Genomic DNA, 144,179 nt, shown 5'->3' on the forward strand with positions numbered 1-144,179 from the left:
CTGTAACAAAAAAATAGTTATAAGCTATCAAACATATTTGTTCCTAATACACATTCTTGATAAAGAGGTAGCCTAGTAGACAAACCTTTCACCTCTGATGTCATAGAGCAAGGACCACTTCTCCTTTGGCTCTGCCTCAATCCAGTGCGAGAAACATTTGATGTTTCTTGTCGCCCTTCTTCTCACATTAGGAGGGTCAATGCCTTCTCCAAGAGGTGACATCACCTCTGGTACAGTGTCATCATCATTAGACGGTCTCTTACTTATCTCTTGCACGTGTGTCCCTATGCTCTTATCCAATTCCTTTCACAAAGCATCAAACTTGCAACTTTGGTTCTGACTACAGAGCCTTTTGAACATGTCCATCAATGCTTTGCTTTTGAATTGCTTCTAGAAATTTGCTCCTATGTGACGCATGCACCACCTGTTTTGCAGGTTAGGTCATGGGAATGGCTCACTTAAATCTTCTTGCAATGTCTTTATAGCAGATAATATCCCAGCATGCCATCATATATAATGCAAATGTTAGGTCGGTCACGGACAACCCCAACCTTAAGATACCTAAAAAAACAGAGCCAATTCAACCTGCTCCAACCCTCCACAAATGCAAATGCCAAAGGAAGTATCTGGATATTCACATCAACTCCAATTGCAGTGAGAATCTAACCTTTGTACTTCCAAGTCAAGAATGTACCATCCACACAAAGCAAATGACGGCAATGTTGGAAGGACTGAATACACAGACCCAAAGAAAAGAAAGAACGTCGGAAAATCTTATAATGGTTTTTATCGATCTTAGTCTCCTTGAAAGCAGTATATGTGCCACGATTTCTTTCCTTCAAAATATCAAGCACACGAGGTAGGTCGCAATAAAAAGCCTCATAGGTACCCCCACCGCTTTTCTAAGGCTTTCTGCTTTGTATGCCAAGTCTTTTGATAAGTAATCTCATATTTGAATTGTCGTAATATTGCTTGTTGGATGAACGAGCATTCAATGTCCCGCTTCTAAATAATCTCAATGAACAATTCATTTGCAACTAGTACAGCAATTAGGTTGCACTACTTTCGACCTATGTTTTGCACCTTACAACTGTGTGGGACCACTCTAGAGGCTATCCAATGTGTCGAATGCTTCAGCTTGTATGCATGAACATAAAGCTGCATCCAGGAGTTCTGCACTTGGCACAGTACTTTTTTAGGCTTGAGGCTGCAACATGTACCTTCATTTTAAACCGATTGAGAAATGTTTGATTGAGTTGAACCATACTTGAACCATACTCCCAAGGGGAACCATGATTCTCCATAACTTGCATCCTTGCGTTGTGTGAGGAACCGTCCAAACAGTATTCTAATTAATCATTAAGTCGATCATTTTCTTAATCACGACTTCAACAATTAATCAGAATACCGCTCTGGTAGTCCCAGCATATATTTTGTGCTCAAGATCGAAACACATGCCTTTCCAACATGGAACATCGCAACAAAGCTTAACAAAGAGTGAGTAATTAATATTATATTACAAGTTCTTAAGTATGCACCAAGTTAAAACAGTTTACAGCAAAAGAGAGCTAGAAGGAGACTAAAACCTGCTCAACTCCTAACCAACAAAAGAAACTACGCAGCGGAAATAAAAGCTAAAGATAACAAAATATGGGTAAAGGCATATGCCCTTAGGCTTCACCCTGAGTGTGCAACCTCCAAGAGTAGGATTCACTACTCATTCCTGCAACTCGTATCGGCGGGCGTGAAATAGCCAAAAATCAACTCTTCCTCACCTGCAAAACCTGTGGAGCGGTTAAGTACGAAGGTACTCGCAAAACTTAATCCATAATAAGCACTTATAAATAGCCCGACTCCAAAGATGATGCATTGGAACGTTAGCAAGAACACAGCCACATGGTTAAGTAACTTCATTTGTGGAAGCAAATTTGATGTAAACATGTGTGAGCATCTATACTTGACCAAAGTAACAAACTAGCCCATAAACATCAATTGAACATAATATAAAAAGAAACCATAGTAGTAACATCTATAACAAACCATCTCAGCACCTCAACCATACCAAACCACATTCGCAACTCTACGACTGCTGCAAATGGACAAAATTATGCTCATGACCGAGAGCGTGGTATTTCAAAATATTTTTACACCCTTCATAGGGGTACTCCTTTGTCTACACGATTTGAGGATCATATGGCTTGCATGACCACACAGGTCTATACAAGGGGGTACTCATATCCACCTTTTCTAATAAGCCCCGACCATTTGATCATGCGTCGATAGGTGCAGGGGTCATCCAGAACAACTCCTGGAGCAAACCAAATACCTCAACCGGCCTCATGCCCAATACCATCGACCCACACACCAAAAATCCACAGCTACAAAGGTAAACGATTTATTGTTCCCATAAAGGACATGTAATAAGCACGGATAGTGCTAAAGCCAACTGCAACAACGATTGGTGCTTAAAAGATGCAAGCGGTCTACGATGTCCGAGTCCCTCTCCCAACCTACCTAGGGAACTACACATCTGGGCAGGACAAACACCCCTAACACCGCCCATATCTCGCCTCATCCACCCCACTCATCCAACCGACACCATCAATCCATCATTATGACCATTGTACAAGTAATTATAGCCAATGCCTGCGAACGATCAAACATTTCACCGCTCGACTTCTACCGAGGAACTAGGTACTTTCTAAGCATCACGAATAACATTAAGTTAGATAACATTATATTGAACCTAGGCTACAAGGATACGGATCAACAATTATTCAAGATAGAAGAATTAATGCATCAACATAGGTTCTACCCATCATGACCCAACATCGACTCAAACTCATGCATAACACACATAAAACATATTTATCACATTATATCATACGAGATCCAAAGTATTAGGAGAAATATGCTTAGATGCTTGCCTTGTTGTTCAGGTGTTTGCATTATGCTACCCGCACAACACTCGCAAAACTCTGGCAGACTGGCGTCGCCTTCAACCACGGTCATGACACGCTCTAGTTCTTCATTCCCTAAAGAAGAATGGGTGCAATGATGAGCATGAATGAATGCATAATGTATGCTATAATATGCATAACAACAAGCTAAAGGTGTAAGACATATTGAGGAATAACGAAACTTGTGATCTAAACAACGCCGGAAAAGTAACAGGAGGCCGGAGACTTTGGGTTGAACTCAGAGTATCCGGGTTTCGGAACCTCCGGGTGAACCTCCGAGTGAGGGCTCTCGGTTAGCCATTTTTGAAATAACCTGGAACCTCCGGGTGAGTCCGGATACTCCGGATTGAGCCGGACACTCCGGACGAGGCTCCGAGTGGGGCACTCAAACCCAAACCCTTCGAGTCAAGTTTGGGTAAATAGTTGAGAGCCCCACTCTGAGGCCGAACACTCTAGATTGGGCCGGACACTCCGGGTTTGATTCGGACAATCCGGGTCCTGGCCGAGTTGAGTTCTAAGTGTTTTCCCCGTACACTTCAACTCCCATGCTAAATCTATTCCACCAAAGCATGGATATGCACTATACAAAGGGTTCTAGACTCAAATTGTACCCTAAATTGCCATAGTTCTTAAGGATAATTCAATGGGGTTTCTCCAGGTTTACCCGGAGTATCCAGGTCAATCCGGATTATCTGGGTTGTCCAGAGAGGCTGCTTCAAGGGGGTAATTCAGGCGATTCGATTTGTGAGCTTCTTCAAACCAAAGGAAAATATGTTTGAGAGAGTTTATAGAGTCTAGAACTCACTCACCAACCTAGTAACATGATTCCTAACTAAAAACTCACCCAAATCCTCATTTTAGCTTCAAAGCTCAAGACCTCAAGAACTTTGCAACCGAAGCTTCAAACTCAGGATTCATCCAATCAAAACATGCATCTATGCCATGGGAGCCTTTGAGACTCACCCAAGATGCTTTGCTGAGCTTGGTGACCGTTAGTTGAAGGATGAAAAGCTTAGAAAGAGGAAGAATGTTGGTGTTCCTTGTGCTTCAACCAAGAATACCAAAAGACATCAAAACTGGCTTGAATCCTTCAAGAAAACGAAAATGAATTGGATGGATGGATAGCTCATGAGCTCGTGATCATGTGAGTACCACATGCATACCTCAATTCCTTCTCTTGAGGAGGAATTTTGGGAGAAGATGAGAGGGGGCTTGAGAGGGAGGGAGAGCTCTTGCTCCTTGGCTTGGCCGGTTGAGGAGAGAGGGAGCACGGGAGTGGAGTGAGGGAGCACGGGGAGAGTGAGGGAGTAGGTGAGGGAGTGAGGTGGTGGGGCCGACTAGCTAGGTGGGTACCACGTGTTAGAGAAAAGGATCTATTTTAACTGTGAATTCTATTCTTTTCTCTCTCAAAATTCTTTCTCTTGCCTGATTGACTTTAAACGAACGGAAATGCTTGCCTACAGACGTCCGTAGTGATCGGACGCTTTGACGGGTTGGCCCATGTACTTGAACCCAAAAATATTATCAATTTGAGTTAATTCTTGTGTTCTTGCATCTCCAATGTTTCAGACGTTTAAGTAATTTGTTGCTATAGTTATTTTCGTATGTTGCATCCCGGAATCTGTTACGCATAGATTTGGACCAAAAAAATTATCCATTTGAGTTAATTCCTATATATTCGCATCTCCAATATTTCAGATGTTCAAATTTAATGTCTCAGATGTTATAAAAATTTGTTGACATAGTTATTTTCGTATGTTGCATCTCGGAATCTCTTGCATACAGATCTGGACCAGAAAAAATTATCCATTTGAGTTAATTCCTATATTTTCACATCTCTAATGTTTCAGATGTTCAAATTTAATGTTTTTGATGTTATAGAAATTTGTTGACATAGTTATTTTCGTATGTTACATCCAATTCTACACCACATAGGTTTTGCATGAGAATGTTGCATAAAACAAGCCGTAATGTTGCGGTGGGAATTTTTCTTCTAGATCGGATGCATGCGGTGAGCTATTTTTTATGCATGTCTTTTGATGTTGCAAACAGTTATATTCGATATTGTGGACATTATTTTTCGAAGTTGCACCGGACGGTTGGACCGTCCGATCCATCGGACGTCCGGACGCTAGCTCTGCCCTTAAACGAATTGCACTAGCGTTCCAAAATAAATTGCCTCAAAACTAATTATGACACTAATGACGCATAATTAGACTTAATCATACGATTATGAATTTGACGTGGCACGCTGTCAAGTAGTTCCATTGATTTGGGATAGCAGTATTAGAGGACTCATCATCATCATCATTATCCCCCATATTTACAAATTGCAACAAAGCTTTTCCTCATGGACTAAGTTACGGTCCATGTTCTGAAGATCAATAACAATTTGTTCAATTTCCTCCCCTGCGTCAGTCTAACCCTCAACCTTTTGCACCTGCCTATGCACAACAACTTGTGGATCAGTCGTCTGTCGTTGCTCAACTTCCTCCGTCTACACTGCGTACCCCCACCTATCCTCTTTTTCTGGTGGTGTTGCTGCACTACTATTATCATACACTTATCTCAGACATGCCTACACTAGCATATTGTACTCAACCCCACACCGCCTACATCATTCTAACTATTTTAACCACTTGTACGTCTGATACATCAGCTTGAACTCCAAGAAATTAGAACTAACGTACGAGTCAACATGCATTGTAACATAACAGAATAAATATCAAGGTTCAACAGAAACAATTGTGTTGGAAAATTACTGCAACGGGATCCGGTACGAGGCCCACCTGCAATGCCATGTGTCCTCCTGATCCAGCGTTGGGAGGAAAGTTTTTGCCACCGCTGGTGACTGTTAAACATGTTTTAACCTGAAAGGTCCAAATCAGATTTAAAATGTTCACAGATTTGAAATTTGAAAGCTCCAAGTTGCTACGAGTAAACTGTTTGATTCACAAGTTTCCTAATTCTGATTTGAAAGGTTAGGTGCTGATTCACAAGTTCATAAATTCGATTTTCAAAGTCAAGAGAATGATTCAGAAATTCAAGGAATTAATTTGAAACCTTATTAATCCTGATTGGGAATTTGTTCAATTGTTCTTGAACCAGCTTGTGCACTCGCACACAGGAGTCTATTCGGACCAATCGCACGTCTTGCGACCAGCTAGCCGGTGCACGCAGGCACTCAAGTTACGCATGTTTTCACTAGTGCAGCATCTAAAGAGACTCTTTAAAACTTACTCTATATTTTTATACAAAAAGCCATTAAAAAAATTCCCTACCTATTTTGCTATCCTCTCTAACAGACTTTCTATACTTGATCCCTATATTCTAACTACTCCATCTCCTATCTCACTGATAGTGGACTACAGCCGTCAGCTCTGTTTGAGTAATTTTGAGAGAGTTTGAGAGAGTAAGAAGTATTCATTGATTGATGGCTGTTTAGACATATATATACATGTTCAAAAGGCATGAACATGCCCATTCAATAGTAAATGGTTGCCCTTTGGATAATAACTAAAAAGCAGTTATATTTGCTAATGATATTTGATCACATGTTTAATTATGAAGAGATGTCATTTTGTAACACTCTCCCTTGATCAATTATCTTGTATGTAAACTTCTGGTTGAAAACTCCTCTAAAAATCCTGTGGAAAAAATATGAGGAGAAATAATATGTTATATGTTGATATACCATTAAAACTCCTTTAAAACCCAATGGGGAAATATAAGGATAAAATGACATGACATATATTGGTTATTGCCTCATTGTAAGCTCATATGAGAAACCTGAATAGGAAAAACTCATTTTGGTGAGCTTAGAGAATAATAATTATGATCTATGAATTATATTAAAACCTTCGAAAACCTCTTGGGAAAATAGGAGGAATATTAGTGATATGCTGTTAAAACTTCTTTAAACCCAGTGGGAAAATAAGGAGAAAATAGTTCAGCATATATTGATTATTGTCTCTTTGTAAACTCATATGAGAAAACCTTTAGAAGGAAAAATCCATAAGCGAGTTTAGAGAACAATAGATATGTCTTTGATATCTCCTTTAAAAACCCCGAAGGGGAAAATAGAAGATATGACATATATGATCTTGTGTAGATATTGCCTCATTAAAAACCTTATATGAGAAACCGTATAGGAAAAACTCATAAAGGAAAAGAGTGCAATATAATTATGAATAGGTTATCATTCAGGGATTAACTCCCCCTGAACCTTGCAAATCTCGAAGTTGCGCATACCAATTCCGTGAATATATTTTGGAATGTGAAAGTTGGTAAGGACTTAAAGAATAAATCAGTGAGATTATCACATGATTTAATTTGCAAGATTTCTATCTCCCTATTATGAGGGTAGAACAATTTAGGAGCAATATGTTTGGTTATATTGCTCTTTATGTAACCTATTTGCATTTGAGAAATACATGCAGCATTATCTTCATAGATAATGGTTGGTGATTCAATGGAACCAATACCACATGACCTTTTATGTGGTTGATCATTCTACGAAGATATACACATGTATGTGATGTTTCAGAATGATAGGTGGAAGTAGCCACTAGAATCTGTTTGATGATTCCTATGAGATAGCTATATCACCATGATATCAGTATGTGATCTGGCGTTATGGGGATCAGTTATATAACCAATATCAGAATATCCCACTATGGTCATAACTTGATTTTCTGATAGAAAAACTTACATCTTTTGTGCCATAAAGATATATAGTGATATCTTCTTTGACTCTCGTCTAATGGCGTTGTTAGAGCTGCGCTATTTAAGCTAGCAAGTTATCTGCAAATGCAATATCAGGCCTGTTGCGATTTGCAAGATGCATGAGCGCTTTGATGGCACTAAGATATAGAACTTTAGATTCAATATCTTTTCATTGTCAATCTAATGTATGAATGGATCTTGATTCATATTTAGGGATTGAATGACCATAAGTATTTTGATGGATATGATTGTCCAATATCATTTGGATATTGGTGACTGATGGATAAATATTCTTGAACGAATATGCTCAAGTTGTAGACTTAAGCAAAATTTGGTTTTACCCAAATCATCCATCTCAAATTCCGTCTTTAAGATGATTACATATTTTGCCGTGTGTGGTTTGGAGATAAAACAAAATCCAATTGAGACTTTATTATGAACACACATATGCAATCATTGTGTTTGGAGTTAGTTTTCTGTGGAAGGAACTCATTTAGTAAGTTGTACCACAATCAACTTAACTGCTTGAAGTCATAGAATGACTTTAAGCTGTACACAATATATATTACGATTTGTATTTAGATTCAGAATGTGAAGTCCATTATGGACTTATATGTCTGAATCTATTCAATTCATTTGATCTGTCAATGATATTGAATATGAGAACATAATTTTCACACATACCTTGGGGTATGTAGCATCGTAATTGATGTCAGGTCTCTGCGTGAACCCTTTTTGCTACAAGCCTCGCTATTTCAACACCTTATAGAATAAAAAATCATTTTGCTTCCGTAGGGAAGACATTATAGGTGTAGGTATTACTTTTGTGAATTCCTCTCTTTTGTGAGCGAGTGCAATTCTACCTCAATTGCTTCCTTCTATTTGGTCTAGTCCGAGTGCTTGAGGCACCCTGCCATGGCCATGGACTTTGGCCTGGATCCAATTGAAGATCTTCTACAATTTTTGAGGAGAAATATTTGTCGACAATTTGTAGTCTTTGATATTGATTGATTCGATGGAATCAATATAGTTTGTTGAAATATTATCCCATTTAAGTCTGTGTATTTCCCAAAATAATGGAGTTAGGGTGTTCCCATGACCCAGCGCCTGGATTTGTGTACACATTTGTGCTGGGTATTTGGATGCTGAACATCCATAGGCGTTTGGATAGTGAATATCCATAAGGTGTCTATCAACTTGATGTTGTTGATTTGCATTTACTGTCGTAGAGGAGGGATTCCTCTATTTCCGTGGTAGCTTGCAAGAAGCTTTATCCTTTGTGACCGTACTTCTCCCCCTCTTATTTTGATTTGGAAGTTGAGTGGTTTTGTTTGGTACCTCCACTCTTTTCGGCACATTCTTAGTAGGAATGTAGGATTTGATGACACCTTTATGATGAGTAAACGCATCTGGCAGATGATTTGCAATATGTTGCAAATACAAGATGGTCTGAATAATGATTTAGATCTCAGATACGTGGATGTGAGGATTGAATGTGAACGTGTGTGACATTCTCTTATGATTCCTGGCATTCTTTGTGGTATTAATCTCCCCCTAATGCCTGGATTGTCCTCAAAATGTTATGAGCATACAGGCAATGAATATATCCTCTGTGAGGGACTTGAGGTATTATATGATTAATGGATAATTATACCTCATATAGATCCATAATGCCCTTTGATGTATGATGTACGGTGGTGATATTGGTACGTGCAGAACGTAACCGATTCGCAGATGGGAAATACTTGGCTAAGGCCAAATTTTCACGTATAAACTGCAACAGAGGGAGCCGTATTATTTTAGTTGGATGAATTTGGTATAATGATGCGGTGTGTAAAGGCGCATGTCACCAACAAGATGTTGGCTAATTATAATTCTTTGGTCGGTCAGGCAAATGATCTGATTCTCTTGATGAGAGATTCAGCTAGACTATTTTGAATGTGCACATATGGTACTTAATGCAGTAGTGGCCAAAACCAAACAATATTTGAATGCACGTTAAGGAACGGCATTATCCGTGTGAATGGATTTGATCCTACGTCCAGGATTATTTGCTCTAGTTTTGATAATTTGAGCAATGAGTTTGGCATAAGTGTGGTGCCTTATGTATAAATGACACATATGGGACTATTTTGATGCATCAATCAGCATTGTATAGTACCTAGATGGTCCATAAAATTGCTGAAATAGAGCCACATGTATGTTCTTGAATGCGTTCAAGAAATTGAGTGGCACATTATGAATTTTAAGGTAAGAGGGCCTTAAAATTAATATTCCCGGTGACACATACGGTGTACACTAATATGAAAATTTTGGGAATATTATGACCAATAGAATTGTTAATAATTTTTCTCATCATCTCTAAGGTAGAGTGACCAAGGTAATCATGCCAAGTCTTGATTTGATCAAGATAGAAAAAAATTATTTTGTACGCAATATGTGGTACGGGATTTGATGTATGTATAGTACAATCCAGATGGTATATAGGGAAGCTTGCCATATCCGTTATTTTTAGTAATGAGGAGATATTCCTCTTTGTTGTCATCATGAGTTTCGATATGAAAACCATTTTGACGGATATCTTTATAACTTAGTAGGGTACATGTTGAATTGGGATACAAGAGTGCATCGTTGATTGTAATTTGAGTACCCATAGGGAGAGTGATTATGACGCAACTGGAGCCAACAATTATAGCATCGCATCCTGCGATCGTCAAAACATTTCCTTGACTCTTTTTCAGAGTTTGGAAATACTTAGTCTCCCTTAGCATAGAGTTAGTGGTACAGCTATCCACTGAGCACATCTCCTCTTCCATTGGATTGTCTCCCGTAATCATCTATATATATAGAAATAGAGAATGTGAAATTCTTCATAGATATATATAGAATACATACAACTTTATTAAGTATCAATGTGTTGATACATTATTGTAATATACAACAGTATAAGATGACAACAACCTGTTACAACACTATGTAGGACATAGATATAATAATATCTAATTAATTGGGAGCCTAATTGAGGTCTCCAAATAAGTCATTGGAAGCAAATTCCACAAGCATATTGTCCATGATCTCAAGGTCCTCTTGCTCTTGAAGAGTAATGTCGTTGTTTGGTTCTGGATGAATGTTTTGGGAACAACTTGTCGTCCTGGTAGTGTCAGGTTGAAGATTGAAATGAGCTTCAAATCTTTTGCCTTGAGTTGGTCGGTTTTGTCCAACAGACTTTAGGTAGAGATCAACCAAGTGTTTTGGGGTGTGGCATTTCTTAGTTGTGTGGCTGTAGCAACCACATTTACGACCAATGTCAGTTTTGTCTTTGTTGTTGAAAATGCCCTTCCCCTTGTTATATCTATAGAATTTCTGCTTCTTAATGTGGTTGTGCCTGCCTTTGAAGTTGTTTGGACGGCGTTTGTTGCCGTCGAACCTCTTTGTATTCTGAATATTTGAATTTACTTCAAGTAAAGAGGCAGTGCCCGTCGGGAACTGGTGATGATTCTTTAAAAGAAGTTCATCATGCTTTTCACCCCGAAGTAAAGTATGAATTAATTTAGAATAGTGCTGATAGTTCCTAGCACGGTATTGTTGTTGCAATACCCTATGGGCAGGAAGCATTATAGACAAAGTTTTTTCTATTTTCTCCGCATCGGTGGGAGTTTTGTCACAAAAAAGCAATCTTGAGCAGATCTTGTGAACAGCATGGTTGTATTCTCCAATGGACTTAAAGTCCTGGAGGTGAATGTTGGACCATTCGTGTTGTGCATCAGGTAGTATTACTGTCTTTTGCTGTTCATATTGCTCTTTGAGCGAGTTCCATAGGTCATGTGGATTTTCATCCATCAAGTATTCAGATTTTAAATCTGGATGTAAATGGTGCCTTATGTAGTATAAAGCCCCATACTTGATTTGATCTTGAAGTGGCAGATCTCCCTCTTGAGGGGGATTAATTGCCGTCATAAGTCCGCGGGATGATAGACTTATCTTCATATCTATTGCCCATGTTAGATATTTTTTGCCATCTAACTCGAGTCTTTCGAACTCAATATTGGACATTTTGTCCTACAGATTGACCAATGATTGAATGAATTTACATGTTGGGTAAATTAAAGAATCATGGTAATGTTGTAATAGTGTAAAATTGTAAAGTCAAGTTAATATTTGAGTTGGATAGTGTAGACCTCAAATTATATTGGTAACACATTGAAGGTAGTCACCAAGATGATGAAAACCTTTTAGTAGTGGGGGCATAATCTGTAATTCTTCAGTAGATACCATTAATTCCACTAACTTGTGTTATTCAAATCTTATCTTGTGTTAACATTATGTAGGTAATCACCAAAATTAGTGTAGACCTTCTTTAATTCATATTCACATTGGGTACGCACGTAGATGATAGTTACTATGTGTAAACATAGTGTAGATCCCACAATAGTACATAGATACTACCTTGTGTATGGTCAATATGAGATATGAATTAAGGTAATCACCTTAAAAGGTGTAGACCTTGGTTCCAAATTTGATATTGGGTACGCACATTAAGGATAGTCACTATGTTTAAACATAGCGTTATTAGCGTAGATCCCATAGTACTATTTAGAGTACTACTTACTGTATGACCAATATGCGAAAGTTTGGAATATAGTGTTATATCAAGTGGAAGAGGTAATCACATAGTTTGCAATAATAAGTATTTTGCAAGAAATATAATTTCTATTGCAAAAACAAAGTTGTAAACATATATATATATATGTAATAAGAATGCATAAGGGCAAAATGCATGTAACATATAAAATTTCCAAAGAGAACAAGGACTGGAACATATATATTTACAACATAAACAGAACAAATCATAATTATAGTTAAAGACAGGGGCTATAACGTGATTTTACAGAACTGTAAATTTAAATATTGAAATTGGCTACAAATATTCTGAAACCCCGAGGGGTTTTCTGTAAAAATGCCATTATTTCAATATTTTTCGGCTGATGGGCTGAGAGAACTTGGGCTGTGACCTTTTTGGCCTTTCGGCCCAGCCCATAGGCGCCCCCCCCCCCCCTCTCCACCGCATCATATAAAGCCTGGCCGGTTAGAGTTTGGAAACCCTAACCGGCCTTTGTGAGCCGCCGCCGCCGTTTTCCTTTTTGGGGAGCCGTGTTGGCTAGGTTGTGGGGCCGCCAGCAGGGGGAGAGGGCGGCGGTCGCCGGCGGCAGTCGTCGGTCGAGCCGAGAAGGGAGGCCGAGCCACCGTGCGTGAAGAGTGCCGGGCCGAGTAGAGGGGCGGGCAGCCGAGGTCAAGCCATCGGTCGAGGAGTTGCACTGGCTGCCGGCCGAGGAGCCGGGCCGCCGGCTCGGCAGGGGGGTCGCCATGCAGAGGAGCCGAGCCGCCGGCTCACGGGGGGTCGTCGTGCAGAGGAGCCGGGCCGCCGGTGGCGAGCCGTTGTGGAGGATGGCGCGCCGCCCGAGCAGCCTGGCGGAGCAGGTGGCCGAACTGCCGTGGGGAGCGGGCGACCGAGCCGCCGGGGAGGATGGCCTAGCCGCCATGCAGAGCGGGTGGCTGGGCCACCGAGCGAAGGAGCGGCCGAGCCGCCGTGCAGAGAGGCGACCGTCGGCCGAAGGGTACACCGCCCCTTTCCCCCTCACACGCACACGCGCCTGGGCGCGTTTAGAAGCCCCCAGAGGGGAGGTCGGAGGCCGCAAGGGCCCATGACCCCGGGCGGAGGCCCGGACGGCGGTTAGCCGCCGCAGTGGCGAAGCGACGGATGGTGCGACCGACCGGCGCAATAGGGGTAACCACAGTGGAGCCGGCAGTGGATGAAGAGGAGCCATCTTCTTTCTTTTTACCTTGATATGAGAGAGACCTTCGAGTCTGCTGTGGTTCTTGTGGTGGCCGATCGGCCCTTTCTTCTTGTTCTGTGTTTTTGCTCAGTGGTGAAGCGTGCTGATAACGTGTTTGAGTAATTTTGAGAGAGTTTGAGAGAGTAAGAAGTATTCATTGATGGCTGTTTATACATATATATACATGTTCAAAGGGCATAAACATGTCCATTCAATAGTGAATAGTTACCCTTCGGATAATAACTGAAAAACAATTATATTTGCTAATGATATTTGATCACATGTTTAATTACGAAGAGATGTCCTTTTGTAACAGGCTCCATCTCTCTCACAAACTCCTCTAACATGCCAACGAGAAGCAAGAAGGCGACAAATGCATCAATGGCGTGCCCCTAGCTCGCGATGGACACACAGTCTCGAGGAGCTCGCCCTCCTTCTCAGCCATCATGGCGTCTTCTTCCCTTATCCCCATCACCAAACACATATTCAAATATGCAATCGAATCTTCACCCTGATCCTCGGGTGCCTCTCCACCATGGATGCTCCATTAAGTTGATTCATAGCAATAATGAGTCACTCGACTGATGGATCGAGGCGTACCATTCATCGCCATGCCAGATCCATTCATCGCCATTGCTGCCACCTCATTGCCTGCTGGGTCCTGCACAGCAGCTCAAGCAAGTTAGTGGGCCTAAGGACGAATAGGGAGCCAAGATCGCTCCCTATAAATGGATAACGAGATGGATGACTTGTGGTTGTTAAATATTAAAAGAGGTATTAGAAACTTGTTGAAGCTATGTTTTAAAATAAAATTCTTAAATTTAACTATAAAGAATGAAATTAGAAGACTATTAGAGATGCTCCGACGTCTGTAATTGTGCTGCCTCTATGGATATTTATTTTGGACCTTCATTGCATCATTCTGATATTTGTGCGTAGGATAACGATTCCCTCATCCTCCATGCAAAGCTGTTAAAATCGCAGATATAGATCGGACCGCAGATCCTACAAAAAGATTGCAATTTGTAGGATCATAACTATTACGATCGTAAAACTGTACATTCTACTGATGAGAATCGTAGAATCACTCCAACCAATTTAGATCATAAAATTATAGAATCACAGTAAAATCGAGATTCTCATAAAATCAGTCCAACCAATTTATATCATAAAATCATAGAATCACAGTAGAATCGAGATTCTGACAACCATGCACCCATGCACTGATGCGTCGGATAATGACAAAGAATACCCAAGCACATATAAAGTTTCAGCACATCAGCAGAAAGGCAAATCGATAAGCAAACCATTGCTAAGAAAACCCACAAATCTGACACAGTACTGCAATCTAAAATATTCTCCAAATTTACCAGTTAACAAAAATTGGATTGTCAATATAATCTACCTTTCTGTTGAAAGTACTATGCACCCCATCCACATCTTGGTAATGTTACAAAATGACAACAATATCCATGCCTTGTCTCTTATCTGTCCTCCCCAAATGTACCGAGAATTGCAAGAAGCCAAGAACTACAAAACACCATGCTGAAGAGAGCAGAACCTGAAATCTACATACCATGATCAAATTCATTGATGGAATTGCTAGCTCGTGCTTCCAAATATTAACAAAGAAAATGGCAGCCAAACATTAACAGTTCAGCTCCAAAATTTAAGCACAGCAATTGAATTTACATCCCCCTAAAGCACCAATCAGAACACAAATGGAACTAGGCGACCAGGAGGTGCCCTCCACTTTAGCACCATTTGAGACTGTTGAGGTTGTTGCCTTGACACTGCAGGCCGCGCTCATCAACCTCCCACCCAATTTTTCCAGCCAAACAAAAATGTTTGCACAACAGGACAACTGAGAAATATCGAATCAGACCTGCACAGTAAAACTTGTAAGTAGCCTTTGGTGTTACTGAATCTGCTCAGTGGCCTCCCCAGGACCAGGGTAGCCACCAACTTCACTATTCTTCCACTTCCCATACAAAATCATCCATCGCCAACCAAATTCAGCCAGCAAGATCTGTTCACGGCAAATTTGGAAATTAGAAAAAGGTTGCAAGACAAATACTACAAGACAAGTATATCGTTATAAAAAAGTTATCAGACTTGTAGCTGTAGTACTAATCAGAGTTCAGAAACCCGCCGAAAATAAGTAAGCAGTTTTCCTAGGCCTGCTGTTCAACCAGCTGTCTTGGGGGCTAGTTCTGATCTAAAACAGCCAACTTTGTGCGTTCATGTCAGTCTACAAGGACACGGCCAGGTCAAGTACGGTTTAATCGCTAGAGAAAATAAGATTACAGTGTTCCCTTCATATCGCAATACAAGTCCACCCACCCCGGAGGGGGGGGGGTTCCTGTGAAGGCGCACTAAGTTCTGCAAATGCATAAAATTGGGTGTACAAGTTTTAAAACATTCTCCAAAAAAAAAACAAGGATAGACGAGGCCATGTTCTATACTCATGTAACATTTCAAGAGCAAAATCAATTGCATTGCGAGAAATAGAAAGTGCAAACAGTGCCCAAACAACTATTCACCAATGTTTGCATAGACGATCATCTAGCGTGTCTAGAAGATGACTAGTCGCTAGTCGAAGCCTTAGCGTCTAGGCCCTCTAGATGGCTAGTCCGTCTAGACGGTCAACTTTGGTCAAAAATGGACTAGTCAGTGAATCTAGATGGTGGGTGTACCTAGTCAGCTACATGCGCAACTAAGCGCCATCTTGGCGATACAGAGTTTGGCGCCTGGCTGGTCCACGTCCGAGTAGGGATGAAAACGGAAGGGATAAATCCCGTTCCGTTCCGATCCGTTTTCTATATTTTCTTGTCCGTTTTCGAGAGAAAATGTGAATGAAAACGGTTATGGGATTTTTCCGACCGTTTTCGGATTTCCCGTTTTTAATCTAGAATTTCCCGTTTTTCTAATTGAGATCTAACTTCAAAAATCACAATGTAGCCCACATACCAAGCCCGGCCGGCCAGTCCAAACATAACCTCTATTCCAAAGTTCAACCAGGTCCCAGTGGTCCAGTCTCGGTCGGCTGCTGACCTACCGATATTGTTCAAGCTCTTGCACCACCTACAATCCTAGTCTTTGTATGATTGTATGTTATGCCGAGTACTCGAGTTACGACATGATAGTTATTTTTCAGTTGATACTTATGTCATTACGTGGTTTATCTGTGTATGATATAAATTATTTTTGTTGGTGTAAATTAATTATGTGTCGCGCCGATGCTTGAAATCATTGTTCTACGGATCGGTGTTCTCATTTTAAATTATCGGTTCCTGACTGATACCCGCATATTTATGTTCGGATTGGTTCGTTTTTGATATCCCGACATTCCCGAGTTCGTACCCGTTTCCGGCTTTCCCGTTTTCGATTCCGTTTTCGAGAGCAAATGTGAAAATGAAAACGGTTAGGAGGTTTTCCCGACCGTTCCCGTTCGTTTTCATCACTACGTCCGAGGATTGTTTTGGCCGCGTGCGAGACCAAATTTCAGCCCTGAAACTATTTCCCGTACCGCACAAAACCTAAACCAATCCATCCATTCCCCATTCATCCCTCGACTCTCTCCTCTCATTTGTGGTGGCGCCGCCAGTTTCAGCCCCCCGCGCCCACGGCCTCGTCCGAGCCGTCACCCGCTGACGTGCCCATGGCTCCCACGCCTGCACCGTCATCCCTCCGCTCCGCAAATCCCCTGTCGTGGACAGGTACTAGCTCTTACCCTCGGATCTATCTATCCTCCTCAACCGGATCTATGCTCAAGCTCTACTCCCCTCAAACGGGGCACTCTGGAGCCCACATTGCGGCTGCCACAGTTGGCTCAGGCACTGATCCAGCACCCGCAGCATGGTCGTCGTCTCCTTGTGTGTGTGGTGTGTGCTCTGCTATGCTTCTGTGTTATGATGATTATTGATTGATGAACTAGAGGGCAATGGATGATTGAAATTGCATTTCTGTCTTTGGAAGGTATGCCTCAAATCTCACTTGAAAATATATTTGTTTGCATTTTTGCTGCTACAGTACAAAATAGCTAGTCACGGGGTGACTGACTGTCTACGTCTAGCGTCTAGATGAACATTGATATTCACTAATATATGTATCTTTTGTCTTTTTCATCTCTCAAAATAAGTTTACTCATGAATTTTTTTGTGGAGGCATATAACATGTTCCCCCCTTTTCTATTAATTGTTTGAGACTTTGTGAAACATGATACACACAACTTCCATGAATTTGCAATACTTGGTGTATGTTCACAGGATAAGCCTATGCTAAGTTACAATATACCTTATCCATAAATCTCTGTTTGTCAATCACTCACCTACATTTTCGAGTTATGTGCAACTGCTCTTCCATGCTAGAATTATTTTTGAAAAGCATGAAACTAGAAAATGTTAATATTTATCTCTCCTTTCATAGAAAGGGAGAGGAGGCAGTTTTGAACAGGGTAAGAAGCTGATTCTCATTCCATCTAGGGCAAGGGGACAGAAAGATATTTTCAATAGAGATAGCCAGATAGGTAACTTCATAGAACTGGAACTTCAAAGGAGAGGTGGTTTGACTAAGCCCATTAGAAGTATCCGTATGCAACTTCAACAAATCATAAGAGGTGCATGCAATTATGTCATTCCTGGAAATAGTCTAGTAGTGTCCCATAATAATGTGCATTACTTTCTTGACCAATAGACTTAAAATTTTGCATTCAGATCAGTTGTGGTTTATTATTCCTGGTGTAGCTTTCTGGCTCTGCAACTGATTTAGCTACCTTCCCATGTTCTGTTACAAAATTTATCAAATAATATACAGTACACTTACACAATTCAGAATGGCGCCTCAAGTGATTCATCCCACACATCACCACTTCCATTTGAAGCATCTTCGCCATCTTCTTCCATGGACAACCTAATATATTCTCTATGCGCGAAACGATCCCACTCTGTTAGAGTTGGATTTTCACGTTCCTGCAATTAAACAGTATCAAATTAGTTAACTTAATAATTGGCAACGGATCTACAACTTTAATAATCACCTGGCGAATGAGGAATGGATCACGAGTTTCAAATGCCATGAATTTGTTGAGATTGAAAAGAATGTTGAATATATTTCCTGAGAGTTTACACCGTTTTAAGTCCTGAAGTGTAAAATAGCTCTCATTCTGTGGAAAGGGAAAGCTCATCAAATACAGTTTAAAATGCATCATGATTATATACGAGATTCTACCTCTGGTCCAATCATATCAATCATCTGGCATAATATGTCCTCAAACAGCACAGGCTCCTGTGCCATGCACTCCATACGGTGCAACTGCTCCTCGTAGAAAAATTGCATTTCATTGGAAGTTAAAATACCATTACCATCAAGATCAACGCACTTAAACCTGTAAGAATCATTTCACATGTTTCAATAAATATACAACTATAATCTGAATTACGGACTATGCTATGGCAAATATGCAACAAGCTAACACAAGTTGCAACTCAAGTATATGCACATACAGAAAAAGAATCTGAAGCAGGCAATGTACCTTCCACGCTGAAATTAAAAGCAGCAGGAATCTTTTTTTTTTAACTACATAAGGAAAAGGAGTACAACATGTTTGGCAACTAGAAACTGTGAAAGTTTGTTTGGAGTCCACCAACTCAACATCGATGCCTAGAGATCAAACAGGACATGGACACGAACAAAATAAATTTCTTGGGTGCTCCACCTTGGAAAATGGGGGTGGGTGCACCACCACCACACATTTAGATTGAACAGAATGACCTTACTACATGAAGACAGAAGGCACAAAACTACGAATGCATACACAGTTACCAGTATTCAAGGCTAGGCTCAGAAGATTTATCTTCCTCTGACAATATAAAGTAAACGAAGTCTTCATAACCCATCTTTCCTTCTGTCATGCTTGTGAATTTCCTTGGGACCTAAGTAATAGTAGAACAACCAATATCAGGACACCAAAAACAACATTTATGTAAACAAGTAAGTTCTAAATGCAACAAAGGAACAGACTAACCTGTGAAAAAACTCTATCAACTATTCTATATGTCAATGAATGGTTTCCATATCTGATAAGGTTTTCTTTATCAATCAGAATATCATGATCTGTGTCCAGCTCCCAAAATTTGCAGTAGATCACATAAAAGTGCTCATATGAGAAGTATCTGCATCAAACATGACCAGACTTTATCACTTGGAAAAATCATATAAGAATCTTAATCATATAAGAATCTTATTGTACTATATGAAGAAAAAATAGCTTCAAACAATGTAATCCCACACCACAAAAAATAGTACATGTAAGGCACAAAAAGTGCAACTCCATCGTGATAAATAGTACACCTTCCAATCACAAGAGTGTTGTTTTGGATTGCGTGCAGTCAACACGTTTAAACTTTGACCATCAGTACTTTTTTAAATATTTTGATTGAACTTCTGAAAATAGTATAGTTAGATTCATCTTGAAAAGTAGTTTCCTAATATTACAACTTTGCTATGCTTTAAATATATTTTGTACTAGTAATTAATGGTCAAAATAGTGTTGTTGACAGTGTCGATGTCCAAAACAACACTCTTTTGTGACTAGAGGGATTATAATAGAAACCACCATTATGCTGGGAACTCATGGACCGAGGACCGTGCACAAGAAAGGACATTGAGACAATCTGTTAACAACTCTAAACATTAATTACCTCAACACTTTGTTGATATCTTCTTCCTCATCCAATTGCTGAAGCGCAGCAATTAAATTTCCACGCTTGAGTTCTCTGAGCGTAAGATGGCCATTTGCAGATCTATTTATGGAGTAAAAGATTCTGTATATCACAGTCTCCGCTGAAAAATTATCAAGAAATAATTAACAATTGAAAGTGACACAGCAAATATTATGTTAAAAACATAATGGATAAGTGTGTTTTGTAGTAAAATATTGATAATGTTCCGGGCTTCAAGCAACCAATGCTTTCTTTTGCATACCAATATTTGCTAATTCTTAATCTAAAATGGATCTATGGATAAACAACTACCCTAATGTCACTTGAAAAGATGAATCAGTACATTGCTTCTTAAGGGAAAGAAACAAGCCATTCTTAATCAGGCTGGTGTGCCATCACTGCCTATGAAAGTTCAAGACAAGAACCACAATGTGACAGAGCAATCTGCTCTTAAGACATCGGCAGCTACAGCAGATACTGATAAGCTGTATCATATTTGAAGTATTGACACAAAGTGTTCAAGACGCAGACAAGATTATTGCAAAAACAGATAAGGCTCCACAAAAATAAAATTTAATATATCTAGCAGAAGGCTGATCAGTTCTAAACATCTAACCATCAGATACAGGACTTCCCTGTTGTTTATTTTCACATGTGCGAAAGTAAAAGAAATCTTGGTTTCTAAAGAAAAGAATAATAAAAAACATAGATAAGCACATCTAAAGTATACAATGGTACAAAGAATAATGCCGTTGGTTGCTAGTTTACTTGGATAACAGAAATTACCATATCTCTCCTGAAACTCTGGAGTGCCTTGTAAGAACTCTAAGCCAGGGTGAGTTGCCAGTAGTTCTTTTAGGACAGGCTTAAAGTCGTCCTGTACAAATTACAGAAAATACATAGCACCCCATCAATGAAAAAGAAGAATCAACATCTACTCCAGTTATCTATTCCTGTGTTAGCGCTAAGAACAGTCAAAGGAAAATAATGCTGACCTGAGTGAGATAGTTGTAACCCGGCTTCCTTAATATTTCAAATATTTGACTAGCCATATCCATAGTAATCTTATTGTCATTGATCCAGTAATCAACAAATGCATCCCTGTGTTTAGAGAAAGAATTAGATAACCCAAGCTAAATCTGAATACAATTGTTAATTCTGTGCAGAATAATCGGGATGAGAGATAAGACATTGTTTTTGCAACTTTTCATAGCTTACGACGAGAAGAAACAGCCTATTACATAGAAGCAAATTCACACATCTAGCATGGTAAATAGAATATATATACCAAAATAATGTGCCACATTCTTCAACAGTTGTTAAATACCCATGAAACAAAGCATAAGTTGTCTGATGTCAAATTTTACTATCACAGCTGGAATAGGATACAGCCACACAGGATGTGACACACTAGTCCAGGAAAGAGAAGCTACAGCAGTTCGATTGCAAAATGAATAAACTCATCAACAAAGTCCAGAAGCCTGCTTCTTGACAGTTTAAGCAGAAAACGGTACCAAAGGCATGCCAGGACTCAACAAAAGCTAGCATCAGTGGATCACTGCGAAAACACAGTTACAATAACCAGGTTACAAATTTCTATTTTCTTCTAGTCTACTTGATCTGTTGTTCTCGCTTCTTTACATTTCTCAAGGTTTTTGTGTTGGCTGCTTTGTAGTTAATAGCCTACAAATCCTTGGCACAGAAATATCCATTCCGGATATGCACCTCAGCCAAAAACTAGGAAAAGAAAAACCAGCGGATTTCCAAAGCCATGTGTTCAACAGGGGACCTATCACCTAACCATAAAATTTCATGTCCAGCAGTCCAGGTACTGGCCCAACAGGGACAACACTTCAACTTCAAAGACAGGCATGAATAGAACAAACTCGATAGACCAAAACGATCAAATGATGGCTTCATTATAAGGTAGCACCTCATTATCTTAAAAGACCTTTTAGTAATTGAACAAACCATGGTTTAATAACCAGTACGTTATAACTTATACGCAAAAGGCCAATATTAAATGTTCAACTAAAATGTCGACAACAAACGATAAGCTGTAGCATAAGCTGCAAGCAATATATTTGTAGAAGTGACAAAAGTAATAAAAAAACACAAACATGGTTGTCGTTAGATGGAACAACTGAGATTTAGCATATTTACAAGTTTCCAGCAAAAAAGACAAAGGAATCAAGACCCATAGGAAAACAAAAGAACAAACTGAAATAGGATAGAGAGACACTAGCCTGACATCTGAAAGTAACTAAAGTTCCTCAACTGGATCTTTAGACGAGCATCACTATGAACCTTGGATTCAGATGTCAAACACCATACCTTGAGACGGTTCCAGTGCATGCAACATCAATTTTCTTGAAAAGAACACTAGAGAAGAATGAAGGAAGCTTGCATATGTCTTTTGTCACTGATCTGAATTCTGGTATCGACAAATCAGATGTGTGAGCTTCAGAGTTCATTTCAATGTCAAACTGAGAACTGAAGCCCTAAAAGCGTTCACCTTGAATCTGAAGCCCCTCCCCACCAAAAAATAGGTGATCTATTCTAGATAAGCATTGCTCCTTCAGATCTTTTGAAGGAGGACGTCCATTCTTGAAGTAAAACTGAAGAACAAATTGGTTCAACAAAAGTAAACCCTTAGACAATGAGTGTAAAAATGAATATTGCAATAATAGATGCAAGCGCAGATACAAGAACCTGGGGTATAACCTCCCTCACTGGTTCGCTAACTAATTTTAGTGGAGAACCAAAAGACGATGGTCCAGCTCCAGATCCTCGTCTCATAACACGGGGAGAGCCAGAAGTGCTCCTAGGAGAAAGTGGAGGAGCGCTACCAGCAGGAAACATTGACGGTAAAGAACTACTTGAAGCAGCATTTGTGCTAGCAGAGCTCCCAGCAACATTTAGTGTAGCACCAGCTTTTGCATCCTCAATCAAAGACTTTACCTAGTAGCCATGGAAAATAAATTCTGTAAGAAACCATGCATCCCCACACAGGTGTCAGATCTTTCACATATGCACAAAGAAAACCTCAGCAATTTACAATAACATAACAAAGTATGCATATGTAGGTGCTGGAAAGATATCTAGATAAACACACACGTGAAAAATATCACACAGTGGCCAGTGCGTGTTCAAGTACAAAACTAACATTGTTAATGATCAAGAAAAACAACACACAACCAACAATGCAAAGAAAACAAACAGTCTAGCATCATTAGAGGAACAAGCAACATTAACCCAGTAATTCCAAGATCTGCTAATAACATTATCCTGAGTCCCACAAAGCACTGTACTGTCAATGCACGTTTTCTTTTTTCCTTTCCCTCCAGGTATCATACACTTATTATTTCATGCAAACATTAAAGCCATTCACTTCTATCTGCAACTGAGCATCCTTATTTTCTAATGAACACATCATATGGGGCAAACCGATTGACGAAAGAAACCAAAACATACCAAACCGCAGGAGAAGTCATAATTTTCAGTATCTCAATCTCAACATCTATAGCTTCCACCCTAGAAGATGCAATTGCTTAAAGTTACTGTAGAGCCGCAGGGGAAGTCATAATTTTCAGTATCTCAATCTCAACATCTATAGCTTCCACCCTAGGAGATGCAATTGCTTAAACTTACTGTAGCGACAGCATCAACTGTAACTAACAATGGTCTATTGCTGCAGTGCTGCAGATAGATATTCCCTTGAAAAAAACAATAAGATTAATATACCCACACGCGTGTGCATAACTAAGCTACCGAGGAGCACTTGAACACGATCACAGCAACAGCACAACTTTCTCAACGCATAAGCCACTGCGTCCAGCAAGTCAGCAACAGAGATTAGTAGATGGAATCATCAAACAGAATGGAAGGCATCAAACGGTGCCAGCTGCAAATTCCATAAATGAGCTAACAATCAAAGTGAATATCACTTGTGAAAGTTAAAAATATAGCACACTTGTAAATAGAACCTCTTAATTCGCTTGTTAGCTCATTTATGCGATCTGCAATCTGGGTGCCTGTGTCATAATGTGCTTGTAAAGAGAACCTCTTAATTCAAAACTCCTAGCCCAAGAAAATGCCAAATCAATCCCTACATTGAAGGCCTTGAGGTAAGTCCTTCTCAAAACTAATGTATGGCACAATCTAAAGCAAACTGAATACAGGAAAAGCTACTCACTTAAGCTAGTTTTCTCATAGAGTACCGCTGCAAAGATGTCATCAACAAGAGTGCACTCGCACCATTTCTTTTGTATCAACTGTAGACCGCCGAACAGAACTCTCTTAAACTCATCAACTAATGCAACACCAACAACAAAAACAACATAAGGAGACAGATTTGGCCCAGCTTCAAAGCGCATCAGGCTAGTTTCAATAGCATTGTTGTAACATGAAAAAAAGGCTTTGACAACACTACTCAGATCACTGTGCATGCCATATATATTATATAAACATGGTACATGCTCACGAGTCACAAAACTGAGTTATCATGTCAATATTCTATGATCATGCATTATACAAATACAGAAAAGCTAATTCATATAGGCTAAAGATCACCCCCAGCCTCCCAGCGAAAGCTTAAATATTTTATTGTCCCATTAAACCTCCATATTTAATTTGTTAACATAAAAAAGAATGTTCCAGAGAAAAGGACAATCCGACAAAACTGTCATCTAGAAAATTAATAAAGTCCTTCCTAGAGACCAGCATGAATCCCGTACACGAACTGTATGTGCACTTGAAGGCAGAGTCTTCTACATGTGTCGCTTATATCAACAAAGTAACTTAATTAGATCAAATAATCTGCTAGCAAAGGGCACCCCCGGCCTCCCAGACTGACAAAACTACAGATCCAACGTCTGCCAAACTTACAACGATCAGAGCCAAACCGTTACACGGAGACAACAAGATAAAGACCCACATATATTCATATAAAACAAGGAGAAATTTTGTATGCATGCTTCCCACTTGAACTCGATTTCACTTTATCGAGTTCCAAGCACAAGACACAGACGTGCAAAACTATGTACGAGCAAAGACAAACCAGGAGACTAAACTGGCAATAGACAGGTATATAATTCCATAAATTATACCGCATTCACAGACTGCCACAGGACCCTACCCTTGATCTACCAAACTCCATCATCATACTGCATCCCGGTCACAAGCACGCAAATGAGCTACGAACAGAAAAATATCGATCAGTACTCACTGCAGCACAAAAGGACACCAGCCAAAGCATCCCAACCGATATTCCTCCCTAGTTCGAGCATGAGATCAAGAACACGCGAAATTTATGCACAAACCACGCCAATCCAGCAACAAATCGAAAGGAGCACGCGAGGAAGGCAGGAGGGAGCGTGGAAGGGCTACCATCTTGTACGTCTCCGGGAACGCGAGCCACTGCGAGTAGAGCGCCTCGGGTATGCTGGAGTTCTCGCGGAGCGCGCCCGGCGCGAGCTCCGGCAGCTGCAGCAGCTCCGGGTCCAGCGCTGCCGCGTCCCTCCTCGCCGTCTCCACCTCCATTCTTCCCAAACCCTAGCGGCCTTCTCATGCACCAAGAGGGCCTCCCAAAAGCTAGATCTGCCCCCACGCGCGTGCGGACGCTGGAGCACGGGGCGTTCCGGCGGGTAGGGAGGGCGCGAATCGGAGCTCGGCGGGATCGGCGACGAGCGACGGAGGAGGATCGGGGGCCTGCGGCGGTGGGATCTGAGGCGACGGCCGGAGGCGGGGCGGGTGGAGGCGAAACCCTAGGCGGTGGGCAGGCGAAACCCTAGGCTGGGGGAGACGGGAAGACGGTGGTGTGGTAATGGTGGGCGTCGATATAAACAGCGGAGAGCAAAATAGATTTGTCTTTCGGATGGCAGTTTCCGTTTGGGCTATAGCTAGCTAATGGCACCCATGTTGCTGAAAATTGCAGGTAAGCCCCTCGAACCACTTGTTCTCTCTCTTGGACTGAAACTCAAATTCCATCTCTCCAAAATGGAACATGAGATCTAACAATGGATAGTTTTATGTTCGTTGAGGAACTAGGTTGCGTAGGTGATACTTATTTGTTTGTTGCGTTGGGGTATTAAATTAAGCTTTGGAGATCTGCATAAAATATGTGACGGTTTCACGGCTTTGCACCAGCAAATCTGTCGTTACTAACTCGAAAGCTGTGTATAGGGTAGTCTCTTGGCTTTTTTTTCGTGCAATGTTACTTAGCTCATTTATATGTTGTTTTGATGTGTGTCGTTAGAGTCTAGACATAGCGTTAAATGATTTGGAAGTCTAGAGACATGCTAGAGTAGAGCATATTTGTTTTCTGTATTTTGTTTGCTAGCTTTTAATATGTTGTTTTGATATACACAGTTGGAATAGGCACAAATATAAATAACTATGCGGAAAAGGAACATACATGAGGCACTCATTTTCTAAATAAGACGGATTCATTTTGAATGTTGCTAATGTAACCTTTTTATAGGCTATCATGGTATGCACCAATCAAAGTACAAGCATAATTCTAAATGGTAGAAGTAACATAGGATACTTGTATGACTCCACTGGATTTTATTCATTAAAGTATTTTTATAATATCTTGGGTTGAGCAGCAAAGTTACAATATAGACATAAATTCAAATGATTAGAAGAAGAAGAAATGGTACGATGAGATTAGCATTCAGGTTATAAATAATGATCGAATATGGCAAGTTAGTGTTATTACATTTTTAAAGGATCCAAATTTATTTGTTGATGTATTTATACAGGCCTCCCCTTTCCACTAGTATGTTCATTGCATTATCGCTGCTACTCCACTACTGCCAGGCATTGGCTCTCCGCAACATCCTCACCCCCCACTCGCCCTAGCCACCCTAAGCGTGGAACTCTCACCTAGCCACCTAGCGACACACCTAAGGCAAGTGTCATCATGTCACTTTGCCACCTCGAACCTGCCTCATGCCTTCTATAGCCATCTAGAGAGGAAACTATATCATCTACTCTAAACCCCTAAATCCTAAATTGATTGTTGCCCATTGTCTTCCTCCTCCTCCATTGTTGCACAAGGCACAATGCGCGCTAGATCGCTCAAGCGAATGCACTCGCTCGTTAGGAAGCTTTATTCATTTTATCTATACATAAAACATTACAAATTTGAATCATTCGTGATTGGAATTGTCAACAACTAGCTTAGTAAGTAAAATGGTGCACACATCCCACATAGGTCTTTTGTCGGAAACAGTCATTTTGTCCCTCGCTTTATCAATTGAGCATTAGTTTACTATAAGCATTGTTTGTCTTTCGCATTAGGCTTAATCCCATCACAATATCACATAAAAAATAAAAACATTAACAAGCATATTTGCTTGTAACCAACAGTCTGCAGCCTTTGCAATGGATGGTTTGCTTTTGTTTTCTCTTGTGCCACACTCCTCTAGTGATCCAAAGTCCAATCTTGCTCCTATCTCGTCGCTCTCCAAAAGGAGCTCACGGTTGACCTATCTGTCACAAAACTTCTGATGTATAGCGATGCTGCTACTATCGATGTTGTCCTCGCACGCAGACCTGCAAGCCAAGCATGCCATCTCGAAGATTTAGGAGCTCGAATGCCATCCTGAATGATTTAGGAGATGGATTGGAAGCATCGATTTCCAATGAGCGGATACATGGATCGATTGCTTGAGAGGAGTTGATATGTGGATGATCCCCTTTCTATTTTTCTTCTCCCTCCCTTTTTCCTTTACCTGGGGGGTTAAAGTAGATGGATAGGACAAGAAGGATATTTAGAGACTTGTGTAAAGGTTATTGCATTTGAAGTTATTATTTATTTAGTAATTATTATTGTTGGAGCAAGAGATCGTCTTGCCCCAGCAAGTACGGTGAGAGTTTCTTCTAAGGAGGAGACTAAAGCCTGAAGACGAAGTTTGAGAGGAAGGAATACCATAAATGTATTGATAGTGGAAAAATGGATCGATCTGGGGGAGTATCACAACATGACTTTGTGTTTGTGCACATCTATGTCCTGTGTATTGCGTTGAGCGTTCTCCTTGTGACCTCCCCTTTGCCCAGATGACCACAACCCCCTATTTATAGAGTGGTACGTAGCTTAGTGTATAAGTTATCACGATGTACAAACATCTAAGATATGGCCGAATTATTGGGTCTTATCTCGGATAACTACTTTTTACCCTACATAGAAGATAAATATCTATTGTGGTAATTATTGTGGTGCTTGCCCCTTGAGAGGTGAGCCGGTCGCCAATTGCGGCTCGGCGCTGCTTTGTCGGGGGTGTTAGGACGACTTTCATCGCACTGGGATGTTAGGATAAGCACCCCTTACACTGGCATCAATCGCACGTCACCTCGCGTCAAGTCGGTTGCAGGGGGTGACCTTTCTTTCTTGATATTGTCTCCGGAGATCAGCTGCATCTTCAGACTTCGGAAGGCCGCACAGGCACCGGAGGGGTAGCCCGAAGGGGTCCATAGCCTCCAGGGGCCAGGCCTCCTGCTGAGAGTCCGGATGCCGAAGGCTCCGGAGGGGCTTGCTGTAGTTCCGAGTTTTGGGAAGGCCATGTACGTACCGGAGAGATGGCCCGAAGGGGGCTGCAGCCTCCGGAAGTTGGGCCTCCTGCTGAGGGTCCGGAGACCGAAGGCTCTTGAGGGATCTTTGATAGCAGTCTTTAATCATTGTCCCCAAGCTGGTCTATTTCCCCCCAATAGTACCCCTCATTCTCTGACCTCAACGTTCGGAGGGGTGAGAGGATGCAGAGAAAAACCAACTCCAGCTTGGAATAGTAACAAGAATGCCCGAAGATAATTCCCTGTCCCTGAGAAGTTTTTCGGCGGGAACCGTGAGCGTTGATGGCGAAGCTCAAGGCTAATGGTGCATTGGTGGTGGCGACACACCCCGGGGTTTATGCTGAGGTTTGAGGTGCAGCCGGTGTCAAAGTCGAAGACCGAAGACGTATTGGTAGAGGAGGTATGCTCCGGAGCCTGTTGGAGTTGGTATATGCAGTATCAGGACCCGAGGCCGGAGGGGCATCAGTGGAGGTGATGCACTCCAGGGTTCGTGCTGAGGCCGATTTAGATTCTTCGGACTTCTTTGGTGATGGTTCTTCTCACTATTTGAGTTTGTCAGAGTGGAGATAACGTGTGAGATCGGGGAACTCCCCACGTTTGCCTGTTTGAGGACGGCAGGATGGGATGTGTCACTGGTGTATTTTGATTGGATAATGCGTGGGTTCGTTTAGGTTCTTATGCCCACGCCCCTGGCATGCGCTAAAAGGAATCTAGGTCATTAATGTGACAAGACGTTCGTGCGAGAAAATGAGGTGTTACCGTGGGATGTTGCCACCTATCGGTGGAATGACCAGGATATGGCCATGGGCCCCCATGGATTTAATGGGGGACGCCATGGAGTGACGCCATATCAGTTCCACTTCATCTCCCGGGCGTATGCGGCTTCTTGGCCCGGATATAAAGTTGGGGTCATCCGGCTAGATTCACCACTGTCCCACGAGCAAGCACTTAACCTTGACTTGAATATGGCATCGTCTTCCTCCTCATCCTCTTTGGAGATGTCGATGATCTCGACTGCTTCTGTTGGGGCTGGGTCGGCTCGACCGTCGGTGGTGGCGCCGATGGCCGTTCTGCTTCCGTCCCTGCGGGGTGGACAGCTGTCTGCCGCTCCTATTCAAACCCTGATTCAGGAGACTACGTCTATCAAGATCATCGATATCTCCGACGACAATGAGGAGACCGACTAGGATCTCCTGCGGAGGGAGAGTGACGAGGAGGAGCAGGTGTCTGCAGAGATGTCGGTGGCTTCAGCGGTGAAGGAGGAGGTCAAGAAGAAGGGGGAGGAGGCCCTGATGGTGGCTCCTTCTTCGTCTTCCGATAGCTCGGGGACCGGTTATTACATCAGCTTCCGCTGCGGTAGGCCGTGGATGAGGTGCATACGCCGCTCTATACGCGGCCCCTGCCGAGACCCGTAGGAGATGAAGGCGGCCTTCGGGGGAGCTTCTGGTGAAGCCGTGGGACATCCTTGTCTTGCGGTTCAACTATGGCCCCACTGCGGGCCATAGTTGCCTTTTCCACCTTGTACTCTTTCTCCCCCTGATTTGCTCTTTCAGGGTCTGCCTCCTCCGTAGCGGCCTTTGTACTGCTACTTCTTTGTACGCGTCCTCCGGATGCACGAGTTGTTAATAATATAATTTAGACCTTTAAGGGTGATTGTATCTCTTTTTGGGCCAAAGTGTAAGGGGATCCTTCGAACAAGTGACCACATGTCTGTGTGCCTTCGTGCCGCACTTCTTCACCCCCTTCGTAGGCGATAGCTGGTTTTTCAGATGACCAAGGTATCGAGACTTCACATAGATCGTAGCCAGCTTCGTTCCTTCGTGGGGAGAGGTGGCCTCGGTAATCTGGTAGCGGTAGACACGTAGGGTAACTAAGGAGGGCTGGGTGAAGTAGTGGCAACTTCGTCGTTCCCGGCCATCGCGTACTCCTCGGGTTCGACATTGGTAGGGCCTTCTTCTAAATTTGTTCCAAATTTCTGACCTAATGAAGTCCGCCTGGAACCTTTAGGGACAAGCTCCGGAGGTGGTCTGCGACCCTCGGGTTCTTAGCCGCTGCCCAGCTCCAGAGGTGATCCGTCTAAAACTTGGTGACGGCGTGTCAAAGGCGAGGCTGAAGGTTAGACGGGAGAGGTGGTCCTCGACCCCCTCGGTCATCAACCGCTGCCCAGCTCTGGAGGTAATCCGTCCGGAGCCTAGCGATGGCGTGTCGGAGGGGAAGCCGAAGGCTAGATGGGAGAGGTGGTCCTTGACCCCCTCGGCCCTTAGCCACTGCCTAGCTCCAGAGGTAATCCGTCTGGAGCCTGGCGACAGCGTGTCAGACGCGAAGTCGAAGACTAGACGGGAGAGGTGGTCCTCGACCCCCTCGACCATTAGCCATTGCCTGGCTCTAAAGGTAATCCGTCCGGAGCTTGGCAACAACGTGTCAGAGGTGAAACCAAAGGCTAGACAGGAGAGGTGGTCCTCGACCCCCTCGGCCTTGAACCACTGCCCGGCTCCAGCGGTAATCCGTTCGAAGCCTGACGACGGCATGTCGAAAGCTACTGCCTCTGCAACGAACAGTTGGGGATTCTATTCCATTTCCCCAGTAGAAGCAGTCGAGATCATCGACATCTCCGAAGAGGATGAGGAGGAAGACGATGTCATATTCAAGTCAAGGTTAAGTGCTCGCTCGTTGGGCAGTGGTGAATCCAATCGGATGACCCCAACTTTATATCCAGGCCAAGCAGCCACATACGCCCAGGAGATGAAGAGGAACCGACGCAGCATCACTTCATGGCGTCTCCCATTAAATCCCTAGGGCTTGTGGCCATATCCCAGTCGTTCCGCCGACATGTGGCAACATCCCACGGCAACGTCTCGTTTTTTCGCACGAACGTCCCGTCACATTAAATGAACCCACGGCTCCTTTCAGCGCATGCCAAGGGCATAGGCACAAGACCCTAAATGAACCCACGCATTATCCAGACAAAATGCACCAGTGACACATCCTATCCTGCTGTTCTCAAACCGGCAAACATGGGAAGTCCCCCGATCCTACACGTAATCTTTACTCTGACAAACTCAAATGATGAGAAGAACCATCACCAAAGATGTCCAAAGAATCTAAATCGGCCTCGGCACGGACCTTGGAGTGCATCACCTCCACCGATGCCCCTCTGGCCTTGGGTCTCGATACCGCATATACCAACTCCAACAGGCTCCAGAGCATGCCTCCTTTGCCAATATGTCTTCGGTCTTCGACTTCAACACCGGATGCACCTCAAACCTCAGCATAAACCTCGGGGTGTGTCATCACCACCAATGCACCATCAGCCTTGAGCTTCGCCATCAACGCTCATGGTTCCCGCCGAAAAACTTCTCAGGGACAGGGAATTGCCTTCGGGCATTCTTGTTACTATTCCAGGTTTTTCTCTACATCCTCTCACCCCTCCGAACATCGAGGCTAGAGAATGAGGGGTACTGTTGGGGGGAAATAGACCAGCTTGAGGACAATAATTGAAGATTGCTATCAAAGATTCCTTTGGAGTCTTCAGTCTCCGGACTCTCAGTAGGAGGCCCAACTTCCGGAGGCTGCAGGGCCCTTCTGGTCACCTCTCCGGTACGTACATGGCCTTCCCAAAACTCGAAGCTACAACAAGCCCCTCCGGAGCCTTTGGCCTCCGAACTCTCAGCAGGAGGCCTGGTCTCCGGAGGCTGCAGACCCCTTCGGGCCACCCCTCCGGTGCCTGTGCGGCCTTCTAAAGACTGAAGATGCAGCAGGTCTCCGAAGATAATATCAAGGAAGAAAGGACATCCCCCTGCAACTGACTTGACGCAAGGTGATGGGCGATTAATGCCGGTGCAAGTGGTGCCTATCCAGACACCCCAGTGCGATGAAAGTCGTCCTGACACCCCCGGTAGAGTAGTGCCGGGCCGCAATTGGCAACTAGCTCACCCCTCAGGGGGTATGCACCACAATAGTTACCATGGTAGATATTTATATTCTATGTAGGGTAAAAAGTAGTTATTCAGGATGAAGCCCAATAATTCGGTCAGGTCCTAGATATTTGTACATCGTAATAACTTGTACACTAAGCTACGTACCACCCTATAAATATGGGGTTATGGTCATCTGGGCAAATGAGAGGTCATAAGAAAACGCTCAACGCAATACACAAGACATAGAGATGCACAAACACAAAGTCATGTTGTGATACTCCCCCTAAACCGATTCATTTTTCTACTATCAATACATTTGTGGTGTTTATTCCTCTCAAACTTCGTCTCAAAACTTGAGTTTCCTCCTTAGAAGAAACTCTCGCGCATACTTGCTGGGGCAAGATGATCTCTTGCTCCAATAACTGCAGCTGCACGCGGCAATGCAGACGGCTTCGAGTCGGTACTCTCAACACCCATGGAGATTCGAGTCAGCAGACAGCTTGGAGCAAGGAGCCATCAGCCAAAGATCTCTCTGGTAGACTAAAAAAAGGGACTGCTCCGATATTTTTGGTAGGGTGGTATCTGAGTTTTCAGCTTATATATCCTCTCATTTCTTGAGTCCTATGATTAGGTCCCATCAAACTCTATATATAAAATTAGTGCGGGCTCATGGCTCATGTACCGGCTGTGTGGCCGGTTTTGCAATTATAAAGTGTAATCATAGTATTATACAAGGGGAAATGATGGTTTTGTGCTTCTTAAGTCACTTGATATCATGTGTTTTAACAGGTGAAATGCGAATTTCCTATTCGTACCATTTTTCACTGACAGTCCAATAGCTAACACACATGAATAGTATAAGTATCAAATATCGAAAATGTGCACAGTCAAAAAGACCCGATCATCACCATCCATTTGAATATATATAAGTGATATTGTACACCTATTGTGTAGTATAATATTCTACATCTAGGCCCAACTTCTAGTCCCACGTGCACAAGCACACCCCCACACCACGTGCATACGAGCCTTGACCCCACGCATGGCCCACCCACGCGCTTGCACAACCGCGCGCCACATGCTTGCCCCTGGCGATCGTGCCTATGCGCGCCCACTCCATGCCCATGCGTCGTTTTTGCTCAAAAGCTAGCCTAGTTGCATTGAGACGTATGTGGCCACTACATGCCTACGTACGTACTAGATGTTTCCAACTTTTGGTCTTATCGTGTGTTACCTGTGTGCAATTGTAAGCAACCATGTGCCCATGTAACACATGCCAGCTCCACCTGTTGCAAGTGTGTGACCAATAATGCATGGGTGCAAGTGAAAACAAAGTGGAAGTTATGTGTACATGTGGCCGCACCATCTAGTAACAGTTCAGCTAGGGTCACACCTATCCTAATCTTTCTCTCCGTATATATGCACCTAGTGATCCATATATCGACGACTGCTACATCTTGCCAATTTTCTGAAGCACTAGATAAATATCTAGATGCTTGTGTCATAGATTCATATGCATGTTCTAGAATAGTTGATGCGGAGATGATGTACTAGGAGATCATCTTGAGTAGTTTTCAATGAAATATGCTTCATTATCATAATATTTTTTGTTGATACATTCCAGAAGTGAACTACTCCTTCTGATGTTTGGTATAGTTATGGTTAAGTACTTATAGCTTAATAGATATTAAGTAGTTTTGAAGTTTCATTAGTTCTGTAGTTAACAGAAGTTCAATAGTTCTTAGTAATAGAATTAGCTCAACATCAAACTATCGACTACTGAATATCCGACTAATGATAAACCTAGAACTACTGAAACTATTGAATACTTGACTACTGGCCAACCTAGAACTACTAAAACTACTAAATACTTGAGGATTACGGACCAACCTAGAACTACTGAAACTACTGAATATATGAGGATTACTGACCAACATATAACTACTGAAACTACTGAAACCGTAAGAAAGTACTGAGAACTACTGAATACTTGACTAAACCGAGAACTACTAAACACGCAAGAATTACTGAACAGATTTTTACAACTGACTAACTGAGAACTATTGAATACCTGACTACTGACTAACTTATAACTACTGAATACCCGACTACTGACTAACCTAGAACTACTGACTAAACTAGAACTACTTTAAACTATTGAATACATTGAGGACTACCGATTTTTTTCACAACTGACAACTACTGAACTTATTGACACATGAGAACTACTAATGATTATGGGATGAGGGGAGGCTACTACTGCCATGGATGAGTTAGTTGCTTAAAAAAAATCAGCGCATACAAAAAATATCATGCATGACGCCATGTTGCTATGCGGGCCACGTGCGCTGACGTGACCACATGACGCGGGGGCGCTCACGCTAGCTCTGGTCCGGGACATGGGCACAGGCGAGCTCACCAGCACGCCATGGGCTAAATTCTCCACATGCCAGTAGCACCATGCAACATCCAGCACACATGACTAATGCACAACAGCTCACCTAGCCACATTATTTTTTCCTAATCCACATGCATGCATGCAACCACCATGCACGAGCACGCTGGGGACGCGTGGCGGGGCACGGGCGGGGCGAGTGGGGCTAAGTGCACGGGGACATGTGGTGGGCCGGACGTGAGTGTAGAATAGCACTATCGTATGTACACACACAAACACGTGAAAGCCATGTGGAAAAACACCTTTTCTTTTCCACCCGTATGCCCTCAAATTTAAAATTTTCCGTCCAAAAACACCTAATACAATTTCGCCGGTGTAATGCATAATGTATACCCCATTTTCCACTACTTTTGGCTTTTGCCATGTCCATTAAATTGCATAAAAATGAAATAAAAATAGAAACAGATAAATTACACTTCTTCATGGTCCTATTCCATCTAACACCTTCCTAAATTCTCATTTAATCTCTTAAATCCCTTTGCCCCCACTTTGTTCAGATTTAGCATAACAAACATGGCTCAAGTACGAAGACTTGCTCTCATGTGCCAAATCCAGTAGGTTTAGTGGTAATGCACAATGCTCGGGCATGCCAGCATGTGCACCCACCTTGGATGACATCCTCACCCACCTTGTCATAGATAGGAGCGCACAACAGAGTCATGTTGCTTGTTTAATACCTTGGTAGAAGAATTCTCAAAACATACTCTGATCCATTGCTCCTCCTTCTGTGTCTTTCGTTTCTCCCAAATCTCCATTTCACTAATGTATCAAATGTCCTTCCTTCCGTTTGTGACTAGAGGTGGGACTTAGGTCGTGCTTTTTTGGGCTAGCCCATGACCCGCTAGCATGACACAACACGAGGACAAAGAGGGCCAGGCCAGCTCAGCATGAACACCGGTCATGTTGGGCCTAGGTGTGAGGCACGACGATCAGCCTAGCATGGCACGAAAAATGGGTTGTGCCTAGACTGACCCAACACGAATATGGCTCGAAAGCATAAGATCTTAGCAGTCCATCAATGCACTCTGTAACTTGCTAGCACCCTCCTTCATGACAAACTATGCACCATCAATTATATGTGTATATGTAGTTGGTGTTTGGTTTGGCGTACACGATGCTAGTGTAACTAATTTTGATGTGGTGTTGGTTAGAATGTCCTCATCAATTAGGCCGTGCCTGAGCAGCTTGGCACAAACCAATCCAACATGCCATTGGGTCATGCTTTGGCCTCACCAAAGCAAGCTAGGCTAGTATGACATAGCCCAATTATCTTATATGGGCTTGATAGGCATGGTCCAAAGGGCCCAAAGCACAAATGGATCAGCTTGACATGGCCCAATTCCCTACCACACATTGGATTGCTTTTATTCCACCTTGAAAGTTTTCTCCTTTATAGATTAAATAGAGAGAACTTTATCATTTCCCAGTATTTTGCTTGACTAAAACAGGCAATGCTACCACATCATCATGTCCCAATAGCGGGCTTATTGTATTTACAATAAGTCCACAAATTCTAAGTGACATAGATGTGGTTAGCCTTTTCCTGTGTCAAATGTAGAAATCAAAAGGCGAACAAGGATAGCAATAAGTCAGGTTGGATACAGACAAAATAGATTTGTACCTGACTTGCCACCTAAATTTGTTACATGACCCATGGGTCAGGTTGGATACAGACGAAACAATCCGTACCTGATCCACCACCCAAATTTTGTTACCCCCACCCATACCTACGAAGTCTGACAGATGAATTCCATTCACGTACCATGCCTACTAGTACCCGATACCCATGGGTTGCCCACAAGTAAGAAACAATAAGCAGCCGCTTTTCCCCTGGAACAGTGTTTGGCTGGCAAGTGATAATTACAAACAACATTGCTCTACACTGATGTTTATGTAAAAAAATAGTCTCGACATAAATGGCATACAAAACAATAGAAGTGCATATGCAATCTTGCATAGACCTAATCATCCAAACTAATTAAATGGGAAGAAATTGTATGGAGACTTCATGAACCAAGCAATCTACCCAGGCCAAGTGGCCAACCTCCCAAAAGAATTCAAGTTGGAGCATCAAATCGGAGTTTCACAAGATTGGAGAGGCACATGAAGATCAGAGCATCAAATTTGAAGGTCAAAACATTCAGCTCGGAGCATCAAATTTCAGATCTTGCAGTGGTGGACCGGCCTTGTGGAGGCACACTCATCGAGAGAATCCCTTCTTACCACTGACAAAGCAGCGGCACTGAGGATGTGGTGACCGCGACAAGTGCGGCAGTCGCAATAGGAAATAGTTACAGGACGACGGCCGGCTACGCGTGGAGCACCAGTCGTCCATGAACCCAAGCGTGCGGCGGATCCCGTCGGCGCATCGCTAGAGTGACTCACGAGTCAACAAGTAGATCCAACTGGCGTTCGGACTGCAGAAGTGCGGCGGTGCAAACTCGGCCAGAAGGAGGATGATGAGAACGACGAGTGTGCTGGAGAATTTGGGATTGGGGATTGATTGTGCGGCAGCTGGCTTAGGGTGTGGCCGTGTGGGGAGGATCGAGGGCGATGAGCTAACACTGTTTATCTGGTAGACCGTGGGTATTCGTGGGTGAATTATAAAATCTGTTCCTGACATATGACCTTATGGGTACCTAATCTGCTGTATCTATAGAGGTAAAAATATAGATCCATATCTATATCTATCAGGCATGATATTTACGGGTACCAAATTCACGGGTAAAATTGTTATCTCTATTAGTAAATATGAAAAAAACCTAATTATTAAGGATTAATTAATTTTTTATCACCTTGCCGGATGGTAACATCTCAAATATCACCCTAAAGAAGTGCATTACCCAAATACCACCAGATCCCTATGAAACTTTGCTTGTTTGCCACTTTCAAACTCTTTTCACTGTCAAATGACATTTTCTATTTTATTGGCAGCTAATGTCAAATGACGCTCCTACCCCTCTGCTTTCCCTTCCTTTCTTTTTCCTTCCCTTCTCCGTGTGGCCTCCTTGTTGAGGGTCCGGTCACTTGGCCCACTATGACAGGATCTGGGTAGTAGGGCACACCTCTGAGGCTGAGCTTGGTGGTTGCACTCAGGGTAGCCACAACAAGCATCAATACCGGTTGATGATTCCTCCTTGGGTGGCCATAGATGAGCATCAAGCAAGCTAAAACTCCCTTACCAGTAAAAGAAAAAGAAGCAACCTTATGTTTGGAAGGATCTACAAGCTAACGGTAGTATAATAGAGGACGAGAGCAATATTCCAAAAGAGAAGAATCCAAGGTCAGTTGAATGAGTTTTTTAGGTGATTTTGAGCACAAATCCCATCCCTAATCGATCTCCTGCAACCACCTCAAATGGATCCGTGCGTCCTTCATCAAGACATTGTTCCACTCTAATAAATCTTGTTCTTCATGTGGATGACCGGTGGTCTAGGGCCAATCTTATGGCCTAGGATAGTGGGATACGATGGAGGTGGGTGGTAAGAGCTTAATCATGATGACAACGCAAAGTGGTCTACCTTGGCGGGCCGTGCTCGTACCTGACCAGGCTATTGTTGTTGTGGTAAGGAGCTATATGGCACAAGGCCATGGAGAGATGCTTGCCATGCTTGGGCAAGAAGCACCTAGACAGAGGAATAAGAGAGGATAAAGAAGAAAGGGTAGAAACAACATTCTCATGTGTTGTCACGCTATAAAAGAATAAAAAATGCCATGTGACACTAAAAAGGTGCTTATAGTGGTAAACAAGCAAAGTTTCGTAGGAACTAGTGGCAATGGGGCGATGCAAGTTGGTGTGATGGTATTTGGAAAGTTGGCATATGGTAGGGTGTAAAAAAATTAGCTCAATTGCTAATGCTCGATGCACCCAACTGCAAAAAGAGCAAATCTAAGTGATTACCTACAAAAAATACTAGCGCATGTACTCGACCGCCATCGTACCACATAGAACCACAAGAATTGCTGAAATACACTTAATTGATGGGTGCTTCGATGTAATATCATCTCTATTTCAGTGACATGTGAGACCATCTGTATCAATGATATATGGGTCAGGGTGACATTTCAGCGAAGTGAGATAAACTGGAGTGCATTTTTATAAGAAATTTGCTAGATATCTGTCGACAAATTTCTTACCAAGAAATATGTCTTGAGTTTCTAACCTTAGGATCCGCAACAAGATTCGTGCTCCAGCCATCAGAACATTTTCTTCTTCGGCGAGCTCTCATCATCCCAGATGAGGCCATCGACATCTCCGGTGAGGGTTAGGGGGTTCGGGTTGGAGTTAGGATTTAGGATTTTCACAGGTTTGGTGACCCCCGACTATAGAGGGATGGTCAGGGAGTTCGTCAGACAGGCGGTGGGCGGGACGGCGAGGCAACAGGGGTGTCGTCCGCCACGAGTGGTGGTGGACCGCTGGTTGGGCGAGGATGGCAGCGGGGGGCGTTGTGGTCGCATCGGTTAGCGAGGGAGCGGTCGCGGCTTTGACGGCATTGGCACCATCAGAGCCAATCATGACGGTGGCAGAGGCAAGGGAGCGTGGATCCATTGCCGTCGACATGGAAGAAGGAGCATGCGAAGGGGGAGGGGAGGGGAGGTGGAGGAAGTTTGGTGGCGAAGGAGCTCATCGGCGGTCCACACCGGAGTTAGGCATGGCGCCGGCTAGACGGCGGGGAGGCAGCGCACAAGACGGGGACAGAACGAAAGAAGCGGCGGCAAGGAGTGGATGAGAATGGGAGTCCAGCGCTCCGAAGGAGGCCTTAAAAGGCGTGAGGGCATCTGATCCGTTGATTCAAATGGCTCCAATAAAATCTCTCTCTCTCTCTAAAAAAAAAAAGAAAGACACCAATAAAAACTCCTACGCTACGCGGCATCGTCCTCGGTGCGGTTACTCCCGGCGACGACGACCACACCGAGGCGAGTCAGCCATGAATCCCTTCGCGAAGAAGCCAACGCCCCGAGGTACGATCGCGCATCCCCTCCCCCCCCCCCCCCCCAATTCTCGATCAAAATTCGTTCGGATTCTTAATTTCGTTTGCTCGCTTTCGGTTGTCGCCCCTGCGCATCTCGAATCCGAATCGATTCTTAATTTCGTTTGCTCCTGGGAGCTGGCGAGGAGCTCTAGGGCTCCGCTCTCCCTTGGCTAGCGCTTTCGTTCTGTTCCAGGCTCTAATTTCGGTTCTTGTTGTGCAGAGGTGATGCGGAGCAGCAAGCGCGACCTGACGAATGCTACACGAGGTGATTGGTTCCGTCCCTGGCTGCGCGCTTATACTTTACTAGAAGATTGTTTTGCCTCACGCTGAATGGTTGTATGCTTAAATTTTGCGAGTCGCAAATAAAAGCCTTTTCCTGGTATTCGATTGTTCCTGATCAACAGTAATGGCTGCGTGTAACTTTCGTTTAGGCTGGCTTTAAGACACCAGCGCTCTTATTTTGAGTAAATCAGATATTAGGTGTTCTAGCATAATTAGCGTTCCATGTATACTCCAAATACGAAGGCCTGGTACGTTTGCTCATTTTGGTAGGCATTTTGCTAAGCGTCTGATCAGGTTTTAGAGGTGTAGAGTGAGCACTTGTTGAGCTGATAAAAAAATAGGGTAGCAGTTGAGTTTTTGGTGGTATAGTGCTCTCAGCGTCGTGAATTGTAAGCATGGTTATTAAGACGTAAAGGCGAGGCGTGACGACTCACTACCGCCTTACCACCTTAGTGCCTAAGGTGTGAGGCGTGGTCACGCCATATCATCATCCTATCCTAGTAAAGTAGTAAGCATAGCTACAAATTCAAGGGGTAATTCAGGAGCATGTCATTACCTTGATGTTGCTTCTTGTTGAGCCCAATAATTCTCCTTTTGCTGTAGCTTCCTCCCATGTAGGCCCCAGCTTCCTTGAAATAACATGCTGCCATTATGCAGAAGAAATAATTTAGTAACTGAGCAAAAGTAGGGTAAGCAGCAGCACCAAAAAAAAAAAAAAAAAAAAAGAAGACAGAGATGAGAGGGCAAATGACAGTATCACACCACAAAGCAAGTGTGGGACAGTGCATCAATAGTTCAGTATACAACACAACATCAATACATCTTAGTTTTGAAGAGAAGTAGAGAACTAGTCCACTAAACAATCAAAATACTACATTACTACTACACTTATAGCAGTTAAGCACACTCAATAGTAGTCATCATCCATAGTAAAGGCATCTGAACTGCCACCATCACCACCAGCTTGGTCACCACTATCTTGAGCAACAATAGGTACTACTTCACCGTAGTCATCAACTTCCTTATCATCAACCGCATAATCTTCATCTTCTTCTCCATCCTCTTCATTCCTTAACTCCAAGTCTTCAACCTCCTCTTCTTCATGCAATCTTACTGAAGTACAGGAACTAGAAACTGCATGCCGCTTTCGAGCATAGGTTATACTAAAATCATGTGACTCATGTCCACACCCATCACCACGGCCTCTCCTAGGAAAATTGCGACCTTGAAGCATGGTTGATGCACCAACAGCATCATCAACTTGCTGCCATGTAATGCCATCAATCAAGCCCACAGCCATTGTAAATGGGTTCCGCATCCAAGTCAACCCATTCATTGTTCCAATCAAATTCTTCCAAGCACAATGGGTTAAAGCTACTTGATCCTTTCTCACACTGCTTTTGGAACCTCGCTGACATCTTCCGATTATATTGAACATACACCAAATCATTCAACCTCTATTGTTCTAACATGTTTCTTTTCTTAGTATGGATCTGCAATAGCAAATTTAATACTTGAATTTGAATGATATTTATGATTGACAAATGCTGAAATGAATATGTTCCTTAGTTACTTACAAACTCAAATGTGCTCCAATTGCGTTCATAGCCAAAAGAAGAAGTACATAGACTAACAATCCGCTTTGCAAATCTTTGGAGCTCTACTGCTTTGCCACCATATGAACGCCACCATTCAACTAGATTAGACATCAGAGAGCATCACAAAACATGCTTATATTAGAATTTAGAATTAGGAAACAATCAAGTTTATATAGAATAGGATTGTAGGACTTACGAGGAGTCTTCGTTTTAAGATTATTGATTGCAATTTTATTTGCAAAGCTGTCCCGTAGGTCCTCATATTCAATAGCTAGCTCATCAATCTTGTTTTGAAGATTGTCATCAGTCACCATTCTTGCAAGAACATCGGTGAATGAAGACCTTAGTTTACCAGCCTGCACATCATCCTTTTTTATGTCAAAATATTTATTTGGATTAAAAAACAATGCAGCCCCATAAAGCTTTTGGTCCATTTGATCCTTCCAACGCCAGTCAATAATGGCCAATATTTTCTTAAGCAAGTTTTCCTTGGCCCTGGTAGGGAAATTCTCAGTGATTTTCTTCTTTGCATGGTCCATACAAAATGCAACCTCCGGCATTGCAGGCCTCTCATCCCCATCAACAATCCTCAACAAAACAGTAAGAGGTTGTGAAGCTCTCAGACAATCCTCAACTGAGTTCCAAAATTCCAATGAGAGAATGATGTCATGCACATTTCTCCTTGCCTCTGTGCCTACCAATTTGGACTTAGTCCAATCATCACTAACAAATAGGAATTTCGAAGCATCCCTGTGAGTGTGCATGCTGCGTAAAGTGAGAAAAGCAGTAGCAAAACGAGTAGCTGCAGGTCTAACAAGATCCCTCCCACCTGCCTTCTCCCGCATTGCATCAAGAAGCCTACCATGCCTATAAATAAATGTGGTAACACACTTGGCACGTGAAATAGGCTTTTTAAACTCTTTCATTTTGCCAATCTCCTCCAGCATGAGGTCCAAGCAATGTGCAGCACATGGGGTCCAAAACAACGTAGGATCTTTTCCATGAGAAGCTTGCCTGCTGCCTTGTAATTAGCACCATTATCGGTGACTAATTGTACAACCTTGCCCCTTCCAATGACATCAATTCTCTGCTGCAATACATCAGCCAACATCCTTGCGTCATGTACCTGACTTGATGCATCAATAGACTCTAAGAAGAAAGTCCCCTCTGGACTATTGACTAGGAAATTAATCAAGTGTCGTCCCCGCCTATCCGTCCATACATCTGACATGAGTGTACAACCATATTGATTCCAAGCCTCCTCATGCTTCTCCTTTAGTTTGTTGGCCTGTTCCACAGCCTTTTGAAGAAATGGCACCCTCACCTCATGGTAGCTAGGAGGCATATATCCAGGTCCATACTGCCAATGGCCTCACACATAATCTCAAAGCTCCTTGATCTGATAGCACTGAATGGTATGGCACACTCATAGAAAAAATTGGCCACATGCATGTTGACCTCATCTCTTTTGTTCCTTCGTTCTCATCCTTCCCTCCATGGTACTTTGTTTAGGACCATGCTTGGAATGCCTTTCCTGAACCACTTCCTCAGGTTTTGTCTGAAGCATGCTAATTACTGTCTTGGTTTGTTTGGGTTTAGGGGGTATGGCTGAAAACTTGAGAGTTGATTGCTTCCTTTTGGCAGCTGTCCCTGAACTTGGATGTTGCACAACAACAGCTGATTCAGTGGTGACATTCTCCTGAACTTGGCCCTCCCTTGATACCTCTTGAACACCATCATCATCATCATCTAGGTTCAGCGGCCTCCTTCTTCTATTCTTAACCAATGCTGCTTTCATCTCCCTTGCAATTTCTGGAGTTGTGAGGTGGCATTTCACAGCATTTGAATATCCACCTACAAGATGCTCCTTCAATCTCTTGATTCCTGCATATACTCTAGTGCCACAGAGAGTACACTCAACCAAATCTCTGTTTCCAAGTACCGGCTGGCCAGTAGCCATACTTCCACCCAGGATCACTAGACTTGGCCTTCCTTTTAGGATCAGTCTTTGGATCATAATGAACTAAAGCTGATGCTGCGCTGCCTGGACTTGCATCTCCTGGTCCTGACATTGTGATGAATTGCTACCAAGTGCTACCAAACACTGGAGTTGGAGGGCGAGGGCGGGAGCTGGAAAACAGAAGGCGAGGGCGGGAGCTGGAGGGCGGTGGCGCAGGAGCTGGAGGACGGCGAGGGCAGGAGCTGCCGCGGCAGCTAGAGGGCGGCGAGGGAGGGAGTTGGTGTAGGAGCTGGAGGGTGGTGGCACGGGAGCTGGAGGATGGCAAGGGCGGGAGCCGCTACGGCAGCTGGAGGGCGGCAAGGGATCCGGCGCGGGAGCTGGAGGGCAGTGGCGCGGGAGCTGGAGGACGGCGAGGGAGGGAGCCGCTGCGGCAGCTGGAGGGTAGAGAGGGAGGGAGTCGGCATAGGAGCTGGAGGGCGGTGGTGCGGGAGCTAGAGGACGACGAGGGCGGGAGTTGCCGCGGCAGCTAGAGGGTGGCGAGGGAGGGAGTCGGCGCAGGAGCTGGCGGCGGTGTGGTGCGGCGCAATGGAGGTTGGATCTGGCGTCTTCGCGGCGTGGCGCAGGAGCTGGAGGTTGGCTCTCTCCCTCTGTGTTCTCGCTCTCCCTCCTCTCTCCTGCTTATCGCGCCAATTTTGGATTCCCTCCTCTCTCTTCTGCTTCTTCCCGCTAGAGGCTACAGGCTGCCCATATGGCGCCCGCCTCATCCCACCCTAAGCCAAGGAGACGCTTTATGGCCACCTTATGGATGCATTGCGAATAAAGCGGACGCCATACCACTTCAAAACGTGGCGTCCAGCATGGCGTCATCCTCTGGCCACCTTACTGCTTAAGCGACGCCTTAATAGCCATTTTGGAGCTTGGCTTTCTCCCTCTGTGTTCTCTCTCTCCCTCCTCTCTCCTGCTTATCGTGCCAATTTTGGATTCCTTCCTCTCTCTCCTGCTTCTTCCCGCCAGAGGCTACGGGCTGCCCATATGGCACCCGTCTCAACCCCCCCTCCCCCCCCCCCCGCGCCCTAAGCCATGGAGATGCTTTATGGACGCCTTGCAAATAAAGCGGACGCCATACCACTCCAAAAGCGTGGCGTCCAACATGGCGTTGCCCTCTGGCCGCCTTACTGCTTAAGCGACGCCTTAATAACCATGATTGTAAGATGGTAACCCCAAAATAAAAACTTGTACTCCTTTCCAGCTTTCTGTATAAAAGCCGGGCCAAGGTCTTTGATCTAATGTACACCCCAAATGCACAATGATTGAATCTTGTTTTGGAGTGAGTCTATTTATTTGAAAATGTACCTTGGAGGACTTGATAGGCAGTCATAGTTATCTTGAATCATGAAACATGAAGGAAATGCTATTCTGCATCTAGATTTAGAGTACAGGCTACTTGTACCCTCTTGAGCAATATCTTTTCCCCAAAGTTGAAAGCTATGCAGGTTGTGAAGTTATTTAATGCATGAGGTGTGTCATTGCAGGAATCGAGAGGGATATTGCAACATTACAGCAAGAGGTATGAATATTCAATCACATCACTAGTGTTTTTTTTTCTCGAACACGCAGGAGAACTGCGTATCATTATATATTAAGAAGAAGAAAAAGGGGTATAAAACCCCCCCAAAAAAAAAAAACAGCAACACCACACACACCGCACCTCACTCAAAAAAGACTTGACCTCGACCGAGAAAGAGAGCCCTAGTTTGCACTTGGCACTAGAGCGAGGAGATGAGAAATTCCTCTAGCCCCAGCCAGACTCCATAGAAGTAACTCCTCTCTAATGAGCAACAAAACACCATTCAGGTTGGGGGTAAACCCATCAAACACGCAGCGATTGCGATGATTCCAGATTGACCAAGCCACCAAAATTATGATAGAATTGAGCCCTTTTTTAAACCGACCATCCACACATCACTAGTGTTGTCTGAATAATGAGGAAAAATTCCTTGCATATTCTGTCAATTTGGAAACTGCTTTATATGTTCATACTTCATGGTCAATTAATAATTTGTTAAGCTGAGATATATACTTAGCAAGCTCTGTATAATCTTAGAATTATGTCTGCATCATATTGAATCTTGAAATATATGATACTCCATTTCACAACCACTGCCTTTCCGTCCTGTGTTCTACTATTTCGTTTGGTTGATGCAGTTGAATGAGCAACAACAGCTGGTTTACAGTTTCTTTTCTCAATAACAGGAGAAGAAGCTAGTTGCTGAAATCAAAAGGACTGCAAAAACTGGCAATGAGGTTTTTATTCTTATATTCATTTTCAGTTCAGTAATTTCGTTCTAGACCATACATTTAGGTTCTAATGATTTCCTTCTCTTTTGCAGGCAGCAGTGAAAATTCTAGCCCGTCAGCTGATCAGGTTAAGGCAGCAGATTTCTAACTTACAAGGTAGCCGTGCTCAGATTCGGGGGATTGCGACACATACACAGGTGAAAATACTGTTCCCCCTTTTACTTTCTTCCTCATATAGTCTGGTTAATTAGTTTTTTGATTTTGGTGGTGAACTGTGTCCTTAGGCAGTGCATGCCAACACTTCAGTAGCTACTGGCTTGCAAAGTGCAAGCAAAGCGATGGGGGCTTTGAATAAGGTAATTTCCTCACATGTTTACATTCGAAAGATCAAGTATATATTTTATATGTAAATAGTAGAATGTGTTTCTCCAGTAAGTTCCATTTCTTGAAGCAGCAACTTCTTTTGCATGTTTGAATTTAACTGAACTGTACAATATAATTTTTCATAATCAAATACACATCTTTCACCAGTAAGTTCCATTTCTTGAAGCAGCAACTTCTTTTTCATGTTTGAATTTAACTGGACTGCACAATATAATTTTTCATAATCAAATACACATCTTCTACCAAGTGTGTACCTTTAATTTTTCTTTTGTTTTTTACTTGCAGCAAATGGCACCTGCCAAGCAGATGAAGGTAATGCAAGAATTCCAAAAACAGTCAGCACAAATGGATATGACGGTATGCAATCTTTCTTCGGAGCTTGGTAGAGTGATTTCTTGCAATAGGACATGATATTACATTTTCTTTTTCTACGGAAGCTTTCACGAGTGTGACGTGTTTTTGCATGTTAGTATGTGAAAAAAATGCTTTTGATGGGATGCACTGGCTAACCTTATGCATTGTGCAGAATGAGATGATGTCTGATTCCATTGACAATATCTTAGACGATGATCAGGCTGAGGAAGAGACTGAAGAACTTGCTAACCAGGTCATTTCTGTTATCTGTTTTAAGAGCAAATTGCTAGCTTATGCTTGAAATGTTTTTCATTTTATGTTTCTTTCATAGGCCCTACACTATTTTATTATTCATTCTATTTATTGTCAATATCTTTTAGGTTCTGGATGAGATTGGTGTTGATATTGCCTCACAGGTAGTTGAAGATGCTAACACAATCCTTACTCCATATTCTATCCTTTTGTTTTAAACTTCTCTCACCCTTTTCCTCCTTGTAGTTGTCCTCCGCTCCTAAAGGAAGAATCGCTGGAAAGAAGGTTCAGGCTGATGAAAGGTACACATGATCCTTGACCCACACTTATATATAGTATTTTGCTCCTTCACTACTTCCCCTTCCTCCCTTGCAATGGTTGCTGTATCTTTTTCACTAGAAATCGCTATGACCAAGAAGCCAGGCTTACTATTTAAGCTCCCTGACAATGTTGTTTTGCCATTTATCAAAATATTTAAGAGATCCCATACAAAACTAGGATCTAACTGCTATAGCCCCTGTATTATTGTGGTATGATAAATTGAATAAATTCTTTAAGTCGTAATCAAATTGTGAAGTAATATTTTCAATGTTTTGGAACTTGTCCCTTGATTGTATCCATGATATTTTGTCTGCATTCCTGAAACAAAGAAAATACGATGGCTGATGTAAGATTTAACATTTTTACTGTTTGGAGCACAATTGCTGACATAAATCACTCACCACAAGCTATTCTCTGTAATTAATTATCTGAGCTGAATATAGTGGCTTACAATCGCGCTTCCCTTGCTTCTACGAATTTACACCTGTAACTGATATTGTTTCCACGTTACTAAACATTGTGTCTCGTTACTTAAAAAAAATAACAAACATTGTGTCTCTTTTTGGGGTAAAAATACTCTGCTTCTCTTATTTGCAGTTCAGAGCTGGAGGAACTAGAGAAGAGGCTGGCTGCTCTGAAAAATCCATGAGACGGCACCTGTTCGCAAACCTTTCTCTACGCACATAATCATCCTGCCGTGTACTTCGTTTCAAATTCTTATTAGAAACTCGAGAGCTTGCATTTGTAAATACTGGATGGAAGATGGTGCGAGCACCAGATGTTACTGCAGTTCACATACAAGCCATCACGCAGAAGGTGATGGTGCTGTGCTTAACGTGACGTGAATCAGGGCACGGAGAGCTTCGTTAGGCCAGCGACGATACATGGTTGTGACTTGTGTGATCGTGTAAAGAATTTAAAGCTTTTACATGACGTCCTTTTGTTTCCAATCCAGTGTAGGTGTTTTTCGTTGCACATACTGCTCGTTTGCACCGTGCGTTGATGCTGATGTTTCGGTGGATTCCAGGTCGGGGACTGGTGAGTAAAACTGGGAAGTTAAGAGGGACCCAATTGTTTATATTGAAAGAAGAAGGACCTACCAAAACAACCGGCGCCTTTTTTCTCAAAATTGTTTTTGACTTTTGAGTCGTGTCTCAAGTCCTTTTCCGCATAGACGCGTTATGCAACGGCTGGGGGGGGGGGGGGTTGAAAAAACGAGTTTTGAGATGCGTAAGCGCTCTGGTTCTTGTTACTTTGTGTGAGAAGCAGATGTTCTGCGATCACAATGCTTCAGAAACTCCACACAGACGATGCCAAGAGATGGAACTTGCAGTGGAACATGATTACATTTTATATCAATAGCATCTCATTTGGAGTTCTTTTTTCTAGATCACAACTTCTTCACTGGAGTTTTGATAAAGCACATCACATGTATGATGTATCGCAGCCAGCAGCCATGTAAGAGGCCATGGCTCTAGGCACCATTCCATCCTCCTGGCCACTTTGCATCACCTCTCACATCCATTTGCTTCAGCAGCACCGGGCAAATGCAGTGCAGATCCCAACCATGCAAAGAAACGCTGCAAGAGACCGCCTTCCGGATGTCCTCGCCGGCTCACTTCCTCCTGCTCGTGCTGATCGAGAGGCGCTCGAGGCTCCGGAACGTCGTGTTGTCCCGCGAGCCTGAGCCGGAGCCTCTCCCTGGAACGTTCCGGGCGACGGGGGAGCGAGGGGACGACCTGCTGCTGTTCTCGGCGCCTCCCGAGCGGTGGAGCCTCTGAGCGGTGGATGGGCGGCCGCTACCGCTGCTGCCCGAGACCCACCGGCCGGTCAGCTTCTGGTCGCTGCAGTCCCCCGAGGAGGTCGGCCGGCTGGATGGAGCCACGGCCATCTTCGACGAGCTCCCGGCCCGGGACATGATGCGTGTTTTCTCTGAGTCGGCAACCTGGTAGATGTGTGATATGTAAGTTCTTACGTTCCATCAAATTCGGTGCACTAGAATGAGCTAACATACTAGTTTTGGTTTCTCTATGGTCTGTGAAAATAAAAAGAAATTAAGTGAATTGCACAAAACTAACTATTATGCCATTTGTAATACAAAACTATAACTATTGTACCTAGTAATAAAAAACTACAAGTTTTGTACATCAATTTTACACATAACCCGATTTCCTTTATCCCTACCGTCGAAATTCACTGTTCACCAGTAAAAAATCAGTGGTATTCTGTTTATCCAAAAAACTTAGAACTTTTTGTTCGTGTTTCATAATCTATGTGCAACCCATTTTAATTGGATTCACCCAAAAAACTTATGTAAAATTTAAACTAAAATTCTTTAAAAAAACTACTTTTACAACTTCTAACAATTGTTAAGGTCTCAAATAAAATCCAAAAAATATGAGAAAATTCACTAATATTCTTCTTATCATTGTATATAAATAGAGCATCATAATGGAACTTACTTTTTCACCATATAACATAGGGCTAGGAATAATTTTAGAATTTTCTTAGGTTTTTGGGATTTTAGAAATTAGTCTATCATACAAAAGTTTTAGGATTTTTAGTGAACAGTGAATTTCGACGGTAGGAACAGAAATCAGATTATGTGTGAATTTGGTGCACAAAACTTTAAGTTTTGTGTTACCAGTCACAATAGTTGTAGTTTTGGGTTACAGATGACACAATAGTTATAGTTTTGTGCAATTCACTCAAAGAAATTCTATTACCATTGGTGTCCAACTAGTATCTATGCTTAAATTCTCAACTGATTAGAATCCACAACTAGATGTGATAACCAAATGAGCACGAGCAAAATTTGGCCCGTGTACATAACCAAATACCATAAACAACATTACTCCGAGTTTATGTGAAAAGTGTACCATACACTTCCTATGAATTGAGCTAAGTCTATGGAAAGAATTTCAGTAAACTAAAAAAAATGAGAAAGAAAAAATATTTTATTTTGCATTTACTTGACTCGGGTATGCATACTTAATTCACTTCAAAATAATGTGGATTTCCAATCACGTGTACTAGCTGGAACAATTAAATGGAACACTTACAGCTTCGTTCGATGTTCCGAAGGAATCTGCAAGGCTTTTGTGCCTGGAATGGTCTCCATGGCGACCAGAACCTGAATTTCTTCTGGCAAATGCCTCAACAGCACCAGTGAATCTATCCCGGATTTCTTGCCCCACTGGCAAAATAGAAATTAATTAGTACGCAAATTGATCAGTGTTTCATATAACAATGGGCAAATGCAATCAACTACAGGAAGACATACCTGAAGCTCTGTCTGTTCTCTCGACAGATGGTCCAGCTCCAACCATTTTTGCACTTGGTTGCTGGATGAAAAATATAATGGTTTTTTTTGGCGAATAAAAATACAATAGTAGTTTAGCAAGAAAGTAGACCAAATGATACAAGTAGATAATATTAAAGAGACATACTCGAGCGAGCTTGTTGTCGGTGCCCATTTGAGGATACTTGAGTGCAGTCCAGTCAAATACGTAATCGAATTGATATCCTACAGTATCAATCGATAGTGAGAACCAGTTTCCTAACACCATACAGTAGAAAATCTCCAGGAGATAAAACATGGACAAGAGGAAGAAATAGGTCGCATTATCTACTCAGAAGAAAGGAAGTGCGTACCTTCACGGATAAATACATCGCGAAAGAGTTTCTTCAGAAAAGAGTAATCTGGTCTGTCTTCAAACCGCAGGGAACGACAATAGTGGAAATATGAGATGAACTCAGATGGATAAGATTTGCACAGAACCTGGTCAACAGTTTTAGTTCAAATGCCAGCAAGAGTTACCATAACAAAATTACAAACTTCCTGTTGGCAACAATCAGTACCTCTGCTGAGGTAAGCATTTTCTTCTCACTAATTTTGTCATACTTTTGTTTCTTAGTGCCAGCTTTAAGACCCTGCCATGGGAGACTAAGCATAACAACAATGCATGGAAAGTAAGCACTTGAACTATTAGACAGAAAATAGGGAAAACAGTAAAGTAGACAGAATAACCAGATTCATGCCAAACCTTCCTCTTAAAAAATAGAGTAGAAGATAACCAACAGACTCCAGATCATCTCTCCTGCTTTGTTCTGGATGAAAGAAACACATGTATATGTAAGATGATACCATGTTTTCCCCCGTTCTTTTGTAATCTATACATCAAGTAGCCGCTCCTTGTATTCATTTTATGACCAAGTATGCAAGAGCTGAAATGTGTATGTTTTTATGATAATTGGAGATAAAGGATAACAGGGTTGGGTTTGCTTATCTGAGCTCACCTATTCCAAGATGAGTATTCACACTAGCATAACGTGCTGTTCCAGTCAGATTTTTGTTCTCCCTGTGCAGAAAAATAACCAATCACAAAAATGTCAAAAGTTCAGTTTATACCCAAGCTATAGCATTAAAATTTGAGCCTACCACCCTAGCATCTAAAATGTCACACGGAAGGCATATTTGCATGTAATGTAACACCAGAAGACCCTGTGTTGAATCGACATAAACCCTCTGTTGGGTTGTCCCAATAGTGTACCATTAGGAAGTACTGCCAAAGGTGATGTAGGAACATGTGACAACACACAGGTGCATTATAAAGAATGTGCGAAATTTCCACTTCCCACTTCTGCAGTTCTGCTTATGTACTTGCAATTTAACACAAGAACTACTTGGCACAACACAATCCAATCTCAATTCTAAGTCAATATTTCATCCATTAATATGCTTCACCTGTAGGGGATGTGTTTATTAGTCTGAAGGTCCTTGTATTTCTTAGCAAGCCCATAATCAATTATATAGACCTGCAGAATAAAAAGGATACATCTCTTTATGTATTGTTCATTAATGATTAAGAACTTTTGGGTAATTACTGGAGATTGTCAATATTAGAGAACTCACTACTATGTTCAGTTTATGTGGAAAATAACAAGACTAAGTTAAATGGGAGAACTTTTTTTTATATGGCAAACCTGATTTGCTTTTCGGCTTAAGCCCATAAGGAAGTTGTCTGGTTTGATGTCACGGTGAATAAATCCCTTGGAATGCATGTATTCCACTCGGTTAATCTAAAAAACGAAAGAATCAATAAGGTAAGTCCCAGCAAAAATACAAAATCACATCATCCAAACAAGACCACTAGGACAAATACAAGTAGGAACTGAGCCTAACTCAGTTGGTGGGGGGTGAGGTGTGGGTGTACACCCCAACCACCTAGTTTCAAGTCCTCTTTAACTCGGATTTAGGTGCCTTTTTCTTCTTAATGAAAAACCACCTAGTTCCTCCTAGGTTGGATATCATTTTTTTTACAAATACAAGTCAGGTAAACTTGAATAAATTCTCTCCCTTCCTCAGAAAAAAAGAGGAAGCAATGTAATCATGTTAACAGGGGCCGAAGTACACTAAAGATAGGACATGATGGAGTTGGAGAAATTCGCCTGACCTCTATCATCGATTACGATCTGACACTATGGATTCAACACCAAGTAACAAAAAAAATTATTGTAAAATACCCGCAAAACTTTGGAGCATATTTGTAACAAATAGCTGATACCAAACTCCATCAACTGAACTTACTTCCTAACTCTAGGGGGTCAGCACAAGGTCACATATGGAGCGGAACAAACTTACCAGTTGATCAGCAAGCATAAGCACTGTTTTCAGAGAAAATTTCCTGTTGCAGCAGTTAAACAAGTCTTCCAAGCTTGGGCCAAGAAGATCAATCACCATGACGTTGTATTCCCCCTCGACACCATACCACTTCAGGCGTGGGATACCATCTATATATAAAAAATAAGTGACTAAATAAGAGACCAAAGGGTGTGAGCCAGCGCATCACTGTAAATAAAACATACAGATACGATCCACTTACTTCCACCCTGCAATAGCATATAAACTTTAGATTCATAGTGCAGCTGTGGATGCTTTGATTTCGCTGGTTCCTGAGACAGAAGAAAAGGTTAGAATTTGAGTCAAACGTTTCGATTCTATTCAACCTAAAACTGATGAATGTTATATGCAATCAATATATACATCGCAAGCAGTTTAATCGGTCATACCAACTTTATTCCTACTTCCTCTCCGTTCTGTATATTAATACCTGAATCAAGAAAATCCACACTAAGAATAAAAAGGGATTCCTTGTTAACAAAATGCAACCATTTTGCGCATAAGATACATAAAACGTACCGAGATATAGCTCCCCGAAGGATCCACTCCCAATTTTCCTCCCAAGCTTAAACATCCCTCCGATCACATGCTCCATGATCAATCTCCTGTCGATTGTTACTTCTCCTGCGAACGAATTGCTGCCACCCCGGAAAAAAACACTGATCAAAGGACAAATGCACTTCTTCCTGGGATATAGCTACGTTGAATCTTTAGACCAAATTTTCCCCCGAACACCAAAAATTTCTGACTTGTCAATTCAATTTAGCTGCATATTGCGCCAATGCCTCCTCAAAGAATCAACATCCCGCTCTGCTATAAAACAGTAATGCCAAGAAACACGAAACTACTCCCTGAAAACCACAGAAATCGCACAGAAAAAGAAACTCGAATCAGCTGCCTTTAGCGCCACCAACGCTCACAAGCACAGCAACATTTCCCAGCGGAAGCCAGGACCGCGCTCAAATGTGACGACAAGAACCACGGCGTGCAGTGCGTACCCGATGGATCAGGAGCCAGGAAACCCCCACGAGGCACAAGCTGCGACGCCGCAGCGGCTCCGGCTGCGGAGCGGAGCCTCCTCCCAACTGCAGACCTCCGCACCGGATGCGAGGCCGCGGTCGAATCGCATCGATGCGGGTCCTGCAATTGGATGGAGGGAGAGGAGGGGTGGGGAGTAGCGCTCGCGGCTGGTGAGAGTTTTTTTTTTCTTCAGGTCTGGGTCCCTGAAAAATAGGGAAATTAGAATTCGAGGCTGGTCGGAGAAGAAAGCGGGAGGGCGAGGCCCGAGCCGCATGCGGAGGCGGCGAAGACGGGAGCTAAATATGGGCAACGGAACGAAGGAATTTTGTTTGAAGGAAAAATTGAAGGGCTTTTATGCATATATGCAAACTACTACTCTTCCGGTTAAAAATACTTGATCTTTTTTGGACAAAATGAAAATTATTTTGGACACGATAAATATATTTGATCACTGTTTTTACTATAATTTATTGATATAATCTAATAAATTTATGAGTTATAAAATTATATCTTGAGTCAAATCTATAAGTATGATTTTTCTATTTTCAAACTAATTATTTTAGAAGTTATTAATAATTAAAGTTTGAAAATTTTAATTAGATCTTATTTAAAACATTAAGTATTTGTAACTGAAGGAGTATTATAAAAATATGTATATTACATTATTAGTAATTAGTACTAACGGCTAGGTAATGTGATCTGCTATTATTTTTTTAGAGCGCGCAATGCCCATATTTGAGAATCCGTTCGTGTGTGTTTTCTAAAGACACAAAATTAGTGATAGGTCGTCGTGATCAGTCACTAAAGACATATTAGTGACGGGTCCTATAATCTGTCACTAATATGCTTTCTGATCGAGATTAGATATAGACCCGTCACTAATAAGTGGTCATTAGTGACAGTTTGTAACATATGTAGGATCGAGGAGGCCGATTAGAGAAAGGTGAATAGGCGGTTCTAAAAACTATATATTAATTTAACCGATAAAGATGCGAAATTAAAATGATCAATTATAACATATATAAAAACCCTACACTCTATATCTCAACAAAGTGATAAATTCTATGTCTATATCAAGGTTTGCAACCTAAGATGACAGGGTAAGCAATTATGATTCTAGAAATATAAATTGCACAAGGTAAATTGCATGAAATATCACAACATAGAAGTAAATAGCACGCGAGATGACACCTGAAGTTTATCCCGTGGTATCGATTTGCCGATCACCTCTAATCCACGTTGAGGTGGGTTCAAACCTTTAACCGCTCCTCTATCAAGTATGCAATTCTCACCACGAGAAGAAGCTCTTCACGAGCAACTTGATCTTGAGCTAGTTAATTTAATGAACCACTCACTACCTCGATTCTACTAGAGTTGCACTTTACCTCTCCGGCAAAGCGTGCACAAAACCTCACAATTACCACCGTGGCTCATTCACAAGCTTCTTTGAAGGGCTCAACGGCGCAACCACCTCCAAGCCGTCTAAGAGGCGGCAACCTCTAAGAGTAACAAGCCAAAACAAATTCGACTCTCACCAAGTGACTAAAGCTCAATCACTAATGCAAATGCACTTGATTCTTGTCTCACAACCCTCTCTATGTGCAACACATGCACAAATATGTGGGAGAACTTTTCTTAGCTCAAGTATGCTCAATGGGAGCAGAAACAACCCTACAAGCTGCTGGACATGGGGTGTATATAGGCCACAACCCGAAATATAGTCGTTACCCAAAAACTGACTTCTCTGCGCATCTGGCGGTCAGACCGCATTACAATTGACGGTCAGACAGCCATCGGACAAACGGCTCTAAAATTAGCTGTTACTGACTTTTCAGGCCTCTGGCAGTCAGACCGTCCCTCTTGCCGGTCAGACTGCTAGCCTTGAACAGAGGTCCAAAACTCTTTGTTCTCTGGTGGTCAAATCGGCAACACCTGGCAGTCAGACCATCACCCGTTCCAAAGAGATGAAAGTTCTCTGCAAGTTCCAAGAGTCTGACCGCCCACCTTGGCGGTCAGACCGTCACCCTGGCGGTCAGACCAAAGTTCTTGGCAGTCAGACCACCACTCCTTGACCAGCACAACTGACACTTAGAGAAACGGCGATAACTTTCTAACCTGATGTCCGATTTAGGTGATCTTGAACTCTACAGAAAGCTTATTCAGAGGGATCCCAACTGATTGTTTGACCTCAAGCCGATTAGATCAAACCTAAAACATAATTCAAAGATCCACCATAATGAAAATTACATGAATTTTAAACTTTTGCAAATAAATTTGCAACTTAAAGGTTCCATGCGAACAAGGGTTAATGCATTTACTATATCAACTTGCAAATTACATTTGCAAACTTAGTGACATGCCACACGGAGTAGGAATATGAACTTGAGCTATTTGCAAAACCCATTTGCAAACAATAGCATCCTACCAAAGAGAGTATACACATGCAAGATTGAGCTTATCAACACATGATAAAACTCAAGCAATCGTCAAAACTCCTCTTAATAGTACGATATTTATCCTATCAATCTGAGCATTTCTCTTCTCTAATCACCATTGAGCGGTAAAAGAAAAATACCCTACGTTTTATATCTTTTCCTTGAGCTAGCCATCTCGTTGGACTTGACGAACATATCATCTGAGTCCCGATGTTTTTTTCTAGGTTGTCATCAACTCTTCACTTGAGCTTGATGACGATATTCATCCTCACTTCCCATCTCGATCATCTCTTGATCTTCCGGAAGCTTGATGAAATTCACTTGATTGCTTCCTATGCACCAAGTGTGAAAGATTTTTCTTTTCACGTCATCTTCATTCAGTTCACCACCGAGGTATGAATCGTAAGCATCAAGCACGCAAGTTGTTCACTAAGCTTATCTTGATCTTGCTCTTACAACTCGACACATTGAATATCTCGATTCAATATTTACCTTCATATAGAACCTAAACCCACCTTAGTCTCAATCACATAGCACATGTCCATAAAACTCAATTAACAATTTCATACCTTTAGTTATTTGATCTCCACAAGCAGCTTTGGTCTTCACGCTTATTGCCAATATTCTTAAGACCATGCTCAAACTCCGAGGTCTCTTCCTCTCTAGCTTCTTCTTCTTCACATGAGTATCACTTAGAACTCAATGAATTCCTCAATGAATTCATGCTTTATCACTTTATGCATCTCCTATAGAATATCCTACAAACAATTCTCAACATAATTATTAGTCTATAAGTATTACCATAACTTACCCAATCATTACCTTAGCTCATTCATCTTGATACATTTCTCTTCATCACATGACATTCCTCAATGAATCCATACTTAATTCTCCATGCATCACCTATGGAGATAACCTATTAACAGTTCTTAACACAATTATTAGTCCATAGCTATTGTCATTTATTACCAAAACCACACTCAAGGGCTAGATGCACCTTCAATATGATCCGTCGCTGATGATAATAGTAACGGATAAAGTTGTGACCCATCACTAATGACTAAGTCATCAATAACAGGTCATTCTAGGTTAGTCATTAGTGATTGATTAAGTTGTGATACGTTACTAATGACGGTATTCATCGGTGGAGAACTTTGGTAAAAGCTCTGCTTGTGGCATTTGCCATCGATAAAAAAACATGGAAATGGAATCATACGACTGTTTTGTAACATGCTAGTCTTCGTCTACTCAATAAGTGTTCCATGCTGAAATAAAATATGTTATTTTAGCTCTCTATTTAAATGCTCAGCAATACAAATCAGATCTTGAGTTATTCACAAATATTTTTTTTATCTTTTTTTATTTTCTCTTATTTTTCTCACCTTAGCAGCACTAGAATAAGAAATATTGTACATTTATACTCAAGTTTGATGTAAGAGGTGACGGTTATGGATACAAATGCACATTCTAAAAATTGTGTATAAACTTCAGGAGGCGAGAACTCAATCTTCCAGGCCGAATTTGACCTCAACTTTTTTTGAACCTGACAAAATAGGGAAGAAATGGATGTAATTTTTTGTATAGATGTTCGTAGAGTAAAAAAACATCAAAATCGGAGTACATATGTAAAAGTTATGCCTGTTTTACTAAAGATACTCTGGATCACCTATCAAATTACGATCGTTTGCATGAGATACTAATAAATTCATCATATATTAATACAAATTTGAATAAAGAAAATTTTATATGTAAATTATAACCCTCGATGAAATTTAGTAAAATCAGTTATTAGTGATGGATCAAGATTACGACTTGTCACTAATATTCAGTCATTAGTGACAATCACAGTTCTGACCCATCACTAATGACCTCCGTCAAAAAAGGTTAAAAGAATAACACATTCGGTTTTCATCGTAACTACGTGATAGGAAAAGTGGTAAGGGGCTGCACGAGTGAGGGGACGTCGCCGGTTCGATTTCCACAGAACGTAGTCGAAAATAGTGTGAAAAATAATGTGGTTTGTGGGGTATATACAATGTGACTATATTGGGATGGCTCGGGTGACGTTCATTAGTCATTAGTGACAGGTTAAGATTATAATTTGTAATTAATGATAAACTCATCAGTAACGGATCACAGTTACAATCCATCACTAATAATCTCATTAGTGATAGGTGATAACCTGTTACTAATAATCTCTCATCAGTGATACGTTTAGAATGACAGATACGGAACTCATCACTAATAACGATTATCATTTGCCACTAAAAATGTTTTTTCAGTAGTAATTAACCATCTTTATTTGTCCCGGGGAAGAAGAGCCGGAATAGACTCCGTTAAGTTTCAAAATTGATACATCCACACACATAAAGCTGGAACTCATATTTGATTCATTCAGTGCTTCATGAACCCGACGTAGAGAAGGTGTTGAAAATCCGACTACCAAATAGGGGCTACAGTGATTTTGTTGTATGGCACTAGGAGAAGTTGGGGATTTTTTTCTGTCTGTAGTGCATACACATTGAGCTTTCAATTGCAATATGGTGATGGATATGAGTTTCATGCTCTCGTGAGTTGTTCTTATGGAACGTATTTGAGGAGCGTGATGTAGGAGTTTTGGGAGTTATCAGTGAAATCATGCTACTCCAATACAAGACCAGATTAATTTTTGTTGTTACTTGCTGAGTGCTCATGGGATTAAAAGACTATAATAATCTTGTTGTTCTGGTGTATTTGGTTTACGGGGAATTAACTTATGCATAAGGGACCAAAAGATTTGATCCTTCAGTCTGTACAGTTTCTGAAAAGCTATTTATTATTACTGTTCATTGTTCAGCAAAATAGCTTACAAGCGGATATTGAAGGAAAAGTTATATGTGGATTAAGGGATGATGGGGCACGTGGGTATGCAGAACGCCATGTACTATCTAATTTACGAGGGGATGCTTTGCCATCCAGAAGAGTCAAGGTGAATGTTAATACATTTTTTTTAAGGAAATAAATCTTGTTGGACTGGGCATTGTTGCGAGAGATAACAGGGGGAGATGGGTTTTTTCATCCAGTCGGGTCATATTCAGATGTGCTGATGCTGAGGAAGTTAAGTTACTAGCTTGCCAGAAAGGCGTAATTCCTGCTATTAAGTGGATATCCCTTCCAGTGATACTAGAATCTAATTGATTTTAATCTACTTGGTATTACAATCTAGAGAATCTTCAAAAGACGTCTAGCCATGTTGACGCAAGAAGTTAAATTGCTCGAAAATGAGCTCCGTGAGGTTGAGTTTAAGCATGTTCGTAGGGATCATAATGGGGTTGCTCATGTATTAGCGCAATATGCTTATCAGGAGATGTCATCTGTTATTTGGCTCTAACATCCTCTTCTGTAATCGCACACCTTGTTAGCGCTGAACTACCACATTTGTGAGCTTATAAATCTCATCGCATATGAAAAAAAAAACACTGTTGGATCCTGCCAAGATTTGGTCTCAAGTCTCATCTGTTAGATCAAGTTTTTTCCCCCGCATAGCGCTCCCTTTTTGGTTGAACGCTTGAGCCTCTGGTATATCGGGGAATGCCCAGCGGCAACACGTCGCGATCGCAAACCATTTGGTATTCCGAGTTGATAGTTATGTTTTTTCCCCGAGGTGATAGTTACATATTTGACGCTCAAAGTTTTCGACGTTATTTATTTGAAAGCTTTGATTTACGATTTAAAATTTAAACGTTTCAGTTACAAATTGAAGCTGCAGGATACCGTTGGAAGTTACCAATGTGCGACAAGATTCGCTGCAAGTCTGCAGAGTGCGTCTCGGAACAATTTTAGTGCCGCTGGCCACGTTGGAAATTCTCGCACAGAATATCTATGGAAATTCTCCAAACGCAGCGCCGGTACGTGCAGATGCATCCATTCTTTTTTGGTTTGGGCTGTTCCGTTCTTGACACCAAAAAGCTAAGTTAAAATTTAGTCATACTAAAATCAGAGTAAATAGAAGCATTTGGTTTGAAGCTGAACCAACTAAAATCGGATCCGTTATTTTAGGCATCAAAATCTCACCTAGCTTTACTATAAAAAATTGACCGATCAAATTTTAACCTTGATCTAAACAAATAGAAACCAAATTTATGGGACCAAAATTTAACTTGGGTATGCTTAAGTCAAGAACCAAATATATTTAAGTTGATGGAAGAAAATTTTATAAGATCTAATCTTTTGAAAGACTCATTTTTCTTGTACGATATGCGTTCTAAATTTTCTCTCCTACACACGTGTCATCTATTAGATCAGAAAAAAAATGACGTGAATCAAAATCTCAAAAAAATCTTTCGCACTAGGATGCTATAAAATTTCCTTTCTAAATTGATGCCTGTGCGCGGGCCGGCACGCACCTAGCCCGCATTCGAAGGCGTGCGCGCGCGGCGTGGTGTAGGGGCTCCCCCGCTCCACTCGAGCCGGGGCGACCCGGCTGCCCTCGCGTTGCGGTGGCACACGTCGTGACTCCCGACGCGTCTCCGCCTCCGCGTTCCCCCTAAAGAATCGACTCGCGCGCGCGCTCCTCGGCGCCGACCCGTTCCAGCAGGTGGCCGCCGCTGCCCCGCGCGGGGTCGGGTTGCCGGCCTTGCCGCCGAGCACCGCGCGTACGCCCGGCCTGGCCGCCGGGGCGCGTCGAGGCACGTCAGCGCGCGTGGGGGGCGAGCAGGGAGCCATTCCGATTGGCGAACCAAACAACAAATCCACCCGTACGGGAAGGGTAAACAAAGCAGCAGAACCTGCAGCGCCGCAAGCATCGCCACCATCATCGTGTGTACATTTCATGCAGCGGAGGAACCAGAATTTGGTCACGCCTTAACAGCCTAGAACTAATGTCAGATATCACATCGCGTTAGGCTTTTACTATCCGAGCTATATACCCCGATAAAATTCCTACTGTCCGAACTGAAGCCCATCTTACCATGTGTTTGGTTCCGCCCCTGATTTCATGCACGGACACTTATTTAACAGCACGCAGCATCATTTGCGAATATATCAACAAAGAAAACAATACGTGTTTCCCTTCGATTTCTTCCTGGCAGCATATAGCTACTAGACTCTGCCGACGAAAATGCTCACGGGCACGGGGAACGGGCTTCTTCCGGTCTCTGTTGCTTCTGTACACAAACGAACGCATGCCGTGCACCAACTAGCCCTGACAGGTAGCGTTGGAAGTGAGAGATGTCTCATGTCGATGCCGAGCTGAGGCTTCTCGACAGCTCGGGCTCTGCATCTGGTGGTTCCCGGACGCTCCCTTCAGCTGCTTCGTCAGGCTGCGGCTCCTCTCCTTCAGGCTCTGGCGAATCTGCAAGGTAAATGAGTCTTCCTAGCATCAAACAAGGGATCAACGCTGTGGAAACGAATTTCAGAGAGGACGAGTTAACAAACCAAAGAGAGATTTGACGCTGGGTCTCTTCGCCTTTTCCTTCTTCTTAAGCTCAGCTGTGCACGTGGCAAGATATTAGTTGAAAAACACAAGATCATCATGGTCTACATGAAGACTTGTTTTCGCTTTTAGATCCTCTTTTTTACCAAATTAAAGAGTCTACACTCTAAACTCACTACTCTACTTATGGAAAGAAACCAGAAAGCGCAGTACCCATTCCAGGGACTTCGTGATCATTCACAAGCTCGAAGTTTTTGTACGTGTAGCCCACAAAATTCAAATCCTTTGAAGAAAGCATCTGGAAGAAAATCACAGAAGAGGATAATAACATTTGAAGATGTGTATACATTTAAGAAATGATTATTTATGGGCATTTGAAAGGTAATGTTTATTTCCCTAAAAAGAGATGTCGCGACTACATCAGTCACGGTACCACATGCATGGCCAATTCTCTTCATTTTAATCTATAAAAAAATGCTCTTCATTTTGTGCTACTGTAACAATTAAATAATGCTGTCAGTTGATAGGCTCACAATATGTAAAGGTACGGTTACCTTTCTCCAAGGGCCTGTCTTTGCTGAACACTGAACGTTATCTGAGGACTGCGAATGCACCACAGAAAAATAAAATTTTCTGTACTAATTTCTGGTAACTGAGAAGCACATTTATTTATAAATAACAGCGGTTACCTCCTCAAATTTCTCAAAATTCTGAGTATCCAACTCATCTGTGACTTGAGGCAGATATGCAGCTTCAATTTCATATAGTTTGTCCCATTCTACTTCACTAAACCAGGGGTGCTCCTAAAATTACACATGCATACTATGAGAAAAAAATCAGTAGTATCAAATATTTATTTGGAAAAAGAACTTGCTTTGAGACATGTTGCAAGGCATACTTAATGAACGCATAACAACCTTTATTTCCTCTGCCCCTTTTGTACCGAGGCGTTGATCGACATTGCATAGTAGTTTACTTATAAGATCTTCTGCATCCGTCGTGAGCCTTGCTTCTTCAGGAAATTTCAAATGTGTTCTCCAGTTCACTATCTGTTTGGAAGATATAGGCATCACATAAAGGAAGGACAAGGACAAATGAACAAACTAGAGATAACTGAACCTGGGAATACATTACCTTTCTACAAGTTGTCATAGGCTCATCCGAATAAAATGGAGGATAACCCACTAGCATTTCATACATGATAGCACCAAGGGACCACCTAGAAAGGCGGAAGTTATTATTTTTTCTTTAACCGCAAACTCAATAGGCCCATTGGCATAAGAAATATTGCAAATGATGCTTAAGTGCTTACCAATCACACTCCATCCCGTAGCCTTTCTTCAGAAGAACCTCTGGAGCAATGTAGTCTGGTGTACCAACAGTTGAGTAAGCCTACAATCATTTATTCGCTTGTCAAAATTTGGAAATAAATTATCGAAGAAGGTATTACCAAATAGATGTTGAAACTGGAATAAACAGGTAATTTGTGCAGCAGTTACTAATGATGAAATGGTACATTGTTTTAGGTACTGACCAAAGTTCTCCTATTCTTTTGCCAGTGCTCCAACTGTTCTTGCTGCGAGCGCTTTGGCATAGACTGCTGTCTCCCATCACTATGAGACGATACTGTTTTCGCAGGTGTAACATCCTTTTCGTTCAGGTCTGGAAAATTAGAATAGTCTAGCGGTTTGCATAATCCAAAATCTGACAGTCTCAGGTGACCATATTTATCCAGTAGCAGATTATCAGGCTTGATATCTCTGAAAATTCAAGTACAGAACTCATCAGAACACCACAGAAGAAGTACTGAACTCGATTGCACTTGCTCAAATACCTGTGGATGTAGTTGTGCTTGTGAATCGCTTCGATCGCAAGGACCGTCTCACCAACATAGAACCTGGCTTCATCTTCACTCAATGTGTCTTTCCTCATGAGCAGCGTCATCATGTCGCCTCCGGGGAGGTACTCCATGATCAGGTACAGATACTCACTGTCTTGGAATGAACAGTATAGTTTGACAATGCAGTGGTGATCCACTTCAGCGAGAAGATTTCTTTCAGCTCTAACATGCTCAACCTATGCAAAAATCCAAAAAAGAACTCAAAGAAGGAACAGTGTATATAAACATGAATTCAGAATGCTGACCAGAAAAAAAAACATACCTGACCTCGACGAAGCATTTCTGACTTTTTAAGCTTCTTCATTGCATAGACATTTCCTGTGGTCTTCTCTCTACAGACTCTGACCTAGAAGAAAACCATTGCGACAACCATTTTTTTTTGTAAAAAGATAGAGAATAAGATACAGACTGATTGCTTATTTGCATGCAAGTTTACCTCACCAAATGCTCCCTTCCCTATCATTGTCAACAAGTCGAAATCATCGACGCTCATTTTATGCCTCTGCAAACGCATGTACTCCGTCTCTTTCTTCTCAAACTGCTTCAGAATGTTGTGCAGCTCTTCTTCGGATACATCGGCGTCTGCTAATTTCTTTTCTAGACTATACCGTCTGCATGACAACAATGCCAAAAGTTATGACATCGTCAGCCGTAAGAAATCCATTGTGAGAAAAATCGTCAACATCTGGTAGGAAGCGACAGCCTGCAGACACTTGAGTATATAATCATGATCTGAACATATAAATTATCCATATAATACATTGTTCTTGTTGATGGAATTTAATAACAAGCAGCGCAGATATACAACCATTCTAGAAAGCAGGAACTCTTGTCAAGTTTTTGCAATTAGGCAATCTGGAGGTTGTATGAAAATTGTTCGATTGTAATTGATGCCTATGGATGCAAAAATAAATTAATAAATGAAATTATTGACAGATAAAAATTGCATAGCCGAACAATGTCATTGATCTTTACCTTTCTTTCCTGTCCTGCAGATGTTTCATTTGCTCCTTGTAGTGCTTCTCAATATACTGCTTGGCCGCGACAACCCTCTGCCTGGTTGCGCTAGATGGCGCATCATCGCCCGATTCCTTGCCATTGGGAGGCAATTCTTTCTTCTTGCCAATGGATTTCTCCCTCGTTTGGAGCTTGTTGAACCAGCTCCTCGCTGAATCCATTGCAAGCAAGAGAAGAAGAATCAATCACGCCAAATATGATCACAGCTAAATGTGGAAGCCTATACACAACTGTCCATATAGAAACTGCTTCCAAGAATCAAATCTGTACAAATTCAGCGCTTGATGTAATTGTTGAGTTCAATAAAAGATCTAAAAAACAAATTCAGTGCCATCGACAAGTGAACATTGAAAAAAAAAGAAGTTTAGAGTTTTATGTAAGATACTTCAAAGTAAAGGGGAAATTTTGGTCTAAATTTTAGGGCCGTAGCATCGAAATATAGTTACTAAATTTTTAGGTTGTTGAAGAAGTTGGTGGAAGAGAAGCGAGGATGGACGCTAGAAAGAGGGATATGCTAAAAATGCTCAGTAAAACGATTGGTTTTGGTTGAGAGGAAGAGTTGAAGAGACTGTATACGTATCAGCAAACTTAACAACCTATAATTGGCTAAGCCATTTTATTATCAGAGGGGAGTTTGATGGGGTAGTTTTTCCAAAATTCTTTGGTTGATGCGTGAAGGAACATGATACAATGAAATGAATTTCGTTCGCAGTTGTGTTTCTGTGATTTTTGTACGATTTTCACAACCGCTTCTGTGATTTTTATACGATCTTCATTCTTATGACAGCTCCCAAATCGAAACCGCAATGAACCATTGACGCGCACAAGCTTTTATAAGAGAGTAACAGGACTGGAACAGCAAGCCTTTAGATTTACCTAAAGAGTCGTTGTCACGGCAGCTACACTTTGAATGTTGGACTGAAGTAAATACAGCCTAACGACAACTTAAAACTTGGACAAGGCACAAAGTAAAGCCCAGGTTCTAGACTGAAACTTGGTGAATACTATAATTAACAGTCTTTGCCGCTTTTGATGCAGTATTCCCAACCTTTCACCACAAAATACACATTGAAATCAGTGTGATTCTGGATTTTGATTGTGAAACATGACAGCACAAATATGATAAACAACAAGGGAAGTCGTAGTTTTATTCTGACTATCAGAGCTCCCTTGGTCCATTCATGTGGTGAGATTGGTTGGCTAACAGCACTACTGTAAATGTTTATTTCTTGAGCAACAAGTGGGGCAGACAGGCCATTTTTGATATTTAATTGCAAAAAGACTTCCAACAGGTCGAAGCCACATCTTGTTCTTCCTTTTCCGACAAAAGATTATCAACAGTAGATTCCACATCATTGTCAAAATGCTGCCCATCCAGCACCTGTGCTCTTTGTTTGTTCCGGTTCAGTCGATGAAGGTAGGCTTTGCTGTGTATCACAGATGATTGAAGTGTAAGGGGGTGAAGGAATGAGTAAAATAACCACAAAACAAAGGCCCCCAAAATTCATCTACATTCATTTGGAGGTAATGCATGCTAATCCAGTTAAATGAAGAATGTCAGACTATAATTTTTTTAAATTTGCTATAGTCTTATTTGACAAGTGACAGAAAAGGGACACCTAGAATAGTAAGGTGACACGATTAACCAGATTAAAAAAACAGTTTTTTTTAAAAAAAAACTTCTTTAAGCATAGAGGATTGCTTTATCATGAAGGCATGGACCATGAAAAGGAGATTAAATCTTGTCTTATCTATCAGTTTGTGAAAGTGGCTAGTATGTGCACGGGACAGCTGCATGTGTTCTTTGTAGTGCTCCATTCTGGACAACAAGACTCTCAAGTGTAAGCCAAAGAATTAAAAATGTCACCTTTATAGCAGAAAGATCTGAAAAAGTATCGTTGTTTCTCTTGGTGGGTTCTTTCGGGGCCCTGATTCCAGTATTATGTCCAGAATTCATCCTTGAAGCTGCAGGGTCATTAGGTGGAGGTGGAAGAGGAGACCGAAGCTTCCCAGCTGCGCCTGGAGGTGGCGCAAGGAGCATGCTTGCCTTGGGTTTTGCAGTGGCCCCTCCAGATAAACCAGCAGATTGAAGCATGCCACTTCCAGTAGTTGGCTTGTTTTTCACATTTATCCTAATGGTTTCACCTTCCTACAGAAAAAGAAGGAATGACATTAAAACTTCATGCAAATACCAGGGATAATGCACATGACCTCGTTGATAAGATGAGATATGGACATGGCATGAACATGCTCCTGTGTAAACTCCAAACTTGTAATGCACCTACGATAATAATATGGTGCCTTCTATCACATTCTCATCAATATCATGCAATATGGATAGTTTACAACACAAACTAAAAAAAGGAGCAACATTCTCTTCCCTGTGGAGTACTACCGCACAACATTGACAGATTGACTATCTAATAGTTCAGCGAAATTACATAATGTAGCCTTTGTTTACATATGCATTCCACAACATCAAATTGTATTCCGTTCCCCTTTACTCTATGTTCTTTTCTTTGATGGAGTTGTAGGCCAGGGAAAGGATGTGCAGAAGGCTGACCAAGTCATAATTCTTTCCTGCTTGTCATCAAATTGAGGACCCTTCTGGACCAGTCAACCAAGTCGCACAAACCAGGCCCATTTCTGACAGAAGTTGCATAAGGGACTAAGAGACAGGCCTATTGTTTGGTAAAAAAAAAAAAAAATCCACTGATACGACCTTTGGTAAGAGAACATATTTACTGCATGGATAGAAGAGTCTAAAAGATTTTTGTTCCTGAGAAAGCTATATATGAGCAAAATGAATTGATTACATTCCACCAGATTAACTGCAAACCTATAACAGAATAAGGTCATCTATAAGCCCACTAAGAAATCAACTGTCTAAAAGCTTTGGCGTTTTGTTCGGATGCTTTTCCTCGTCTTGATGCCTGGTCTGCTAATAACCAATGACTGACGTCAAACTCGATGTATTTTTTTAAAAAAACTTTTTATATCCTTTAAAAGACCTAACATAGTCTCCGTTTACCAAAAAATGATAATCAGAGTCTCCTTTGCTTGCTAAGCTAATCACAAATTATTTCATCAAATGGCATACCAGATCCCCAACAACCTATCCATCATTCCTTTTTGGCCATCCTACAGATTTAGGACAACACAACAAAATACACATCAACACAATCTTATCTACTTGCATGAATAATCACTTTTAACGAAGACAACAGCAACAACATTTCATTATTCATCAGCTAAACTCTAAAAACATTTGCAAAAGGAGAAAAGTTAAGCTTGCAGCAAAGATCTTAACTTCTGATCATTCCGATTATGCTACAGCCGAAGGAAGAGAGAGAGAGAGAGAGAGAGAGAGAGAGAAGGTCTTTCAGCTTACCTTGAGCCGGCGATTGACGGCCGGGTGTATGCCAATCTGGCTGTCTTCGATCTCCTCGCCACCCGTCTCCTTCTCCTGCTCCCTCTTGACATACTTCTCGTGGTCCGACAGCGCGACGTTGAAGTCGAACGCCTCGTTGCGCTCGTTGAACCCGAGCCCGACGAAGGCGTACTTCCCCCTGCCGTCCTCGATGCGGAGCACGAAGTAGCGGGAGGAGTCGAGCACGGTCTCGACGGCGCTCTCCCTCTGCCCGGGCAGCACGAAGCAGGCGGCGAAGAGCTCCCCCGTGGCCGGGTCCTCGAGCCGGATCTCGCAGCGGTCGCCGCAGGACACCACGCGGAGGCGGCCCGACCAGATCTTGTCCGACTGCAGCCACTCGCCGCACTTGTAGCCGCCGCTGGTGGTGCGCGGCGGGATCTTGTACACCGACACCTCCCGTACCACCAGCAGCGTGTGCTCAAAGGCCTCCTCCTCCTCGGCCAGCGACGACGCCATGATCCCGCCCCCGCCTCCTCTCTCAACTAACTGCTTCCTACCGATGCAATCCAAGAACAGGTAATGGTCACGAGATCAGATTACAACATGAGGAAATGAACCAGTAGAGATCTAGATAACATCAGGGTCGATCTCACCCAAGATGATATTTTTTGCGCGATTTCTTGGGATTTTTGGCGGTTGGGGTTTGGATTGGGGTTCTTGAGGAGAGGAGAAGAAAGGTGGAGAAGAAGACATGGGATCGAAGTGGTGGAGGACTGAGGAGGAATGCAGCAATCAGAATGTCACATTTTACGATTTGGCCCTTCTTCTCGGTCTAATTTCTGTTCCAAGGTCGATTGTGTTGTCTCTTCTTTTTCCTTTTTCTTTTCCTTTTCTTTTTAAGATGGCTTTTGTTCTCTTTAGGAATCATGCAATTGTGCATTTCATCCCAGCAGTTGGGGCATCAGTGCATCACCAACCAATGGTGGGTTGGAGCGTCACGGAGCAAGCAATCTAGCCCTATAAGGTTTGGTGAATGAAAGCAGATGAAGTTATGAAAGCCATCACATTCCAAGATAAGGATAGTAGGTCTCTAACAATTCCAGAGAGGCGATGTAGTGATGTTTCATCCGGCAACAATTTTGAAGGTGTTTCATCCAAGTTTCAGAGAGGTTTTCATTGATCCCATTGAAACTATATCATGTCATGTATATTTTATTTTGAAAAGTTTTTAATAGAAAACTTAAGGTGAAATTATGCTATATATTCAGAGGACCTATAAAGAGCTCATCAAGTTTTTCAACAGATTCTTGCAAAATCTCCGTGCCCACCAAGATCATAATACAATGGCACACATATATCCTACATACCCGAAACACCACTATTTGTTGAGATATCACTTGCATTTTGTGGTTCTACCCACGACCATGATTCTAATAAAAAAGCTTTATTTATTTTCTAGGTAGTATAGACTGCATAGTGTGGTATTCTTTATAGGAAAAAAAGAAATCTGTCGTTGTATAAAAAACATAATGGATATTTAGAAAGCTCATCCCAAACGGTCCGTATCATATGTATTAATCAAATATATACTTCAGCTCATAGGGTGGAGATACTTTTTTTTTCTCGTAGGAACTCCACTGCTGATCTAGGAAGTATATTCAAAAACCAAAAACACAGAGGGCATGCGAGCATAAACATAGCATATTAGCACTCATCTCCAAACTATCATATATGCCAAAAACCCATTTCGCAAAATAATTCGAGATGGAACCCTATCAGACATCGCCTCCTCTCAAATCGATTCCCCTACTACAGTAGAGAAAGGTGACCAAGCGGTGACTCTCGTTCCCGACATCGATTATTCCGTTCTCCCTCCTCTGGCGGCCTCTCCGACACCAGAGCGGGTGGGGAAAGGACGGATCGGCGCTCGGCGGTCATGTATGCGTCTAGGTTTGTTTAGTATAGGTCCTAGGGTGTCTAGGGTTTGGTTTCTCGACGGTGATGGCGAGGCGGAGACGACATTGCCGCTCTGGAATAAGGTCCTCCGGTCCCTTCCTCGCCTCATCGGTGTTCGCTTCGGCACCAGAGATGGGCTAGTGAGGTGGGAGTCCATCAGATCTGAAGCTTTGGCTGAAGTTTGGGATATCGGTAGGTCCTGTAGGAGAGTTTTGTGCCGTTCGATGCTTCGGTCTTGTGTGACGGTGGCATTGTGCAAAGCGTGCGGAAGGGTGATTGCTGGGTTCGTGGTGATGTGGCGAGTGGGTCTGCTCATCCCCTTTGCAGTTTTTCGGCTATGCGAGCAGACCTAGGATCAGGTAAGCTTGGGGTGCTTCCTCGGCCGATGGATTTGCAAGGTTCCTACTTTCCTGTCGCTTGTGGTGGGTTGCTGCTGCGGTTCCTATCAAAGCCTTTGTGCGATGGTGATTTCCCTTGTCTCAGTGTGGAGCTTGCTGTCGTCTTCCTGTTTCGACGGCTGCCTCAGTGTCTACGGAATCCAACGATGGGTGGCGTTTCCGATGAACACAGAGGTCTCTAAGGACATGCTTGTAAATTTCTTTTCTTCTAGGATCCTCTATGAGAGTCGGCATGAACAATTTCCCTCCGTGTATCTTTTGCCTATGCATATGTACTTGTACTCGTCGATAAGACAGGGCGAAGTAACGTATCTGCACGGTCGTGCCTTCCTCCCAAGACTCGCTTCTCTTGCACCTCATTCCATCTCCGTGGCTCCCTCCCACTGCTCATCAAATGATAATAATCTATATCTATACTCCTATAAAATAGATGAGTTATGACAGATCTGAACGATCTTCACCATTTATCTACATGATTAAATGGTCTATAATCAAAGTTGCTCTACCGTCTCATCCCCTCTCAATTGTTTGAAAACTTCCAATCAATTTGGAAACATGTAATTAATAAATGCTATGAGTATTAAAAAGTATTAATATATCATTATTTCCTTCTATCTATAGGGTGCATCATTAACCTTTTTTTTAATTATTTTTTCACGTGATTTTTTTACCCATCACAATATTATTGATTTCACATGTGTGAAGCATGTGCATTGATTGTTAGTGGAAAGAGATGTGCCTGTTCACACAAAAAATTTCCAAAATAGTTATGCTTGCTATAAGATAGCATGCATGCACTCTCTAAATTTAGCAACATAAAAAAAAGAGTAACATAAAGATCGAGAACATACAAAAGATGCATAATCTTGGCAAGAGGTTGCCAGAAAACATTCTTTGGAACATGGTTGGTACCCAAACACCTTCATCTCCGCCATTTCCTCATATTCGTCCATCCTTCCCACAATTGGTTAGCGCATCAAATGGAAATGCAGACGACAATATACACAACGCGCGTGCCTCCAAAGTAATAAGAGCGACGCTGATGACAGTAGTACAAGAAAAATGAAATATGCCATGACTCGTATGATCATTTCAGTGATCACCGATGAACAATAGTGAAGAGAAACATAGCAGAATTGTCTCTTCTCCTTTGGCAAGACCTTAAGTCTTCAACTACTGTGCCTTAGAGGCTACAACAATAGTACTACCAGACAGGCAACACAAGACTTTACCCTATCAATAGTCATAAACATCCAGCTCACCGCTAAAGATGAAGAACCACAAAATGGCACGACTAAGCAACTAAGTTAAGCCTAAAGGAAGTTGCAACTAGCCCCTAGTCCTTTTTGTAGGAATTCCAAAGGCAGATATCGATCGCGAAATTCATCCCGACCTTAGACTTCTAAAGAGTATCCCCAAGAGATAGAACACGTCCCCTGTACTTTAGATAGTAGACATCTTCCTTAATCTGCAAATTTTCTTCATGACTTCCCTTGTTGTGTCGCACGTCCTCATCGACATAGTTACCGTCTTCCCTTCCCATGTCTTGATGAAGATTTGGAAACTCCGATATAACATGAGAACCTCACCATTTTCGATGTGTTGATTCTGCAATGTTTCAGTGTCCTTAAGTGCTGCGTCGCCACCAGATTGAGTTGCATGAGTATCTACGTGAATGCAGGTAAACCCTCAAGGTCTCAATCATCAACTTGATATCAGCAATAGTATACCAGCATTTGACATCAAGATTCACAGCTCTTTGACCCTCAACATTGATAGAGATACACAACTTGTCAGACGGGCAAACCAAAACATGCAGCGCGTGGCCATTTCTCAAATCGCACTGACTCAACAATTGGTTGTCCTCAAGCTGTTGACCTGCATAGAACATGATCTGTTCATCCAGAGGAATTCCCCCCTTCTGTTCCATTTGTTGCCTTGACATCAGCAACACTCTAGGATTTCTTCAAATTGAGCTTTATGATCTTTCAAATAGAAGGGATCTTGCCAGATATTTGCATCCCATCGGTTACATAGAGGTCGACAGTAGGGTGGCAAAAAATTGAATGACCCTTCTTTTTGGCTAGAAATCACTTGGAGGATGACAGCAGGCTTGCTGATTACAACATCATGACAAACTCTACTGTCAACCTCTAGGGCCATTTAATTTTTTGCCACCCTAAAGAAGCGTCACTTCTCCTGAGTCACTGACACGTGGAGTCGCCTTAGTCACTGACAGGTGGGCTAGGGTGGCAAAAAATTTGCCACCCACCCCATAAGGGTGGCAAATCTTAAAATTTTCGGCAAAAAAAATAGTGTTTGCTGGTTCTTGTCAGTCCCCTCGATGGCATTGATTTTAGACTTAATCTGATCGACTGTATTAGTGCACTTCACATCAAGTGTTACTTTTTCATCACCTTGACATAGATCTGCAAAGAGGACAGTGGAACTACCAAATTACTAAGTAATCATCGTTCTTTGAAAAATATGAATGCATCAAAGTATGTAATAAAAGAGCATCAGAACAAGAATGAAGCTAGTATATAGAGCAGAAAAAAAGCAGATTCGGTAAGCACCACATGTAAACCTCAGTCAAACCTTGTGATATTATCTACTTGGCTTCTGACATAACATCAATAGTTATTCGTGATCCAGGATGCCCAAGGAAATTATTGCTAAGCATGCTGATGACACCTAAGTTTACAAACATTAATTACTAGAATTTGTACAGCTTATGAACCCTTCAAACAAAAGCGTACATATAGACTTCTTTTCTTTCATCCCTTATACTTTAAGTACCTTCAGTTTCAAATTTTCAAAAAAAAAAAAACAAATCCCTCAAAGCTTGACAACCAGATTATTAAGAAATACTCACATAATACCTCAACACGCAAAACATAGCACAAACATGTCGCGGGAGCTCGGTCGTCTGTACCACCAAGAAATCAAAGGAAAGATGATTTTTTGCACGCACCAGATCGCCTTCAATGCTAGTACTTTCTTGCAAGAAGTTTAACATCGTGATCAAGAACGATTTGACAAGCATTGTCATAGATGATACGACTACAAAGGCAAAAACCAAGCCCGTCATCTTGGAACCGATCGATCGGGCCAGAAACTCAGTACCCCCTACTTGAGCGTGACCACTACACTGCATCGCGTGCCCCTCGAATCCGCGAGACGACACCATCCCGCGACCCGCATTCCGCCAAGAACAGACAACCTAACCATACGATGAGTCTGAGATGAAGTGGCTGGGCGTGCGTAGAGCATGAACCTTGTAGTGGGGCGGCTGCTCCTGACGGGGATCCATGATGTGCCGCTTCATCCGTCGTCTCCGCTGTCGCCACCGAGCACGAACCTTGTAGTGGGGCGGCTGCTCCTGACGGGGATCCATGGTGTGCCGCTTCATCCATCGTCTCCGCTATCGCTGCCGACTCCTCCTTGGTGGCGGATCAGTGAGTGGAGCCGAAGAAGCAAGAACGTTTCTCGTCCTCGCCTCGCTCCCCACTTTCACCCCTCTTTCTTGATCTTCTCACCTTTACTGCTCCCCACTGCCGTAGCGCTGCCATAGTAAATGTGGTGGGCCCGCCAGCACTGATACGATAGCATCCACCATGTGTCACTGGAATATACTCCTATGGTACTAGTCTCTGCTATTTAGGGTCTGTTTGTTTGGGCTTTTGCTTCTGGCTTCTCTGAAAAGCTGTGCTTTTGGCTTTTCTAAAAAGCTACTTTTGGATTTTAGCTGTTAGATTTTACAACAATTTTTTGGCTTCTCAGCACACTACTTCTCAGAAAAGCTACTCTCAGCTAGCTTCCCAGCTTCTAGTTTATTTCATCAGACGCAGGCTTCAGGCTTCTCCAGAAGTCACTTTTCAGCAAACCAGTTTATTTGGGCTTTTGGCTTCTGAGCTTCTGACAGAAGCAGAAGCCAGAAGGAGCCTAAAACAAATAGTCCCTTAGAAAATAGTAGTGATTCGTGAAACCTCCATGTATCCTACTTTGGTCTGTCTCCCATTCAACTATCCAGATCCAATTTAACCCTCTCCTTCCTCCCCATGTTCTGCCCTGTCTTGAACCAGCTCCCCCTCACCTCGCTCCCGTCCCTTGCGATCCCCTTACCCGGGTCGCATGCCCAAGATCTCAGAACCTCCCTTGCCTATTGCCACCTCCGCCTCGCATCTGCCACTACCTCCCTCGGCTCTGCCTCTCTTCGCCGCTCTCAACCTCGACATCCAGTCCCATGCTAGCTCTGATAGTTCATTCTCCTTCTGCACCCATCCTGTCCTATCCGCCCCACGACGCAAACTGTATCATCTCTTACCACCATCGCCGCAACCCTGCACCCCCGCCTGCCATGGCTGATCTGCCGCCCTTGTCAGCGCCCGCCTCACCAGCCCGACCAGATCGCCGTGTCTCTGTTTCCACCCTGTAGAACCCCAACCTTAATCCCCTTCTCTCTCACCCACAGACTCTAGAGGAGGGAGGAAGATGAGGATGGGCTACTCCATCTCAGGGCTCAACGCCCTCTATGACGTAGCAACGAGTGGAGGCGACATCTGGATCAACAAGCGCCACTTCCGCGTCCTCTGCTAGATCGGTGAGGGCGGCTTCACTTTTGTCTACCTCGCCAGGGAGCACCAGACCCCGTCCTACGCCGCACTCGGCAGGCGTGTCTCCCACGTCTCAGGTACCCCCGCACGATCCTCACCCCCCTCACGAGCTCTTGATTTTATCTCCTTAAGTGTTCTTGGTGTGCTGGATTGGTTCCTATTTTTGGCACATATATGATGAAACTAGGATGTTCATAGGTTTTTTTTTACTTTGTAACATTTCCATTTATTGGTTTAACCAATGTATCCAGGGGGTTTTCCCACTTGCAATTGGGAGATGTTCTGGTCAACTGAGTGGAAGTTTTGTAATTGCATGTCTTAGAGTGCACAACTGAAGATGTTCCCATTAGTGTGTTGATGTTGTTTAGAGGATGGAACATATGCTATGAAGAAGGTGCTGATACATGAGCAGCTGGATATGGTGAAGGACTAGATCCGTGTGTCGTTATTGTTCAATCATCACACTATGTTGCCGCTTCTTGATCATGCCATAATAGCAATCAAGGTAATCGATTGTGCATATTGCATATCTTTCTTTCGTGCATGGGGATGCTATAAACATTTGAATAATTAAATGTCAAACTGTGTGCAAGGTTTAGCAAAACATGCTGAATTTGGCTAATTCCATCTTGTAGAAGTGTGCTATTTTTTATCTGAGGCTTTTTGTTTCTCTTGCGATACATATGTGAGGGATATAGCAATCAAATTTGATTCCAAATGTGGATATAGCCCGCGTAGTGTCATATTGTCAAATAAAAAAGGTTGTTTTGGTTAGGGGCTTAGGCACTTGATGTTTTACTCATATTATCTTGTCAAAGTCTATCTTATGTTGAGACTTGAGAAGCTTGTTGTCTTGATATATTTAGAGTCAACAAGGAGATTAGAGCCATGAAGCATACCTGCTCTTCCCAGTCTATTTGGATGGTACTTTGTTTGACAACGCTAACTTCATGATGTCCAGAAAAGAATTCTATTCAATAGCCAATGTGCTACAAATATTTCGGCAGGTCAATCTTTTGATGAGACCAGAAGGCTACAGTCTCATTATGCCAGTTTCTTGATGATGTCATTAATAATTGTAGAATTTTGGTTAATGCACTGCTTTCATGTAATTTCAAAAAAAAAATCATGTCTTAATACTAACAACAAGTAGGTTACTTTTGTTTGTATGATTTTTTATGTGGTGCCCAAAATTCTCCTTTACTTAATGTGAGAGCCCTCGTTTTTATTGTAGCAGCATGTATTTTTTTATTCATCAATCACTTTCTAATTGATGATTTTTCAAGTTTTAATGTGAGAGCCCTCCTTTTTATCATTTTTATTGTAGCAAGCTGGAATTTGTATTATCTTTATTTCATTCATCTGCTCATTATAAGCACTACATGTTGCTCCCTCTATATTTCCATCAGGACAAGCAGGAGGAAGAGATCGCTGTATCAAAACTCCCAGCTGATGTCAGGGATTAGAATGGTGAGACAGTAATAGATGAAGGAAAATAAGAATAAGACTTTTGCCTGCTGGGATGGTAGACAAAATAGTGATTGCGGCTCCTATTTATCTTCCACTTTCTGATTCTGCATCGGCATTGAAGAGGTGAGATTAAGAAGTTTCTGTTATTTTCCTCACTATTATCATTGGTAGAAATGCAAATATGGTTTTCTTATGATAGCTAGATTCATTGTTTCTACTAGATATTCTTAATCTTGTGCTATGTACCTGATGCTGATTTGTGTCTTAGCCATTGTGCCCTTTTTCACTCTTAGCTGCCAGCTTAATTTTGATTTATATGGTCCTCTTTTGTGATAGATCTTCAAATAGTTTTTGTTTATGTATGATCTTCTTCAACTCATTTTGGCTGGTTTATTCTACAGGAGTTCTTTCAAGTTGGATTCATATTTTGATCCTTCATTTATGTCATTGATTAAATATCCAGACCTAAGGCGCAAGGAGCAGTGGGAAAAATCTGCTCAAGCTCAAAAGGGATTTAATTATGCTAAGTTACTTGGATATGGCAATCTAGGTTGCTGTTCATTATCTGTAGCTGAGGAATATTCACTTCATTCACAATACCTTGCTAAAGCAAATTCTCTTAATCTTTCAGAGATTACTGAAATGAAAATAATTTATATAAATTTCCCATTATGTTTTTATACTTTTTTGGCTTGTGCTTAATGATGAATATATCTGCATATTTGATGACTTTCATCTCAATGTCTCTACTTCCCTTAATCTGATGTTCTCCACCAACTACAGTTATCGTGGTGGAGTTGACATTGAAGGACGCCCGGTTATGATTGTTGTTGGTGCACACATTCTTCTTCGCTGCCTTGATCTTGACCGATTTGTTCTACATGTAGTGAAGGTAATTGATATAATACAGCTGTAACAATGTTGTCATGCAAAAGTTATGCTGGTATACTACATGTTTTATGCCATGAAGCAAGGGTTACATATCTTGGTGCAAAGATCCTGAAATCTTGGATTGATATTAGGAAGTTAAATCAGCTTGGCGTAGATATCATGGTTTCCTATGTGCTCACTAAGCTTTATGCGATATCCTTGTACTAAGATAGAAACATAGGCCGATGAAAGCAACAGAACATCTGATGTTATGCTACGGTGTGGGGTGCTTACTTTTAGAGATATTGCTATCATGTTGGGATTATTTGAAATAAAACACGGGCGATATATTCTGGTTTAGATGTTAGTGGTACTTTGTCTCATTGTCTTGCGTATGTCAACATCTTGTAGCGAGAACCTAGGAGACACCATTTATACAATTTCACTACTGCTGCGACTGTGTAATGTCGAGATATAAGCAAGTAGAATCATTTCTCAAAATCTGACCACACCCACACTGAATGATGTTGTAACAAATCTGAATGAATGAATATTCAATAAATTGATCCATTTATAGCATTATATTAGGCACTATTTTGAAATCATTGCAGCGCATGGGCACATTACTGTTTCTACATATTTTTGCATTGAATTCCTTGAATTAACTACGATACAAGAACTGGTGGAAAGATGAAGGCAACACTATGTTCAAGCTGGGCTCATTTGAGGCCGTCAGGTCGCAGGAGGTGCTGGTGGCGCAACTGGAGGCATAAACAAAAGAAACCATGTTGGCGTTTGATTGAACAACAAAGCACACATGCAGAGTTAAAAGGTTGGTAAATTTAGTGTTTCTTTTTGGTTATATACGATTTATTATGTGAACTACTTAGTGATTTGGTTTTCATTAGACACTACTAAGCAATAATTTTGTTTCTTCCTTTGAAGCATCATGTTCAATGAGCAAGATTTTATTGTTCATTGTTAAGGTTGTTTAAACATTATGTTTTGGTCATATGCACACAAAGACGTGATCCTTATGGAACATTTCCTTATTGTAGGATGATTTCTCGCGTAATCTCCACACTAATCGATTGGGAAACGCTTCAACTTATTACCCTGTGAAATTTTTGGCTCCCGTTACAATGCATGAGCATTTAAATATATTTATGGTGACAGTGAACTACCTTTCGAGAGATAATGACACTTTTGAGGAAGATGAAGCTTTGGAGAACTTGACAAAGTATAAGGAGTTCAAGAAGAAGTTTAAGGAGGGAGAATACATGGTACATGTGGATCCTTAAGGTGTTGAAGCAATCACAAAAAAGGTCTTCGAGCAAATCCAACTGGATGAACAAATGGATGTCTTGCATGAATGCAGTGGCACTTCATATTTTTCATCTAGTGAAGAAGAGTATAGTTATGATGAACAAGGCAATGATGGTGAACTGGTGAGAAGAAAACCAAAGTATCCAAGGTATGACAAGAAGGCATCTATTCCTACTTTCAAATTGGGCATGACTTTTAGAGGAAAGGAGCAGTTTATAAAGGCAGTGAGGAAGTATGGTCTAGCTGAAAGTAAGGTCATCAAATTTGTTAATAATGACCTAAAGAGGGTGTCGGTGTATCAGGAACCGGGGGTCCCTGAATCCCGAGGCCAGGCCAGCCATCCGCCACATGGCGTCATCCCGTGAGGTCGCTCCGGTAGGATGAGGAAAGATCAAGTCCCGGGAGAAGGTGCTCGGGGCCACAGTCAGTGGTCCCCGAGCACCCCAGTTCCCCGATGATCCACGGAGTCTAAGTACCGGGAAGAAAGTGCTCGGGGAGGTGTCCGGTCACCCCCGAGCACCCTAGTCCCCCGACAATCAGAAGAGCTAAGTTCTCGGGAGAGAGTGCTCGGGGCCACGAGCGGCAGCCCCCGAGCACTCGGTTCCCCGAGGATCCATGCAAGAGTGCTCGGGAGAGAGTGCTCAGGGCTGCACGTGGTAGCCCCCGAGCACTCGGTTCCCCGAAGGACCGTGCAAGAGTGCTCGGGAGAAAGTGCTCGGGGAGGTGAACAATACCCCCGAGCACCCGGCACCTGAAGACAAGGAAAGGCATTCTCGGGAGAGAGTGCTCGGGGATATGAACAGTACCCCCGAGCACTCGGTACCCCGACGACCCAGAAAGGCCCCCGAGGGGCCCACCAATGAGGTGTCAACCAGTCACAGGCCCAAGGCCACATTTAATGATCGTGCGTGGCCTGTCGCCTCCAACTGCTCCCGCCGCGCTCAGCGTCAGTTCCTGTCATGCTTTGGCAGAGAGGCGTGGGGTCATTAATTGCACGGGTCCCGTCCCGTGCCATCCGGCTTGTCTCGGGATAATGTAGTAAGGATCAAGGCGTTCCGTCTGCCGCACTGCTGTGGCAGGGGAACAAGACAGGGTGGGCACGCCGGGTCGCTCTGCGGCTGCCCAGTGGACCCGTTGCTAGGGCATTTATGGTGACGGGTGACCGGGCGTGCGACGCATTTTTCACCTCCGGTCACTTCGCCCAGAAGAAATGATGACGCCCTTTCCATTCATGGCGTCTTGGAACTCGTGCCGCCTCCTTCCCGTTTGGGGCATGTCTCGGCCGGCGGGTACTTAAAATAGCCGGCAACACAGAAGCAAGGAGGACTCTCTCGAAAGAGACAGAGAAGAACAACCAACAAAACAAACACAGAAGCAAGACAACGAAGAAAGGAAGAGAGGCCCAGAACCGATCAACCGATCGACGATGAAGAATAGCAAGACAGAGCCCAGTCCCGGCCGAAGAACAAGGAGCCTCAAGCTCTTAGTTAGGCCAATATTCTTGTAACCAGCAATATCCTTGAGGGACTTCCTCAGGACAGTTATTGCATTCATACAGGAGTAGGGTATTACGCCCCCGTGCGGCCCGAACCTGTCCAAATTCCGGTGCATTTACTTCTTCTTGCACTAGGTCGACACCCCCACAACCGGCCGTTGCATTCATTCCCATTTATTTCTCCGATGAACTTATTCAGGATCATCCCCCCGGCCGAATCTCTAAAAAGGGGTCTCTCGGGATCCCTGCGACAGGAGTTAATCCTCCGACAGAGGGTGAGGGCCAAATGTGATTGGGAAAATTGCCTATGGTCCATCAGAAGAACTAAATGATGGCAGGTTAGTACTTTTAGAGATGAGCACAATTGTCCACCAAGGAGGGATAATTCATTAGTGACAGCAAGAAGGATTGCAGAAAAGTTTGAGACATCCATCATGGCCAATCCAGCTTGGAAGATTAAGCATATGAAGCAAATAGTGCAAAAGGTGATGCATGCGGCGCTACCATCAGCGCCACGTCCGAGCCCGGTCTCTCGAGGTAGGGGATCTAGTTCTCCAACGCGTCCAATCACGCGAAGGAAAGAATAAGCTGTCCCCTATGTGGGAAGGCCCCTTCACCATGATCGGGGTCCCGCGAGAAGGCTCCTTCCGGCTGGCTGCAGAAGACGGGCAACCGCTCCCTAACCCGTGGAACATCGAGCACCTGCGCAAGTTCTACCCGTAGATGGCCATGCTCGCGGCTCAGGTCAACCAGGCCGGGGGCTTCCCCCCCCCCCCCCCCCCGCCCAAGTTGACCGGGGGCTACCACTAACTGGGTAAGTCACCCAACCTTGTAAAAAAATTGTCAATACAGTATGAATGATGATGTGCAATCATGTGTCAATTTCATTTTTCTGGATTCCATATGTTTAATCTGTCTGGTGAGATGCTCGATTGTGCGAGAAAAGTTCGCTCTCTCTTTTTCCCCGCTGATAAAAGAATCCCGATCGGTATGCGCGCGGGCAGTTGCCGCTGACTTACGTCTGATGTGGTAGGCTGTGGTGTTCGGTGTCGTGGCAGGCTCCCGGGCACTACCGAGTCTCTGGTCGCCCTGGGTAATCCTATCGCTTGAGCTACTCGAGTAGTCCGGAGCCTAGGCCTCAGAGGCGGGCTGTCGGTGCTCGATCTGGTCTGTCATACCCGGGCGCCACCGAACCATAGGACCTCTGGGTTATGCCTCTGCCTGCTCTTATCCGCCGGTCCGGGCATTCGAGAGGTCTCGGGTCGAAAACGAGAGCAGTCTATAACAAGTACCGCACTAACAGAGCGCACCAAGCAAAAAATTTCTCTATTTTTTCTCAAATCACAGATCGACAATCAAAAGCAAAAGCAGCCCAACCGCGAGGGCCTCGATGCCTAGGTCGCTGCTCGGCCCCAAGGGTCCTCGGGTGGTCCTACCGCTCAAGCATGAGTGGTCGAGATCGCCTGACCCCGGGCTCCTTATGCGCCCCTTGATGCTCGGGCGCCCTAGCCGCGGGAACCAAGTCCCCGGGCACCCCGAGCTCGGGGCACATGCCCCTCCTGGATCGGTTGGCCGAAAGACTGACAGATGTCCGGTGAGTGGTTAAATTCAGACGAATTTACATTCAATAATATTTTGAACCCGAGTCGTCCTCGGGGACCCTCGTATTTTAATCTGCCCGGTGAGATGGTCTCCTCGCACACAAAACCCTACCGCGTGACCACTTTTTCCTAGAACGACAGAACAGTTCGTAGAAAGGTGTACCGTACGTGCGGTAATGCCCGATCGAAGTCTTTCATGGTGGTCGTGGTGTTCGGTCCGCTTTTAGGGCCCCGAGCACTACCGAGTCCCTGGGCGCCCTAGATAATCCTATCGCTCGAGCTGCTCGAGTAGTTCGGAGCCTAGGCCTCAGGGGCGGGCTATCGGTGCTCGGTCCGGTCCGTCCTAAGCCCGGGCACCACCGAACCATGGGGACTCTTGGTCGCATTCCCGCCCGCGCGTGTCTCCGATCTGTTGACTGAGTGGTCGCAGGGTGGAAAAGTGTTCACCGGTCATGGCGTGCTCCGTGCTGGATCGATCTATCTCCCGGGCAAGGTAGTTCGTGCCTTTGTCTTTTAACTTAGCCGATGCGGACTCGCGAGGACTCGGGGGCTGAACGCACCGAGAAGGACGATCGGGACGACTTCGTTCTCGGGGAAGGAAAGGTCGGGATTGGTCCGACTGAGTACTCCTCGGGGCATCAAGTGAAAACAGCGGAAACAACACCAAGCACTCAGGAGAATACCGGAGTTGCAAACCCAAAGAAAGGCTTCCATTATATTCACAAAAGATGGACAAGCATTTCTGAGGGATCACTCCCATATTTACATCAAGATAAAAAGAAAAGAAAAAGGAAAAAGCTACTACAAAAGCCTAGTCGGAGTCGGAGTCAGAGCCTTCGTGGCCGCTCCTCGGGACTGGGGGCGGCGGCACCTCCCGCTTGAAGCCGGCCGCCACCGCGGCGGTGGTGCTCCGAACTGCCTCCCGGGCGGCCTCCTCGGCTTCAACCACCCCTTCCCGAGCTGGCTCCAGCGGGAAGTTCGGGTCTCGGCTCCGGTAGCAAGGCAGGACGTGTTCGGCCACTGCTTGGGCCAAGCCACGCCCTTCCCGGGCGGCGAGCTCCTGGACGGCCCAGGGCAGCGCCTCAAGGTGCTCACAGACCTGCTGGAATAGTATGCCCCCAATATCTTTAAGAAGCTAAAAGATTACATCAATAAGTCTGTTTTCTGCTATGCAGTGTACAATGAAAGTGATGTTTTTGAGGTGACTCATGGGGAGCATAGATTTACTACGGATTTGAGCACAAATGCATGTTCTTATAGGTATTGGCAGTTGTCTGGTCCACCTTGCCCACATGCAATTTCGTGTATTCATTAGAAAACCAACAAACTTGATGACTATATTGCTCACTGCTACTCAATTGAAAAGTACAAAAAGACTTTTGAGTTCTACTTACAACTAATACAGGGAATGCATTTCTAGCCCACATCTGACAGGTCCAGACCAAGTGCTCCTAAGAAACTGAAAATGCCAGGGAGGCCAAAGACTTATAGAACCATGGAGCCTCAAGAGAAGCCCAAACCTATTACTAAAATGTCCAAAGTTGGCATAGTCATAAGGTGTAGGAAGTGCAAAGGGATAGGTCACAACAAGTCCACTTGTGAGAAGAGAAATGGACAGAATCAGAGCACACCAGCTGCAAGTGTTGGAAACACTATTGCACAAGAATAAAATATTATAATAATTAAACTACATTAGTACATTCCTTTCATGTTGTCTAAGTATCTTCATTAACAATAGGAATTCCTTGACAATATGATGCTCCCTTAGGTTTCATTTCCTATTTCATAGTAGAGCTGTTCTAACCAAGGTAGGAGGAGCTACATGGATCAAGAAGACACCAACACATCAGGTCAGAGCAAGAGAATGTGCTCTGGATTAGGGATCTTGTACTCAGAGGGGACTGGTGCAACAATTTAGAATGTAACTACTAATACTGAATGTAAGTACTGGCACAAGAATCCACCAATTACTGAGTTTTCATACATCCTTTTGTGCAGCCTAGAATGTCAAACTAGAGGATAGTCATGACTATTGCAAGGGCCAGAGTCTCCACACACCAAGGTGGAACTGCTTCAGTTAATCTAGAGGCTAATGTGCTAGCCAAAGCAAGTTCAAGGGTGAACATTTCTATCATCTCGAGTTCTGCATCTGCTCAAGTCTATGCCTAGGAACCCATCAAGAAACTGAGGCCAAGCAATAGCACCAAGCCACCTCCAAGACTTCTGTCATCTTCTAGTTCACAATAATCTAGTTCACTTGCTTTTATCTATGTAATGTGACTAATATGGCTTATCGTATCTAAATGTCAAATGACTTATCCATCCTATTAGAACTGAGTACTTGTAATGTATTGAATTGCCATTCTATGCATTTGTATGCTTATCTATCAGAACCAAGTGCTTACTTTTGTGCTAATTGACATTCTGTGGAGGGAGCATGGTAGTTTCAGTTTAGAGGATAGGGAGGAACTGGTTAGTTTCTTCGGAGAATGTTGGCTTTATCATCAAAGTGTTGATCGTGAGAATTTTGTCTATTTCAATATTATCACCAAAGTGTTGACAGTGAGATATATTCCTGTGAGAACTGACAGCAAAATATTGATTCACAAATTAAACTCAGATAATATCCACTAAATATTCATTATTGATAGCAAATTACATTGATTCAAGCTATCAGCACAACAAACAGCACTACAATACAACATATAAGTGCATATATCAGCATTTTCTTTTGCCTCTCTAGCCTACTAATTCTATCAACAACCTTGGTACTAGGTTCAGATTCTTGCTTCACACAGCTTCGTAGTGTAGCAACCTCTTCTCCATGCCTCGTCTTCTGAACCTGGACCTCTCCATTTGGAGCTGAAATAGCACATCTAAGCTCATCGTTCTCTCTACTCAAATCGAGAACCACATCACGCAAATCAACCAAAATTTATTTGAGAAATGGTGTGCTCTTTGAGTCAAACCACTCTCAGTACTGGCAACCCCAACCTAAGCAATGGCCACGAATCCAAACCACTCTCAGTACTGGCAACCCCAACCTGAGCAATGGCCACGAATCCAAACTCAAGACAACACAAAAACTAGACAAAACTCAAGGAATGAATCAGAAATCCAAACTTACTCGACAACGAGCGCATGTCATGCACCTCCTCGCTGAATTGTCGTCGCTCCATGACAACCACGGAACAGCTTTCTCCCACAAGCACAGAACATGGCTGGCTTGTAGTCCAAGGGCCCCTCTCGATAATAGATCGGCAGCTATGGCCTCACAATCGAGCTCCCCTTTGACCGATCACCCCTAGAGCTTGTCGATCTAGCCATGGTGCCTACAGATCTGGAGGGCGGCAACAGAGTCAGAGAGCTAGGGTTACGGCGTGGCGGTGACAATGGTGTGCAATGGCAGGAGCAGAGGGGAATGGAGGCTAAGGCCATAGCCAACGGCTTCCCTTCGATGATAAAAATCCCGTCGTGAAGGAATTTTCGTTCCTTTCAACACTCTAACGTTTTTCTTTCACAGTTTCCATCACGAAGGGATTTTCAAGATCATTCCTTTCAGAATGGGATTATCTCTCCTTCCTCTTCGAGGGGAATAAAAAAATTAAAATAAATAGGAACGAGAAAGAGAATCGAAAAAAGAAAAAAAATAAAAGAAAAGAAATATGATTAGAGATGGTCTAGGATTTAAGAGCAGAGTGTGAAAACGTGAGCTCGGGAGCGGATTAAAAAAACAGGCTCACGCCTGACTCGGTGCTCCAGTGCCATGTCAAATCTCAGTCAGCGATAAAAATCACTCAAAAGGGTGTGAGGACAAGCTCTGAACGGCAGCTGGTAGCGCATCAATGGCAACGCAGGCCTGCGTGCCTCCGGGAACCGTGGTCCAACCTCCAACGCATCCGGCAATGGCCATGGCGTTGGATACGTACTTGGATCCATCCACCCACGGTTTTCTCACCAACGAATATGATGATCAACGCACGCTGTGTGAACTCTGAACTTGCTACCAGTCACTGGTCATGCAGAAGCAGACAAGTGAGCTCTGAAAAAACATCGCAGCCGCAGTGCCTTCAATTCGCTTGAATTGCTCCATTCCACTCTTCAATGTGATCGACCTCGCAAAAAAACCTGCACACGTCATTTTTTTTTTCTACGTGGAGAAGAGAATGCGGGGAGAAACTCTGATATAACACTCAACCATTTCTTTTTCCTCGAAGTACTCACTCAACTATTTCAACTTCCATTTAACCTATGAATAATTTTTGGTCTCACTTAACCCTCGAACTACCAAATCAAGTCGTCTCACACACCCTTAATGATATTTGTCTTTCTTTTTTTCCTTACCCAAGTTAATTTCAAAGTTGAATTTGTTTTAGTAGCACATGATACCATACCGTATGTTATAATAAAAAATCGTATTTTTTCTTGACCATTTAAACGCATTTCATATTTTAGGGGTTAAACCAATCTCAGGTGCTCCCAATCTATGCTAGTAGTCATGGAAAATTGATGCAGATTGTAATGAAAATTTCTTAAAATATTTTGTAACATAGGGTGTGATATCATCTCTCACCCCCACGATTTTTCCAGTTAAAACGCAACTTGTGTAAGAAAAAAATCATTAGAGAGTAAAGTGAGACGGTTTCAGTAATTAGGAGGCTTAAGTGAGATGAGGCATTGTTAAGAGGTTAAGTGGACAAACAAAATAGTTTGAGAGAGTAGAATAGATTTTTTTTTCCTTGATATCTAAATGGGATTTTAAGCATAACCTTACAAATATTTTGTATATAATTGGGTTATCCCAGCGAGAAGTTGAAAAACTATATTTAGTCGTGAGGATAAAAAGAAAAGAAAAAACACGATTTCCACGTTACTGCTACCGCCACGGTGGCAAAACTGTCTTTTGGAATTGCTTTAGCATTATTTACTTATTTAGACGGTTTCATAGTTTGGAACTGCCTTTGAGGGCTATTTAGACGATTTTCAAAATCAGGTCGGTAAGCACTAAGCAGATGGGCCTCTACAAAATCCAGGGTTTACTTATGCTTTTCCATATTGACAATGGAAGCTCAATTTCAGAGGCCTTGACGCCTTGTACGTGCCACGTAGACTTGAGCAAATCTTATGCTCGGCCTGAGAAACCTGGCCTTCTTATTCTTGAACTGAACCTTGCCCAGGCCTGGTACGACAAAGCTACCAGTTCAGAGATTATCGGGCCAGGCTGCATCAGTCTTGTATATTGCAACAAATAAAGCCCAATCATTTGTCGGACTGGGCTTGGATCATTTTTCGGTTCACTACCCAAACCTGGTGTGAAAAGCTTGTAAAAGATAAGACCGAGCTCTGTCTGGACCAAGCCGGGCCGAATTTGCTCAGATCCAGTTCAAATCAAACTATACGCTTTGCATTCTTGTACAAATCTAGGGCATGTTTGTTAGATCTCCAACTTTGAAATTTATCTAGAGTTTGTAAGTTAAAATAAAATAGTTTATGCTTTTATTTTGAGTATAAAATGCAAAGAAAATGGCTCAATCAAAAAATTCTCATTTTTGTCTTAAGCTCTGCCAAACAGGCCCAGTAACAATAAGTACTCTCTTCAGTTATAAATACCTGTCACTTTTGACTTTTCAAGATCTTCGATGTGCAACTTTAAAAATTATTTTTTATTAGAATATAGTTATAATATCTAATAAAAATATAATATTATGAAAGTTTTTTTTAAAATAAATCTACGTGTGTGATTTTTATATTTCTAAAGTAAATGTTTTAAAAGCTATTAACGATTAAAGTTTTAACCATCTTGATTGTAACGATAAATATTTATAACGAAAAAGAGTATTACAGAAGATTGAGAATCTAAGCAAGAGACAGCAGGAACAATTTGGGACATGGTTGGTACCCAATCGCCTTCGTCTGAACCATCCCCATGGATCCTTCCTCCCTTCCTTCGTACAGTTGGCGCCTCTGGAGCCGTGGTCCAGCTCCAGCGCGTGCATCCGCCAATGACCATGGCGTCGGATCCTTGGCTCCATCCACCCACGGTTCCTCTCGCTCGCTCTACCATCAACGCACACAGTTCCTGAATGTTGACTTGCAAACCGGCGGACCTGTACGCCCTTCCTCTGCCGCCTGTGCCCTGGACCATGGGCTAATCAACGCGTGCAGCATCGCAGCCGTATCATGCATGCATGCATGTGCCAGATTCTTTCCTCGCCTGTCTGTCTCGCTGCAGCCTCACAGGCAGGCACTGGTCATGCAATGCAGGCAGGCAGAGCCGCAGAGGCGGACGAGTGAGATAGTGCGAGCCGAGCTACCGCTCTGAAAATGCTTCGCGGTGCCTTCAATTCGCTTGAAGGAGTAGCTCTAGTCCTCTCTTCAATGTCTAATCCTTTCTTGGTTCTCGCACTGGCAAAAACCATGGCAGAGCTAGCTACCCAACCAGTGGGCACTGGGCGTCTGTCACTTGTCTGGTGGCATCAACGGCAGTTCAATCCGAGGCCGATATTTTTCGTGCATGTGGCTTCCAAAAAGAGCACTGGATTCCCATCCGATGCAGTAGCACAGTAGGTTGGAAGGGATCAATGGAACACGCTGTGCAACAGCGCTGCTGCATGCTACCGTTCTACTGATAAACTTTCAGAGTCATCGACGCTGCTGATCGATGCTGTGCGATAGGTTCCTTTACAACCAGCACCGTTCTCGATCGTTTTCCCTCCGGTGGGTGCGAACATGCAGGGCAACAACAATGGCGTTGGCGTTGGCATTGCGAGCCGAAAGTCGTTCTGGAGAGAGTTGACACGTACCTGTCGTCGGAGTTGAGAACCGGCTCATCATACATGACCACTCCCCTACCATGCATACAAACACGACGAGTAAAAGGAGCTTGTTGCATCACCAGCATCGACGATTCCACGCTGGCGCCTGACGGTCACGGCCAACCCACGGCTGCAACCTGCAAGGTTTCACTTACCGTTTGAGTTTTGGTTACCGAGCTCGACCGAATAAAAAATTCGCGGTTATTATGATAACAATTTGAAATTCGATTGAAATTTGGAAAAAATTTATTTGCTAAAATTTGAAATTTAATCAAAAATTTGTCAGAATCGCTTCTCGGTAACCGGTCGAATTGAACCAGTTTCTGAGCGATTTGGACGATAAACCGAGCGGTTTATGCAATAACCGAATACTAATTTATCGAGCGATTTGAAGCGGTAACCGACTGGATGAACTCATAATCAATGATTTTGTAGGAAAATAAAAAAACACAAAAAATCACCAAAAAATCAGAAAAAATAGTAACAAATGTGGAATGAGATTTGCTATCTTTTATAACATTAGAAAAAAAAATTGGCATGAGCTTTGCTATATTTTAGAAGTTTTCAAGACAACAAATGGATACTAATAGCAATACTGGCATGGACATATAATTATTTCATCGAATATATACATATATTACATATGTAGCACTCAAATTAATAAATATATGTCAATTTATCCGTACTAAAGCTAAAAACGCAATCACATGCCATCAATCAGTACTTACCAAATGATGATCGATGCTTAAAATGTAGTTTGCATAGTATCCACGCTACGTGCAACTTACGAGATGGAAAAAAATTAGTATAATACCATAGTATGGAAATAAAGTAGTTGCAAAAGGTAAATTTTCATCACCTTTAGAACCACCAGCTTGAGGGGCGATTAAATTCGGCTGTGTTGGACTCCTCGGTGGACATGAGCATTATCCATCGTGTAGATAGCAACTCTGACTTAAACTTTGCCTAAGTTTGTGCCATCCATGCAGAAGTGGTTGACCATTGTCCTTGCAATATGGCATAAAACTCAGGATCTTGCTACTCATAGACCCACTGAAAATGAGGCTCTGACTGAGCATCGAGGACAAGATAGTGGTACGGATATGATCCAGAACTACTCTCCATGCCATAGTTACTGGAATAGCTCCCACTATCTTGTGATCCATTGTGGCAACCCTGTATGATATGCTTTTGTAAAGATGGGGCACCATGGTCCTGGTCATATGTGGTATGCGAAAACTGACTCTCACCAGTGAATTACACGGGAGCAACGACAGAGAATGGGCATGGAGGAACATCACCACCCTGACCATCATCGTCACTGCTATCTGTCTTCGAGCTGCTGTCATTCGATTCTTGGTAAGTTGGGATCTTTGGTTCACTATCTCTGCTCTCATCGCTTTGCACTTGTCTTTTCCCCTTACTCTTAATCTTCTTGCACTTCTTTGTATGCGTCATTTGCTTCTTCCTCTTTCCCGTGTGTGTCACCTACTACTTTAGTAGCCCACTGCTGTAAATCTTGTGGGTTCACTGTGTCTATCACCAGGTGAGTTGGCAGGGGTATGTCACTGTCTGTGTCCTCCTTATCAAGCTTAGGGGCAGCATTTGATCTACCAGTTTCCATCCAGTCTCGAGGCAGATTGTTCTCCTCGTTCAATGTGAGCTCCATAAGCCGCTGAAATGGATCATCATCAACAGTCGACCTGGTGCCTGCATCTAAATTGTTCTGTATTCTCATGTTGTAGTTGACATATACCAACTTATGGAGCTTCTTGTAGCTTAAGCAGTTGCAAACTTTTGTGTGGATAAATGCAAATGTACTCCAGTTCCTCTCACACCCACTAGATGAAGCGCACTAAGACATTAGGCGCCTGACAAGCATTGTTAGTGTAGGTGTAGACGAAACAAACATAGACCAAGTAGGTAAAGTGATATAAGGGTTGGAAAAGTAGATAAAGTGATACAACAGTTAGATATATCAACACATTTCGTACCAGGTTGAGTCTTGCCGTCATAAGCCATCCGTGAAGCGAGCGGACCTGTGAACGACAGAGACTTTGTCCGATATGTATCAACCTAAATAAGTGCTTCCACGGCAATAATAACATCGGTCATCCTCTCGAATGCCGCCCGGATATCTTCGAACAAGTTTGAACCCGTGCCATACACGTAGTGCGTGCGGGGGTTCAGGGCGGCCACTGCAAGTTGATGATCGAAGCATTAGTACCATAAGCATTAGTACAATAAGTATGCAAGTGGTAGGAGTGTATCGTCGGTATTCATGTTGATCCCATTCACTAGATCATGCATTCTGTGATCGATAATTGCCATGTACTTTTTAAAAGAATCCCTATCATTGCGATACAACGAATCATACTCCTTCTTAACAACGGTGTATCTCAGGAGCACATCATTCAATGTTGGCACCTTGTCTTGATCAGCAAATCAGAGAAATGCATACAATGGCTGAACGGAATCGACAACCATTTTAAGATTGTCCCACCATGGTAAGCTGGATAGGCAACTATGTGCATATCTCCAAATATCAAAACTAATGCAGCGAGTCTGTTAGAGCTCACTAGATGCCAAACCAATAGCTTCATTCGCTTTCTTTCCCTTCGCACTCCATAGCCTGGTGTCAATCCTCGGCTGCACATGGACTTTTGCTACAGCAACATTGTAATCTCTAACACTTGGTCATGGCTCCCTTGTTGAAGATGCTCTCCTAAGTATCCTCTTTAACACAGTACCTCTTCTGTTACTACCACTACTACCTTCATGCTCGTAGGACTCACCTGCCCTCCTTCTGAACTCTTCCTCATCCCTTGACTGAGCCATGACACACTGCACCTGTTACTCTTCCGTATTATCATTATCGTTTGTCAAATCTACATGAATTCTTGCTGACTCTTGCCTCCGAAACCTCTCCTCAGCTTTTCCCTTCCTCTTATCTCTTGCCCTATCCAGCTCACGTCTGAAATAATCACACACATCTAGAGGCACCCTATCACAATGTATAACATTCAATCTGCACCCAGTCAAATGTTCTTTCAACCTTGTGGCACCAACGCCTTTCTTTTCCTTATTGCAGTAATTGCACCTAAACCCTGGAGCCAAATTGTCCCCGTGCTGCCACACCACATCTCTATCCGTCATCGATTAGTTTGTATTGTATCTGTTGGAAGAAGAAAACTCAATGGTTAACCTATTAATAATTATGTCAATGCACGTTAAATTGATAAACATGTGTTATCATATTGCTAGTCATGCATAAATATCTAAGAAACAATTAACTTCAACAAATATTAACAACATTTGTCAGTACAAGGTAACCAACGCAATAGGGTCGATAACCGAGCGAATCAATCACTAAATCATCCTAATCGACCACACAACGAACTCCCGCCCTACTAATAACGATTACCGAACATATTACACGAAAAATCGCTAGTAAATGGTCAATTAACTTGAGCGAATATTAACAACATTTGCATGTATAAGGTAACCGAAGCAATAGGGTTGATAACCAAGCGAATCAACCACTAAATCTTTCTAATCGACCACACAACGAACTGCCGCCCTACTAATACCGATTACCGAACATATTACACGAAAAATCGCTACTAAATGGTCGATAACCGAGTGCATCAGGCACTACATCTACAGAATGGACCGCACAAGTACATACCGCCCACATCGCCACGATTACCGATCGAATAACACGAGAAATCGCAGGGAAAAGCTCGGTTAATGAACAAGATTCATCGATAATCACTTTACGTCAGAGAATCCATGCTACTCTTCGAAGTCGGATGGTAATTGCTGTGATGCGATCGGTTACCGAGCCTATCCACTCGAGAATCGCCGCTTGGTCGCCAAATTCATGCCGGAGTGCCGCGGTTTTGGCCGGCCGGGCGACGAAGGTGTTGTTTTGGCTATGGTGTTTCGGCTATGGAGAGGAGCGTGAGGAATTCTCTGTGCACAGAGCCAACCAGAACATCGAGGAACCTTATCCCTTCCAGCTAGATCGAAACAGGCCGATTTTACTGTGCATTCGGCCCGTTTCAGCCTTTACAGCTTCTCAGCACATTTAACCGGCCACCCCACTTTGATCGCCTATTTGGTGATGCAAACGACATGTTTTTTAAAAATTATTTGCACAGATACTCTTAGAATTACCTCTAGTTTTTTATGAAAATTTTTATGATTTTTTTGAGTTTTTTCAAAATCGATTTGAATTTTTTTAACTCAAATTCGGTTACCGGTCACGTTACAAAACAGAGCCGCACCAAAAGGGTCGGTTACCGCGCATTTCGAGCGGTAACCGACACATTTTTTAACTGAGCCAAGAAAATTCCACTAACTCATACGGACGCATGTCTTATTAAGTTTGTTTATTTATGATGATATTCATGTGAGAAAGATATGTGAAATATCACGAGATCCCCGCTTCTGTATTCAGAATTTAAGAGTGCCTGAGCTTAGATTGGGCTACTGTATTAAGTAGCTGAGTGCGATCTCAGAGCGCAGGTTAACTTCAGTCAGTTCAGTGTGAGTACACTGCTACTGCAGCCGATTAAAACAGCCACACTCACAACGTGCCTTGGTACAGTAATGCGGATTTTTTTTCCACATGTCTTAACAGAATCATTTATTTAAGTTGAAATTAGTACTGAAAATAAATGAAAAATCATTAGATGGTTAAGAAAAATTAATAGATAAATAAATATCATATGAAATAGATGAATGACTACGATAAAACGTTATGTTAGACTTGTATTTTCCCTTTACATCATCTGTGATCCAGACGAAGATCGGATCCTAAAGGTCCAGACAAAGCTTTCAACGGACGGATTGTACGTGTACCTCATTTAGCAGAGCTCTCACTAGTTTACTTTGAGAGATGATGGTTTAGGAGCTCTATCAAATATGTTCATACTTTAGTCACTAGTGGGTTCACATACTTTGTTTGAAAAAAAAATATACTGCTACATTTTTTAAAAAATAACTCAAGTAGTTTTAGCGAAGGAATAATTACGTATTAGTATCACAATGAAGAAATCTGTAGATTTGAGGGAACAGGGGATACCCAAGGGAGAGCATAGATGTCTACCGCTAGGCCGGATACTAATTTCTACCGTTGGGTGTCAATTTCCACCACGGGGTGTCTATCTCCGCCGCCAACCTTCGATTTCTGCCAACACCTGCTTCCAAAGTCTTCTGGGCTTCGCTTTCCACGTGGGATGTCGAGGTCGTCTTCTTGCTAAGGGAGTGTGAGGCCTTGCTCGTGCAGCACCAAGTGACCTTGCTCACGCAAGAGAGCCCATTCGGCTCTCCTATGCTGGCTAGGAAAATCATACTGGTGCAGGCTAGATTACCTGATAAAGTAATAATATTTGAAGGTACCAAACAACTAGCCTTGTCAAGCTAGGCTAGGTAGAGCCATGGATCCAAACACCCTCTGAATATTAATTTTCATGTCTTGGTTAAGAAGGTAGACGCCGCACACTATCTTTTGGATGAAGAATATACTAGTCCTAGTATTTTCTTTACCCTTTTAAAAAGTAGGCCTATAATCCGAGTAACGTCTCATTCATTGTCTATTCGCAAAGAAAAAAATAAAAAAACTTTTGCCTATCTTCTGAGAGAATTGTAACACAAAGTAAGTACCACTCTACTTTGTTACGAACAGCTTGTTCACATGAAAATTTTAATGTTGATCGATTTGGTGCTTAAATGAAAAGGCTCTCAAGTTTTCGATAGATTTTCACCAAGTACTACCACGAAGTAAAAAAATTTATCGAAAGTGTACAGATTCCAACAGAAACCACGTGGAGCCCACGAGGCAGGACAGCACGGCGAGCATAGACGCGAGGCAGCGATCCATGACCTGCGTAGCTGAATCCGGTGGATCTGACATGGAAGTCGCAAGACGTCCGTCATTCACTGTATGCGCAGGTATGATTTAATCTAGTGATCTTTCATTTATGTTGAGATTCATGTTGAAAATTTTTGTGAAAAATCATATGATAAATAAAAAGAATCAATGAATGATATGAATCGGGTGGGAGGGATGAAAGTTTGAGTTAAATCGTGTGTGCAAGTGTAGGTGGTTTTGCATTTCCCGTCATCCCACGGCGTGTGTAAACAAGCCTTGCGCCTCAAAACTCCACAGGAAAACGATTACTGAAGCAACGCGGTCGATCGAAACACGCGCGGGACGCCTGCAGCTTGCGTTGCCCGCTGCCGCGACAATGCGATGCATGCGCAACCCCTGCAGACCCAACGCGATCTCGCCACGCCGACGCCGTGCTCGTGCAGTAGTGCTCCGGGCGTGCCAGCGCTTCGGGTTTCCTCGATCGGGGCTGAGCAGGAGGCGCGCAAGTGCGGGGGCGGGGGCGGGGGCGGGGTACGTACGCATGCACCGCGGGTTCCATGCGCGCGTGAAGGTGCCTCGGATCCTCGCGGCGGGGACGTGCCGCGCGTGCGAGCGTGCAGCTTGCCCGGCACGAACAGCGTCTTACGTACGTGCTCGAGGCGTGTGGACGAACAGAGTCAGCGGGCGCAGCTCGGTTCGTGCCATGGTTGGACGCCGCCGAGTCCGTACCTTGCAAGTTACTTGTCGCGGCAAACGTGACTCTTCTGCCCAATCCTGCGCGGTTCATTGGATGAATCGTGATTGGCAGTGACGCAATTTTTCAGCAGAGACGCAACTGTATTTCTTGGGATTGTATATACAACACCAGGATGTTTTAGGGCTCCCAGCACTCTTTTTCAACCATTCAATTTTGAGATCTATGGTCCAGATTAGATCTAACTTTATACTAGCTAAAAGACAGTGCTATTGGGGGCTTATAACACCCATTTTTTTTTATTACACCATTATTACTAAAAGTTACAACAAAAAGAGCAACTATAATTATTCTAATATAAACTAATTATAACTAACGAATAATTTCATATTTCCTCGACTTCCGTGCTACCGGCCACGAGTATGGACGACAACCGGTGGGTGGGGTTAGGTCGGGGGCATCATGCCATGCCGGGTTAGCGCGGAAGGGACAGTGGGAGCGGATCTGACAGCGGGGACGCCGTTAGAGATGAAGCAGGTAGGTGAGAGGCAGGGGAGTGCGACGAGGCGGGCAAGCGGAAGGAAGAAGAAAGAAGAAGAGCCATATCGTATCGGATGGTTCACGTCATCGACTAAAATCGATTTTCATCGATTGAAAATTAATCACCCCCCTAAACAAAATAAAATTAAACATCACCACATGTGTATCCCGCCTCAGGAACCTAGGTAAATCTTGTAATACAAGACATTCTCAACCCGCCAATCGCTATATGCATATAGGAAGAAAATTATATGAGACTTGATCTCATAAAAAGACTCAATTTTGTGTGTCACATATCTATCTTTTTTCTCTCAATTACACGTTATAGCCATTATATTAAAGGACTATATAAATTAGAATCCCGCAACGATCTATCTAGTAGAATTTACTTGCGTACATGCATGCCAGACATGACGACCGGCCGGCCCGTGAGTCCATGGCCTCTTCTTCCTCCCTCCCTCCCGGACTAGTTGGTGAGCCGTATTGAATGAGGAGACGGACATCCCTATCTGCCTTGCCCCCTCCTCCTCCTCTCGCCGTAGCTGTCTGCCCGCCTCAATTCCCTCGTCCAAGGCCAGAGACCGAGAGTTCTATATAAACACGCGCGCCGCGCGCCCAGCTCATCCATCACACGTCGGCCGCCGCGCGCAGCCAAACCGAGGCAGCCTTACCTGAGCCAAGAGCCCTGCTTGATTCGTCTCTCTGTTCTTGTGCGCTGCAATGGCGGTGCAGGGCGACCAGAGGGAGAAGGCTTCGGCGGCGACGGGTGGGGGCAGGAGGAGGGGCCACCCGCTGCTGCGCGGGTGGAGGCGGGACACGTACACGCACGGGATGCACCCGGCGCAGATGGAGGCGCTCCGCGCCATGTGCGGCGCGCTCATCCCATCGCTGCCCGGGGACGGCGGCCACGGCGACGCCGGCCGCGGCTACCCGCCCTGCGGCAAGGACCTCGAGCGCTTCTACCTCGCCTCCGCCGCCGACTCCACCATCCCCGACGAGGTGACCGATGATCAAACTCATCCCTGTACACAACTACACATACGTGTTCTTGCTTTATTGGCTTCAGTTTAATTTGGTCGGTCTAATCGCCCTGTTTTTCTCCGGCGTTTTTTCAACTTAATCAGATGCATCATCTCCTGTCAGAAACAAACAAAAAAACAAAACAAAAACCAGATTCATCTGGGCGCGTAGATGTCCGAGCGTTTGGTGAGACGAATTGATCACCGGCGTCAGGACCTGCAGTGTTTCTGCAGAGGCCAATGCGCTGGGTGTTGACAATTAGTAGTAGTGTAGCATGCAGCATGTGCGCGCTGCAGTACAGATCCGGTCTCAGATACTGCTCACGCCTTCGTGCTGCCAGCGGGTGTCCCTCTGAAATTGGCAAGAGATACCGTTCTATGCACGGGCAGGTTGTGGACTTGTGGTGGTGCAACTGAGTGATCTTGCCACCACAAGCTAGAGCTCTAGAGATCCGAGTGCACTCAGGTCGCACTATTGTCGAAGCTAGGGGCTTCTGTAGCTTCGCTCCTGCTTTGAATCGCTGCCAACAGCTGCTCTGGAATCGACGTCTCCTTCCTAAACTGTACAAGCTTCTTCCAAAACATACGGGTTTCTACATGTATATCTTCTTCTAGAGTATACGGTTTTCTAGATGTATATGACATAAGCACTTTTATATTAAGCTACATCGTTAAGGTTCTACTTAGTTCGTCTAATTTTTTATAAGAATTTCACACGGAACTGTTCAAATTCCAAACGAAGCCAAACATGTAATTTTCAAAGGTCGCGGAGCTGATGGTGACGCGGTGCATATGGGAGGCAGTGGCGCTGGCGTGGGTGGTGCTGTGGGTCCTGAGCACGCGGGTCGGCACGCTGCTGCTGTGCGGCCGGCTGTGCGTCTCCGGCGAGTTCCCCTACGTCCGCAAGTTCGCCGACATGCCGCCGGAGACGCGGGAGGCGGCGCTGCAGCGGTGGAACAGGGTGCGGTGGCTGTTCCCGCTCCGGATCGCCTTCGCCATCGTCAAGATCCTCTGCCACTACGTCTTCTACGCCATGGTACGTAGAAAATTTCATCCTGTCTTGACATCTGACATGCCATGTTGATCACAATAAATTGGCCATCCTTCGGCCCCTTTTTTTTTTTTGGCAAACTTAATGTCTGAAATGATCAAATCAAACACAGGAGATGAGGTTTTGGTACTTCAATTAGTATGATCAAATTGCCAGTTCTCTAAATATGATAATAAGGTACTTCAATGTACTATGACGAAATTGACAGTTGTCTAAAATCTGAAAGAGATCATGCCCTACTCTGGCTGGCAACCCTGAATTTTTTGCTTTCAGTATGATCGGCGACCGGGAACACGAAGAACATTAGGATTTTGAAAAATGTACTACCGACAAAGCATTAAGTTTTACTGCTGAGATTTGGAATAGTAGTTATATACTGTAACTTTGCCGTTGCCGGTGCTCATTCATTAGTTGGTGCCAACATTGCCATACATTCAGAGGTTAGATGCCTGGAATTAATAGGACAGCTCGGTGAGAGGGGCCTGCTCTGCTCTGACCTCTCTCTTTTTTTCGAAAGGGCAGCAAGAGAGTTGCCGGGATGTATTAAGAGAAAAAACAGACAGTCATGGGAGTCTCTGACCTCTCTCGAGTAAACAGAATTCACACAACCGATCCATTTCACAATACTTTCATGCTTATATCTGAAAATCTCCCCTCCTGATCCTCTTCCGAAGCTATTAAGTGTATATCGGTAATTGGCATTTGACATTCGTAGATCCTTTCGGTTTCTTTCAGGTGGTTAGACATTGCCAAATCCGGTCACTATAGGGTAGTTTAGACACAGCTTCTTGATAGGACAATGATCTCCTTGTCAGCTTCCAACATTTTAAAATTTCAAACAGTAAAAAATAATTCTGTTCTGATTCCAAAAAAAAAAAAGGGTCTCATGACTCAATTCATTAAGGATACTGAAAAGGACTGTGCTTTCTGAAAGCAACTTGCCTATATGGACCAGTGAATTCAATCCAGTATCGGTCTACTTGGCCATCTATTGTACACACAAATTTTTTTATATAAAAAAATCAGGTGTCAAGAGAGAGATAGGACACAGGGTCACTGCTGGTTAAGTCTGTCGGAAGCGACCACCAAAATATTTAGTGCTTATACGCAACCTGATAGTGCTATAAGTAAAAATCTAGCATAAATGCAGCACAGGAATTTTAAACATCTCGATTCCTACATGAATTTGGAAACAAAAGAACTTTCTAAATGTGACCTTGATGTTTATCTCAAAATGGATATGCTGATGCAATGGAGTTTTTGTGTCATTAATCTCATAAAATGAAATATTTTTAAATTACCAGGAAATGTTCTTTTCAGTGATTAATTCAACACCGAATCAGTAGTCAGCACTTGACATCTCAGAAATCTCATAAAACATGCATGCACGGGGAAATAATTCTGTTCTTGAGCTCCATTAACATACAGGTGAACGAGAACTCGGAGAACCCGCACTGGAAAGCGATAGGATACAGCGTGGAGGAGCCACGGGGAGATCAGACGGATGCGACGCCGCCGCCGTCCCGGCTCCTCGACGTTGGCGTTGTGGAGACCAGGCTTCTGAACGACAACGTGTTGCTCAGGTCGCTCGTGGGCAGGGGCCTCACGGTGAAGCCGGCCGCGTCGGACGCGTACCACACGGTGCAGTGCGACGCCGTCATCGTCGGGTCAGGCTGCGGCGGCGGCGTGGCCGCCGCGGTGCTCGCGTCCGCGGGGTATAAGGTGGTCGTCGTCGAGAAGGGCGACTATTTCACCGCCGAGGACTACAGCTCGGTTGAGGGCCCGTCCATGGAGCGCCTCTTCGAGAGGGGCGGCATGCTCTGCACGTCCAACGTGACCACGATGATATTCACGGGCGCGACGGTCGGCGGCGGGTCGGCAGTGAACTGGTCCGCCAGCATCCGTACACCACAGGAGGTGACGCAGGAGTGGGCTCGCGAGCACGGGCTCCCGGTGTTCGCGAGCGCGGGGTACGTGCAAGCCATGGACACGGTGTGCGCTCGGCTCGGGGTGACCGACGGGTGCCGGGAGGAGGGATTCCAGAACAAGGTGGTGCGCCGCGGGTGCGAGGCTCTCGGGCTGTGCGCGGACGCCGTGCCGCGCAACTCGTCGGAGGGACACTTCTGCGGGAGCTGTAACTTCGGTTGCCCGACCGGCGACAAGCGCGGCACCGACACGACGTGGCTCGTGGACGCTGTCGCCCGCGGCGCCGTCATCCTGACTGGCTGCAAGGCCGAGCATTTCGTGTTCGAGAGCAGCACCAGCGGCCGCGCACGGAGCAAGAAGTGTGTGGGCCTCGTGGCGACGTGCATGAGCAACGGCATCACCAAGAAGCTGCGCATCGAGGCCAAGGTTTCGATCTCGGCGTGTGGGGCGCTCATGACGCCACCGCTGCTGCGCAACAGCGGGCTCAAAAACAGGCACATCGGCCGCAACCTTCACCTCCACCCGGTGTCCATGGCGTGGGGGTACTTCCCGGAGAACAAGCAGGAGCCGCAGCTGACCGGCAAGTGCTACGAGGGCGGCATCATCACCAGCATGCACCGCGTCACCGAGCGCACCATCATAGAGACGCCGGCGCTCGGGCCGGCTGCGTTCGCCGCCATGGTGCCATGGGAGTCGGGCCGCGACATGAAGGAGCGGATGAGCCGGTACTCGCGCACCGCGCACGCCTTCGCGCTGGTCCGCGACCGCGGCGCCGGGTTCGTGGACGGCGAGGGCCGCGTGCGCTTCACACCGAGCCGCGAGGACGTCGACGAGCTCCGCAACGGCCTGCGCCGCGCGCTGCGCATTCTGGTGGCCGCCGGCGCGGCCGAGGTCGGCACGCACCGCAGCGACGGGCTCCGGCTTCGGTGCAAGGGCCTGCGCGACGAGGACCTCGAGGCGTTCCTCGACGAGGTGACCATCGAGAAGGGGCCCATGCACTCGATGACGGACAAGTGGGCGCTCCACTCCTCGGCGCACCAGATGGGCAGCTGCCGGATGGCCACCAGCCCAAGGCACGGCGCCGTTGACGGCCGCGGCGAGAGCTGGGAGGCCGAGGGGCTGTACGTGTGCGACAGCAGCCTGCTGCCCACGGCCGTTGGCGTGAACCCGATGATCACCATACAGTCCATCGCCTACTGCCTCTCCAAGGGCATCGCCGAGTCCCTGGCGCAGGGCAAGAGAGAGTAACCTATACTGTACGAGTGGAGACGTGACGTGCAACGCGTCAATGCGTCTGTGCAGCATCTATGTGTGCCTGTTAGTCCAGTGTACCGAGCCCGTCGTTCATTGTGCAGATGGTTCGCAATACAGTATTGTCAGTCGTGGCTCGATTCTTCCTTGTGTTCTTGTGAAGATTGCCCGTCATGTATGCACCGGATTCACTGCGTGAAAAGAACATGGGTGGCAGGTGCTAATTCTTATGGGTGATGAGTTCTGAACTTATTATTTTTAACGTATCATTGTTGAGTTGTTATGAGTGACACATAAATCTATCACCAATGTAATCATATGTAAAAGATCATAACTTAATTTATCACCAATAAATATCATAGATACCGGATCATTTCTTTAACACGTTATCTATAACTAAACATAAGTGACGGGTCGTATTAGTGACGTATCATGAACGTGTTTCACATTCTTTAGACACGAAAAAGTCAAAAATATATTTTTTCATCCGAAAGGTACTTAACACAAGGCCCATCGTATATGCACAATCCACATTATTTTCAAATATATTTTGGTCTTTGCATTTCAGGGACTCGGCACACGCAACTCCCTTACCATCTCAACTATCACGTGCTTGTCATAGAAACCAGATGTGTTATTCTTTTAACATTCGTTGTTGAATCATAGGTGACATGTTATAAATATGATTATTTATGTAAGTTATAGGTGATAGGTCACAGTTATGATCCGTCGTCGATGATTTTTTTTTCAAAATGTTGACCCGGAATGCTTTTAGTAAAAATGTCATAATTTTTGCATACGGATTCTAATTTTGACGTTTTTTTGACTCTGCGGACATCTACAGAAAAAGTTACATCCGTTTCTTCTCGACTTTGTCGGGTTTGAAGAATTTTTTAAGGCCAAAAATAGCTTGGAAGATTGAGTTCTTGTCTTTGAAAGTTTCTGTATCATTTTCGGAACGCGTGTTTATGTTCATAGCCGCCTTGATGAATAGAGAAAAATAACATAGAATACATATATATATAAATATATGTTTGTACTACTATACATACATACATACATACATACATACATACATATATATATATATACATATATATATATATATATACATATATATATATATATACATATATATATATATATATAGACACACACATGTTATAAACCTAAATATATAAATATCTAGGGGTATATATATACATAATATATGAAATAATAGCTCTATGTATTGATCAAGTTATTTATGACGGGTCATAATTTGACTTATCACTAATGACTGGTTAAGATGATCCGTTATTGATGAGTTCGTCATTGGTGACGGCTTGACCTATCACCAATAATTGGCTAGGATAACCCGTTACTTATGATTCATAATAGATGATAGGTCACAACTACGACTCATCATTTATGACTGATCTAAAATGACATGTCACTTATAATAAATCATAAGTGACAGTCATAACTATGATTTATTACTTTTATTATCAATGATAGATAATGTTATGATTTGTCACTTATTTTGTATCTCTTTTATGTATTTTTCACGTAGTGATTGCTCATTTATTCATGCATGATCTCCCTTCCTGCTCCTTGTTGGATCATGCCATGTAGATCGGATCTTCCTAAGTTGGAATGTAGCTGCAGCAGTACCTAGGCGGAAGGAGGACGCTAGGGCATGGCCGGCGTGCGGCCGCCCAGGTACGGGGTACTCTCCGTGCTGGCCTGTTCCAGACGCAATTTGCGTCGGCCCATGCGTGCATTGTGTTCTTAGGCCATTCCTAAGGGTTTCTCTTTACGGGGGAGATTCTCGTCGTGAAGGGATTCCTGTTCCATTCAGCGCTCCAACGGTTTTTCTTCACGGTTCTCTTCACGACGAGATTCCCAGGTTATTTCCTTTAGGATGGGATTCTCTCTTATTTCCCTTCGTGATTCCCCTTGAAAGGAAGCTGTTAGAGATGAGAGGTAATAAAAGGAATGAGAACAGGGAAGGAAATCGAGAAGAGAACGGAACGAAGAGAATATGGTTGGGAGTGATCTTACGCGTCCAGAGGTCCGACGGGCTCCCTGTCGAGTCCGGGCCGGGGTCACAGCAGAAATCGCAGGTCACGCCGTGTGTTACGCGCAACAAGTGTTGCGTCGAGGCAGATGTTTCCATCAGTGGCTCGTGCTCATCCAAGGTGTAGTCAGTGGTGTACATAGCTAAAAAAATTGTTCCATAACCATAAATATTATATGGTGACAAGGTTCAACGTTCATATAAAAATACTACAAAACAAAAATTGAAATACCCTGCCCCGGTGGCTGCCGCTGGCCGGCATGCCCACGACGTTCATGCCATCCCCTTACATTTCGTTGCCCTCCTTGCCACAGTCGCGCCGCTGCCGCTCGCGCCATGCTTGGTTTCAACCCCGTCTGTATCACCCTCTGCCCCTGCCATGGGAGCATCGCCCTGCCTCCACTGATCGGTGTTGAGGGGACGAGGCCGTCGGGAGCTTAGAGCCCGGAGCAGCAGACGAAACGATGAGGGGAGCGTGCCGCCGCGCCCTGGTCTGTCTCTATCTCGTATTCTCGATTTCTTGTGCTGGGCTGTGTGCGTGGTGCGCAGGCCTACCGCTGAGCACCCCAACCCATACCCATGCTATTTATTAGGTAGGGTATGGGGTAAAGTATTTTACCCATTTGCACATTTATAGCCGATGACTCTGCATGTGTTGACGTGTGTACGTGTCTAGGGTTAAAAAATAGTTGAACCAAGCTAACCGGGTATAAAAGGTGCACGACAAGCACTATTATATATGCACGTCAAATTTTACCGCCTCCTTACTTGCTAGGTGTGCTTTGGCGGCAAAGTATGTGCACAAACTATTCCAGGTGTACTCTCCACCCCGTGATGTGCGTCGCCGTTTCCCCCGTGCCCTCCGCTAGCGCATCGTCGCGGTGTGCGGCGGGTTGAGGAAGATGCGGAGTGCGGCGGGGATGGGGACGGTGCCGGGGAACCGACGATGGGATGCTAACTTGAGGAGGCTCCATGCCTGCGGGAAGATGCGAACAATCGCGACGACCTGCAGGGAGGAAGGAGAGGAAGGCTGTGAAGGGGTTGCTCGCAGCAGCTTCGATTAGGAGAGGAGATCACGGTGGCTAATTGATCGGGAGTTGTTTTGGGATTTACTGTGTGATTTCCAAAAATGAGGTGTGATGATATTAGAGCAACACAGTCCTTTAGATCAAACAACGTCGTCTATTGATCAAACAACGGAGGTGTGATTAACTTTGTGATCTTCAAAAACAGGGGTGGCATATATTTATAGATGTCTTTTTGAGTTGTATCTAATTAGAACTAGAATTTTATCTATTTGAGATGTTATCTCTAACAAACCTTCTATTGACTTAAAATCCCTATAAATATACATTTGAAGAAATTGCTTCGAACCCCTAAAAGGCTGCTAAGCACCATAAATACCTACTAAGTCTAACTAATGCTTGAACTTAGTATGAATGAGTGACTTGGTAAGCATGTCCGTGGGATTTTTTTCAGTTTATATCTTCTCAACAATAACTTGCTCTTGAGCAACAATATCACGAATGAAGTGGTGCTTGATAACAATATACTTGATCTTGGCGTGTAACATATCATTCTTGGTCAAACAAATAGCAACTTGGCTATCACAATAAATAATATTAACATCCCACGGAATAACAAATTTAGAAACGAGACCTCATAACCAAATAGCTTCCTTACACCTTTAGTAGCTAAAATATATTCTGTTCAGTAGTAAAAAGAGCAGTAACAGATTGAAGTAAAGCTTTCCAACTGACGGTTAAACCACATAAAGAGAAGATATAACTAAAAATAGACCTTTTATCAATATCACCAACATAATCGGAATCAACAAACCTAATGATATTTTTTTATCTTCACCTTATTCTTATCAAACATCAAGTCAAAACGAGAAGTACCTTTCAAATAATATTCCAATATTTTTTGCTAGGATTATGCATAAATGTGTTAACCACACTAACTCTATGAGCTAAATCTGGTTGAGTGCAAATTATGACAAACATAAGATTTTCAACAACACTGGAGTAAGAAATATGTGATATATAATCTTTGTCTTCTTCATTAATAGGATATTGACTTGAAGATAACCTTAAATGTGAAGCAAAAGATGTACAAACATGCTTGCAATTACCGAGATTAAATTTGTCAAGTATCTTTTCAATGTATCTTTTCAGAGATAGAAATAATTTACCAGCCTTATGGTCATGTAGAATTTTCATGCCAAGAATTTTCTTTGTTGGACCAAGATCTTTCATCTTAAATTCGACTAAGTTGAGTTTTTAACTGATCAATCAATGACATGCCATAAGAATCAATGAGCATATCATCAATATTGAGCAGCAAATAAACAAAAATCCACTGGAAAATTATTTGAAGTAAAGACAATTATCGTAATTGCTACGAGAATATTGTTGTGCAACCATAAAAGAATAAAACCTTTTATATCAAGACCATAAAGAGATTTCTTCAAGTGACAAACTAAACGCTATTTTCCAGGAGTAGCAAAACCTTTAGATTGTGTCATATAAATCTCCTCGTCTAAATCTCAATGTAAGAAAGCAGTTTTAACATCAAGTTATTCTAATTCCAAATAAAATAAAGCAACAAAAATAAGCATCACCCGAATAGAAGAATGGTGTATAACAGAAGAGAAAACTTCATTGAAGTCAATACCTTCTCTTTGATCAAAACCTTTTACCACTAAACGAGCTTTCTATCTTACAGGTTCAATTCTAGAAGTACCTTCATTCTTCTTATAAATCTATTTGTACTTTAAAGATTTCTTATTTTTTGGAAGCTCTATTAAATCCCATGTATGATTTTTATAAAGGCTCTCAATTTCTTTATTCATAACTGTCAATCACTTGGAAGAATTTTCATATGAGATAGCTTCAGAATAAGAAGAATGTTCAATAATATCTTTAATATCTTGTGTAGCAAGAAGAGGTTTTTTTAGGGTCCAGAATCCCTTCACAACGGATTTTCGTTACCTTTAGCGCTCTAACGGTTTTTCTTTACGGTTCCCGTCACGAATGAATTCTCAAGGTCATTCCCTCCAGGACGGGATTCTCTCTCATTTTCTTTCGCGATTTTCCTCGAAGTGAAACTGTTGGAGATGAGAGAAAATAAAGGGAATGAGAACGGAAAAGGGAATCGGAAAAGGAACGGGGAAGGGAACGAAATAAAGTGAATGTGGTTGAAGATGGTCTTAGGCCTCGTTTGGATGCGTGGATCGTTTCAGATTCAGGCTAGAATCGGGCATAGAGGCATCCAAATAGTCTGCGTAGAAACGTTTCTACACTGAAACGTTCCAGGGAATTAGTCGAAACACCGAAACGCGTGGGAGGCAGCTTCTCCCGATTCAGCCCTTACCTATAGCTATGTTACAAGATGCCTAAAAAATCCATATTTTTAATCTTTTTTCCCTATAGATTTAGATATTCTAAAAGATTCTAAAAAATCTACTAATTTTTATGTAGGTTCTATAATCCATAAGCAACATATTTTAACGGGTTGCACTTTAAAAAGTATGAACAGAATTTAAATTAAAATTCATTAAAGTTGACTATTTTTGCACCTTCTATAAAGCTTTAAAAGGATTAAAAAATAGGAAAAATTCACCGATATTCATCTTAATTAATGGACTAATTTCTAAAATTATGACCAGCTCAAAGTTATATTGCGAAATTTCAAGTTTCTTCACATGACCTCACTTTTCATGAATTTGATCAATTCCAATTAAATTCAAATGCATACAACAATTGCTCAAAAATGATCTGAGATGATGGTCATACTGTATATGTATGTCAATTGTTGATAATGTCATGTTGTTATTGCAAAAAATAGCACATCAGCAAAGAGCAAAATGGTCGATTGCACCACCATCCTCTCTTTTCAGAAATTGAATCCAGATAACTAGTCAAATGGTTTTCAAAGATGATTCTGATTCACCATTGAAATATTTTCAGAGAGAATTTAGAATCGAAACTTTTGTATGATAAATCGGAACCCTAACAAATGCACCCTTAGTTGTGGCACTTGAAACGATAGTGGCCGACTGGTTATTCTTCAGTACCCTGACTTGCAGATTATCTATTGCAGACAAGTTTTATCAAATTAGAATAAAATTACAGGATATTTGTATAACTAGGCGTAGGTTCTGCGATCGGATCCTCTGTGGTTGCCATTGTCAACTGTAGAGAGCTACAGTTGAGTGTATTAGGAGCACTCCACAGCCGTTGATTTGGAGATGAATGGATTGGATCGACTGCTACAGGATTGCTACAGCACATGGTGGGACATTGCAAATCTGTGTTACAGTAGAATCAAATACTGCCGCTACTGCACTAAACAGTGATTAATTAATGCTGAGAACTGCATTCAACAGTGATTAACTAGGATCTGTGTCCTAGGTTCTGGCCTTGGTGCTCTGTACAACACCGTGAGCACGCGGTTCTGCAGGAACATGAGTTCTGCATGCGCGTCCTACTGGAAATCATCATAAGATGCTCCTTGCAGACGGCAGAGATGTTGAATGCAGAATGAACATGGGAGTTGAGTTGGCTGCTGAACTCACCAATGGTGCCGAAGAGGGAGACCTAAAAGGTGGGTAGCCGTGAGGATGTGCTGCGGGAAGCAGGTGGCGGCCGGAAAAAGTGATGAGCTAACATAGACATTCTGATGATTTTTATGTTAGATGTTAGTAGAGACAGATATATTAGTATTCCTACATATGAAAACGTGGAGTGTCGGTGGCTCGCCAGGTGGTCAACATCAGCGAAAAACGTATCAGTCGGCGTGTGGATTTCAGCGTAGCGCTCGGTCCTGCTACCGTGCGGCTCTCTCGAAGCAAATTTTATATAACCTTTCTACGAAATTTTTTTTAAGACTCTGATCTAACTATATATTTTTTATCTAATAACTGAACTGAAAAGTACAGAGAAGATACTGTCATTATAGAGAAGGAGGTTTTTCATAGAACTCAATTTTATAAAATTTACTTCTCACAACCTAGATGTTTATGGGATTAGCGGGAAGATTCTCGTCGTTTGGCGTGTCACCGTGGTGTGGTGCGGTCCAAGCCACCGTTGGAGAGCCCCCCTGGTTGGCCCTCTGTGCTGTCCACTCTATGTGCGTTGTGCGCTCTCGTGCAGCTAGGGCTGGTTTGGGGCATAGTTTGGGTTACCGTCGGGGCATAGTTTGGGGCATAGTTTGGGTTACCGAGTTCCGGCGATAACCGAAAATTCGCGGTTATCGCGGTAACCGGTCGAAAATTCAAAAAAATTTGGACAAAATTTATTTGGTAAAATTTAAAATTTGGAGGAAAAATCGTGATTTTAGCCGTTCGGTAACCGGTCGGTTTGGACCGGTTACCGAGCGGTTTTTGCGATTTATCGAGCGGTTTTCTCAAATTTTCTGCATTATCGGTAACCGCTCGGTTTTCTCGATTTTCAGTGAAGTTAAAAAAAAACACAAAAATTATCTCAATATTGTAAAATCAATAACTAATTTATCTGAGCTTCAAATCAAGTGAAACAAATTTTGTTGGTTTCCTTGTAATATAATCTACATTATAAAAGTATTTATACTCATAAAAAAGTTCAAAATTTTCTATGAGAAATTGTATTTGTTAAACCAAGTTAAATGCATATTTTACTCTTTGCTAATCCAAAAATCATGAAACTAATTTTTTTTAGTCTTCTTACATGATCCTATATCTTTTAAAAATACATGAACTCATGAATTAGTTATTATAACATGCAGGATTGTGTAAATATATTACGACTAGATTAATTCATAACTGACCCATCACACCTCAAAAATTAGTGAAACCACTTTATTAGTTTATTTATACTATGATTTACGTAGGAAAAATAATAGTAGACATAAAAAATTAATTACAGTGTTATTTCTTAATATATTCACTTTATGCTTGTGAACTTTGTAAAAATCATAGAGAAATTAATAAAACTCTAAATAATGAAATTAATTTTAAAGATCCTCTTAAGATACGTTTTACACGAGAAAAATATGTGTTTACATGTTAAACTTTTTCTTAACATGAGTTAATAACTGAGCCTTACGCTTCAATTTTTTTTATTTTTTTTCAAACTTCCTCCCTATAGAATATGATGCAAACGACATTATTTTTGAATTTTTTTCACAGAAAGTCTTAGAATTGTGTCTAGTTTTTTAAAGTTTTTTTTTAAATTTTTTTAATTTAAATTTGATTACCGTTCGGTTTCTGAAATCGAACGAGACCGAGAAAACAGGTTATCGCGTTTTTTACTCGGTTATCATCGGTTTTTTAACCTTGATCTGGGATAAGAAAATAACAAAATGAAAGCGCGTCCTCTCTCCTTACTCCTCCCCTTTCGTCTTCGTGCTAGCTTCACGGTGAGCTTCCCAGCTCCTCAGCCTCCTTTGTTTCTATCCTACTTGGTGCCTGTGTTCAGCGATTTCCTAGGGTCCCCGCATTTCTACCATCTTCTGTTGATGATCTTTTGGCCCTTGGTCCCTTTCCTCACGTGTCCAAAGGGAGTTTTATCCCATCTATGCTTTGGTTTCCTCGTCACTTTCCACGTGCTGCTCACCCATATCTCCTGCTCCCCCCACCCCGTTGGAACCTCATGGCCTGAATATCGTTCTTTGTTGCTTTTGATTGGCTGGATCTATGAATGCTTTTTTCCTTATTCTACTTACTTTTCTTTTTTTAGATGGCCGTTCCCCGTGTCGGCGACAGCAGCATCGCCGGCTTCTACTTCCCCTTTTCCGTCCTCTACCATTTCTTTGGCACTGTCTACCTCATGCTTGGGTGGACCTTAGCTGCTTCTCACCGAATTCCTTATTATTGTATCTTATGATCGAATGATTCGACATTATTTTTAACCTCTAAATGGCCCCCGCCTCCCGTCGTTTGCAGCTATCTTGGCGGCTCCCACCATCCCCAGCCGCGCTAACCAAGCGTGGCTTGATGTCCCCGCCCCGACGCTAGCTCACCGGAATTTCTCCGTAGCCTGTGGCCGATGGCGTCACCGCTGCCTTGCTGCCCCACTCTTGCGCTAGCCTTCTCCGCCGTGCATGCCTACCTCCCCCAGCCCCCTTTCTAAGTCCGGCAGCAACACTCGGCCCTGACAACCTCGGAACCCTAACCCTTGGCCGTCGCTTGCCCTCGCTGGAGCCTCAATCCCAAATCTTGACGAGATCTAAAACTTTATAGTTGATAAATTTTTAATTTGAGATCATTTAAATGTTCAAATAATCTTAACAAAGTTTCAGCTAGGTTCGATGACAACTTATGTTAAGGAATTTATAATGTTTTCATACGAAGTCGGATAGAGATAAACTTTATATAAAAATTATAGTTCTTGATGAGATCTACAACTTTGCAGTTGATCAGATTTTTATTTGAAGTCATTTAGATGTCCATATAGCCATTCAAACGTTCGGTCAGAAGATGTCAAAAAAATTGATGTTGCTATTATAATTGAGAACGAACGATAGTAGAGATAGTTAGAGCGGTCACGTGCGAGTGTCTGCTATGAGGTAATGAGTTTGAGTCCTAGTTGTCGCATACGAACAAAAATTGCATGACTTGTGCGGTCGGGAGAGCAGCGTGACTTGTTGGGTGCCTTTGATTGCAATTTTTTTTTGCTTTTTTGTTCCAAAAAGTTTGAATCAAATAAAATCATATCAGTGTTAGTTGGAGCTACCAATCAACACTGATATAGTTTTTAGTACCGGTTTCTAGACCCAGTACTAATAGTCACTAACTATCAGTGCCGAGTAATCAATGATGGTTTAAAACCCGTTACTAATAATAATTTTAAACCACCGCTGATATCATATTCTGCTGTAATGTATGGGCCTAATCTATGGTTTGTCGGTCTTCTTGTATTTCTTGCAGTCGCGGACAAACGAGGGGGACTCCTTCCAGCCTGCTTTCGTTGATTACATTTGGTACAGCATTATCAGTATCTTGCTTTTTTGTTCGTCATACCGATGTGAGGCTATTACTTTAACGTAAAGTATTTTTCAGCTGTAGGTTAAGCGCTGTCCTGTTACACCATGCTTCAATACATACCTTAACTACTAACACACTTGAACTCCCCCCTTTTTTCCCTTTACCGCCTTACCAAAATTTCTCCGCTTTTATTTTCCCTTTCCTCCCTTTTTTTTTTACCTAGGTAGGGCAGAGTAAGTTGAGTAAACCATATGTTTATCGTCAGTGCGTCGTACATTTCCCTCGCGGCTATGTGCCGCCTGCCATATGCTTCATTGCTTTGTGAGGTTGTTGATGATAGGAGTATACTTTGTGAGGTACCGTAGAAATAGAGTTACCCTTATTGAGTTCGCAAAGTGTCCCACGCCAGCTTTTTTTTTATCTAGTCATACGTTGAAGCAGGATGCATACTTGCTTATGAACAGGCTGCTCTTCAAGCCGTTGCCTACTTGTAAGCCATATATGGTTTCCTCTCTTAGTTGATTATAATTTCTAGGGGTTAGTTTTGTATAGAAAAATTGTTCAGGCTAGACTTACTATGGCTGCTAAAGTTGTTCACCTAGCTGATATGGCTGCAACTGTTAGAAATAGTGGCTTACAATGCAGTGGTGGTCTAAGGCACAATGCCGATGTTTCTTAAAAGAAATTACATCCCTATATTTGCTTGTTTAATTCCTCCTGGAGTGCACTGTGTACCATTTGCTTCATGCTCTTGTGCGCGTACTTTGATATGTGTTGCTCCATGGTTCTTAATGAATGTGAATTATAGTACCCCTGTTGTTGGAAAAAAACGTCCATTAATATTCACCCCTCCCTCGTCTGTTCAAATTACATCATGACCTATTTCGATTGTTATTTTGTTCCCTGTTACCATTCATGTACATTGGTGTTTCCCTTCGATAGTCAATGCAGTCACATACAATTCAGGCGCATCAGGACGTTGACCTTTCATTGTGTATATTCACTGCCTCTTTCCTTTGCTGCTACCCTTGTTTCCTATGTTTAGAACATGCTTGCAAAATTGAAAGCTTCGTTGCCATGCTTTTTCCTGTTATTCTCATTATGTACAACATCTTCATCTACACACCGCACGCGATCTAGACATGGAACTTGCAGAGAATGAAGTATGTTTGTTTCCCATATGGTCCTAGTGATGCCGCAGGTGATGCTGTGCATCACTCGCCTTTAGTTATGAGCCCAGCTGAATGTCATCGCAAATGCCGGAGATTACTAGACCAGTAAAGATTGGCTCTAACAGGTGGTTAGTATCAACTTCTAGAATCATTAAACTTCCTAAGCTACCTGTAATGATATATACCTTCATTGTCTAAACCATTATTGTTGCTTTTCCATTCTAGCAACGCTAAATGGTAATATAATATTGCTAGAACGTGGCCGCTTCAGGCAGAATTACACCGATGCTTTAAAAGGTATGTATAGTTACCATGCTACGCCAACGTCCTCTATAATGTCATGGCACGATGTGCTATTTTAGAATGTTTTTCTTAAGAAAAGAGAGTTCGGAACTAGATTCGTTTGTTTGCAGCCTTCTTACTAACTAATTAAACCTTGCTGTTGCTTTCTCTTGGATTGCTGGCATCCTCCCTTACCATGTTACGTCCGGTTCATATTCTAATTCAAACATCCTGTTATACAACTTCTTATCCCCATAGCTCCTATTTCGGGCCACTTGAATACGAATGTAGATATTGACATGCTCTATTTTGACTTGGGGAAAGAGTTAAATTTGATTTGTTCATAAGAAACAATACAACCATTTACAATTCTTGTTGCAAGTGAGGCAAGATTAATATGCCACCTTTCAAAGAATGATCTGAACCTCTAGCTAGCTTAGCTAAATTTGATGGCGATGTTGCAAAAAGTTTATGAAAAATATTCGTCAGTACAATTGCTTATTTACTTTTACAACAACGGGAGCAAATATAGACCACTCTATAAACAATGGTCGAGGCCCACCAATTTTCAAAATTAATGGTTAGGTTCATCACCGTATTGTATCTTTGCTTCCACATGATGGCAACCCTCCTAAGTTCATACACACACACGGCGAGGCTATTCTGCGCCTATACGCAGCTACCATTCGCGCTGTGCACATCCCGCAACCGCCAGTTACAATTCAAAGAATTGCGAGTTACAACTTGTTACATAGTCCAGTTACAACTCTGAGTTACAACTCGGCCTCCAACATGCACCAAACAACATGAGCCAGCCAACCAACTTGTGCCATGTCACCCATCATCCACCTGCTAGAGCGTTGCATGCGGATAATCTTTTGTTGATTCAAATCGTTAAAATGCAATATCTCTAGAACCACAGATCCGATTCTCAATCCGTTTGATGCATATTATTGGAAAAAAATGTGCTTAACAAAATAAGATCCATCAAGACTATATTTTGATGAAGTTTTAGAATCATAAAGGAGTTACGTCCATATAGTTACAATATGGTGAACATCACAGTTACAACATGGTGAACTGCAGTGTTACAACATGCTGAACACTACAATTGCAACATGGTCAAGCAGTACAGTTACAAAATGAAAAAATAAAATCAAATTAATTGCATCATGCAACTAAAAATAGTTACAATATGGTGAACACTACACTTACAACATGATAGATAATCTAGTTACAACATGCATATAGTTGTAACCGCTTTGTTTGTGATTGCAACTAATAGTTGTAACCACTTTATCTGTAGTTGCAATCACTCTATACTATATGTTGTAACTCATCTATACACCTAGTTGTAACTGGCTGCAAATCGCTGCTCACGAGGTGGGAACGTGCTAGTCATCCAGTGGGCCCGCGGGGTAGGTGGAGGGGAGCGCGCTGGGTCAGTGGGCAATTACAATACAATATACAGCGAGTTGCAACTAGTGAGTTGCTATTTTGTGCCTGTGCGCATGCTGCACATACGCTGCGCATAGGCACAGAATAGCAACACTGTATATATATATATATATATATATATATATATATATATATATATATATATATATATATATATATATATATATATATATAGGAAAACTAGTATGTACTCCTGGGTGTATGTACTCCCACCTCTCATATACCACTTTTACACATGAGTTATACTTCTTTATCACTTTAAATATACTTTATTAGTAATTATAAGATACTACAATACAAATCTCACGAAATTTTTTATGAAATTCCATGATTTTTATCTTAATTTACGTATATACTTCTTTTATGTATAAAAAAGAGTATATAGCAAAAATGAAAGGCTAACATTGAATTTTTTTTCATACAACTCATATTGGAGTATCTTAGAATTAGTATTAGAGTATACTAAAAATGATAAAAGAGTATAAAGTGTTTGTTTAGGTGGTATATTGCATGTGGGAGTACATACTCCTAGGAGTATAGAATAGGTGTCCTATATATATATATATATATATATATATATGAAGCATATTTGGTACTCCTAGAAGTATGCACTCCTACATACATATCTCATTATATAGGGAGTATCTCATGTGATAAATGGTATGTATATGGAGCATGTGAGTATATAAGATCATCCAAGTGGTATGTATAGTTTTTTAGGTTGTTTGCACATACTTTTTTGAGTGTATTGCATTTTATGTACAAATACAAAGGTATTATCAAAATCTAATAAAATTGATAGACTTCTATTCTATTTTTTTTATGTAGTTCACATTAGAGTATCTTAGAATGAGTATATAAGTATACTTATAGTGACAAAAGAGTATATCCAATTTATTTATGTGGTATATCATAATAGAGAGTATGTACTCCCGGGAGTATAGACTAATTTTTCTATATATATATATATATACCCAGATGAAAGGCCTACTGACCCCTTAGATCCATTGATAGTTGAGGAGCTAATAAAAATGCTTGATGAACATAACCCATTTGCAAAAAAAAATTAGGCTTGCAAGAGCTAGACTTGCACATCATGGCAATGAAGAATTCATTATTAGAATCATAGGGCCAAAAGAGGGTGATCCAGTGCAATATAATTTGTCTACAACTGATGAGCTTGCCATGCTTGTTGGTGGTGATTTCACGTTGGGCACATTCAAGCAAGACATAGTAATACATGCTCATGATGGCTAGCTTCATCAAATATCTGCCTTGCATCCTGCTTTCATGGCGCTCCAGTATCCTCTTCTTTTTCCATATGGTGAGCGCGGTTTCCAGATTGGAATACCCTATAGTGGTGTCAATCCACCCTACGAAAAAGCATGTTCTACAATGACAATGCAAGACTATTTTTGCTATATGTTCCACTATAGAAAGAATCAATCGGACCCATATTTATGTTACAATGCATTATCCAGCCAAGCTAAAGTCGATGTTCGTAATTGCATAGATGAAATAAGACTCTGGTTCATACTTAAAAACCAAGCTAGACTTAGGGTGGAAAACTTGCAAGGTATAACTGATGTTGTAGGTCGTGGGTGCATAGATGGCAATCACATTGGGAAAACTGTATTGCCAGCTTCACACACCGGTGGAAGACGCTACATGATCCAAAATTACCATAATGGAATAGCAATATGTAGAGTATATGGAACATCGGATTTTTTTTACAACGTTCACATATGATCCAAATGGCAAAAGATCTCCGAAGCATTAATTTTTTAGGCTGGCCAAAAATCGACAGATAGAGCTGATATGGTTGTATGAGCATATAATATGACACTCAAGGAGCTTCTTGATGACAAAAAAGGTGTAGTTTTTGGTCTTATTGATACAGGTATGCATCACTATTTATCATACCCTATTTTCCCAAAGTTAGCCTATGTTTATTCCAAATACGCCTATACTAACTTTGTTCTCCTCCCCCCTGTTACCTAGAATTCCTTCACCCCTTATTAGTCATGCATATTGTCGAATTCCAAAAACGTGGCCTCCCTCACACGCACATTATTGTATGGGTCTCCCAAGACACCTCACAGCCAACATCTACATTCATTGATTCATACATAAGCGCAGAAATCCCTGATCCAAAAGTTGATCTTCTAGGATATGTGTTTGCTGAACACATGACACATGGCCCATGCGGTGGAAACCATCAGGATAGCCCCTGCATGAAAAACGACAAATGTTCAAAAGGATATCCTAAATCTTTTCATGCTGAGACCACTATAGATGAAAATGGCTTTGCAGTATACAAAAGATAATAACATGTATATCCAGAAAGGAAACACGAGGCTAGACAACCGATGGATAGTTCACTATAATATGTATTTACTTAAAAGGTTTCAGGCACATATCAATGTAGAATAGTGCAACAAAGGCATTTTTATCAAGTATCTATTCAAGTATGTGATGAAAGGTCCAGATTGTGGCAAGGTTTATATTGAAAGAATAAGAAAAGACCAGGATGCACCGTATGACAATGAAGCACAAACCACAAATGAGGTCAAAGAATACTTGGATTGCCGCTATATCTGTGAACAAGATGCATGCTAGCGTGTATTTGGACTCGATATACATAGAAATTTCTCAGCTGTAGAGAGGCTCCTTGTACACTTGCCAAATGAGAACAATATAACATACAATGCTTATGCTAATTTAGCTGATATTATCTTTGTAGAATTTCTGCATAGAACTATACTAACTGAATGGTTCATAACCAATCAAACGTATCCTCAAGCGAGAGAGTTAACATACTATGAATTCCCCTCAAAGTGGCGTTTGGATGAAACATCAAGAGCATGGAAGCCTAGGCAGATAGGAACAAAAATAGGGTGGCTATACTATGTCCATCCATCTGTTGGCGAACGCTATTACCTTAGAATGTTATTGATGGTTGTTAAAGGTGTTCAAAACTACGATGATGTCAAAACATACAATGGTGTCACATATGCAACATTTAAAGAAGCATGTAATTCCCGTAGTCTCTTTGGTGATGACTAAGAATGGTACAACGCTTTTGATGAAGCTACAGCTTGGGCTACTTCTGCACAACTTAGGCAACTATTTGTTACAATACTTCTCTTTTGTGAGGTCAACGACGAACATGTTTTCTCTGAAAAAGTTTGGCGAGTGTTAATTGATGATATTCAATATAGATTCAGAGAAGTTGTTGGCAATCCAAGCTACCAACTATCTGACAACGAATTAAAAGACTATTTACTTGATGACCTTTCTACACTATTTGCAAAAAATGGAGGGAGGATGAGAGACTATAACTTTCCACATAGAACAAGTGCACCTCATGCAGCGTATGGAAATCCATTTATTGATGAAGAACTTTCATATAGCATTCAAGATCTATTGCTCGTATCTGATCACTTAGTTTCAAATATTAATGATGAACAACGTCGGGCTTTTGATACTATAACAAATACAGTTTTGAATAATACTCCTAGCTTCTTCTTTGTTTCTGGTTATGGAGGTACTGGTAAAATTTATTTATGGAACGCTATAGTAACGTACCTACGAGCGTGAAAAAATTGTTCTTACAACGCACTCTCGATTCAAAATCCCTTGTGATATAGATAACGCCACTGTGTGTGACATCAAACGAGAAACCATGCTTGTTGAACTTATTGAGGCAACATCATTAGTAATTTGGGATGAAACTCTCATGACACAAAGGCTAGTATTTGAAACACTAGATAAAAGTTTCCATGATTTATTATCCACTCAAACACCACATTCATAACACGCTCCTTTTGGTGGCAAGGTTGTTGTTCTAGGGGGTGATTTGAGGCATATACTACCTGTTATTGAAGGTGGTAGCAAGGCACAGATTGTAAATGCGGCAATAGTAAACTCACTTGTTTGGAAAAATCACTATTTTAACATTGAACAAAAACATGAGGCTTTGTTCCCCAAATTTAAACACAGGCTCAACAAGAAATTGCTGAATTTAGTAAGTGGGTGTTAGATCTAGGTGAGAGAAAGTTACAAGCGACATCACAAGAAGGTGAATTAGAGCCTACATGGATAAAAATGCCCCATAAGCTACTTCTTATGAGCGACCATGATAAAATTCCCTACTTAGTTAATGATATATACCTAGATTTAGAAACAAAGTTCACTGATGTTTCATATCTTCATGCAAGGGCTATATTAACACCAATTAATGAAGTGGCTAATCAGATTAATTCACCTATAGTATCTCTTATTCTTTGCAATGAAAAAAAGTATCTAAGTTGCGATAAAATATCTAAAGCACAAGGAGTCCATGATTCATATGATCTCTTATACCCTGTTGAGTTTTTGAATTCGCTGAATGGAAACAGTTTTCCCCAGCATAAACTAATTCTTAAAATAGGAGTTCCAATAATGTTGCTTTGCAATTTGAATCAATTTGGTGGCTTATGCAATGGAAAACTTTTGAGTTACAGCTATGGGTGATATGATTATTGAAGCACAGATAATCATTGGCACACACACTTGCCAGACTGTATTTATTCCTCACATCTGTTTGACGCTAAAAAACTCCAAGCTTCCTTTCATGATAGAACGATGTCAATTCCCTGTCAAAGTATGCTATTGCATGACCATTAATAGAAGTCAAGGTTAAACACTTGATAAAGTAGGCATCTATTTAAAAAAACTGGTTTTTAGCTATGGTCAACTGTATGTTGTTGTTTCACGTGTAACTTCAAAACATGGTCTCATTAATAGAGGATGATGACGGCAAGTGTACTGATACAACATGAAATATAGTTTATAAAAAATTCCTACCATCTATTATGCCTCCATCTACTCATTCATAGAAAACTTCTTTGTGAATGTAGCCTACGATCTAAATGTTGTACATAAGGATCGATTTTGCTGTGATATCACATATCTCATCATGTTGCTATCCAGAATCACATTATACCATGCTATATTACTAGACAGTGAGAGATGAACATTTTTTACACACAATAACTCATATAGTAAGAGTACACTCCAGTGACTATCTACAAATTAGTGGTCTTTGTCCATAACTATTCCTGATTTTTATTTGCTGCAAATAATTTATGCTCACTCATCAATGTATGTCCATTGTTTTAACCTCACGGTTTTGATTAATACTTGTGTGGGTTTACAAGATGCCATTCAATCTGCTTCCAACGTTGCATCCGAAGGCTAAGCACTGGACAATCTATGTGCACGTGTCACGCAAGTGGGAGTACCGTGGTGGCACTGATGATGAACCAATAACCCACATTGACCTCATCCTCGTAGACGAACAAGTACTGCCACAATTCTTCACTTACCTTGGATTCATATAGTAGTTATTCAACTTGCATGCATGCCCCTAGAATATTCATTTGGCAAGCTGGAATACTTATCTCAAAATTTAAACTATAGGGAAATGCCATGTATGCTGAAATACCAAACTCAGAAATAGAAACCAAAGGTGCTTTGCTTCAAGAAGGTGGTATCTATGTCATGAGCCGCTTCATAGTTTCCAATACTAAATCACAGTATAGACCTATCGATACGCTTTATATGATCGAACTCACTTGCTACGCCAAGGTAACTCCAACAAAAGATGCACCCGAAACATTCCCAAAATATGTCTATAAGCTCACACCTTTTGCTGATCTTCCTCAATATACTGGTGAAAACAGGAATTTCTTGGGTTAGTAGCATTGCTAACCATAACCTAATAACTTTGAATATCTATTGCTCAGTTAACTGTTTAAATAATGAAATCCTGAATACTGCAGATGTCGTTGGCATCATCACTGAAGTTTTCAATATAGGTTTGGTACATGTCACAAATTAATCAAGTCCCACTCTAAGCAGAGATTTCATCCTTAGGGATCTTAGGTAAGCAATCCATCCTTTGAAAACTCATATATTGATATTTCCAGCAGCTTGTCATACATCCAGTTAACAAGATCACGTAAACAAAAAACTCTATTTACGCACAACAATATTGAGATTAAACTGATACTATGGGGACAGCAAGCCGCACAGTTTACCATTGATGGAATTTATAATGAAGAACAAGCTACACCAATTGTTATTCTTGTTCTCGACAACCTCATGAAAACTTTTGCAGGTAATCACAACTCTACTTGCAACAAATGCTTCTACTTAACAACTATACATCATTAACTCTGATTATCCCACTCTAATTGGTGAAGAATACCTCAGTGAAAATTCTTCATGTCGCTGGTACTTCAATCCAACTATTTCAGAAACTGAACCATTTTACAACATGTATGTAATACCAATAGTCCTATACAAAATAGTTCATGACATTCCCAAGCTGCCTCTCATAGCACAGAGCATTACATTATTACCTGATATGTACCTACAAGCGTCTACATATAGTATTCAGAACCAATGGCTGGTGATCAAGCGTATTCTTGCTCCCACACAGCAAGCCGCACTGGCACAGAAGCCAATTCAGCTTGAAGATAAGCAACTACATGATTTAGAAGCAATGAATCTATATGACTTTTTGGTACAGATCATACATACTACTACTACTACTACCATTCATTCCAGTGATTGTTCTTTGCACAATAGTAACCCCTGGTGCCTTACAATAATACACCACAGTGAATTACCTCCCATTGTTAAATCTGCTGCCTAACAGTTACTAACAAAACTTGATTATAGGATGGTGGATGCCGCTGCATTGTGACAATCACCTGTTTAATCCCAACCACATCATGGTGGTTTCCATTGTGTAACAGATGCAGCCGAGTTTGCGTTCTAGATGGCACCGGATATAGATGCAACACATATTCCTGCATAGGCTACCACTTCAAGTAACTAACACTCCCCCTTAATTTGTCTCTTTTTTACCCAATCAAATATTTATATTGATTATTGAACTGTACAATTTCTTTTATTGTAGGTACAAGTGCTTTATTGGGAATGATGGTACCGCTGAAGCTGAAATGATTGCTTTTGGTGAAAATGGACATCACATTGTAGGTAAATCTGTTCAGCAAGTCCTAAGAACTACAAGATTTGCAAATGACACACCGCCAGACATTGCAGCCATAGTTTCGCTAAAATTCACTTTTGCAATCGCCTTGACAAATCAAAGCTATTACAGCCCATAGAAATCATACCAAGTGAACTCTATTATTGCTGTTTATTGAAGACATCATACACTCCCAGAAATAAGAGAATCGACATAGAGGGCCATCAAACTCTGAAATGAGAATTCACTCAAAACACTTACCAAGAGTCATTGATCTCCCAAGCAGGAATGCATCCAGACACTTATCACATCGATCCCTATGCCACTCCACCTGCTGCTACTACTCCATCTGGATCAAAGTGTGCTATGACTTCTACACTGCCAGATATAAAACAACAGCTACCGAAAACGTATTGCTAAACAATATAAACTTGCACTCTTCTTTATGATCCATTTAGTAATGCATAGCCGAATACAATATCCGTTTGAAACCATATAGTGTTATCATAATAAATTCATGTTGCAGACCTCTTCCCCTTCACTGGATCATGATGGATCACCATCCAAGGAAACTGAATTTTTGTAAGTATAAAACAGTAGTAAGAACCAAATTAGTATTCCCCTCAGTATATCGCATGTTCAACCAAGTGTTTGTTCGCATGCCAAACAGAGACACTCCTGATGCCTCTAACCAATCTAACGCTCGAAGGAGACTTCTTGAAAAAAAAAAAACCCAGATGCTGTCAAGGCAAGCATAGCTCCTACTCTTTAATACTTAACCCTCCATCCATGTACTTCAGCCTAACAAGACCCATACACCTACTTTTAGTCTTACATTTTTCTGTTTGTGTAGGAACCAATGTCAACTACAAAAAGAGCAAGAATAACATTGTCAAAGCAACAGAACACCCATTGCCTCAATTGACAGCCAAAAAGTACGAACCAAAAGTCCCCCTATATAAAAGTACCCATGCTGCCTCTCATAACTAATCCCAATATTAACATCACTACGTTGTCCTGCATCTATGAAGAATCCCTTCCGACCAGCTCGCGCCTGTAGACGCAAAAATGCTTGAATCGAAGGCTCATGCCCAGAAAAACAACTAATGGAGGTCACTTCACGTCACCTACATAACACTGGTACAAACACTACCTCTCTAACAACAGAAAAAAAAAAGGAAAAAAAACACTAACCGCTGCTTTCCCTTTCATTTACAGTGAACCAACGTAACTACAGCCTTTTGACTTTGAGAACTGTTTGCCTTTTGCCACGGGAAGAAGCCAGTTTTTTTTTAATGCTTTTGAACCTGTGTTGGCCAGACTCATAACCAACAGTTTGTAGAAAATGATGCTAGCATACTTCCTCCTGTCACATTCTGTACAAAATCGTATAACTATCAGTGCTAAACTAGGGTGCTAAATTTCATCACCCTACACTCGCACACATACCTGCAAACAGATACTCTAAGCAGGACGACCTTACGCTCTTCCAGTAATGACGACTGCATATCAGTTTGCACCCACCAGATATGTGTTGGAAACAAAACTCCTCCTATCATTTGAAAGACCCTGTAAGATAAGCGTCTTAAGTAGTGACTGTAATCCTGTTAATTGTCATGCAGTCCATTGACTCTTATATCCCTATGACAATCTGGTTAACTACGTGATTAGCACCGCTAATATAAACAACAGAATTATATTTACCGGCGCCTCGTGATACTGTCCATCATGCTGAAATTAAAAAACCAAAGGATGTGCTACTATTTATACTCGATATGATGTAATACTTATATAGTGCCCTTCAAAATTAGATATATGCTAGATTCTGCTCCCTCTCAACGATCACGTCGTGGAACATTTCCACCTGCCATATTAACAAGCATGAGAGCTAAATCCTCTAGGTTATAAACTTCCAATATTCTCATACCAAAACTGCCACATCTTTTATTTCGTTCTCTTTCATTTTAATTTTCAAATTTGTTACTCCCCCCTCACTACACATCTTCATAAATTACCAATTATCGCTACACAAACAAAATAAATACAAAACACCAAACTAAACATTTACAACCTAAAAATAAATACGTAGTGGCGCGCAAGCCACTAGTAGATATAGGTGGAGACATCGAGTGCATCCTTTTGCTTTATTAAGTCAAATTTTTTTTTACAAAAAGTTCCAAGCCCTGTTTTCTTTTTTGGCGTACAAAATTTCCCCAATAAGCCATATTACTAAGTGATAATTTTTTCATACCACCCTCTTTGCCAGAAGAACCTCCTTGTATTGTTCACTTTGCATTGGATGATTTTATGAAGATACAAGGACATGTAGTATATCTACTTGAACTAGAATTATTTACTGTGGTCCTCCACTATGTAAGAAACAAGTAAACAGAACACCACATTAGTTATCGCTGCTTAATATATGTCACTAATTTCCTATTAGTGATGAGTCTAATAAGGATACGTCACTAATGTCTCTTCTGATCAGAACCAGATATAGACCCATCACTATTAGTGACGGGTCAAGTTGTGACCAGTCACTAATGATCATCAGTGACGGGTCATCCTATACTAGTTATTAGTGATAGGTTAAGTTGTGACCCGTCACTAATGATAAGGTCATCAGTGACGGGTTGTCTTAAGCTAGTCATTAGTAACGGGTCACGATTTAACTCTTCACTAATGATCCATTCATTAGTGACAGATCATCCTATGCTAGTCATTAATGATGAATCAACTTATAATCCATCACTAATGACCAACTCCAGTCACTAATGATAGTATTCGCAAATATTTTTTATTTTTATTTTATTTTTCTCTTATTTTTTCTCACCTCAACAGCACTAGAATATGAATATTGTACATTCTGCTCAAGTTTGATGTAACGTGTGGCGGCTATAGACACAAATATGTGTTCCAAAAACGGTCCAGAAACTTTCATGGGCGAGAACTCAATCGTCCAAGCCGTTTTTGGCCTCGACAAATTCTCTGAACCTGACATAGTCGAGAAGAAATGGATGTAACTTTTTCTGTAGAGTCAAAAAACCGTCAAAATCAGAGTATATATGCAAAAGTTATGCCCGTTTTACCAAATGCACTCCGGGTCACCTATCAAATTATAACCCTCGACAAAATTTGATAAAATTAGACATTAGTGATGGTCATGGTTATGATGTGTCACTAATGACTTTCGGCAAAGAAGATTCAAAGGATAAAATATCCGGTTTCTATCTGAAAGTCCTTGATGTCGACTAGAAGGAGGTGAATAGTCGTTTCTGAAATTTAAAACTCAGCAGTGGATTAAACAGTGTCCGGAGATTCCGGCTCAATCCGGATACTCTGGGTTCTGGAATATTCGAGTTCACCCGGATTATCCGGACTATACAAGAACTCGAAATCAAATTAAGTTTAAGAGAAACTACTAGATACTATAAGCTACCACTGTATCTCTAAGATGGATGTGTTCTTCTCAACAATCCTCCTGCACTCAAATACTTACAAGCAACAATATTGAGGCAAATCCTCAAATAACAATTTGAATGAATAACTTGCAAGAAATTAAATGGAGATAAGATTTAAATCTGAAGTTCAGCCACCTCACAAAGAAGTGCCTACGTCTCCGTTGAGGAGCTCACAAAGAGCCGGGTCTTTTTCAACCCTATCTTCACCCAAGCGACCACAAAGATCGAGCTAGGGTTCTTACTCAATTCGTGAGTGATACAAACTCCCCGTGGCACTTCACAATGATTGGGTGCTCTACAGGTGACCTCTTGCCGTCTAGAAGCACAAAGCTTGAAGAGAAAAAATTTTGCAATTCGCAGCTTGGCAAGAACTCAAAATGCTCAAAGATTTTCTTTTTGCTCTCTTGCTCCAAATCTCACTCCCCAAACCAAACTCACAAATCTTAGCAAAGATTGTGCACTAGAGGGGTTTGAGAGGGCTATTGAATGCTCTAGATAGAGTGTATGCACTGTTGGTTCAGCAAGCATTGAATGAGAAGGGGTGAAGAGGTATTTATACTCTTCCCCCAAAAACTAGTTGTTATTGTGCTATTCAGACAGACTCGGAGTATCCAGCTTCACCCGGAGTCTCCGGGTAGCACAGAAAACCACGCAACTAACTTGTCAGAACTAGCCGTTACACTAACCCGGAGTATCCAGGTTCACCCGGAGTCTCCGGGTAACACTTTGAGAAAAACCGGCTAGAACACTAGTTCGGAGGGCCCGGAAGATCCGGAAGCATCAAGACTCGGAGACTCCGAACTAACTCGGAGACTCCGGCTAAAAACCTTAGCTAACCGATAGCCTTTCTCGGAGTCTCACTCGGAGACTCCAGGACTTAACAACATTCGGAGTATCGGAACTAACTCAGAGACTCCGGTTTTAAAATTAAATCGAAACCGAGAGCTCTTCTCGGAGGCTCCGGAACATTTGCACTGTCCGGAGTATCCGAGCTATCCCGGAGACTCCGGGTACAGAATTAAAGCCAAACCAAGAGCTCTCACGGAGTCTCACTCGGAGACTCCGGAACACCTACAGAGTCCGGAGTTTCTGGACCAACCCGGAGACTCCGAAACTAGACAAATCTGCCATATGTTCCCGGTGTTCGTGAGTGATGGTGTCTCTCAAAAATTGGTTTTCACAAAATACTTTGACCACTAAGACACTACAAAAACTACAAAAAGCATCCCTCTTAATAGTACGATATTCCTAAAACTCAAATTCAAATTAAAAACGAGTTGGACTCTAAGAGTTTCTTCATGTCGCTTCTGCTTTCTTTTTTAGGGTCATTGACTTCTTTTATCCTTTTTCAACGGGACTAAAACCTGGTCATACACTTGATAAAACCATTAGTCCCTTAATCGTTTATCATCAATTATCCAAAACTCACAAGGGGCCTAGATGCACTTTTAATCTCCCCCTTTTTGGTGATTGATGACAACCCGATTAAAGCTTATAAAAGATAAGAGAATTTAAAGGTTTTGAATTTTAAGGTATTTGGTAACCTCCCCCTAAATGTGTGCATTGTCTTGAAATTAGAATTTAAGAGCAAATGCGCATATTTTAAAGAAAATTTGCGAGAGCCCCCCTTATATCTTAGAATTCGTGGGGTGCAAAGTGTGTGAATATGTATATACGTGATGCATATGACATGATTTTTCATAAAATCTAAGAAAGAGAGAAACAAACATTACATCAACCAATTCATTGCATCACACTAGCACAAATTTAGTCTTATGAATTTAAAAAGTCTACTACAAGCACACCATATAGTTCATTACAATTATTACATATGTCTCAATTAACCCATGGAAACGATGAAGGGATTAAGAGAGAAGATAGATATGACACATCAGATTTCTCTCCCCTTTGGCATCAAGCACCAAAAAGGAAGAGAAGCATAATGAGAAATTAGCCGCTGTCTTCCTCATAGTCGTCATTGGCACCGTCATCGGATCCATCTTCATTGCCATCTTCCGAAGAACTTGCTTCAACTTTTTCTATCTCCTTGTCGTCATCGGTTTTCTCAATATCTTGAGCATGGGAGGGACCCTCAGCAGCTCTTTGGGCTTCATCATACCAAGCCCAAGGGTTTTTGAACTCTGGCTCACTTGCTTCTTCTTCATGAATGATTGGAGAGTAAGGTGGTTGAATGCCAAGGTGAGTGTGAATTTCCTTCTGCCTTGCTTCAATTTTCTTCATCCTAATTTTGGTCTCTCGAATCTGAGTGGCATTGTGAGTGTAGACTAGAAATATTGCCTTGAGTGCACTCTTGATAAAAGACTAAGAGCCTCTAGAGGATGGAACACGCTGAGGAGCCATTCGTTATGCACTGGGAGCTACAGGTGGAGGAGAGGGTGGAGGAGATGACCGAGTGCTCACAATTCTCATCCTATAAGGTTCGTGCTTCACCTCCTTGAAGAAATTTTCTTTATCACCTTTTCAATCATATACATGATATAGGGCGCATATGCACAACTCTTGTTGGGAGTATATGAGGTTGCATGGATTTCCTCCCAAACAAAGTCTATCACACTGAAGGGTTCGCCCCCATTGGACATCCGTGCTAGAAGGTTTCTTGAGATTCCTTGGACATTGGTCGCATCACCTCCTTTTGGATTCAATGTGAGACGAAATAGACTGTTCAAATATTTGTAGTAGGGCTTCATCCCTATAGTTGTGCCATGTATCACCCTTCCTCGATCCAAGTACATAAAACCTATATCATCAGGTGATAGCTGATTCTCATTATGTATCTCGGAGTTGTGCAAGTCACGAACGTCAAAACCAAATATGTGAGCAAAAGTTTGATACGAAATTCTATATTTCTCTCCCTCAATCATCCAGAACATGGACTGATTCTCCTCATGATCATAAGAAACTGTAGCATAGAACTGGGCAATCACTTCTATGCTCCAATCACATTTCAGACTCATAAACTTCTTAATTTTCTTTTCTTCACATGCAATGATGACAGCCTTGAATGTTTGATCATTCTTCTGCTCCATATACTCCCAATCAATCCACTGCATTGGAGTGACAGGGTTCTTCTTGGTGAGGACCACACTTTCATAAAAGTCGGCGTGAAACTCATTCCAAAAGCGGGGGTCTGCCATGCTCTTCTCATATTCATAAGGATCTTCACCTCTATCCTTCTTGCATTTAGCAGCTTTCTTCATATAATCAATCATCCTTCTTGGAATTTCATGTGCTTGATGAGCTCTGTACGGCCCGTGTAGCTTTAGGGGTGCTAACACAATGTTTTCTTCCTCTATTTCATCATCCTCCCTGTGGATGCTAGAACCGGTATCCACGGCTTTTCCTTTTCCACGGCTAGCTGTTACAGGACCCATTCCTCTTGGCTTGAAAGTGCCTCTTCCTCTCATGGCTTCTAACTTAGTTGATCCGTGAGGCACATTTCCTGATTGTGCCGGCTCCTCAATCCGAATTCCTCTTGATTCAACTCGTTGAGGAGGGGCATCGCTTAGGAGCAGCCTAGAATTCTCTTAACGGCCATTAAATGGCACTCCTTAGGAGCGGCTTGAAATCTTGCACACATGCACACACTAAGCATAATATCGGGTCTAGATGCACAAAGGTAAAGTAAAGAACCAATCATAGAACGATATACCTTTTGATCCACGGCCTTGCCTTCTTCATTTAGGTCGAGATGCCCATTTGATTGCATTGGAGTTTTGATGGGCTTTGTATTCTCCATATCAAACTTCTTAATCATATCCTAGATATATTTTGTTTGACTGATAAAAGTTCCTTCCTTGAGTTGTTTGATTTGAAATCCTAGAAAGAACTTTAATTCACCCATCATTGACATCTCGAACCTCTTGGTCATAATCCTACTAAACTCTTCAGAAAACTTCTTGTTAGTAGAACCAAATATAATATCATCGACATATATTTGACAAATAAATAAATCATTATCAACATTCTTAGTAAAAAAAGTAGAATCGGCTTTGGCTATTTCAAAGCCTTTCTTAATAAGAAAATCCTTAAGGCATTCATACCATACTCTAGGTGCTTGCTTAAGTCCATAGAGTGCCTTATGGAGTTTATACACATGATGAGGACATTTGGGATCTTCAAATCCGGAAGGTTGCTCTATGTACACCAATTTAGAGATTAGTCTATTTAGGAAAGCGCTCTTCACGTCCATTTGATATAGCTTGAAATCATTGTGAGTAGCATAGGCAGGTAATATATGAATTGACTCAAGCCTAGCTACTGAAGCATAAGTCTCACCAAAATCCAAACCTTCTATTTGCGTGAAGCCTTGAGCAACCAACTTTGCTTTGTTTCTTGTCACGATCCTGTTCTCATCTTGTTTGTTGTGGAAGACCCATTTAGTGTCAATCACATTTTGGTTTGGTCTTTCCACCAATATCCAAACTTTATTCCTCTTAAAATTGTTCAACTCTTCTTGCATAGCCATCACCCAATCCAGATCTCCAAGTGCGTCTTCCACCTTCAATGGTTCCAAAGAGGAAACAAAAGAGCAGCATTCACAAAAATTTGCAATTCTAGAACGAGTGGTTACCCCATTTTGTATATCACCAAGTATGTTGTCCATAGGGTGATATCTTTGGATGCTTTGATGAACTCTTGGGTGTGACACTTGAGATTGGGGTTGAATATCTTCTCCTTCATCATCAAGAAATTTGTTGTAATCATCATGAACTTGAGCTTGAGCTTGTTCTTGATTTTGATCTTGCATAGGAGTTGATGTCGATGACTCTACTTGAATTGATGAAGATGGTTGACTTGAGTCATTATTGGACAAATGTTGCTCTTGTGATTCTTGAGGCTTGATTTATCTAATTGTCATCTTCTTAATTGCTTAACTTAGAATTTCTTCCTCACCTAAAACATTACGATCAACTTGCTCCACTTGGGAGCCGTTAGATTCATCAAATGTCACATTCCGTGCAATTTCAACACAACCGAAGGTTTTGTTGAAAACACGATAGGCGTAGGCATTTGATCCATAACCAAGCATAAAACCTTCATCTACTTTAGAAGCAAATTTAAAACTTTTTGCCTTCTTATTAAGAATAAAATATTTGCTATCAAAAACTCTAAAGTAGGATACATTTGGTTCATTACCGGTTAGGAGTTCGTAGGCGGTCTTCTTCAAGATCTTGTGGAGATACAATCGGTTGATTGCATGGCAAGCGGTGTTGACAGCCTCCGCACAAAATTGATCCGATATCTCGTATTCATCAAGCATGGTTCTTGCCGACTCTACGAGAGTCCTATTTTTCCTCTCGATAACCCCATTTTGTTGAGGGGAGTAGGGTGCCAAGAACCCATGCTTTATTCCTTTTCATCGAGAAATTCTTCAATTTGAGTATTCTTGAATTCGTTTCTATTGTCACTTCTCACTCTCTTAATCTTCACATCGAATTCATTTTGTGCTCTTCTCACAAACTTCTTAAATATGGCTTGTGTTTCACTTTTATCATGCAAAAAGAATACCCAAGTGAAACGAGAATAATTATCAACAATTACTAAGCCATATTTGTTACAGTCAATACTTATGTAGGCGATTTGTCCAAATAAATCTATGTGAAGGAGTTCCAAAGGCGTTGTTGTCGTAACCACGTTTTTGGCGGGGTGAGGAGCTCTAATTTACTTTCACGCTTGACAAGCACTGCAAATCCTATCTTTCTCAAAAGAAATATTTGTTAATCCTAGGATGTGCTCCCTTTAGGAGTTTAGACAAATTCCTCATACCAACATGGGCTAGTTGGCGATGCCATAACCAACCCATACTAGACTTAGCAATCAAGCAAGTTTTAGGCCTCATTTCATTTGTTGAAAAATCAACAAGATAAAGTTTACCCTTCAACTTACCGGTGAAAGCTATTGAGGCGTCTTCCCTTCTAGAGACGATCACACCCTCATTAGTAAAAAGATAATTATAACCAATCTCACATAATTGTGACACGGATAACAAATTGTAACTAAGTGATTTAACTAACAAAATATTAGAGATAGTATGATCATTTGAGATAGCAATTTTACCTAGACCTATTAACTCACCTTTTCCATCATCACCAAAAATGGTGTTTTCATGTGATCCTCTATTTTCTTCAAAAGATGAGAACATACTCTTCTCTCTGGTCATATGATTTGTACATCCACTATCGATCACCCAACTTTATCCATTGGAGGAGTATACCTACAAAATAAATTTTAAGCCTTTGCTTTAGGTACCCAAATTTGTTTGGATCCTTTTATGTTAGTCACAAGAATTTTTGGTACCCATACACTCTTTTTCACAATTCTATACTTTGTATGGGCACCAATATATAGATCAACCACTTTACCACGGTGGTTCCTCTTGATCATGTAAGAAGCATAAAAAGAGGATTGAGGCGCATAAGCTTTTTGTTGCTTCACTTGAGAGGTGTGATCGACTTGCTTGCTTCCTTTGATGAATTTTAAGCATTCCTTGCTCTTGATCATAACACGCTCATTTGATTTGCTTGTATGTATGTCAAATTTGAGACCTCTCTTTAGCTTGTTGTCTATGGCCTCAATGGTCTTGTATAGTGCATCCTTTGATTTATAGGTTTTAATGCAACCATACTTGACCAAGGTATTTAGCCTCGCATTCTCTTTTTATAAAGTTTGCAAGGATTCAATGTTAGTAGCACAAGCATTTATATCTATGTTATAGCACCAAGAACAACCATTGCTTATGGAAATATTAGAGAGCAATGTTGCATCATTAGATTTGGATGAGCAATTTTTAAGAATATTAATTTGTGCTTCAAGAGTTTTATGACTCTCATCTAAACTTGATAATTTTTCTTGAAGCATAGAATTATCATTCTCAAAACTAGCAATTGAACTATTGGCCAAATTTAGCTCTTTGGTCAATTTCTCAACTTTCTCCCTTTCTTTAGCAAGAAGTTCATTGAGTTTAAGGTTTCTCTCTTTTTCAAAGATGAGTAAATCTTCTTTCTTCTCGAGGATCTCCTCTTGACCCTCTATTGTTTCCATAAGTTCTTTTAATTTAGACATGGCATTTATACTAAGACCTTTAAACATGCTTTCATCACAACTATCACTATCACTATCACTAACTAGAGGCTTAGGATGTGATTTTACCTTTCGCCCTTTTGCCATGAAGCATGTGGGGGTGTCATCGTCGCTCTCTCCAAATAATGATTTTGTTGGTGTAGGGGCTCGAATGGCAATGGTGGCGACTCCTTCATCATCAGAGTCGGAGTCAGAGTTTGAATCCCACTCCTCGCCAATATGAGCATGACCGGAATATTTCTTCTTGTATACCTTACTCTCGTCCTTCTTGAATGGTTTGCCCTTATTTTCTTCTTTGTCTTTGCTCTTATTCTTGTTAGGACAATCCGCTATGAAGTGGTCAACTTTGTCATACTCATAACACGTCCTCTTGGAAGTTCTTCTTTTGGGCATGCCTCTTTTATATTTGCTATATCCTCCCTTCCTCATGAATTTCTTGAACTTCTTCACAAAGAAAGCTATTTCTTCTTCATTAGAGCTTTCATCTTCACTTGAGCAAGACTCTTCAACTTGTTTGCTCTTGCTTGCCTTGAAAGCTATTTCTTTGTTCTTGGAAGTGGAGCTTTGCTTGAACAAGTTCTTCACTTCATTTGCTTCTTCTTCCATTAGCTCATGAGCAATTATTCTCCCAAGAACATCACTTGGGATGAGCCTTTTGTAATTTCTCCTTTCCCAGATGAGGGTGACCAAGGTTGGATTTCTTGGAGCGAAGGCTCTATGTAACCTTCTCACAACCTTATGGTCATCGGGTTCTTCATTCCTAAGTCCTAAGCTAGTCATTAGTAACGGGTCACAATTTAACCCTTCACTAATGATCCATTCATTAGTGACAGGCCGTCCTATGCTAATCATTAGTGACAGGACAACTTGCAATCCATCACTAATGACCAACTCCAATCACTAATGATAGTATTCACAAATATTTTTTATTTTTATTTTATTTTTCTCAGAGTCTCACTCGGAGACTCTAGGACTTAACATCATCTGGAGTATCCGAACTAACTCGTAGACTCAGGGCTTAAAATTAAATCAAAACCGAGAGCTCTTCTCGGAGTCTCACTCGGGGGCTCCGAAACATTTGCACTATTTGGAGTATCCGGGCTATCCCGGAGACTCCGAGCACAGAATTAAAGCCAAACCGAGAGCTCTTGACGGAGTCTTACTCGGAGACTCCGGAACACCTACAGAGTCCGGAGTTTCACAAAATACTTTGAGCACTGAGACACTACCAAAACTACAAAAAGTATCTCTCTTAATAGTACAACATTCCTAAAACTCAAATTCAAATTAAAAATGAGTTGGACTCTAAGAGTTTCTTCATGTTGCTTCTGCTTTTTTTTAGGTCATTAACTTCTTTTATCCTTTTTCAATGGGACTAAAACCTGTTCATACACTTGATAAAACCATTAGTCATTTAATCGTTTGTTATCAATTATCCAAAATCCACAAGAGACCTAGATGCACTTTCACTATCACAACTACGTGATAGCAAATGTGGTAAGGTGGCTACACATGCGATGAGGAGGTTGCGGGTTCGATTTTTATGGAAGGCAAACTTGAAAAGAATGTGAAAAATGTGTGGCTGTGAGGCATATGGGATGGGTCTGTGTTGGGATGACTCGGATGAAAAAATATCTTTTTTGATTTTTTTCGTGTCTAAAAATACAAAAAATATTCATCGGTTATTAGTTACGAGTCAAGATTACAACCGGCCACTAATGAGATCATCACCCGTCACTAATGACTTATCACTCGTGATACAATAAAAGTGAGCCATCATTAATACCGGTTATCATCTATCATTAATAAATTTTTTTCATATAGTATTCCCTCCTATCGAATTAACCGCATGGAGTCTTGCTCCACAGACAGGACCCCTAACATTACGGAAACTAAAAATATTAATAAGATTTAACAGGCTTACATTTCTTTATTTGCTTTACAATGAATCGCAGCCTTCTTTTATCTCTGATGTGAGTAATCCAGTTAGCTTAGGCCCTCTCTCTATTCTGGATTGAGTAGGGCTTCTCGTGTTTTTTCTTGTGCCACTGGCACATGTAATCTCCTCCTTTCTTATTAATACAAAGCCGTTGATGTACCGGGTCTTTAAAAAAAATATCGTACTTATAAGCGGAAGGGTACATACATACTAAATTGCTTTTTTTTTCTTTCTAAAATACAAGTTGGACACACACACACGCATATCACATCTACTCATAAATATATTTTAGCACACATCTAAATAAAATTGAAAACATAATCTCACGTAATACGAGCACATATTTTAAACACTAAATACAAAAGTATACATATACTATTTCTCTTTAAGACTCAAAACTGAGTGGTGAACAGTTTCCACCACATAAACCCTAAACATTCGCATATACTAAACTGTTCCTACGGAGACATTTTCAAGAAAAACGTTAGTACAAGCGTGTAGTCATATGTACCATCGCTCATCGTACAACTCCAGCCTGGCTAGTCCTGCATGATTAGTCCGCTGCCATGACTTGCTTTGGCGAGCCGTATTAACTAAGGAGATGTAGCAGCCTCCCAACAACTCTGTCTCTGTCGAATTTGCCTAGTCTCTGTGAAGGAGACCGGCTGCATCCGGCGCTCATGGAGGTAGAGGTGGGACTTGGGTTAGGTCGGATCAGCCTGGCCTGGGTCTCTTCGGGCCTCTCGGGCCATATTAGGATGGTTCGAGGAATTGTTTGTGTCGGGTTGAGTTAATCTAAGTCATCTTCAGCTAGGTCTAGGCTCGACATGAAGGTACGATGGGTCTCATCGGGCTGGCTGGCACGAGCCTAGCACCGCTTGTCCACCGCGCTAGAGGGCGCGTGAGGGCGCGCGGGTGCGGCGTAGGCGTGGTGCGGGTGTCGACACGGGCGTGGCACGGGACAACGCGGCAGGGCGCAGGCATCATAATATTGATGATATGACACATACATCTTTGGTGGAGAACATACCCATTAATGTAGTTTTGTATGTGAGGTTTTAGGTCCTGCATTGCTTTTGAGTTGGCTGATGTATTGTGCAAAGTTATAGAAATAATCCTATTTTATATTTTAAATTCCTTAATAACCTCTAGCACACGTGTGGCAATGGCTTCTCCTATATGTGACTCATCGATGATTCTAAACTCTATTATTCTTTTATTTAGGTTATAGTTGTTGTCTACATAATGTGTGACAACGCTAAGATATGATGTTCTTTGATGTGATGAAGTCCAAATATTAGATGTTAAAGTAAATGAGTAGGTCACGCTATGGAAGTTTTGCTTCAAAGCGTCTAATTGACTATGAAATAATTTTAAAATGTCATTTTTAGTAGTTTTTTTAGAGACATGTTGATATTGTGGACAAAAACTATATTAGATTATTTTCCCAAAACTAAGGCTTTCCCCATTCTAATTGGTAGATCATAAGAAACTATATATTTAGTAATTTCTTGATGAGCTACTGAAGGATCAAATATCTATGTGCTTACCGAACCGTGAGGCGCGAAGGTAAGTTGTGTATGTATAGATTGTCCAGCTAATCCGCGTAGCTCCAGCAATCTTTTCCCGACACCGTTTCCAATGTTGATTCAAATGTCTGGTACCTGCTATTGTAGACGCAGATAATTCACGATTAAAATAATTGCAAATTGTGATATATATCTTCTCACCACCCCGTATTTTCTCAACCAACTTCATGTGCTTCCACGCTTCTGACCGTCGTCCGGTCGAGGTGGACGTGCTACCAACAAAGGTATGATTCACATCCTCAGGCTCCATCAGATTTGCGTCGGTATGGTCGTCCTCGTACTCCCCGAGACCGTCCATGTGACGGTCGTTCATGCCATAATCTCCCATGCTCGGTATGGTCGAGAGTTGAAGGGGGGCTAATGGAGCGTTGGATGGCTCTAGCACGCTTGCTCCGAACAGCACATGACTTGAACGAGGCAGCATGGTTGTTTTCTATGTTTGGTGACTTGGTGTGATAGAAAAATATAGATCAGATTGGAAGATTAAATAGAAGCAGAGAAGTAGCCGTTTACTCTGCTCTTGCTCGTTACTTTTTTTTTCACTTTGTGTCACTCGACGAGTTATAGGCTCACAGCATAAAGTTAAAGTCGATGAGTCACTTTATTGTGTCACTCGATGTGTCGCTCGATGTTTTTGGAGTCAATTTATTTTAGGTTATGTGTTATAATTCACTCATTCTTACAGACAATCATGAGCTTTTCAGCATTTAATTTATCTAATACTGAGCCAATTAAATCTTGGAATTACTTAATATTATGACAATACTGCTTTAGTAGGAGTAACTTGGCCCATCCTACTCCTGACCAAAAATAGAAAAAAAAAGATTTGACCTTATCAAAATTTGGGTAGTTATGCACTTAGCTCTAGGACCAATAATTTAAGCCCAGTCTCAATCTACTCTTTTCTAAGGCAAGTCCCACTCTGCTTGCCCATCCATTCAGCCAATAATCCATTGTGCACAATAAAACCTGTAGCCCTAACTCTTTTAGTGGTAGGGTGGGCACCTAGCTACGCGAAGAGTGACCACCAGATTTAATTTTCAACTTTTAATGTTTGTGGTTGCGACTTTGTGCTTATTTTTTTAAGCTACGTAGAAAAGCAATTGTGAAAAGCGTTGCACACTGTTTGAACTATCAAGTTCTAGTATAAGAAATTATACGATTTAGTAGTTTTACTTCTCTAACATGAATATTGTCTACAATAAGTACCCCAATGTCTTCGGTCATTTGAAAATCAATATATAAATCTCCTTTTGCACCATTGTTCAGAAAAATATATGAAAACATGAAAAATATCTAGAGCGCTTTTCCACCAAATGTGATTTTCTATTTTGTTTTACAATTTTCTCATTCACTGGCGAAAAGATCAAAATTCGTGAAATTTCATCGAAATTTTGGTCATTTTTTGTCTTCTGCTGCTTTGTAGGTCATACGTGTCAGTGAAAGAAAATTTTAGAATTAGATATTTCGTTCGACTCCAAAATTTATGAAATTTTGCTGAAATTTCGGTCACTCTCCGCTTGTTACTAGTGCAACGCTATCACGCACACCTTGGGGAAGGAAGATGTGCGTTCTAGAGGCGGGTGGCTGTTTCAATGCCGATTGTGCAACCTGAGGTTGTGGGGGAGATGGAAGGTGTCAAGCGAAACATTGTTATCGCTTAACACATTATTAGTAGGTCCTAGAGCTACAACGACACATGGTGTCACCTAGATATTGCAATGTTTAAGGGTTTTTGGAAAGAAGAAAGTCCATTTGACACATTTAAACTTTTGCCATAGTCTGAAATCAACTCCGAGGTGCAAAAACCAGACACCTGATACCCTTAAACTCTTCAAGATAGCCATTCACTTTACTCCCTTCGAACCAATACCGCTCCGGTTTTGCTGACATGGCTGTGGCTGTTGTGGCGGATTTAGAGCTGAAACCTTGTTGGATGGTGGTGCTCGTGGACCAAGAATTGAAGCCTTGGATTGATCCCTTTAAAAACAGAATGCTCCTAGCCGGGTGTCCGACGTCGATAAAATATCGGACATAGGCTCCCATGCCTCACCTCCTAACGACTTAAAAAAATGGGTATTCAGTTTTTTTATCACTCTGAGAAAGTGATAATTGCTTATTTGTCACCATGTCCTACATGTATAGACTTAGAGCGACCCGTATATCATCCTCAGCAACAATTGTTATCTCTTTAGAGTGGCACCTGGGCAATTATCCCCTTAAAAAAAAATCAAACGCTAGCTCTATCCTTATCATTTTTTCTTGGTTTCCTCCCGCAGCTCTTCCTCACTGGACAGACAGATATTGGTATTTTTCATGCTCTTTTCCTATCATTCTCTCTCAATCGCTCCAACTAATCAGTCTATGATCTGCTGCTATCACTTGTTGTACTCAGCAAGGGTGATGAAATAATATGTATATGAAGGCTTGACAATGATATGCTAATATGGCTCTTTTGCATAAATAGCTTTTAAGTAAAACATTTGAAAATCAATAGTAATTAAGTAAATGAGCTCAAGTGTTTGAGATGTTGCAACTAATAATTTCGTATGTTGGAACATGTGATTAAGGATGCTGCAACATAATTGAAGATATTGCTATATGTGATTTGGTTGGACTGATGTTGCATTAGGTGCTTTGGGACGTTGTAATATGTGTTTCGAGATGTTACAATAGTAACTTTTGGATGTTGCAGTTGTTTAGGTGGCTGATCTTGTATTTAGGGGTGAGAAACTCGATTTTATAGATTTATGATCTTTTTCATGTTATTTTTGTAGTGGGATTAGTGAAAGAGTCGATCTCATTTAAGATCTGTTGCACGAGCTCAAGGTCGAGTAATCTTATGGGGTTTCACTGAAAATATTACGTACAACATGAAGTGATGTTGCGGTAAGAATTTTCTTCTAAAATTGGATACATAAAACGAGCTATTTTGATGTATATTTTTAAATGTGTAAATATTTACTTTTTGATGTTGCATACGATATTTTTTTGACGTTGTAACGGACTATTGAAGCATCCATGGATCGGACATCCCATCGCTAGCATTTCCCCTTTAAAAATCATTAAAATTTGATGTAATTAAAAATAATAATATTAACGTAGATATTTTGCAAATATGCGACTTCCGATTAATATGATGTCATCGTCAACATATATGTATATATTTCAGTATTGCTATTTTTCAAGTGTTTGAAAGCAACTTATTCTTCAATTCTTTAGATTAACATCCCATATTATTTTTTTCGACGTGCAGGTAAACGATAACCCGTGCTGGAAAGCCATATGATACAGCGTGCTAGACGTCGGCAAGCCACGGAAAGATCGAACGGACACTAGTACAGAATAATACTGTACAGGCGGGTGGAAAAGTTTTTTACAGACTTTTGGCGCACTTGCCTGTGACAGAAGGCCTGTGGAACGATTTCCACAGGCGTAAAAGTGACCGCCTGTGGAAATCGATTTCCACAGACGGTTGATATTAGGAACCGCCTGTAGAAATCGATTTCCACAGATTTTCACAGGCGGTTGTCTTAACGAACCGTCTGTGAAAATAATTTTTCACAAGTGGTTCTTTTATTGATTTCCACAGGCGGTCCACATTAACTGCCGCCTGTGATATAAAGATTTTCACAGGCGGTTCCGTATGAGAACCGCATGTGGTATGTATTTATTTAAAAAATAATTAGAATATATTTTATTCCATCCAGATTTCACATAGTTTCAATAACAATATGAATAACATCACATATTTCAACATTTAACACAAGTACAGCAATATTTACAAAATAATATTTACAACATCACAAGCCTATATAGCTAAGAGTCGCTGTCCCACACATAAAGTCTCGGATGGCTAGCTAATTCGCCTCCGCGATCAAAGAATCTACCGTTCTTGTGGATGACTTCATGCATAATAAACTGGCACATGTCACGTTGGACGTTTTGGATTTTTTTTATCGGTGAGAGCTTGGTTGGCACATTGGATCATCCTTGCCTTGTTTGAAAACGCACTAAAAGAGTTAAAACACTACTGAGAACGGAAACATAACCAAATAAGAATATGCAGGCGCAATGATGACTTACGTCCTCAGGGTTCGTTGTGTACCTCCCGTTTATCCTAAGAAATTCGCAAACATAGTATCCACAAAGAACAGTATTGAAACTTTGCTTGTGGCACTTAAAAAAACGCAACGTATTCGTTAGTTCAATAAAACTCTTCGTCATTAATAGTGGAATACAAGAATTAGAAGTGTTGTTAGTACCGGAAAATGTGTACGGACTGTCATCGCATCCGGCCTGTCCGTATCGTGTATCCCACCTTTCATTACGTACCACTTGTAGACCCTATTTGAATACCAACAAGTAATTATCAATTCATAAATAATGTATAAGAATTTTAAGTATGGGAAATTTCCTTTACCTCTGTATAACGTCAATGAAATCTTGGTAGGATTTTTGTTAGAAATCGGCAGAGTCAAGGACCACGAGTCTGCTCGACTTCGGCATCAGCATTATACAAATATAGTGATCGCTACATGAATACTTCTGTTAGATTCTTAATTGATCAACTAAGTTGAACACTTATGTTAGATTCATAACGTATCACACTTACTTAAAGTTGTAGGGAGCGAAGATGCAGTCCTTGTCCTGCATTTCAAGAATAGCCCTTCCTACATAGGTTGACATTTCGAGCCTTTTTGTTTTGGTTGCTTCTTTTATGACCCATGTTTTATCCTTTTTACTCTTTCCCTTAATCCTAGGGTCATCAGTCCTTATGTTCACGATCATATTTGGCTGGGAAATTCGTTGCGGATCAAGGAATCCGACAGGCCTCTTTAACTTATCCGCATCGTTAAATTGCATCCTACAGAACAAATCAATAGTCATTAGCTTCTATAACATATATTGGTACATATATGAACATAGAGGTAGATTGTTGGCACTTACAGGCACCACACGCTTATGAGATTGACGTCAAGTTTGTCGAGGCGGAACATAGCATGCATGTCCTTGAAATCCAACATGACGTAGTTGTCTCCGCTTAGATAAACGTTAGCGGGGACAGAAGCAGTGATTATGGAGAGGCCCGCGCGACATGCCCTCATGTACCATTCGTGGAATTTTCTCATCTCCCACAGACCTTCCTGGAGTTGAAAAATGATGGCAGAAATGGCTTGCCATGCTCATATTTTTCGGGAACATCCAGTGTAGGCACGAAATCTATCTGTGAGGTACTTAATGCTTTGACGATCTCTTTCGTGAGATTGACCTTGGCTGGAGATTCCTGAGCGGATGATGCCTTTGGTTTTGACGAGGATAGAAGCCACCTCTTCATCGAATCAGGTAGATCAATCTTCTCATATGGGGTAATCATTGTAAAAACTCTGCGATGCTCAGGTGATGGATGTGCCAGAGGCGGAGACGCCGGAGTCAGAGACGCTGGAGGCGGAGGTGCTTGAGTTGTAGACGGTGAAGCACGATGCGAAGTTGCCTGCGGTAGAGATACCGGGCGCGGGGGCGACGGTGCCTGAGGCGGAGAGGGTTGGCACGGGGGCTGAGGTGCCTGAGGCGGAGTGGGTTGGCTCTGGGGCAGCGGTGCCTGAGGCAGAGATGCTGGGCCCTGGGACAGGCGGGACGCTGGTGATTGTGACTTATGACAGCTTAATATGATATTCCGTCTGGGCCACAAAATGAAGTTTCTAACAGCCTCATCGAGAATCTCAATACCCTCAGGTGCGCTGATTTCAAGCTTGTACTTCCTGAAAATTGGCTGCACCGAGTCCACTTGTACCTTGGCGTAACCGGCCGGAATATCTTGACTGTGAAACACACGGCCTGGAATGGCCTTGCCAGTGGCAGCCTCGACAGTGAAGTCTCCCTTGCCGACCGGAACATGAAGAATGCAAGGGGTAGCCTCTTTGATTTCATCCACAGGATATCTCTAGCTATCGAAATGTGTGGACCTGACGCTGCTCCGAAATCCTGGGCTGGTTGGTTGCTCTATCAGCATTAATGCCGCCCTTTCCTTCTCCTTTTCATTCCACACCTTCATGAATTCGACCTTAACCTGTTCTTGTATCTGTTCCTCTAGGGTCTTCTTATATCTATTACGTGTCTTGTACTGGCCCGCATCGTTTGGGAACCCATGCTTCCAGCCCACTTTTGATCCGATGCCTCGAGTGCGACCCGGGTGTTCTTTGTTCCCCAGGGCCTTGGTAAGCAGGTCATTCTCCCTGTCAGGCTCTAGAGACCCTTCCTTAGCAAGCCCTTGGATGGTCTGGGTCACCTCCATGGTCTCGGGGCTATTGAAGGCTAAGTCCCCAGACTCGGTTCGTTGTGACCGAGCGTAGACCCAGTTCCTGCTTCGCTCGTCACAATTTTCTAAAGGGTTGGGTTTCCCAACCCGGGCAGCCTCTTCTTCTTGCCTCCTCCACTCAGGAATTTTGGGGGCGTACCCAGATGTGCCCAGGTGATGGTGGTGCTTATTCTTCTTCGCAAGTTGCTTGAACGATTCACCCAGTTTGATGACATCAGGTGTGGTCTTCTGCCTAACAAACTCTGCCCATTGCTCTGGTGTAATTTTTCCGTATTTATTAAAAGGTACCAGATTCTTCTTCACGAATTCCTTGTTGAGCTCACTCTTCCAACCCTGGAAGCTTTTTCCCATAGTTTTCAATGCATTCTGTTTGGCTACTTCCTCTGTTCCCGAGGGGAATCGGATGGTTCTCTGCAATGTTGCCCGTAGGAACTCCTTCGTCTCATCCGACACCAATCGCCAATCAGTTACAGTGATTGGGACGTACTCCTTGACAAGGAATCCGTAACCGTTGTGGAATTTGGCGTATGCCTCATGAGGTGCAATAGGCTCCCCTTCAACACCGACCTGTGTTATTGTATAAATGCCGGACGGCAACTTATCTCTGCTACGCTCGCCCCTTCTTCGTTTCAACGTCGGCCCAGAGGGACCCGAAGTTTCGGGCACAAATGTAGCGGTGGGTTGTGGCGTAGAATGTTGTGGCACAGATCATCGACGTAAAGATCTTTGCACCCTCACCCTCTAGAGAGAAAATAAATGAGAGTTGACATCAACAGAAGATATTCCTCCATTTAACAAGTATGAAATGCATTGACTCAACTAAATACCTCTTCGGCGGGATCGTACTCGTTGTCACTTTCCCGACAGCGGATCTCCCGATCGCACGGAACAGGGCTCGGGCTGTGATACGAGCCCGAGCTTTTGCTGCTGTCGGAGGAGGACGGCTGGTGAGGGCTTGGGTCCTTATCCGACCTCTGTGCCGGGGAGGCCTCTATTGCGAGCGTCCTCTGTGCCGGGGAGGCCTCTATTGCGAGCGTTCTCTGTGCCGGGGAGTCCTCTATTGCAACATCCGACATCCTGCTTGCTTTTGGTTTCTTAGGGGTTACTGTCCTCTTCTGCCCCATAGTACTTAATCGACCGCTAGATTATTGTTGTCTAGAAAAAGCTAACAAGTATGCTAGTATGAAAAAAAGAGGAATTTAATAGTAGTGTACAATGCAAAATGGAGTATCATAGAACACAAGAAAAGCATAGAAATTAGAGAGCAGAGAATGACAATATTGGATTATTCGAACGCCGTATGTGCTTATATGCATGCATGCATGCATACCGTCCTATACAGTAAGTAGTTGTACTAGGGTCTAAGGCCCTCAAGAACTATATATATGCTTGTTAGCTCTGGTCTTAATGCCTGTGGTCCCTATGGAGTAAAATTTTGCATTGGATGCCATGAGCAATGTCAAAGTCTAGAAAGAACAAGTAAAGAATGAGGGTCTTCCTTCTGGTGATCACCATAGTGGTAGATTAAGCTTTTGAACAAGGATTTGCTCTATAACCCGGGAAAGGAAGCTTCTACGTGAAGTTTGCGAGACGGGTGGTGCCATTTATAGAAAAGATTGGCTACAATAGCACTTTATGCACTTAACTTTTGGCTATTCTACATGGGCAACAACTAGCCTGGGAAATGGGCTACCGAACTTAATTTGGTCTCTCTCTGTTGATCAAAACAACCAATCCTTGCTTTTCCTTGGCAAAACTTTCAGTAACTAATTAAATCACTGTTGTCTATATGTACCACACCATTACTATCTACAAATTAAGATGTAACTAGTTTGCATGAACTCAATATATATAATGAAGAGTGGATGGTCTTGATAAGTAATCCTTCTAGCTTATATATGTATGCATCTTATTATCTTGATAAGAATTTCACTAAACCAGTAGTGTTCTAACTTGCTTGCAATTGCACTCTCCCTCCTCTTAACCGCAGGCCTTTAGCTCAAGAATCAGCATAGAGGTCTCGAGAGTTGCTGAAAGATTAAGAGCATTATTGGTATGATAGTATAAGTTGATATATACAGGTATGTGTATAAGCTGAAAGATTAAGAGCATTACAAAAGTTCGTAAACATATCATGTTATGTATGTTCTGTTTAGAAAATAAAACGAGGTCGGAGGGAGACTTTCCCCCAACCTATTATATATTAAGAAGTTGGGACTTGAACCCAGGATCTCAACAATCACGTACTAGCTCTACTGGTTATTACCTAACATCTTAACTTCTTCATTTGCCGACATGATGCACGTTGTCCTTAATTACCTAATAAACTATACACTTGGCAATTTTCACTATATGCTGTTCTTCGCCGTGATTTTCTAGCTTGTAGATGATTATTTCGTTGGATGAAAATTCTACTGAAATGAACCCAATGTTGGATG

General features: G+C 42.2%; 6 protein-coding genes and 1 pseudogene across 12 annotated transcripts; 2 read left to right on the forward strand and 5 right to left on the reverse strand.

Annotated features, from left to right (window-relative positions):
* Positions 1-14,861: 14,861 nt before the first annotated feature.
* Positions 14,862-26,132, reverse strand: LOC133904113 (probable serine/threonine protein phosphatase 2A regulatory subunit B''delta). 5 transcript variants are annotated; one of them, XM_062345606.1, is made up of 14 exons: positions 25,630-25,769; positions 24,437-24,553; positions 22,954-23,202; positions 22,757-22,859; positions 22,576-22,675; positions 21,237-21,342; positions 21,028-21,118; positions 20,221-20,362; positions 19,545-19,692; positions 19,343-19,452; positions 18,749-18,905; positions 18,558-18,683; positions 18,344-18,489; positions 14,862-15,548 (listed from the first exon to the last, which is right to left on the reverse strand). In XM_062345606.1, exons 3-13 carry the CDS (start codon positions 23,101-23,103, stop codon positions 18,349-18,351), a joined length of 1,374 nt encoding a protein of 457 aa, XP_062201590.1. In that variant the 5' UTR covers positions 23,104-23,202; positions 24,437-24,553; positions 25,630-25,769; the 3' UTR covers positions 14,862-15,548; positions 18,344-18,348. The 5 variants fall into 5 exon arrangements, with proteins under 5 accessions (XP_062201590.1, XP_062201586.1, XP_062201587.1 ...); XM_062345602.1 differs by lacking the exon at positions 24,437-24,553 and having other exon boundaries at positions 22,966-23,202; positions 25,630-26,131; XM_062345603.1 differs by lacking the exon at positions 24,437-24,553 and having other exon boundaries at positions 18,558-18,659; positions 25,630-26,131.
* A 13,863-nt stretch (positions 26,133-39,995) lies between these two features.
* Positions 39,996-48,559, forward strand: LOC133903015 (vacuolar protein sorting-associated protein 2 homolog 3). Its single transcript, XM_062344348.1, has 11 exons — positions 39,996-40,149; positions 40,381-40,425; positions 45,533-45,567; positions 46,254-46,304; positions 46,391-46,495; positions 46,583-46,654; positions 46,968-47,039; positions 47,209-47,289; positions 47,417-47,452; positions 47,535-47,590; positions 48,207-48,559. Exons 1-11 carry the CDS (start codon positions 40,116-40,118, stop codon positions 48,256-48,258), a joined length of 639 nt encoding a protein of 212 aa, XP_062200332.1. The 5' UTR covers positions 39,996-40,115; the 3' UTR covers positions 48,259-48,559.
* A 371-nt stretch (positions 48,560-48,930) lies between these two features.
* LOC133903016 (casein kinase 1-like) lies at positions 48,931-54,505 on the reverse strand. Its single transcript, XM_062344349.1, has 15 exons — positions 54,291-54,505; positions 53,812-54,143; positions 53,682-53,722; positions 53,495-53,564; positions 53,254-53,402; positions 52,596-52,691; positions 52,357-52,427; positions 51,909-51,970; positions 51,656-51,719; positions 51,471-51,555; positions 51,264-51,390; positions 51,059-51,135; positions 50,893-50,953; positions 50,672-50,805; positions 48,931-49,554 (listed from the first exon to the last, which is right to left on the reverse strand). Exons 2-15 carry the CDS (start codon positions 53,885-53,887, stop codon positions 49,225-49,227), a joined length of 1,443 nt encoding a protein of 480 aa, XP_062200333.1. The 5' UTR covers positions 53,888-54,143; positions 54,291-54,505; the 3' UTR covers positions 48,931-49,224.
* A 7,028-nt stretch (positions 54,506-61,533) lies between these two features.
* Positions 61,534-65,334, reverse strand: LOC133903459 (uncharacterized). Its single transcript, XM_062344845.1, has 13 exons — positions 65,036-65,334; positions 64,497-64,671; positions 64,323-64,406; positions 63,995-64,236; positions 63,695-63,920; positions 63,473-63,552; positions 63,295-63,379; positions 63,078-63,209; positions 62,850-62,963; positions 62,715-62,762; positions 62,374-62,458; positions 62,163-62,216; positions 61,534-62,079 (listed from the first exon to the last, which is right to left on the reverse strand). Exons 1-13 carry the CDS (start codon positions 65,236-65,238, stop codon positions 61,961-61,963), a joined length of 1,647 nt encoding a protein of 548 aa, XP_062200829.1. The 5' UTR covers positions 65,239-65,334; the 3' UTR covers positions 61,534-61,960.
* A 745-nt stretch (positions 65,335-66,079) lies between these two features.
* On the reverse strand, positions 66,080-69,334 carry LOC133903458 (uncharacterized protein At1g03900-like). Of its 2 annotated transcripts, none has more exons than XM_062344843.1 (4): positions 69,101-69,334; positions 68,469-68,993; positions 66,945-67,226; positions 66,080-66,504 (listed from the first exon to the last, which is right to left on the reverse strand). In XM_062344843.1, exons 2-4 carry the CDS (start codon positions 68,961-68,963, stop codon positions 66,436-66,438), a joined length of 846 nt encoding a protein of 281 aa, XP_062200827.1. In that variant the 5' UTR covers positions 68,964-68,993; positions 69,101-69,334; the 3' UTR covers positions 66,080-66,435. The 2 variants fall into 2 exon arrangements, with proteins under 2 accessions (XP_062200827.1, XP_062200828.1); XM_062344844.1 differs by having other exon boundaries at positions 68,469-69,000.
* Positions 69,335-72,137: 2,803 nt separating this feature from the next.
* On the reverse strand, positions 72,138-74,114 carry LOC133903107 (polyubiquitin-like; annotated as a pseudogene).
* Positions 74,115-96,500: 22,386 nt separating this feature from the next.
* On the forward strand, positions 96,501-101,634 carry LOC133903596 (long-chain-alcohol oxidase FAO1-like). 2 transcript variants are annotated; one of them, XM_062345015.1, is made up of 3 exons: positions 96,501-97,105; positions 97,889-98,161; positions 99,605-101,634. In XM_062345015.1, exons 1-3 carry the CDS (start codon positions 96,827-96,829, stop codon positions 101,348-101,350), a joined length of 2,298 nt encoding a protein of 765 aa, XP_062200999.1. In that variant the 5' UTR covers positions 96,501-96,826; the 3' UTR covers positions 101,351-101,634. The 2 variants fall into 2 exon arrangements, with proteins under 2 accessions (XP_062200999.1, XP_062201000.1); XM_062345016.1 differs by having other exon boundaries at positions 96,978-97,105; positions 97,231-98,161.
* Positions 101,635-144,179: the final 42,545 nt, after the last annotated feature.

Source organism: Phragmites australis, chromosome 21, assembly GCF_958298935.1.
Source record: "Phragmites australis chromosome 21, lpPhrAust1.1, whole genome shotgun sequence".
In the NCBI taxonomy this organism is placed as follows: Eukaryota; Viridiplantae; Streptophyta; class Magnoliopsida; order Poales; family Poaceae; genus Phragmites; species Phragmites australis.

Bases quoted from the DNA above. Each gene is read 5' to 3' on its own strand.
- LOC133903458 (XM_062344843.1), bottom strand. From the start codon at position 68,963: ATGGCGTCGTCGCTGGCCGAGGAGGAGGAGGCCTTTGAGCACACGCTG. The intron at 67,227-68,468 runs GTAAGCTGAAAG...CTTTTTCTGTAG, and splicing joins CCGTCAATCGCCGGCTCAAG to GAAGGTGAAACCATTAGGAT. The intron at 66,505-66,944 runs GTGACATTTTTA...TGTGATACACAG, and splicing joins CAGATCTTTCTGCTATAAAG to CAAAGCCTACCTTCATCGAC.
- LOC133903016 (XM_062344349.1), bottom strand. From the start codon at position 53,887: ATGGAGCATGTGATCGGAGGGATGTTTAAGCTTGGGAGGAAAATTGGG. The intron at 52,692-53,253 runs GTAAGTTTGTTC...TTCGTTTTTTAG, and splicing joins TTATGCTTGCTGATCAACTG to ATTAACCGAGTGGAATACAT. The intron at 51,556-51,655 runs GTTTGGCATGAA...TGTTATGCTTAG, and splicing joins CTCTATTTTTTAAGAGGAAG to TCTCCCATGGCAGGGTCTTA.
- LOC133903015 (XM_062344348.1), top strand. From the start codon at position 40,116: ATGAATCCCTTCGCGAAGAAGCCAACGCCCCGAG. The intron at 40,150-40,380 runs GTACGATCGCGC...CTTGTTGTGCAG, and splicing joins GAAGAAGCCAACGCCCCGAG to AGGTGATGCGGAGCAGCAAG. The intron at 47,290-47,416 runs GTCATTTCTGTT...AATATCTTTTAG, and splicing joins CTGAAGAACTTGCTAACCAG to GTTCTGGATGAGATTGGTGT.
- LOC133903596 (XM_062345015.1), top strand. From the start codon at position 96,827: ATGGCGGTGCAGGGCGACCAGAGGGAGAAGGCTTCGGCGGCGACGGGT. The intron at 97,106-97,888 runs GTGACCGATGAT...TAATTTTCAAAG, and splicing joins ACTCCACCATCCCCGACGAG to GTCGCGGAGCTGATGGTGAC. The intron at 98,162-99,604 runs GTACGTAGAAAA...ATTAACATACAG, and splicing joins ACTACGTCTTCTACGCCATG to GTGAACGAGAACTCGGAGAA.
- LOC133903459 (XM_062344845.1), bottom strand. From the start codon at position 65,238: ATGGATTCAGCGAGGAGCTGGTTCAACAAGCTCCAAACGAGGGAGAAA. The intron at 64,407-64,496 runs GTAAACTTGCAT...GTTTTCTTCTAG, and splicing joins GGAAGGGAGCATTTGGTGAG to GTCAGAGTCTGTAGAGAGAA. The intron at 62,080-62,162 runs GTTTGTTAACTC...TTTACCTTGCAG, and splicing joins CAGCGTCAAATCTCTCTTTG to ATTCGCCAGAGCCTGAAGGA.
- LOC133904113 (XM_062345601.1), bottom strand. From the start codon at position 25,782: ATGGAGGTGGAGACGGCGAGGAGGGACGCGGCAGCGCTGGACCCGGAG. The intron at 23,203-25,629 runs GTAGCCCTTCCA...CATGGCTACTAG, and splicing joins TCCCGGAGACGTACAAGATG to GTAAAGTCTTTGATTGAGGA. The intron at 18,490-18,557 runs GTGATTATTAAA...GTTTAATTGCAG, and splicing joins ATCCATTCCTCATTCGCCAG to GAACGTGAAAATCCAACTCT.